General features: G+C 45.6%; 1 pseudogene; it reads right to left on the bottom strand.

Annotated features, from left to right (window-relative positions):
• Positions 1-2,385, bottom strand: part of LOC143925826 (small ribosomal subunit protein eS6 pseudogene) — a 2,808-nt pseudogene extending 423 nt beyond the window's left edge.
• Between the last annotated feature and the right edge of the window lie 141,794 nt (positions 2,386-144,179).

Consider the following 144,179-nt stretch of genomic DNA (forward strand, 5'->3'; position numbering starts at 1 on the left):
ACAGCATGTACTTGTTTCAAGTAACATTTTACACACACTCCCTTTTCAGCTAGGACCATATCTAAGGCCATGCGGTTTTGGAAGGTCATATGTGAAGTGGCTTTGAGTTGTTCAGCTAAGCCTTGCAGTGCATCTCTAGTGTAATTGAAAAACCTTTGTTGGTTGTAGTAGATATAATTTATCCAGTCTACATTCTTGTTTATGGTGATGATAGGGATTAGAGACTCGAATCCCGCTGCGACTTGGTCTCTTGCTTTGAACTCATCTGGGACTCCTCTAGGGACCCCTATGGCATCTATATACACATGAGGGCCAAAGCTTCCTGCTGGGGCATTCCTACGCCTCCTGTTAGGCCTGGATGTGTTATTTGCATCTGGCTCTATCTGTATAGTGGCCTCTGAGAAAATATGCAGAGGCATTATGGCCTTGGCCAGTGCACATTCTCCTGTCCACTGTTCTGTCAACCTGTTGCTGATTTTCATGTCTTCACAGATCCAGTACACATCTCCCAAAGACTGGACTTGATTTTGCCCTAGATCTGTAGAGGGCTCGCTATAAGATTCACTGTAACCCTTAGTGAAATTCCCAAGAGATTTCCCCACCCCCTGGTACCATCCATAGCATGTGTTATTGCCAGGATATATGGTGATACCTTCTCCTGGCTTCGGGGTCTTGGTGACTATGGGATATTCCCTCTTCCAATGTTCACACAGGGAGTGGTTAGTGGTTGTATTGGTGAACAGGCTAAGGAAACATGTCTCATGTTCTGGGGGTATGTTCAGGGGTACTGTTCCCAAATGGGGCCTAGCCGCCCCCCCCCCCCCCCCCCACATACATAACAATTGGTTTTGTTATGTTTCCCTGCACTGTAGGTCATCCACTCTAGCCACAGGTTGACATCTGAGAACCCGGTTTCTGCAGCCATAGTATCCTCAAAGTTAGGATCTGCTATGACCACCATGTCCTTTAATGTTTGTATATGGGGCCTCAGGGGGTTGGAGCTGGACAACTCATTCCCGTTTCCGGAGACATTTGTAGCATTCTAGATTTTATTGTACTGTTTAACCTTTCCAATGTCCTACTGCTTCCCACTGCTCTGAGCATGGTATAGGGGTTTGGAAGGCTAGTGTGACCCCTAAGGCTGCCCATATTTCTTTGGTCACTGAGGCTGTGAAAGCCTGGGCTTGGGCTGCAAAGACGGCTCTGAGACAGGAAGGTCCCCCCTTGGTCAGTGGGTCCAGTTGGCAAGAGTAATAACTGATGGGTCTGAGCCTGTTGTCATGGGCCTGAACCAAAATTCCTGTGGCATGTCCTTGTCTCTCTGAGACAAACAGTTTGAAAATCTTTTCATAACATGTGAGGCCCAAAGCAGGGGCCGTGGAGATGACCTCCTTCAGAACTTCAAAATTGTCCACCGCTTCTGAGGAAAGCTGGAAAGGATCAGATTTCAGGGCATCATAGAGAGGTTGCATCAAAAGGGAGGCTTCCGGGATCCAAGAGCGGCAGTAGGAGATTAATCCTAGGAAAGCATGCAGGGGCTTTTGACCTTGAGCAAGGGGATGGCTTTGATTGCAACAACTCTTTCTTCGGTGAGATGTCGAGTGCCTTGGGAGATGCAGTGACCTAGGAAAACCACCTTCTCTTTGCACCATTGGACCTTTTGCTTTGAGGCCTTGCATCCTTGCTTGGCTACGTAGTAGAGGAGGCTTTCAGTGATAAATCTACACCTCTTGGCAATCAGCTCCTGGTGCTTCTCCTTTGCTTCCTTTGTTCTCTTAGCAAGGAGCTTGGCATACTCTGAGGCTTCCTCCTCATTCTTTTGAGTGTGCTGCTTCTTCAGGGCAATACATCTGCGAGTGTGTTGAAAAACTCGGTGTCATGAGGAGTACAAGACGCTGGATCTTGGGGGCCTTAGTCCTGGTCTTCTTACAGCTTGAAGAGCTTGCAGACTCTGCTTGCCCTTTTAGGACCCAAACAACGTAGAACAGTGTTGTCTGTGAGGCCAGGGATGTCCTTCTCACCTTTCCTGACAATCACTAAGTTCAACACACTTAAGATGGCATCTACAATACAGCCACGCACAGACTTGCATTTGCACTCGCCAGTCCTCCTGGGGTGGTAACAGGAGTGACCGTAACTCAATAGCAGACGAAGAAGGCCATGGGTGAGAACTCACTGTTTCATGGGGAAACCTTGCTTATCATTGCCTCACTGATGCGCACAACATATCCCTTTCATTCCTCACCCAAAGGACCAGCTGAAACTTCTGTGGCCATGCATTTCTCATAAAAAGTATGCAGCTTGCGTTCATCGTCAACTTTAATCAGCTTCTGGTAGCCATTGGCTGGGAAAGAGATATTAAGCTTCATGTCTGCACAGCCTATCTCAGGTCACCCGCTGGAAAGAGGAGAGAGGAAGCAGGTAACCAACTGCTGTTGATTTCCATTCATACCAACCATGATTAAAATCATATGACGGACTCAAACTGGGAGGCTTTCAGAGAAGTTTGAGATGTCACCACGTTGGAGGGTATCTGCACAAAGCAGGAGGTCATCTACATACTGAAGGAGTACAATGTCTGGGTGTAACTTTATCCAGGTGTCCAGGATGAGGACCATTGCTTTGGATTGAATTGGGAGGGGGAGTTCTGGGCACCTTGTGGCATAACAGTCCAGGTGTAGCAGGCAGGTGACACAGGCTTGACTGAATCCCAGTGGAAAACATACATGTGATCCAGAGAAGGACAGGGTGGTGGGCAAGGTGGGCAGTCATGTGCCTGGTACTGAGCGCTTTCATGTGGTTGGGGGCCTAGTTGCTTGTGGGCAGACTTCTGGGTCTTCAGCTCTGGCGTTCGCTTCTGGAGTGCAGTTGTAATAAACACGCAGGGTTAGTACAGGTGGGCGTGAATACGGTGTGTCAGAGGCCATCATGAGAGGAGCTACCCTTTTACTGCTCTGTGCAGATTCTAGGCCCTTTGCTACTAATAACAACATCTCAAGATCCATTACTCTATATTCTGGGCATGATAGGAGCCTTGATAGACCCTTTTGTAGTGACTCTTTAAGACATGAGACAAATTCAGCTGCCAGCATGTGTTTATGTGCTTTAGCCAGTGTGCTAAAACCCAAATCAGTAAACATTTGTGTGATTCTAATGCATAGGAATATGCAACTTTAGATCACTTTCCTTTTCTTTTCTTTTTTTTTTTTTACTGACCACAATTCATCTGGCATGATGCCCAGAATATATTTGTAGTCAGAGCCCTCCTAGACCCATGAGTACTACCTTACCAAGACCTGCATTGTGCCTTGGCCTGATAGGTTGGTATACCTGTAAAGAGGGCATACCCTGTATGGATGAACTGATTGAGTATGAATGAAAAGATTGTGGGGACCGGGAGGGTGGGAACCTGGAAACTCGAGCAGATGCTGCCCCTGACAGAGAAGGAGGGCTACATAGAGCCGTTGGAACATAGGTGCAGAAGTCTACACTGGTTGTAATTGCAGCCAGCATGATTAAAGTTGTTGCATACCTGCGATTTCCCTAAACAATGAATGGCCCTACCCAGCTTGTCCATATGGCCTGAAGGTCCCGTAGATGAGACACCAACCCCCTGCTTACTAACCTCTGACAGGGCCTCAACCACAGGACACCAAGAAGAGGTATGCACCGAGGACTGGCAGGAGCTGAATACCGAGGACTTCTGATTGGCAAAAGGTCTGCAGAAAAGTTTCATATCCACATTGCTCCAACACATGACCACCTGTAACTGGGCCCAAGTGGCCACCACCTTGGCCGAAACAGACGGGTGGTAATCATAAAAACGGCATCCTCCCTACTTGAGCGCCAGATCCACTACCTTGTGTAGATATAGATCTAACTCCACCCTCCTGTCCGGACTGACCGCACAAATAATGTAACGGAAAATGCCCAAAGCCAGCACAAATTCAGCCACATTAAATTTGCAATTGAGTCTGGGATCCTTGATATTCAGTACAACCGACACTTCATCGCAAGCCTAGGATTTGTTTCCTGTGATATCTTGTGAAGCTATCAGTAAGGAAGCCAAATTCACATCCTTCCCCTCCAAAATGTAATTTTTAAAATTTGCAGGAATGAAGTGAGCTGGCAATACAGACAGAAGAGCTGCTAACGGAGATGGAGCTGCCACAGGCAGAGAAATGGCCACGTTACCTGAGGGAGCACTGGGAAGGACTGGAGCTGGGGGCACGGGTGGTGCCTGCGCTCTGGCCGTATGTGCTTCCACCACCTCCATTCTGTCCTGCATCTGTGACATGGAAGTGGATAGTATGTTTAACAATGCATGGATCTGCTTGAGCGAATTTTGCACCGATACCTGCGACATACTGTTAGAAGGGAGTGGCTGAGCCAGGCTAGAGCACAATAGTCTAAGGCCGCGTACACACGGGCGGACTGTTCGCCCAACTTTGTCCGCTGAACAGTGTTTGGGCGGACAGTCCGCTCGTGTGTGGGCTTTCAGCGGACAGTTTCAGCGGACAGTTTGACGAACAAGGTTTTTCGGAATTTCCGAAAAACTGTCCGCTGAAACCTTGTTTCAGCGAACAGTCCGCTCGTGTGTAGGCTTGTGCGTCAAACAAAGTTGTTTGACGGACAAAGTTGGGCGAACAGTCCCTGCGTGTGTACGCGGCCTAAAAAGTTCAGCCTTCCTGGCCGTAGCCAGAAAAGCTCTGCGACGAAGCTCTGCCGTGAGCCTGGGCACAGTCCAGCTCCTCAATGATTGGGTGCTGCCATGCACCGACCCCCCGGTGACGGATGGAGGAATAAATGCAAATTCGTCACTCTCCGATACGTGTGTCATAGTGAATCTGTGGCGAAAAACACAAGAAACATAAGGAGCTACGTACCGACCCTCCCACCCCCCACCTAAATGAATGGACCTAACCATAACATGGCTGCAGTAATGTATCAAACAGCGCGTGAATGTAAAACCTGATGCGCAACCCTCCTGCATGTATGTACTGAGTGAGCCCGAGCAACCTGTGGCACCAAGACGGGAAATTAATTACGAACACTCAGGGCTACAATACCCACACAGCGTGGTGGGTACAGAAATAAGAGTAGGAAGTGAAGTGCAACGTATGACGTATGAAATGTTGGCCGAGAACCTGTATTTGGCATAACAATAAGTGAATCCTGGCCCATAAGGATCTAAAGTTATTATAGACCCTGACCTGAAACAGATTTGAAACCCTGAAAGCTAGAAAAGTAGACACACGCACCTGCTGCTTTTGCGGAAAGCTGGGACAAGATGGCCGAATCATCCACGAGGTGATGTACCTAACACACGTTAACATGACAGACCGAGAAAACCAAGTACATCACTTACCCTGCAGCAGGAATGTAATCAAACAAAAAACCCCTGTCAAGCCGACGCCCCCCCTTTCCCCCCACCACATCCCTGAAACACACCTGACGTTGAGAAAAAGCACGGATTCCTGAGAAACCAGACAAACACCTGAATTAGGAACAGAACCTGTCATAAATACGTGAAAACATAAAAATGACAGATCAAACCACGAGATTCACCTGACATGGCAACCCCCCACCACAATCTGAGCAGAGATGGTCCCAGAACGAGAGGAGCGCTGTCCTGTGACCTGTGCAATGGAGCCTGAACATGCCTGCAGCCCCACCAACACAGCCCCCTGACAGAGTGATCCCTGCTGTGTAACACCCCCCCCCCATGTTGGACAACAGAAAAGCTATCCCTCCCTCCGAGCCCATATCTGCGGCATACTGCCTGTGCCCAGACGACCCCTGACGCTCCTAAGTTGCACTGTATGACCCCCAGTGCTTCCTCCAGCATGTAGGGGCAGATCCAGAGTCCAGTCTCGGGAGGGGCACTGCTATAAAAAAAAAAATTGGGGCAATTTATATGGGAAATGGCTGGTATTGGCACTTCAATCATCACGGCACCATGGTTGTTATGGTGTCAGGATGATTGAAGCGCATAATTTCTATTATTACATTGTAATATAAAATTAAATGGTTCAACTCACCATAATGCAGAATCAGTGGGAGCCCTGAGGGTGTCACTTGCCATGTCGCCTGCCACCAAATGCGGATTGTCACTTGCCATGTCACCTGCCACACACTGCGGATTGTCACTTGCCATGTCACCTGCCACACATTGCGGATTGTCACTTGCCACGTCACCTGCCACACACTTCGGATTGTGACTTGCCACGTCACTTGTCACCAAATGCGGAATGTCACTTGCCACCTCACCTGCCACACATTGCGGATTGCCACTTGCCACGTAGCCTGCCACACATTGTGAATTGCCACTTGCCACGTAGCTTGCCACACATTGCGGATTGCCACTTGCCACGTAGCCTGCCACACATTAGAATGTCACTTGCCACGTCACCTGCAGTGGGTGGAGCCAACACTAACTCAGGGGCGGCGGAGGCCTGTAGCGTGGACAAGATGGAGGGAGGACGGTGCGTGCCAGTGGATGAGGCCAACACAGTCAGGGGTGGACTCGGCGGAGAAAGAAGAATGCTGGCTCTGCAGTCACAGAATGACTGTGGATGTGGACGTCAGCCGCTGGATATGTGACTGCAAGTAACTTCTCTCCTCTCCCTCCCTGGCCTGTTCTCCAGCAGCTCCAATGCTCCATACAGTAACTGTGAGTCACGTCGGCTCTGAGAGTGAGACTGGAGACCGACGTGACTCACTGACATCACTCGTTGCTAGACGCCAGGCGGCCCAGGCATTAGCAATGAGTGCAGGGGAGGAGGCTCCACCCACCTGTTCCTCCTGTTATCGAGTCTCTCTCTTTGCGCCGCTGATGGGCTGATGTGAGAGAGACTCAGCAGAGCCAGCGGCAGCCGCAGAGCACCTGAAGTGCGACTCAGACATGTCATGTCACTGTTGTCACATCAGTCAGTGCTATTTCGGGGGGGGGATAATTGCCCTGTTGCCCCCCCTGGATCCGCCCCTGCCAGCATGGCGCCGAGATGACTACCCCCTCCCCTCGCCTGGCTGGTCGCCCATGTCGCGGCCACATTACATACCTGACCCTCGGAGCCATCTGCGCAGCCCTCCCATTCCTACCTACCTCTCACCCGCCCGAATGGAGCCACGATGCGCCAAGGAGTGTTGTGGTACACGGATGTCTCCTGGAACGCAAACTGGAAGTACGAGCAACTGGAAATGACGTTGCTGACCGGGAAACTCGAACAGACACTGCCCCTGATAGGGAAGGAGGGCTAAATAGAGCCGGGCTCCTCCTACAAATTCAGCCTTCCAACATATATAACTTCCCCATTATAATATTCTTAAAACTTGTGTCTGGTTAAAAATCAACATTTTAAAATCCCCAATTATTGCTAATACAGCTTAAACACAATTAAAACCATTTACACAAATATAGCACATTTGCTATATTTGCTGTTGTTAGGCAGCTACAACTAAAACAGTCCTTAGTACATAAATTGAAATGCTATTTTGATTGTAATATGTCCCATATAGGACATAGCACAGCGGGGGAGGTGTCACTTGAAACAGAGGGGCGGTAGATGAAGGGCAGTGTATACTTCCTGGGGACCAGACGCCATTATAGGGTGGTGGCTGACTACTTGACTTCCTCTTTTCTGTTTTTCTATACACATACACAGTATGACCATTTTTATTATTTTGATAAATTTCATGTTCTGTAAACCCTTCTTCATGAATAGCTTTTGTAACTTTAAACCAAGCGTCTGCTGCTCGCAGCAGCCGTGATCTGACAACAGATTTTTTTTTACGTTTCAAAATATTACATCATTCATCTGGCTCTAGCCAACCACCCAAATGCATAGTGACCCCACACACTTTTGCCAGTTTCTTCCCCTTTTTGACAGCATCTTCTCCGCTCCAACACCAAATCACAAGCCAAACTACCCTCCTTAGGTCTCTTTGATTTCTGCCCCATCATTAGCTATTGGGAAGTTTTTGTGTCCGGGGTCAGGATTTGTATGGCGGTTGTCATGGACTCAAAAGGGTTTCCGACAATCCTCTGACTGCCACCTGTCCTCGTTCGGACCACCATCCAATATATAAAACTACTTTGCTACGTTCTGTCTTGATGACTGGGATATTTATGTGTCTGCTCAGGCTTTTAGATAGGGGCTGTTCTGGACTCAAAAGAGTCCAACAATTCCTCTATCTCTCACCTGGTACCTGTTCAGACTATATCACAGTCTCAAGTTAACAAGGACAAGTTGATGAGGACAAAAGGATAGAGAGAGAGAGAGAGAGAAAGGAACGTCTACAGTGTTTGACTGCCGTGCAAGTCTCCTTACACGCGTCTTCCCAAAACGTAGACCAGTCACAACCCTGTCCACCCCCGAGGTGGCCACAGGTAGGGAAGCGAACCGAGCAATATGTGATCACTTATTACTCTCAACAAGACATTTAACAAACAGATAAGGAGTACAGTAATTAATATTCAATGCACCACTTCAAATGTCATTTTGAATGTTATCTGAATGTCCCAATACAAATCCCAAACTTCTTACTCTGCTCTTCTCTACCTCTTCAAGTCCTTCTGTTTGTTCAAGGTCAACCTGTAAGGGACACCTCTCGTCTCCCTGTCCTCTTATTCTTGATTCAGCTTCTATAACCTTCAATGATTTCCCACAAACAAATTTGACTGGGTAATGCGCATTTAATCTGAACACCAATACGTGTGCAGTCTCCGGGAATGAGGGCTTATAACCAAAAGACTCAGTTCTATATCCTGGCTCTACTAGTTCAACAAGACCCCAGCCTTCTTCATTTATGGCAAACAACAGTCCACAAATACACTTAGGACATGACATTACCAACAAAATATGACCAACAACCAACTACACAACAAGATGTGTGACAACTGTAGAGAAATACAGGATTGTTCAGATCTCACGGGAACACCACGCCACCGCTGGGCGTATTCCTGGCACTCCTCCTGGTTGTCCCGTGCTTCACCACACCCGTGCTTCATTGCACAATTATTTATTCCCCAGGAGGAGTTTAAACCATGTCAACTAATTTATCCATGACTATATAATCAATCCCTCATTCCCAACAGCCACCACAAAGCACAAGATCGATCAACAAAACAAAACAGAACAAAACAACAAAACAGGCGGCAGATATAATTAGTACAGTTTCGAAGGCAGCGACCCTCTCCTATACCTCCCAGATGCCAGGCACAAACTTCAACACCCATACTCTGCCCCCAGCTTCCACAATATCACTCATAGAGCACTCCATGGGGTCACATGGAATGTCCCCAATGGGATTAACCCCTGCACACCCAGGCCCCAGCTCAGTTACAGGAGACTTAGCCCAGGACATCCCATTTAATTTATATACAAGTATATGGCGCTAAACAATGAAACAACAATCTACCACAACTTTCACGATAACAGGTAATAAAAGTAAAAATAATCAGTGCTCAATATGTGGACATAAAAGCATAAGCAGTGCTATAAGTCCATTGCATATATGCATCAGGAATCAATAAAGATACTGGGGGGGGGGGGGGGGGGGCACGGGGCAAGGAGGGAGAAAAAAAGGGGGAATTTTTATCCCAAAATAAAAAACAGAGTCCACAAACACGGCAGTCGTCTGATGGAAACCAAAACCAGGTTCCCGATTGCACTGTAGGAGATAGAAAAGAACAAGAGGCGCCTCTGGGTGTAGGCTGTATAAAACGTTTCTTTCATATAGGTAGTAATACTAAAACTCACATTGTAGTGATAAACATCAGGCAGTGTATAGATCCCATACAACGGAGGGGGAGAGAAGCGCCAGTGTGGTCCTTCCCAGAAGCTGTAACACGTCCTGTCGAGTTGTTCCCCAGCTGGTCACGGCATGCCCGTTGACGTCATCTCCCCTCGCCAGAAGCCTTGTTTGCGTTCCATGCCTCGGATGGACGCCCGTCTCTGCTGCCAGCCAGAATAGACTGTAGAGCTTGCCGTGACCAGCTAGGGAACAACTCAACAGGACGTGTTACAGCTTCTGGGAATGACCACACTGGCGCTTCTCTCCCTCTCCGTTGTATGGGACCTATACACTGCCTGATGTTTATCACTACAATGTGAGTTTTAGTATTACTACCTATATTAAAGAAAAGTTTTGTACAGTCTACACCCAGAGGCGCCTCTTGTTCTTTTCCATCCCATTTAATGTCTCTGATCTCTTCACTAAATTCTCTGAGCTACTGGATAGGGGGCTGACACAGACTTCTAACAGAATCACTGGAGACATTCAGTCAGATTTTCAGAACCTGGGCTCTAGAAGAGAAACCATCAAGCATAAACTGGATATCACTATCTCCAGAGCTAATCAAAATACGGTCCATATCCACCTTCTCCAAGAACAACTTGATACAGCCCGTGCTTGGATCGACCTTGAAAATCGATCAAGGAAGGAAAATTTCAGAATCAGGGGGCTCCCTGAATCCATTACGGACATTCCTTCAGCGGACATTCCTTCTATTCCAGCACCCAAACTGGAACTAGAAAGGGCCCACGGATCCCTAGGTCCACCTAGGAAAAATGGATCCCCAAGGGTCATTGTGGTGAAACCCCACTTTTACTCCATCAAAGAGGAAGTGATGAAGACATCTCACCAGCAAGCCCACTTAAAGTTCCAGGGACATACCATCTAGATATTTGTTGATATATCCCCCTTCACTGTACAAAAACGGAGGTCCCTAAAACCCTCCTCGTCGCACTTACTAAGAAAGACATTAACCACTTCCAGACCGCCCACTGTCATTATACATCAGTATTTTAAACAGGAATGTCGCTAGCAACCATAACCATGGTATCCTCTTCTTCAGCGGGCTGTCCGCTTCAAGATAAAAATGGTCTCTGCGGCGGATTCTCCACTTATCAGAGCCGTCGACAGCGATCGGATCCTTCTCCTGGCCTGACATGGAGACGAGTGAGGGGAAGATAGCCCCCACCCGTCTCCATATCATTGCAAGGTGGAAGCAACATCAAAACATCACTTCCGCCTATAGCTCTTAAAGGGCCATTTTTTATGTAATTTTTTAAATGACAACAGTTTTTTTAAATTGCATTTTAGTGTAAATTTGAGATCTGAGATCTTTTTGATCCCAGATCTCAAATTTAAGAGGTCCTGTCATGCTGTTTTTCTATTACAAGGGATGTTTACATTCCTTTTAATAGAAATAAAAGTGACAGTTTTTTTTTTTTTAAACTGTGTAAAAATAAAAAATAAAAGGTAAAATAAATAATAAAAAAAATGTAAATGCCCCCCGTCCCGCCGAGCTCACATGCAGAAGCGAACGCATACGTGAGTAGCGCCCGCATATGAAAACGGTGTTCAAACCCCACATGTGAGGTATCGCCACAGTCGGTAGAGTGAGAGCAATAATTCTAAGCCCTTGTACACACGGTTGGACATTCCGACGGAAAATGTCCGATCAGACCATGTTGTCGGATAATTCGACTGTGTGTGGGCTCCATCGGACTGTTTCCATCGGAATATCGGACCGACAAAGTTTTAGAGCTGGGCTATAAAATTTTCTGACAACATGGTCCGATCGGACTTTGTCCGATTGTTAGTAGAGAATTCCGATCGGACAAAGTTCCACGCATGCTCAGATCAAATTACAAGACCAAAGCTATTGGCTACTAGCCTGAACATAGTCCCGTCATAAGGAAATAACGTCATCACATTCTGAATGATCGGATTTTCCGACAACTTTGTCCGACCGTGTGTATGCAACACCAGTTTCGGACAAAATCCGATGGATTTTGTTGTAGGAATGTCTGACCATGTGTACAAGGGCTAAAAGGTTATAAAAAATCTAAAAGGGGGAACGGCACCGGGGCCAGATGGATTCCAAACACCTAGACCTCTTCTGTAACTCAAATCATGAAACCTGTAGTCGCATATGGAGATTTCTAAGGGTAAATGTTTGTCGCCATTCCACGAGTGTGCGCAATTTTGAAGCGTGACATGTTGGGTATCAATTTACTCTGCGTAACATTATCTTTCACAATATAAAAGAATTAGGCTAATTTTACTGTTGTTTTATTTTTTTATTCAAAAAAGTGTATTTAAAAAAAAAATGCGCTTGTAAGACCGCTGCGCAAATACAATGTGACAGAAAGTATTGCAATGTCCGCCATTTTATTCTCGGGTGTTAGAAAAAATATACATAATTTTTGGGGGTTCTAAGTAATTTTCTAGCGAAAAAACTGTTTTTACCTTGTGAACAACAAATCTCAGAAAGAGGCTTGGTCCTTAAGTAGTTAAATACAGATGGGTGTTCGCCTGCGCCTTAAAATTCACCTACAAGAGCAAACCCCGACTCAAGTGCCCATGAGCTAACTCGTTACTCCCAGTCAGGCCAGGCTCCCAGCCTGAGGACTCCAGTTTCTGAGATTGAACCTCGACATCTGTTCACACACACAGTTTTACAAGTTTAGGGGTGTTTGCCTCATTTTAGCCAACATTCAAAGGCTGCTATCCCAGCCAACTACATGACCCCCAGCCCATTCCACATTTACCCTAGCTCTCAATGTTTGGGCAATGGGTTGGGGGTCCTGGTGGTTTTGATTCTACACTTGCAGTGCAAAGTGGATTTTCCTTCCGTAAATAGCCCCCTATGGGTGGCCCATAGGTGTCAAATTCATGAAAATAGCATCCCAACTAAAAATAGAGAGGCAGGGAGAAATAGACAGGCTTGAGAAGGAATTCACTAGACTACGCAAACAACACAAAAAAGACCCCTCGAGAATCCCTATAGCTACCATAGATGCGGCGAGATTAGCCCTAAATCTAGCACTAACAGCAAAAGCTGATAAGAACATTATATGGACTGAGGCTAAGTTCTACCAGCAAAGGGACAAAATAGGAACCATGCTTGCTTCAAAACTCTCCCTGAGTCATAAATCATACTCACTCCCAAAATTTAGGCAGGCAGATGGCATCTTTACCCTAAATTCACAGCGTAAAATGTAGTCCTTCCAGGATTATTACACTGACCTATACAGGGCAGACACAAATACGAATCTGACACAAATAGAAACATTACTGGAAGGTTTACCTCTCCCATCTTTGGGAGAAGACCACAAAGCGGAATTAGAGGCACCCATCACATCTGAGGTTGTAGCGGAGGTTATAAAAAATCTAAAAGGGGGAACGGCACCGGGGCCAGATTGATTCCCAACACCTTACTTTAAATCATTTGCAGAAACCCTAACCCCATACATAATCAAATTCTTTAACTCAAAAAAGAATGAAACCCCATTGAGAAACCAACTAAATTCAGCATACATCTCAGTAATACCCAAAGCCGAAAAAGTTGCAGGGATTGTAGGGAACTACAGACCAATTTCACTAATTAACAATGATTTAAAAATCTTAACCATAGTCTTAGCAAACCGCCTAGCTGAATTTATCTATATTTTCATAAGGACCATGTGGGATTCATACCAGGACGGCAGAGCCCTGACCAGGTGTGAAGTGCAGTATGGATGGGAGGGAGGACCCAGACAAGAGGGCATGTTCTTATTACTAGACCTCCAAAAGGCCTTTGATTCAGTCTCCTGGACATAACTATTTGCGGTACTCTGATGTTTGGGATTTGGTCCAAACGTTATCGGTGTCACGTACCTTCTAGTAGCGAGCCCGGATTGCGGAGAGAGGCCTCCCTTACAACTCCCACTACCGGTTTCCTGGCAATGTAACAGGGAACACAGGAGTAAGGAGGGGTACAGGTGCCTGGCAGGATCAACAGATGAGTAGGATGGGTAGGTGAAGTTCAGTGGAGCAGGTAATCACAGCGAATGGATCAGCAGGTAATTTATAGCAGATAACACAGTTCAATGGAACAGGTAACTTGATGATAAGCAGTGCAGGGAAGTAGGCAACTTGTAGCAGATGAACAGTGCAATATACACAGGTACTTGCAGCAGATAAACAGTTCAATATGAGCAGGCACTTGCAGCAGGTGAACAGTTCAATAAGACAAGTGACTTGAAGCAGATGAACAGTGCAATATAAGCAGGTACTTGCAGCAGGTGAACAGTTCAATAAGACAAGTGACTTGAAGCAGATGAACAGCGCAATATAAGCAGGTACTTGCAGCAGATGACACAGTTCAATATAAGCAGGTTCACCTTTAGCAGACGGATGGTAAAAGCAAGCCGGGTCGGATATCAGACTGGAAACGAAGTACAAGGGAACAGGCAGGAGAATCGTCACAACAAGCCGGGGTCGGGTGCAGGCAGATAGCAGATGGGTCACAGGCAGGCCGGGTCAAACAGGAATGAACACTACGGATCAGGTCTCACAGGTATAACGCTGTAGAGCAGACAGCAGAGACCATTAGCAAGAGGCTAGTTTAAATAGGCCGTTTGGCGCCAACACGGACGCACGCACGCGACCGCGCACGTGCCCGCGCACACGCACCTGCGTACGAACGCATGCGCGTTCGTACGATCGTGCGTACCTGCGACGATCGTAAACCAGAAGACCTGGAGGTCAGTCTCTTCATGCGATTTTCATGACAATCGGGCTCTTAGAGGCCCTGTACTCTGCACCAGAAGCTAAAGTCAGGGTACAATGGTACCATTAAAATACGATTAAGATTGAATCATTAGCGATAGCTATCCTATCCCACCCAGATATCAGGGGAGTACAGTGTGGTCAGACAACCCATAAGTGCACCCTGTTCGCTGACAATTTGCTCCTCTTCATAACTTCCCCATCCACCTTACTCCTTAATTTGTGTCATTTACTGCACTAAACGTCTCCATACAACACTCCCTTATCTCTCAACTGAAGAACTCCTTCAAATTCAAATGGAGTAATACCTCCATAAGATGTTTGGGGCTCAACCTCAACCCTAAGGTCGAACACCTCTATCAGGCAAACTACCCCCCAATTTATCGAAAACTAGAATCTGATCTTAGATACTGGACCTCGTATATAATGGCATGGATGGGTAGAATTAGTTCTGTCAAGATGACCCTCCTCCCCAGATTACTATACTTATTCTGCTCCCTCTCCATCCCAATCTGAAGAAACCACCTCAAATCCTTTCAGGGAAAGATTATCAGAGCCATTTGGGACAAGAAAGGCCCCCCGCTTCTCACAACTCAACCTTTTCAACCTCACCACGCAAGGAGGACTAGGCCTCCCAAACTTAATATGGTATGAGAAATAGGAAGGAGGGAGCACCCACAATGCCACATCCGTAATGTATCAAGGGAAAACAAAGAAGATACCAAATAAATATCAACAGGTCGGACTTTTAAGGCACGGAATCAAATAGGAAAGTAGAAAAAATATTTTTATTTTATTGAAAAATACAATATCATAACAGTGTTCAAAACAATATAAAAATCATATGAAATGATATCATTTGAACATTGAGTCCTTGTGCGTCGCGTCTACGTGTTTTCGCCGTAAAAGCTTCATCAGGACAAGAGAGAACAACAATAAGTCTCACTATCTGAAATGAGATATAGGAGTTAAAATTCAAATACAAAGCATATATACATAAACTTTGCATTGTATGTCACATTTAAAAAGCATGTGCTCAACTATCCAGAAAGCAGGGAGGCAAGCATAATAAAAAATGATGGAGAAATAAAAAAAAAAGTTAAAATACCTTCAAATGAGCTGCGCATCAAGTACAAATGTCATATCAAACAGGACAGATCCAAATATATGGAGCGGTCAACCACACCGTGATAGAGTGAACAGCAAGTGGCACATTCTGATGAGTACTAACATAGAAGAAAAATAATTTAATAATAATAAAATAATAATAGAATAGAAAATAATAGAATAATAATTTAAATAAATTAATATGGTACTACCAAGCTGCAAGATTAGCACAATTATCCACCGTCTACCTCGGAGTAGAAAAAACGGATTGGGTGGCCATAGAGAGACAAGCAGTACCTAAATTCACACTAGACTTCCTACTATGGTGTCCACCCAAGAGTAGATCCCATATCCTATCCCCTACTCTTTCACACTCATTCTCTTTGTGGGATTCACAGAGAAAACTTCCCTCCCTGGTCTCTGATATCCAGCCACTAGTTCACATTTTCAATAAACCTCTATTTAAACCGGGCATCAACATCAAATCCTTCAAATGGTGGATAGACAAGGGGGTGTACAGCATTGGACACTTTTATTCCTGCACTAGTCCTTTTCCCCTTAAGCACTGTGGAAAGGAACTAGAGCTCCCCATCACCAAAAATTCAGGTTCCACCAAATTTCCCATTACACTCATTCCATATGGAAAAATAAACCAACCCCCCCACGTTTATGGATTATGAATGCTGGTGTGGTCAGGCCATGGAGCAGAAGGGAGGGATATCTATAATCTGTCACTAATGTGTCACTTGCGAGGGAGACTAACAAACTACCTTATATGCTGACTTGGGAAAAAGACGTCCAAATCACATGGGACTTGGAGGACTGGCACAAGTCATTCTCCAGATCACTCAAAGACATTGTCAATACCTCACTCATAGAAGCCAACATTAAACTCTTTACAAGATGGTACCTTGTCCCTACTAGATTAGCGTCCATATTCTCTTCCTCACCCCCATTGTGCTTCAGGAGCTGTCAGAACTTGGGTTCTATGCTACACGCCTGGTGGGAATGCCCAAAACTCAGAGGGTTCTGAAATAATATTTTCCACCTCATTGGCAATGCAGTCCCCCAAACCCTGTCCATAGTATTGCTCAATTGATTCATCACGAGTATCCCCAAACTCACTCGCAAATTGTTTATCCTAACTGGGGCAAAAATCTCTATAGCCAAGGCCTGGAAAGGACCCAAGATCTTGTTATTATACATATATATATGGTAAGTACCATCTTGGACACAACCAAACATTTCAAAGTTACATGGGAACCCTGGGCCCAACATATGAGCTTTTCCCTGCTACCTGGCAACAACGGTTCCTGAACACTGGGGCTGACATTGCACAGGCTGGCAACTCTCTCTCCTCTTCTCTATTTTCTCCCTACTCTCCTCTTTCTTCCCCTTGTGTACTCTACACTCCACAATATTGGTTAATTAATTACACAATAGGGTCCATATGACCTAAAGAGGTCCTAAACATAAACAGGACCGAATTACTATCAAGGTCAAGGTTCTTCCAGGACCAGTCCCTTAATGGACCCAAAACATCTAAGATTCTAGACTAAGAAAGCTTCTATAGGATTGGGAATGATATGGGACAGGGGTGCATCTGTCTTGCTCTGGCACAGTGTGATCCAGTTGGGGGTGTCTGGAGTGAGGCGAAGCACCCATGTCCTCCTAATTTAAATTACATACAAAACACTTGATAGATGGTAACTGAAAACCAAGTTTTTTTTCTTAACTAAGCCTTTCAATCTTGGATGATCTAACCAATGTCAATATGATGGTCAATGTTTTGTACTATGACCTGTATTTTTGATATCTCTGTTATGTTGAGTCAAGTTAAAGGTATGCAATTAGAAAATAAGAGGAGAGTGTTTATATAAACTAGAAGATCAGGAGAACAAAAATAAAAGACATAATTTAAGGATCCATGCTCTACCAGAAGCAAGAGGAGAAGATATAAGAAAAATAATATCTAAAATATTTAACCCTCTGTTGGATAAAGTGGTAGAGGATCGAGAGAGTCCACTGGATCAGAAAACCCCAAAACATAGCAGCTGATCTACCCAAGATGTCATAGTGAGATTTCAACTATATGAAGAAAAAGCATAAATTTGGGGTGAAATGAGAGGACAACCACCATTAAATTATAAAGGGGTGGACCTCCAAATCTTCACAGACTGGGAGCCAGATACATTGGCTAGGTGAAGACTCCTCAAACCTCTACAGTTTTGAGCAAATTCAAAAAAAGAACATCAAGTACAGCTGGGGTTTTCCAGCATGTCTAATAGGCCAGAAGGACAGAAGATCAATGAGAGTTCTGTAACAAACTGGACTTACAAGCTCCGGTTAGCCCAGGATGGACAGAAGAAGAAATATTAACACAGATGAAAGATAAACAATGACAAAAGCTGCATAAAGTTGCAAGGAAGACTTAAAATAAAAACAAAAATTAAGAATGCCCCAGAGACCGAATAGTAATAGGTTGTGCTGGAGAATGTGATAAGACAGACATAGTTTAAGCTGAATAGAGCAGAAACAGAAGAGAAAAAGTAGAAAAAGTGTGTGAGAGGGGGAACGGAAGTGGATGGGGGTGAATTAGTGGCAGCGGGATGAAAAGGGGACAGAGAGGTGGGACACTTGGATCACTGAAACTCTCCTGGCCCATCCCCCTCTTTTTTTTGCTGGGGTGGGAGGTATGGCCAGAGTCTCACCCCAGGATAAGAGAATCACTGGTGGAGATGGAACATAGATCCACCTGTGGTTCTAGGGGCCAAAGAGGTGGGGCGTAGGGGGGTCTGGGGTCAGATGGGAGGTAGGGAGAGAGTCCTGGAGATCCATATCTATGTGATCTACACCAACACGATCGTTTTGCTCCCAGACAGTTTAGAAATGGAGTGAAGGTTCTAGTGAATGGAGAGGATGGAGAGAGGAAAAGGGAGCTTGGCAATCAAAGATGACATCAATAAAATGTATATCATATAATGTTTGTGGGCTCAATACGCCAGCAAAAAGACATAACATTTTAAAGAAGGTTAAACAGTATAAAGCTAGGGTAGTGTTCCTTCAGGAGACACATATTTCCCATGATACCAATGTAAAACTGTTTTAGAAATGATTACCCGATATGGTATTATGGGTATTCTACAGCAAGAAGAGCAAAAGGGAGTTGCTATTGGGATGGCCAGAGGAGTATGGTTCATACTGGAGGAACGGATGGCAGATCCAGAAGGTCGATATGTCTTCCTAAAAGGAAAATTATGTGAAATGGAATGTTCTCTGGCAAACATATATTGCCCCAATAAGAACTCAACAAATTATTTGAGGCAGGTCATGGGAAAGTTAATGGACTTTAAAAAGGGAAGCGTGATTATGACAGGAGATTTAAACTTCTGCTTGGAACAAAGAATTGATAGTATGTCACGTGTACAGGGGACTAGGAATGCACAGCTGAAAATAATAAAAAATAGATTATACCAATAGATTATATAGATGGTATAGATTATACCGGTGTCAAATGCTGGATGTATGGAGAGTGCAGCATCCTAAGACACAGGACTATACATTCTACTCCTCCTGTGCACTGGATGTACTCAAGGATTGACTATACAGTGGTCGAACATAGCTTATTAGACTTTGTGTCTGGGACAAATATTGAAATAACAACATTGTCAGATCACTCCCCTGTGAGTATGGAAATGAAGATACCAGGAGCCAAAAAAAATAAAAATTCATGGATATTAAACAAAGAACTATTACAGGGTAAAGAAGAGAAAATAAAGGAGGAACTAGAACAATATTTTCAAATAAATGACACAAAGGAGATAACAGAGGCTACCCTCTGGGAGGCCCATAAGGCCTATATTAGGGGCATCCTAATAGAGATAGGATCAAGGTAAAAAAAGTAAAGGAAAAAAAAATATGGAAGTACTAATAAAAGAGATCCATGAATTAGAACAAGCGCATACAAAAACAGGGAGAAGAGGAGTGGTTCCTGGCTAGTGATGAGAAAGAATGAACTAAAAGACCTAATGGATCAGAAGATGAGAAGGATCTTTACTAGAATTGCAAAATAAAGATATTCATGGGGAAATAAAATGGGGAAACACCTGCCAAGAATTCTGAAGAAGAAAAATCAATAAATCATATATATAAAAAATACAGATTAGCTCCGGGGAGATGGTATTTTCAACAGAAAAAATAGCGAAAGTCTATCAGAATTATTATGGGTCACTAATTTCAATAAAACAAAAGGGACAACAGGAAATAGAAAGATTGTAAAAGATAAGTGTTCTATAAAGGCGCCAGATTATCCCAAGTAATAGAGAACAAATCTGATTTAGAAAATACAGCTTTAAAAGACTCGGCATAGGGAAAAGGTCCAGGTCCTGATGGGTTCAAGACTTATTATTTCAAAAAATTCAAAGACATTTTATTACCTAAACTATGTTCATATATGAACGGACTGGGAACAAAGTACAAGATGGAAAGAGATGCCCTGTTGGCCTCATTACAATTATCTCAAAGGAAGGGAAAAAAAGTACTTTATGCTCAAGTTACAGACCAATATCCCTGTTGAATGCAGACAAAAAACTATTTACAAAAGTATTAGCCACAAAGACAAAAGATCTGATGACCGACTTGTTGCATGCGGACCAAGTGGGGTTCATCCCTGATAGAGAAAGAAGAGATAATGGGGTGAGAACATTGCTCCTGCTTCAGAAAATCAGAAAGGGAAATAACCCATGTCTACTCCTGTCGATTGTTGCAGAAAAGCATTAGACAGGGTGGACTGGGCAATTATGTTTAACACCCTGGAAGCCATGGGAATAGGTCCAAGGATGGTCCAATGGATCAAAGTATTATATAAACATCCTACTGCAGCTGTGAAGGTCAACGGGGCTTCATCTTCCCCCTTTGAAATGTTCAACAGAACGAAACAGTGGTGTCCCCAATCATCGCTTTTATTTATACTTTCACTAGAACCCCTTCTGGCAATGATTAGGAACAACCCAGATATAGGAGGAATTAATATAGGAGAGGATGAGCATAAAATAGCATCTCATGCTGATGATGTAGTATTCTATATTTCTAATCCAAGGATTACAATTCTCAATTTAATGAAGATATTGAAATATTATGGGGAACTTTCAAACTTAAAAATAAATATTTCTAAATCAAACAGGAAGAACAATGCCTACAGCAAGAATTTCTATTTATATGAAAGACAGAATTAAAATATTTAGGAATAAGATTAACATCATCTACAGGGAAAATATACCAGTTAAACTATATCCCACTACTAAATGAAATAAAAGTGAAAATAAGAAAAATAGCAACAAGGTCCCTCTCACGGATAGGACAAATAAATACCATAAAGATGGTAATAGTACCGAAAGTTATGTACAAATTCCAAATGTTGCCATTTCTCTACCTCAGACATACTTTAAAAGAACATTAAAAAATATAATAACCAAGTTCATGTGGCAGAATAGGAAACCGAGAATTTCATTCTCGTTAATAAGGAAAGATAAAACACAAGGCAGGCTACCAGATTACCAGTTACCAGACTTTAAAAAATATTATGATGCTGTGTTAATCACACGAGTAATGGAGTGGGTAAGGGAGAAAAATGAAAAAGATGGGTACAATTTGAGAATATAATGAGCGATACAGGGTTGGGGAGAATTATTTGGATTCCACCTCAATTTAGAGCACTGGGTAAGAACACACATGTAATGATACAAAATGTACTTAGAATATGGGACCAAATACATAAACAAGGCAAATGGAAATATAACTCTCCACTAATATCACTGAAAGAAACAAATTACTTCACACCGGTAAAAGGGAAATTATTTAGAGCATGGATAAAAAATGAAAATGCACAATTAAAGGACACAATAGAAAAGGGGAAAATATGTACATTTCAAGAATTAAAATACAAAACAGTTTTGATGGTGATTAATGAATGGCAGTACCTCCAGTTGAAGCATTTTGTTACAACTTTGCTACAACCAATAAGATCACTGGAAGACCTAAGACTTCTAAAACAGATGTGTATAGCACCAAACACAAGAAATGGTATATCACGGATTTATAAAATCTTAATGGCAATGAAGGGGCTGGAGGTCCCGCCATACAAAAATTTGTGAAAATATTTTGACTGGTACATAGCTCCGCAGTAGATACTTATACAGCTGAGATGAACTACAAATGCCTTACAAGGTGGTATATAACCACAGACAAAATATGCAAATATCAAATAGAAAAATACTGTTGTCGAGGATGTAAAGAAGTGGAAACGATGGCCCACATATGGGGGGATTGCCCAAAAATAAAAAGCTACTGGAAAGAGACCTTAAAGTTGATAAAAGAGATTACTAACAGAGAAATACTAGAAGAATCCTGAACGTGCTTATTCCATGGGATAGAAAGTTCAATAAAACAATATAAAGATTTTGTGATGCCTCACCTGATGAATGCAGTCAAAAGTCACCGGATACCAAGACATTGTCAAGAAATAGAAATTCCCATAATAAAGTATTGGATTGGAAGGGTAGAAGAGACATACAATTTGGAATATCTGATATTCTGTGGAGAGGAGGGAATGGATAACAGATGGAAAGAGTGTAAGATGTTTAAGAAGACAATGAGATATGCGGAGGTTGTAAGAGGATAAGACTGGGTGAACCGGGAGAACATGGAGAAACGGCGAAAACTAGATAAGGGATTAGGTAGGAGGGGAGGGGGAGCGAGTAGGACTCATGGGGGGGGGGGGGATTTAAATGAACTTATGGATTTTTTTTTTTTTTTTTATGCACGTAGATATAATGAAAATTAATAAAAAAAAGTAATTGGGTTGGGGGAAGCGCACAAGAGAAGAGGAGGAAGCTAGTGAAAAGAGGGGTGCGTTTTTTTTTTCTCTCTTTCCCCTTTACACCTGGGATAGAACTAGTCAACCTGGAACATGTATTTGTAGAATAAATAACATTATCTTGTTCCTAATTAAAGAGGGAGTAACCCTTTGATTATAGCCTTACATTTTTTCTTCTATAACCATGTTTTGCTTTTCTCATCATTTGAATTTCAGGGCCGGTTTGTTAGATTTGATCATATATATATATACAGACATTGTTGCTGTTTAGTATTTTTTAATTTATTTTGTACGTTGACTGGCGGAGTCAACTTTTCCCTTTTCTTCAGTCATGCTTAACTACATCTAGTAGGCCAGTACTCATATTGCCTAGAGATTGTAGTGCTTCAAGCTAATTTGCTTTAGTGACCCGCGGGGAGGTTACAGTTTTGCGTCCACCACGAGGCCACAGTTTATTCATTTGTAATCTGTCTTTGGAGGGTGTTTTTTTCTCTCTTTCTCTCTCTTTCTTTCTCTTCCTCTCTCTTCCTCTCTTTCCTTCTCCCTTTTCTCCTTTCCTCTTCCTCTCTACCCTCTCTACCCTCTTTTTCTTTGGTGCCTCTGACTCAGGAGCAGGATACAAGGGATGAATACTCTCTCCATAATGTCTGTCACGTACTTGAAGGGAGACTGAAATGACGAGGTCGGCCTCTCTTGTATCTCTAGCCCAGGTCCCACTGAGAGTGGAACAGAGGCAGCAGAGGGACAGGAGGAACATGAGTGCCTGCAGGTGCAGACCTGGAAACTTGTAGCAGAGGATGCGGCCTTGGGGAGGCAGGAGAACCATCCAGTTAGGAAGGACAGCCATGCACCATGAGTCAACTGAGATTAAAGAGGCTTTCCACTTGGGGGGGGGGGGGGGGGCGTGGCTACGGCGCTTGTGGATGGATGTGTGAAGCAGTAGCTCCGTACCACCGAGAGCCTACATCGCATACCGGGACCGCTAGACAAGCTCAGACTGGCATCGCCGGGCGCCGGAACCCCCACTCTTCGCAGCGAGATGACCCGCAAACGTAAGGGTTTGCCTCAACTTAAAAAACTGCCTCAGTAATCCAAGATGGCGCGGGCGAAACCTCTCCTTCATCTTCCAGCGGCTCCGGATCGGCAGTGTCCAGCCCAGGAGCGAACAAACGATCGTCGATTAGATCGCCGGAGGCGTCCACCCCACCATCCCTCAGCCCAGCGAAATCCAAGCCGCGGATGGCAGATCCTCTCAGCGTGGAACAGGTTAGTGGAGACGGTGAACAACTAGAGGACACTAGGGAAATTACAGACACCATAGACTCATTTCCCACATCCAACCAACCTGTGTCCGACACCACACTCAAAGACATGTTGGTCTCACTGCGTAGCACCATCCACGCGGATATTATGGACTGCATGAGGGGGTTCAAGGCAGGCATCACTGTAGTGGGGGCCCGCATCGACCATGTCGAACACAAAATGGGGGAATTTGCGACCACCATAAACTCAGTGGTGAACGCACATAACAGCCAATCGGATGAAGTGGAATGGCTTAAAATGAAGGTCGCAGACTTAGAGGACAGATCTAGACGAAATAATCTCAAGCTGAGAGGCGTCCCTGAACTGATCCTACCAGGACAATTACTGCAGTATGCCCAAGAATTGCTGGGAGCCTACCTCCCAGACCTATCGGTCTCCGACTTGGCCATAGACAGAATCCATCGCCTGCCAAAGCCGCCCCATATCCCGGACAACGTCCCCAGAGATGTTCTCATGATCGTCCATTTTTTTCAAGTAAAGGAGAAGTTTGCTTCAGCTTTTTGGACCACTAAACAACCGCCGGAGCGCTACGCCAGTCTGCAGGTATTCGCTGACTTGTCACAACACACAATGCAGAAAAGGAAAGCACTACTGCCCATTACCAAAGCCCTCCGCAATCATGCTATCTTATACAGATGGGGACATCCATGTAAACTTTCCATATCTAGAGAGGGCCAAACAACAATCATTGACAACCTCGAGGATGGTTTGGACTTACTTAGGATTTGGGATATCCTCCCTGCCCAAACAAAAGTCACTTCGACCCCTCTGACCAAGCTGCCAATGCATGATACTTGGCAAGTAGTGTCGCGCAAGAAAAAAGCTGCAAATCGCAATGTATGAGTCCTGGTATGCGTTTTCATTTAAGTTTTCATTTTTGTTACATGTTTTATTATGCTCTCGGTGTTTGCTCGCTGAACTTTGTGAGCTCTTTGTCCCCCTGTTAGTTTCGTGTTAGGCAGGATACCTGCCCACAGATTCTCAAGTGAATCGTCCTTTTTATACATGTGGCCCAAGCCACAGCTTCGGAACTGTTTTTCTCCTAGTTACTTTTTCTTTTTTTACATTTTTTTCTTTCTTTCCGGACCTACCCTTGTGTTCCATGTCCTCCCCTCCCTTATGCTTTCTGTATCCCTGGAAGTCAACACATTTCTACTCGAGATGGAATCTGTGATATCAAAGCCTTGCTGCCCAGGAAAATACAACGTAAGTTGAGCTTGCACACTCGTGCTCATTTGGAGACACTCCCAGGACAGCGGGGGTGTGCTGGCCTACATTCACCTCATCTTCTACTGACTCACGATGCTGAACTTTGTCTCATTTAATGTACATGGTTTGAATCATCCAGCAAAGAGGGCTTCTGCATGGAAGGAGGCTCTGAAGCTCCGTGCAGATGTGCTTTGCCTTCAAGAATCACACTTCCTTGCTTCTGATCCACCACCATTTCGTAACAAGCATTTCCCACACCTTTTCTGTGCCTCTGCTGCCCATAAATGTAAAGGTGTCCTGATCGCTATTAGAGACACGGTTGCTTTTTCCCACATCCATACAGTGTCGGACCCAGAGGGCAGGTACCTTATTGTGGTAGGTTCGCTCAACTCAAAAATGTATACTATTGTTTGCCTGTATGCCCCTAATTCCCATCAGATAAGGTTTTTTCAACGTCTGCTCAAGAGAGTCAAGGACATTCGTCAAGGAGCTTTGATACTGTGTGGGGACTGTAACATCACTGCTGACTATACTATGGACACTACTACTAGATCTCGTAGACCCCTTCCCTCGTTGCAACGTTTACTTCATGAGGTGGGACTGTACGACATCTGGAGATGCCAACACTCTAATGAGAGAGACTATTAGTTTCACTCTTCCAGGCACAATACTTATTCAAGAATTGATATGATATTTGTGGATAAATTCTTGCTCCAGGCGGTGTCTTCCTCCGCTATCCACAGCATTTCTTGGTCTGATCATGCCCCAGTTTCTGCTGTGGTGGTGGAGGGGGACAACCGCCCTGTATCTGGTGTTTGGAGAGCGAATACTGAGGTGTTTGGGTCCCCAACCCTTATGGGAGAAATCACTAACAGCCTTAAAGAGTTTTTCTTCTTTAACACCAACTCAGTGGGTGATCCTATGGTTCTCTGGTGTACGCACAAAGCCTTTGTGAGAGGTTTGTTGCTACAGGCTAGTATTAGACTTAGGAAAGCAAGATCTCTAAAACTGGATGGTCTCCTAAGGGATATCAAATTATTAGATACACAAAATAAAATAACCCCATGCCCTATAATGGCGCGCAAAATTGACGCACTTCAGCCCGAACTAAGACTCTTATTGTTAGAAAACCACACCAAAACCCTAGCTTATTTTAAATTGATGCACTACTCGGCGGGTAATAGGGCAGGTAGACATCTAGCACGCCGCTTGAAGGAACATAGAGCTCGAACTACCATCCCCTATTTACTTAACCCTACAGACAAAAGTAAGATATATAACCCTAAAGATATATAGCGGACTCTTTCGCCCAATACTATTCTTCCCTATACAATATTAATTTAGACCCCATGACCTCTCAGCCCACTGCAGATGATATTCAAAAATTTCTAGATGGCGTTTCACTTCCAAGACTATCTGAGGACCAACTTCTTAGTCTCAACGCCCCAATATCGCAGACAGAGATCCAGAGAGTCATTGGATCCCTGCCATTGGGTAAGTCCCCAGGTTCTGATGGCCTCCCAGGTGAATACTACCGTAAATTTGCCAAAATTGTATCCCCTACCTTACAGGATGTCTATGCCCAGGCGACTGCTTCCTCCCTATTTCCCCCTGAAATGCTTAGTGCCTATATTGTCCCTATTCCTAAGCCAGGCAAATCCCCAGATACACCGCCTAATTTTCGCCCAATCTCACTTTTAAATACTGATGTGAAAATATATGCAAAAATTTTAGCCCAAAGACTACTCCCTATACTCCCCACACTTATTAACCCGGACCAGTCGGGGTTTACTCTGGGCCGACAGGCATCTGATGCCACTAGAAGGGTGATAGATATCGTGTGTCATGCGAGGATCTGTCGGATGCCTTCTCTGCTCCTCTCCTTGGACGCGGAGAAGGCGTTCAACAGAATACACTGGGGCTACATGCGGTCCACTCTCGCTAGCTTTGGATTCGGGGGTCCTATCCTGTCTGCTATACTATCCCTATACTCAACTCCTTCAGCGAGGGTATATACATCTAATATTCTCTCCGAGTCCTTTGATATAACTAATGGTACAAGACAGGGTGCCCCCTGTCTCCCTCTATCTTTAATTTGCTAATGGAACCTTTGGCTGAGAGGATCAGGGCCCACCCGGACATTCAGGGATTTTCTTTCCAAGATAAACAACATAAAATAAATCTTTTTGCAGACGATATCATCTTATTCCTCACTTCCCCAGTAACATCTTTACAACATACCCAATCTCTATTGGATCAATTTAATAACATCTCATATTATAAAGTTAATGATTCCAAATCTCTTATACTCCCTTTAGTCATCCCACAGGAACTTCATTCTAACTTACAAACACTCTCCCCATACTCGTGGAAATCAGATAGCATAACTTACTTAGGACTTCAGATAACGGCAGACCCTAACAGATTAGCAGATATAAACTACTCCATACTACTCCAGAAATTAACTTCCGAGACTATTCGTATCGCTAAAACTGAATTGACTTGGTCGGGATGCCTAGCCTCTTTTAAAATGCTCCTGCTCCCGCAGATTCTATATGTATTTCGCACCCTCCCCATACCACTTAAAGCCATCCATCTTAAGTCGCTCAACATCCTTCTGCAGGGTTACATATGGCATGCACAAAAACCAAGGTGCTCTAAAACTCTCCTAATTAAAAATAGGAGAGCGGGAGGTATGGGCCACATTGAGCTACAGGATTACTTTAGGGCGAGCTTGCTCACTCAACTTAAGACTTGGTTGGATGTGCAGTCATCTTCCCCTTGGCGTGACATTGAACAATACATGTCTATGACCAAAGACCTCCCTGCTCTCTTGTGGCTTGACCGCTGGAGGCCCTTCCCTCTACGACAACTACCTCTTACATTACAAGCTTCTCTTTGGGCATGGAGGAGCCTCCCGCGGGCTGGCACACTGGAGTTGGGGGTGATAGCGGTCCCCCTGGGGATTGAGCTGCTCACTGAGGCGATTCCTAACCTCAATCTCCAAATCTGGCAACTCAAGGGCATCACCCTAATATCTGACTTACTCGCTGAGGGACAGATTAAAGATTTCAAGGTACTTCAAGCTGAATACGATCTTGGGCGGAAGTGAGATCTATAAATTTGGTCAAATATCCCATTTCCTGCGTTCACTACCAGTGCACCATATATACCTGAACCAAGATGTTTGGAAATTCTATATGAGTAAGAATGCAAAGGTAAGGGGTGTCTCTTTCTTCTATGGCCTCCTCCAGCACAAGAACGTGTTTATTAGATCCTCCCCATATTTGAAGTGGGAAGGAGACTTGGGGAAATCTTATACACCAAAACAATGGCAATTAGCTGTTAACTCAATTTACAAAGCATCCAAGTGTGTAAATCATTGGGAGCTTTATCAAAAAATAGCCCTAAGATGGTATCTCACGCCATACCGGCTGTATAAATTTTCCGATGGGCGCTCTAATCTGTGCTGGAGGGGTTGTGGAGGAGTGGGTACCCTTTAAACACATATTTTGGTCCTGCAGACACTTGACCAGTTTCTGGAATAGTGTATTTAGATTGATCTCCTCCATAACGGGTATCATATCAGCCTCTGAGCCTGGACTGGGCCTACTTAACCTGGGAATAGAGCTCTTCCCTCCCCAATATCGTACGATTGTTACGCACATTTTACTAGCTGCCAGATCACTTATTACTAAAAAATGAAAGTCTGCTGAAGTACCGAATCTCTCAGAAGTAATTGTAATTGTTAAAACCAACTGTGTATTTGAAACTCAATTGCTTCAAAGGTCAAATAATGGTATGAAACAAGCTAATGTGTGGAAAGCGTGGAAAGTTCAATTCCATTAATAAGCTTCAATGGCTACAGCAGATTTTGCAATCAAGGTCCATCTCATTCTCTAGAACCCTCTTCCCCTTATCCTCCCTTCCCTCCTCTCTTCTTTTCTATCTCTTTCTCCCCCGTCTGTAGATTAGTTGCTTTCCTTTATTTCTCTCTCTCCAGGTAATTTATAGCATGATTTAGTTCGATGGTTACTACCTGACCCACCTTTCCTTCCCCTTTCTTCTTACTCCTTTTTCTTCTTGGTATCCCTCTAACTCAAGTGATGGTACATTGTTGAAGACTATCTTGATGTTATAGCATTTAATACAATGACTTGTAAAGAGTATTGATGTTGAACCTGTATTAGAGTGGATGCAAAAATTGTTTACCTTCTTTTTTTATTATTGTATGGTCTAACTTGATGACCACATCTTATATTATTGTATCTGCTCTCTTTCCTTCTTTTCTACAATGGAAAATGTATGTTCATATTTTTGAAAAACCCAATAAAAATATTTGGAAAAAAAAAAAGAGGCTTTCCACTTGGAATGCGGAACTAGAACATCAGATTTCGAGTTTCTGGCAGGCTTGCATCAGGAAGTCACAGCTGGTTGCAGGACCATAGTCGCAGACACTCTGATGGCAGTGTTGAGCCAAGCAGGGAACAAGAGCGAGGTCACTAGGATAGCCAGGTTCAGTAGCAGGTGGGCAGCAAGGTACCAAGGCATTGGGCATAAGCAAGGTCAAATGGGAAGCCAGAGTCAGGAACCAGTAATCAGGAATATAACAGAGTCCAGAAGCAGGGTCAAGGAAAGCCAAGTTCAGCAACGGGTATCAAGCAGGACAACAGAAGGATTCAGGGTATTAGGGAATAGCTGAAGACCAGTCAGCATTGATCAGGGGTCATGGCACCCTTTAAATAGGCCATCTGGCACCAATTGGCACTATGGAAGCACTCCTGCACATCCACATATTCCGCCACGCACACGTATGCTCATTGGTGCCTATGGGCATCTGCAGTCCCCATGAGTGCGTACGCTCATAGGGACTGCAGATGCCCATAGGCGTATTCTAATGGTTCTCTTGCATTACTCCCCCCCCCCCCCCCCGCCATATGGGCAGCCTCCTGGGTGACCACTAAGGAACTTTTTTCAGGGTGAAGATGAAGATAGGCTTGAACCAATAGTGGAGCATGCACATTGGAGGAAGGTTCCCATGAATTATCTTCAGGGCCCTAGCCCTTCCACTTAATGAGGAACTGAGTTTGGCCCCTTATCTTCCTGCAATCCAGGTCAGCTTCCACCTTAAATTCTTCATTTTCTTTGTCAAGTAGTGGAGCAGGAGTCTCAGATTGCCAATCAGGAAAAGGATCAACCACAGCCAGTTTTAAGAGAGAAACATGAAACACCGGATGAATTCTCAAACTCTCAGGCAAGATTAGCTTAAAGGCTACAGCATCAATCTTCTTCTTTACTGGGAATGGGCCAATGTATCTTGGTCCTAGTTTCTTTGAGGGGCAAGCCAGCTTTAGATTTGCAGTAGATAGCCATACCTTATCACCAGGTTTCAGGTCTAGATTACCCCTCCTCTTCTCATCATAGAACCTTTATTATTTCCCTGAGATTTGGTAATAGTTTCTTGCAAGAACTGGTTATTGGACCTCCAGAACTACAGACGATTCTGTACTGCTGGTACCGAAGATTCTTTCGGGAAATCAGGTAAGAAGGACGGGTGAAACCCATAGTTTGCAAAGAAGGGTGTTTGATATCAGAATGTATTGAGTTATTATAAGCATACTCCGCTAACAGCAAAAGAGATGCCCAGTCATCTTGTGCAAAAGAAGCAAAACAACTCAGATATTGTTCCAGGGTCTGGTTCGTTCTCTTCGTTTGACCGTTCGTCTGCAGGTGATAGGCAGATGATAAACAGTGAATAGAAAAAAATGATAAATATCTGCGCTAAGTGATTTAAGTGTTATGAAAATTACCAATTAGTGACCTGCAGCCAAGCACTATAACCCAGATATTGGACACAAAATAGAGATGCAGGTAATAGAGTGCAGCACTAGGTTTAAACACAAATTGACCCTGTGCATGAAAACATATGTAAAATAGGTACAACACAGTATTATAAATGTGCAGTATAACATAAACATAAATGCAATCAAATAGTTGTTGTTAGTGCAGTCCTATGAGACAATGTATGGTGAAACTAAAGTCGAATACAAACCGCACAAAAGAGCAAAATGATACAAATGAGAAAAAAGTTCATATATTGCTGGAATCCAATATAGTGACTTCAGAGTGCAGCATATAATATAGATCATCACCGTGTTTCCCATCACCTCATTAAGATAAAAGGCTTACCAAAAAGCCTGCGACCTCCCTTACGTACAGGAGTCAAACAGTGCTATAAGTGGAATCAAAGATTCACCAATGGAAGACTCTGGCAATTTCTCTCTGGACAAATCCATAGACAGCCAATGCCAGTGGTGTAGATGGCAGGAGATGATAATGTAAACAAGAAAAAGGCTCCAATAGTGTAGAAAGTCTTCCCAAATGGTTGAATTAAAAAAGGGGAGTTGCAATACACAAACTCCAAAGCAGATATAAAAATGCAAAAATAATCCGTGCAAGGAAAAATATGGACATGCAAGTCCGTTTAAAATCAGATTGCGCATGTGCAGAACGTGTGTGCGTGGGGTCCTGGCGATTTTTTCCTCAGATGTGACGTCATCAGTGGGTAGATTCTTCCAAGGGGGATTTCTACACCAGGTAAAAGTTTGATAGGGCTATTGTAAGGTCTGTGAGGGGGAAGAGTGTCAGCATTCTTTTTGTTGAAAACATCCAGATACTCATGATAGACAGAAGGCACAAGTTTAGCAGTTTCAGAGTCCACATTGATGCAGAGGAGTGGTTCTCCAGGACTGGGTGTAGGAAAGAGGAAGAATTTCCTGCAATAATTGGAATGGAAAGACACTACCCCAGTGGACCAATTGATGAGGGGGTTATGTGCCTTCAACCAGGGTTGCCCAAGGATAACAGGGAACAGAGGGGACATAATGACATCCCAATGTAAGAATTCCCGATGCCCAGAAGCTGTAAGGCACAGGATAGGTGCAGTCTCTAGAGTGACAGGTCCAGATTTGATGCCTGAACCATCCGCCAGGTGAACCTAGAACTGGTTCTTTTAGTACACAGGGGCAGTTCATGAATGATGCATGAAGAGTCCACAAAACAACTACAGGCCCCAGAGTCCAGGATGGCAGAAACAGCGAGAGTCTTTTCTGCTAGCTGGAAGTAGACTGGCAGCAAGGTGTGGTTTTGGCCGGGATTTAGTGCAGCAACAGTATGAGGTGGAGGAGAGGGTCTCCTATGGTGTCCTTCATTGCCACAGTAGAAACAGAGATTGTTACAGTGACGTCAAGACCATTCTTGTTTGGACAGAGGAGATCTAGGAAAGCTGGCGTGTGGAGCCTTCTTGATGTCAGTGGCATTCTTAGGCATGGCCGCAAAGGAGGCAGATAATGGGGCCCCCGGATCAAGCAGGCATCAGATGGAGGTTTCCAGCTCTTTTGGACTGTCTTTGCTTGCAGGCAGCGGTAAATCTGAGTTATTTCACTTGGTATCAGCGTTCCACAATCGAAATAATCCTCCACAAGCCTTGAGCCCTGTTGCAAGTGACTCAGCGTGGTTTCAGCAGTCTGGTGATGGCAAGGATCAGCATACAGTTGAGCCATGGCAGTGAAAAAGGAGTTTACTGAAGCCAAGGTAGGGTCACTTTTCTACCAAAGCTGGCGTTCCCAGGCCTGGGGTTCTTCCAGTAGCAGAGAGATGAGGAATCCTACTTTCACTTCCTCGGTAGAAAATGTGCAAGGCAGAAAAGAAAAATAAAGTTCACAGGCATTCTGAAAAGTCCTAAATGTTCTACGGTCCCCAGAAAAACGTTGAGGCAATGGTACTCTGGGCTAAGAAGGACAAAATAGATCAACATGGGTACAAGTCATGGTTTGAGCAGCAGAATCTTTGACTCTTGAATACTCAGAGGTGGAAGCCAAGCTGGATGCAGGCTGCAGTTGGTTATGTAATTGAGCAAAGTTCATATGCAACCCTTGCACTACATGAGAAAGTGCGTTAACAGTTCAGCAGAGGCTTGTCAGAAGAGAGACCTCCCTTTCAGACTCAATCATTGGCTGACTGGTACTGTCATGTACCTGAAGTGAGAATGAAATGACGAGGTCAGCCTCTCTTGTATCTCCAGCTGAGGGATAGGAGGAACACGAGTGCCTGCAGGTGTAGACCTGAAAATTTGTAGCAGAGGATGCAAACTTGGGAAGGCAGGAGAACCATCAGATTAGGAAGGGCAACCGTGCACCATGAGTCAGCTAAGTTTAAAGAGGCACTCCGCTTGGACTGCGGAACTGGAACATCGGGTGATGTAGAGTTTCTGGCAGGCTTGCAGCAGGAATTTGCAGCTTGTCGCAGGACAGTAGTCGCAGACACTCGGATGGCAGTGTTGAGCCGAGCAGGGAACAGGAGCGAGGTCCCTAGGATAGCCAGGTTCGGTAGTAGGTACCAGCAAGGTACCAAGGCATTAGGCAGAAGCAGGTCAAATGGAAAGCCAGGATCAGGAACCAGTAATTTCGGGAATAGAACAGAGTCCAGAAGCAGGGTCAAGGAAAGCCAAATTCAACAACGGGTATCAAGCAGGATAACAGCAGGATTCAGGGTATCAGGGAACAGCTGAAGACCAGTTAGCATTGATCAGGGGTTAGGGCACACTTTGAATAGACCATCTGGTGCCAATTGGCACTAGGGACGTGCTCCTGGGAGTGAATGCAGTCTGCCACACATGCGTGTTCACATTTGTCCCGATGGACATCTGTAGTTGCCGGTGAGCATGCACTCCGGACATATTCTAATGATTCTTTTACAATGTCCCTTAACGTTAAGGGACTAAACACTCCTGAAAAGTGACATATAATTTTTCAGGATTTGGGTTGATATTGCATTCCTTCAGGAAACATTTTAGGGAGAACAGTCTTCCTTTGCTTAGAAATAGAGCTTTTCCATTGGTCTACCATGCTATTGACCCTGTTACTAACTCTAGGGGAGTGTCTATTTTGATCTCTAGTAAAGTTTATTATTTATTTATTTATTAAAGGTACAATTGGGGGGTTTGGGGTAACCTCTGCCTCTTTCTATGCCCCTAATGTACAACAGGATCTCTTTTTTAGAAATATCCTGGATTAACTTTTGGAATTTTCAAAGGGCCAATTGATCATGAGAGGGGACCTCAATGTACCTTTGATACCTAGGGAAGATACTTCAACAGGCTCCTTGTCAGTTCTGCCTAGCCCCCCGGAAGCAGATCTCTCACTTCATGGAGCAAGATTAGTAGATGTGTGGCGCCTCCTCCATGCTGGAGAAAGAGATTATTATTTTTTCTCCTTCGCCGCATAGGTCATACTCTTGCATTGATTTTTTTTTTTCATTCCTCATAACCAATTACATTTAGTTGGTTGGATCAATCACCTGGTTAGACCGTGCGCCAATTTTCTTGGACTATATTAGATACCCGTCATCCTGGTCCGGAAATGTGGAAACTTAATGAAATCCTCCTACAGGACCCTGTTGTTTTGGAAGATGTTCTTAGGGAGGTCACATGGTTCTTTCAGACCAACGATACTCCCGAATGCACTCCGGGGTTGATTTGGGTGGCCCATAAAGCAGTGATTTGTGGTGTCTTGATTAAACACTGTGCTAGGATAAAATGCGAGAGAGATCCAAAGTTAACATCTCTGCTAACACCTATTAGAATTACTCTATAAACATGACCCCACCCCAGACATAGAACGAGAGCTTTTGACCACCTGTAAACAGGTCACTGACCTATTACTTTATAAAGCCAAAAGGGCAATACAAGTAGGATGCAAACATGTTTATGAACCTGGCAACAAATTTGGCACACTACTTGGTAGAGTTTTGCGGGAGCAAAATGACTTATGCCCTATTGATTTTAGGTGTCAACGGAGAAAGATTTACCTTGCCTAGACAAATAGCCCAGAAATTTTTTGATTTCTATTTCTCCCACTATAATTTGCATTTAGACCCTCCTGTTCAGTATGTGGTAGATGAGTACCTGGCATCTTCAAGAATGCCTGGTTTTATGTCTATTGCACAGCAGGAATTGAAATCACCAATTACATTAGAGGAACTACAGGCTACGGTGAGCTCAGCAAAGATGAGTAAAGTTCCTGGTCCAGATGTTTTTACAGTTCATTACTACAAACTTCTCTTGCCCACTTTGGGGCCTTATCTTGTAAAGATGTTTAATGGTCTAGGTGACTCAATATCTTTCCATACAGAATCCTTGAAAGCCCTTATCATGGTCATACCTAAGGTAAAGACCCCATGCAATGTGGGAGTTATATGCCAATTTCTCTCTTAACCACTTTCAGACCGGACCAATTTGCTGGTCAAAGACCAGACCACTTTTTGCGATTCGGCACTGTGTCGCTTTAACTGACAATTGCGCGGTCGTGCGACGTGGCTCCCAAACAAAATTGACGTCCTTTTTTTCCCACAAATAGAGCTTTCTTTTGGTGGTATTTGATCACCCCTGCGGTTTTTATTTTTTGCGCTATAAACAAAAATAGAGCGACAATTTTGAAAAAAACGCATTATTTTTTACTTTTTGTTATAATAAATATCCCCCAAAAATATATAAAAAAACATTTTTTTCCCTCAATTTAGGCCGATACGTATTCTTCTACATATTTTTAGTAAAAAAAATCGCAATAAGCGATTATTGATTGGTTTGCGCAAAAGTTATAGCGTTTACAAAATAGGGATAGTTTTATAGCATTTTTATCAATAATTTTTTTTTTTTTTTTTTTTTACTAGTAATGGCGGCGATCTGCGATTTTTATTGTGACTGCGACATTGTCGGGGACCCATCGGACATTTTTGACACATTTTTGGGACCATTGTCATTTATACAGTAATCACTGCTATATAAATGCAGTGATTCCTGTGTAAATGACACTGGCAGTGAAAGGGTTAACCAGTGGGTGGTAGTGTAGGGGTTAAGTGTTCCTAGGGGTGTGTTACTAACTGTGGGGGGGTTGGGCTTTCATTTAGTGTACACTGATCTCTGCTCCAATCACATGGAGCAGAGATCAGCGTCACTAGTTGCTAGGCAGAATGGAAAAATGTTGTTTATACAGCATTTCCTCCATTCGGCCGCTCCGTGAGACGATCGCGGGGATGCCCACGGCGATCGAGTCCGCGGGTCCCGCGACCGGACTCACGGGGGTCCCGACCAGCGCGGGAGCGCGCCGCCGGCGGCGCGCTCCCGATGGCAGGGCGGCATCGAATATTGGACGTACATGTACGCCAATATGCCTGCCCGTGCCATTCTGTCGACGTACATCGTCGTGCGCTGGTCGGGAAGTGGTTAAACATAGCTCTGAAACTTTGTGCCAAGATCCTTGCGACGTGATTGCAACAACTGCCTTCTCTGATTCATCTTGACCAAGTGGGGTTTGTCCCAATTCATCTAAGACCCGTGTATGTTTCTTGGAATGGATGCAGAGAAGTCTTTCGACCCGGTTAATTGGCAGTTTATATTCTCAGTTCATGTAGGGTTGGAAGATAACATGCTTCGATGGATCTCAAGTATTTCGACTTCACCAGCTGCACATGCTAAGGTAAATGGAGCCCCCCTTTATGGTCACAAATGGGACCAGGCAGGGGTGTCTGCTGTCACCCCTCTCTTTTGCTCTTTCCTTGAACCCTTTCCTTTGTAAGACTTGGTTAAACCTTGATATCGTGCTACTGATGGTTGAAAGAACTCAGCTTAAGTTTTTAGCTTATGCCTACGATATGCTTTTCTCGTTGACCAATCCGATGATATCCCTCCCTAATTTTTTTCCTGAAATGGAGATTTATGGTTCCTTATCTTATTTTAAGATTAATCTTAAAGATTAGTCGGAGGCTATGGGAATAGCAGTTGTTAGCATTCTGATGAGGACACTGAAATCCAGCTATAAATTTAAATGGACATATCAAGCCTTGAAGTATCTGGGTAGATTTATCCCAGTTGATCTTTTTTTTTTTTTGAAAAATCTTTTTTTTTATTAAGTTTCCCATTAGCATACAAATTCGCCCACGCAGGGGCCAAACATTACCCACGCAGGGGCATATCCTCTGATGCGGCAACAGACCACAACAGGGCACATCATACAACGTACACAAACTGCCACTGATGCGGCAAGAGACCGCAACAGGGCAGACCATAAAACAAACAAACTTACTAATCTATTCACCAATAAGGGGAGAGGTTTGGTTCAGGAGACTCTGTGCTCACTATTATGATGACAGAATAACGTGACATGGGAGTAAGTGGGTCAATTTACTGCCACATTACCATAATGGTAATCTAGGGGTTGGTTACTGCATCAGTTGCCGTGGTGCTATCGTCTGTCTAACCAACAGGTCCACACTTTTTCAAATTTATGTGGGCAACCCCTGCCCGAGTAGGTGGCTCTATAAAGGGGTAAACTGGCGATCACTGAGATGGCTGCACCCACGTACTAAGGCTTACTCGTGCTTCTCTACGTCCTACAAAACCTCCTCTAGAATAGATTATGCGTTCGCAAATCAACATATGTTATCGGACGTGGTAGAGGCGACATACCTGCCTAGTGGGCTATCTGATCATTCCCCCCTCAAAATTACTATGCGGGCGACGGAGCGTCGCAACAGATCCCTATGGCGCCTTGGGGTGCAGTGGATCTCCCATGAAGAGATAGCGGAGCGAATCCCACATGCACTGCGAGAATACTGGGAACTTAATGCGGGGTCATCCTCTCCTCCCACAGTTTGGGATGCCTTTAAGGCATACACTAGAGGGCAATATATGTCAGAAATTAAGGCGGTCCAGGTAACTCAGCAGGTCACAAAAACCCAGTTGGAGGGAGAGATTGAGGAGGCAGCTGCTGCCTATGGGTCTGACCCCTCGGTCTCCAATTTCGATCGGCTTCATTCCACAAAACGGTGTCTCCACCTCCACCTCTCTGAGATTACCCGGTTGGAGGTTTTTCACTCTAAACAAAAGTTTTTTGAGCAGGGTGATAGGAATGGTAGGCTACTGGCAATGATGTCTCACCATGATACCCCTATGACCCTGGTTCCCGAATTGGTTTCTCCTACCGGGGACTCTCTTACATCCCGGGAGGACATCCTAAGGGAGTTTCGGGCCTTCTATCAGACATTATACACTTCCACGCTCCCTCCTGTTGTGGATCCGGGCGGGATGGCGCCTCTCCTGGACCCCCTGGCCTTGGGGTGGCTCTCAGATGAGGAGAGGTCCCATCTGGTCCGACCTATTACTGCGGAGGAAGTGCATGCTGTTATTAACTCGCTCGCAGCTGGGAGGGCCCCGGGCCCGGACGGTCTGCCCGTCGAGTTCTACCAATCCCACGCGGATCTCCTGGCCCCTCTACTGGCTGACCTGTATACCCAGTGTCTGGAGGGGGGAGCGCTCCCACCCTCCATGGCAGATGCCCATGTCATTTTAATTCTCAAACCCAATAAAGATCCCAAACAATGCGCCTCCTATAGACCCATTGCTCTTCTTAACACTGACTTTAAAATTTTATCTAAATTAATCACGGTTAGACTTAACCCCCTTCTGCCCTCCGTTATAGACCCTGACCAGACAGGGTTCATGGCCCAGAAATCGACGGACATCAACCTCCGCAGACTTTTCACCAATCTCCATGCCAAACATGATAATGTGGGCACTAGAACGGTTGCCTCCTTTGATATCGAGAAGGCATTCGATTCGATTGAGTGGCCTTATCTCTGGGAGGTTCTGCGGAGGATGGGGTTTCTGTTGGTTTTTATTGGGTGGCTGCAGACTATGTACAGATCCCCAAAGGCAGCCATTAGGCTGGCGGGGGATGTTTCTGCTCCCTTCCCGTTGTCCAGGGGTACCAGGCAGGGCTGCCCTCTCTCTCCAGCACTTTTCGCCATTGCTATGGAACCGGTGGCGGAAGCATTGTGGGTCTCGCCCCATATAAAGGGACTGAAAATGGCCTGGCTGGAGGAGAGGGTGGCACTGTATGCTGACGACCTCTTGCTTTTTCTGAATGACGCAGGCCCTTCTCTTAGGGGAGCGCTGCGAGTACTGACTGACTTTTCTAGGATAACTGGACTGCGGGTGAACTGGACGAAGTCCCAGTTACTTGCTATTGACCCTGAGGCAAAACGACTAGCCCCGCCAAATATCCAACTGCAATGGGTAGATGACATGGTGTACCTGGGAGTGAGGGTTTCGAGAGACGTATCCAGCTTTATCCCCCTCAATCTAGATCCGGTGGTTCAAAATGTCAAGGCTAGGTTGAAAGCCTGGGAAAACCTTCCCCTATCCCTCTTAGGCCGCATTAACCTCATCAAAATGAAGATAATCCCTAAATTTACCTATCTATTCCGTAACTCCCCACAATGGATTCCTTCCTCATTTTTTACGAAATTGAATCGTTTGTTCTCTTCCTTCCTCTGGGGCTCCGGCCCCCATAGGTTTAAACTATCCACGCTGATGCGTCCGGTGCTGCGGGGGGGGTTGGTGTTTCCTGACTGCCAGAAATATTTTCTGGCAGCACAGTTGGTCACGGTAGTCTGGTGGATGACACCAGACCTGTCCAACACTGCGGTGGTTCTGGAGGCTGTGGTGGTCCGATCCGTGGAGGCCCTGACACACTTACCCCTGCGGGGTCCCAGGGCCCCCTATGACCTGACACCCTCTATGCACACAACTCTAAGGGCCTGGCGGGCGGGACTGGGACTGGAGGGGTTTCCGGGGACTGCAATCTCCCCACACACCCCCCTATGGAATAATCCTACCTTACCCCACCTCTACTCACTACCAGACCCCAAAATTTGGGCCAGATGTGGCATAAAACTCTTATCTGACCTCACGTCCGGTACGACTATACACCCCTTTAATCACCTGGTATCTCGCAATAATGTACCCCCCTCGCATCTATTCCGCTATATGCAGCTATCCCATGCTTTCAAGGCTCAAGTGGTACCCAATACCACGCAAATTGTGCAATCCGCCCTGGAAAAGATTACAAGATCTGAATGTACTAGGAAGCCGACTTCGGTCCTGTATGCGCACCTTATTAGGGTCTCTTTTCCAGATCTGTCAAAGCTCCGGCAGAGATGGACTCAAGACATATCGGATCTGGATTCCGAGGACTGGGAGGACATGTGGGACTTTCCCTTCACCATCCTGGTATCCCTTCGTGACCGCCTCATACAATACAAAATTCTACACCGGGCATATATTACCCCGTATAGATTACATAAAATGAGAACCTCCCTGTCCTCGGAATGCTGGAGATGTACTGGGGATCCGGGTGACTTTATACACATCTTCTGGTCCTGCCCGGTAATTCAGCGTTACTGGTCACAGGTACTGTCCATAATTCATGAAGTGGTAGGAATAGATGTAGCCCAGACCCCGCGGATATGCCTTCTGGGATTGGTGGAAGGGGTGGCCCCCAGGATAGCAGACAGAACCCTGATAGGACTTCTACTCTTTTATGCCAGGAAAATGATCACCTTATGCTGGAAAAAGCAGGCCCCGCCGTCATTACAACTGTGGAAATCCCATGTCAATAAAGTCTTACCACATTATAAGGAAACGTATCATAACAGGGGTTGCCCCAAAAAATACATGAAAGTGTGGTCTAAGTGGCTGGCTGATGCCTCCACAGTGACTACAGATTAACATGTCCGGGATGTCATCCTGAGGGAAGATGGGAGTGTGGTTGGGGAGGGCCCCCTGGCATTGCTCCACTTCAATGTCTTAGGTTTTTTAGTGTTACCAATCCTATGTGCCTAGTTCACTTATTCTGGTGCCCCTTGCGGCCCGACTACAGAAATTGGTCCTAAGTTGTTATATGGAGCGGGAGCCAACCGAGCACTAAGTTAGTGATTGTTGTTGTGGATGTGCTACAGGTGTCGATTATTCTGTTAGAATCACTTGACGACCCCTGCGTGGGTCTAACCATAACAATGTGGCATGTCACTGTTTTTGTTTTTTTTTGTTGAATGTTCGTTTGTCTGTCTAAAACTCAATAAAAAACATTTTCAAAAAAAAAAAAAAAAACTGGCGATCACTAGGGTCTTCCAAAATCTGACAGAGGGGGGAGATGTGTGCTTCCAGTTCATTGTGATGGCCTTACGTGCATAGTACAATAACAGAGATATGAGTATTTTTTTAGCTCTGAGCATCGACATTTGTTCCACCAGTCCCAGCGGACAATGCTTAGGATCATACGGGACACTAATCTTTGTGACCTTAGAGATCACTTGGAGTACTTCCTTCCAATAATGTACAATTGCAGGGAAAGCACAGAAAATGTGAAAGAAGTCCCCCGGCTGGTAGGAGAATGCACCGGTGACATCTGGTGCAGCCTGTGGGGCATGTAGTGAGCTCTATGTACAATTTTATATTGGACCAGTTTTTCCCTAGCTGAAACCAGAGTAGAGAATGGAAAAAGAGGGGAGAATGGAAAAAGACCCCGCTATAGCCGCCTCCAGCACCGTCGCAGAATTGGTCAGATCCGGCTGCAACCACCAATGGGTGGTTACAAGCTGAGTGGCCAAGAAATATTTGTGGCAATCGGGGAGAGCCAACCCCCCGCTATCCACAGGCATGGTCAGAGTGGTGTATTTCAATCTAGGGGACTTAGACCCCCAAAGAAAGAAGAGGAAGAGTTGTTTAAGAGAGGCAAAGAAGGTTTTGGTCAGCCATTGTGGGGAATTTCTAAAGATCTATGTAAGTTTGGGGAGGACTTTCATTTTAAGAAGGTTAATGCGCCCAATAAGGGAAAGGGGGAGATTGCCCCATGCCCTCAATGTGGATTTAATTATTGCTAGGACAGGTTCAAGATTGAGCCGGACAAAGTCCCCACTCTCCCTTGAGACGATGATACCTAAATAGGTAAACTTATTGACCCATTGAAGCAGGATAGAGGAGGGTGAGGAGGATCTGGCCCCCTCATCCACAGGAAAAAGCTGGGACTTGTGCCAATTTACTCTCAACCCGGTGAAGGCAGAGAAGACATCCATGACTTCCAGTGCACCCCACAGAGAGTCACCAGCATAATTTAAAGAAAGCAGTAGGTCATTCGCGTAAAGGGCCACTCTCTCCTCGAGCCAGCCCACCCTAAGACCACGGACCTCGGCCGAGTCCCTGAGGGCCTCAGCAAGAGGTTTCATAGCCAGAGCGAACAAAGCCAGGGAGAGAGGGCACCCCCGTCTGGTACCCCTCTGCAGGGGGAACGAAGGAGACAAGAAGCCATTCAATTTTTTATGCGTGCCAGGGGACCGGTATACAGTGTGCGCATCCAGGCAATAAACTTCAGTGGGAAACCCATTCTTCTAAGCATCTCCCACAAATATACCCAGTCCACCGTGTCAAATGCTTTCTCCATATCAAGGGTGGCAATGGTCCTAGTACTTTGATTAGTATGGGGGGCATGAATATTAGAGAACAATCTACGTATGTTGATGTCTGTGGACCTACCTGGCATAAAGCCGGTTTGATCGGAGTCAATCAGAGATTTTATTACTTTATTGAGTCTAGTGGCCAGTAATTTGGTTAATATTTTTAGGTCACAATGTGTTATGAGTGCTATTGGCCTGTAGGAGGCACACAGCTTAGGGTCCTTATGGGGTTTTGGAATAAGAACGATATGGGCTTCCCTCATAGAGGACAGTAAGGAGTCCCATTGGAGATAGACTAAAAAAATCTGAGCTAGCCTGGGGGCAAACAGTTCTACATGGACTCTATATTATTCAATAGGAAGTCCATCCGGCCCTGGGGCCTTTCCTGCTGGGAAAGACCGGATGGCCACCGCAACCTCCTCTGGTGTAATCTCTGAGACCAGGAGTTGTCTCTCCGTGTAAGAGAGCCACCCCAGTGCTAGCGTGTCCAACAAGGAGGTCATAGGTGCAGGGTCAAATCTGTCAGGGAGTGAGGAAGCGTACAGAGAGGTGTAAAACTTAGTGAAAGCAGACATAGTATCTTCCTGAGATGTGACTGATACTCCCTCTGCCGTGAGGATTTTTCAAATTCTTGCTTGAGTGGAAAAATTACAATAATACATTTCTCCCCTTTATAGGGTACTGTGGATTTCTCAATCTGTTCAAATTATGCTCCCAAAGAGCAAGTTTATCTAAAAATGCTTCTACCTTAGAACATGCCCACAATATGTTTATTTCTGCTTTTGAAGTTTCAGATTCAAATCATTTGATTTTTCAGTGACATCTACTAAAAAGGTAAAGTTTTCTAGCATGGCAGAATCTTCCAGCATCTCTACAAATGCTTCTTCATTACGTTCTTTTAGAAAAGCTACTGTGGCTGGTAGAAGCTGCTTGAGTGATATAGGTATTTTCTTTTGCTGAGCCAATGCACCTCAGTGTGGAAGGAAAGTTCATTATATTCCATTTCAGCTCTTCAATCAACTCCCTGAACAACCTCCTTTGAAACAAGTGGGGCCGCATTTTGTTAACATTCTTAATAACTGTCTTCATAACTTTATTCATGTTAAAAAATGTCCCACAGAGTGCTTGCTGGTGCAGGATGAAATGGTAATAAAAAAAATTGGGGAAACTTGCATCCCCTTGGCTTAGAGCTAAAAATTAATTGGTTTCTGTGAGAAATAGCTCCAGTCAGCCAAGTCTTTTTTGCATTGTGAAATCATGTCAGGTGTCATAACTTCAACTCTTCATGTAACTGTTTTATCAGAAAGTTGAAGAAAATGTATTGCAGGTATTATTACTGTTTTGTTTTTAAAGTTGTCAAAGAGAGAAAAGATTCCAAAAAGCCCCTTTACTCAACTCACCATCCTCAAATGTTTTTTTTTCCTCTTTGCTATGAGCTGAGACATGCAATAAAAGGGCATAGCTTGGGCTATGCTTCTCTCTGCAAGCCTAGTAAACATCCTTTGCTGTATATTAAGACAATTTGTTAAATGTTGCACTTTCCATATTTTTAACTCAGATTTATTTGGAAAGTCATTATCCATTTTAGAATGGAGTGTTCTTAAGTGTCTCTCAATATTTCCTTTCTTTAATAAAGCAGCCTAAGCTTTGCACAACTAACACGCACTTCCCATTCACTTTGGTAAAAAATTTATCATGTTCCCATTCACAATGAAAATTATTGTTTTGTTTTTTTGCTTTTTGTTTGCCATTGTATTACAAGGAGAACAGCTACCACTGATTGTTGGCTGGCTGATCTCCATTTTGGCATGGCTGGTCTTTGTTAAGCTGGATCAACTGCCTGGTCTGTATTCTGGTGTAACTGGTTGATCTGCGTTCTGGCCCGATGGGCTCCCCTTTGTTCTCCCCTGGTTGTTCTGAGGTCTGTCCTGATGGGCTGGTCTGGGTTCTGGCCTGGCTGTCTGGTCCAAATTCTAGCCTGGCTGATCTGAACTCTGGCCTCTCTGGCTGGTCCAAGTTCTGGCCTGGCTGGCTGATCCAATTTCTGGACTGGCTGATACTAGTTCTGGCCTGGCGAACTGGTCTGAGTTCTGGTCTGGCTGCCTAGTCCCAGTTCTGGCCTAGCTAGCTTTTCTGAGATCTGGTCTGGTTGGCTGGACTGTGTTCTAGCCTAGCTGGCTGGCTGGTCTGAGTTCGTGGCTGGCTAGCTGGTCTGGGTTTTGGCCTGGTTGGCTGGACTAAATGTGTGACCCTACTGGCTGGCATGAATTCTGACCCTGAAGTCTGACATTTGTCCCTATTGGCTGGCTGAACTAAGATCTGTTCTCTGTTTTGGCTGAGTTCTGGACTGGCTGGCTGGATTCTAGACATGTACAGAACAGAAAAAATATATATTTTGGATAGATTTGTTGTGTTACTAATTTTGTTTAGTTGATTAATTTTGGAATTCATTTAGTTTCGTTACATTTATTAATTTTCTAACAAATTCCACATTTTCAGAAATATTCCAAAATTATAGACCGATTTGAATTCTGTGTGAAGATAGAATAGCTGGTTGCTAGGGAGCAGGCTGGGAAGTTGACCGCTGCATCTTTAACAATCGATGACTCATCAGCTGTCAGCGGGCTTCTCTGCTAACAGCTGAAATGTAAAGAAAAGAATGCCAGCAATGAAAAATGCAACAACAAAATATAAAAAGTAAGTAAAAACATAAGAGACCCCCTGCCCCAAATCACCTCCCATGTTGAGGGCTTTGGCATGCTCAAACAAGGGTCTGGTATGGATTTTGGGGGCGAACGCAAGCTGTTTTGTTTTTTATTGGTGTGGGGTTCCCCTTAAAATCCATACCAGACCCAAAGAGCCTGGTATAGATTGGAGGGGGACTCCACGTGTTTTTTTTTTTTGCATTTTTTATTGCTGTCATCCTTTTGTTTGCATTCATCTGTTAGCAGGGAAACCCGCTGACAGCTGTTGAGTTATTGGTTGTTAAGAATGCAGTGGCTGGTTTCCCGGCACGCTCCTTAAAGTGGAGGGCCACCCTGAAAACAAAAAAAATATAAAAAATTACAAAAAAATAGAAAAAAAAAAAAAATGTAAAAAATTTTTTTTTTTACTTACCAGAAATGCCTGTTGCTAGGCACTTTCTCCTAATCTTCCTCTTCCTCCTCCGCGGAGATCTTCTGTCTTCTGTCTTCGTCGCGGCGTCTTCTGGGTAATGGGTCGCGCTGTGTTCTGGGAACTGTGTGTTCCAGAACACAGCGCGTCCCATTCAGAAAGCGCTGCGGGACTCGCGCATGCGCAGTAGCTGCGGGACTCGCGCATGCGCAGTAGGAAACGGGCAGTGAAGCCGTAAGACTCCACTGCCTGTTTCCCTTACAAGGAATGGCGGCGCCGGGACCCGAGAGCCGAGGGGCGGGTCGGCCTCGGGCGGCCGACATCGCGGGCGCCCTGGACAGGTGAGTGTGTTGATTAAGTCAGCAGCTGCAGTGTTTGCAGCTGCTGACTTTTTTTTTTTTTTCGTATAACCGGCCCTCCTCTTTAACAACCAGCTATTCTTCATACAGAATTCAAAATAGGTTGATCATTTTTCAACTGATCCGAATTCAAATCATCCCAAAAATGTGGAATTCATTAGAAAACAAATATACGAAACAAAATTAAACAAATTTCAACTAAATTTGTTACTATTTAATTTGGAGATTGGGATACACCCGAATTCTGAATAACCAATGTAGCACTGATCCCCGAAGGAGCTGCTGATTTGAATTGGGCCTGCACTCTACTGAGAAACTCCCCTTGTGAATGACTCTGTCCCCTTGGCACAGCTGTGGTGCAATAATAATACAATACAGTGTAAAAAATATAATGTACCTGTGTATATCCCTCAGGATCCTCCGGCTCCACCTGGTGGGGAAAGATAGCAAACCACACACTTGTACTCTTAAACAGGAATACTTTTACTGAAAATATAGCAAAAAGGTGGTTACAGAGCTTGCACTGTCGTTCCAACGTAGAACGTCAGCACAACATAAGTCAACAGGCAAATACAATAAACAACATGCAAGTATGTTACTATCTAGACCTGGGAGCTCCTCTTATTTAAAGTGTAACGTGAGGCCTCACTTAACGTATTTCCTCCTTTATCTTCTTTCTTTGCTAGCTTAAATAAAAGTTTCTCAAATAATTGTAATCCAAAGGGGTAAGTAGAGAAAGTTAACTTAGAACACTCCAGGTATAACTCCAGAAACTTGTAATCAAACTTAGGTACTAAAGTGTAATGGGCCTTGAGCCTACTAAGTGTCAGCTGCTCAGTTGCACTTCCGTGGAACAACAGGTTCCAAGGCCTATTAGTAAGTCTAAGTACGTGTAATAGATTAAACGGTGGGCCGCAATCCACTCACCAATCGGATCAGAGTTCTGAGTGATGGCTTGAGTCCTACAGCTGCAGCTTGCTTCCACTGACTAGGCCAGATGCTCCGTGTCACTCCACTGACTGGATCTGGCTCTCCGCTGCTCCAACAAGCATCTCCAATCCCCATCGGTTTGATCACCAGCTCTTAGCTCCGTCCAGTCACCCAGCAAACAGTCCGGTTTTCACTCCGCGGTGACTATCTACCAATGCGTTCAAGAACCTCACACACAGTTCCGCACAGGCAGGCAACGTGGTTCCAAGAGACCAAATATGACCACTGCAGTCCTTTTTATAGCCTACCCAGCATGTACTACATATCAGAGTGTTCATGGGTAGGTCACACAGACTCCTGGGTAGATGAGGTCAACTGATCAAAGTAAACACAGTCACTTCCTGTTATCTTTCAACACCATAGAAAAGAAAAATAGCTAAGGTCCAGTTCCAGTTTTTGGTCAGGGGATGGCATCCAGTAGTAGTGAATACATTGTCCATAGATTTACATTGTATTTCACATTAATTGCATTAATACACCATTATATCCCCGCTACACCAAAAATTGGTAAGAATTGGTAAGAATATATTTGGACTGAAATTAATTGCGCATGTTTACTGGGTTATGTTTGGTTAACTGGGCTGGGTTCAGCGCATCATCACAGTACATTGCTGGCTGATGATTGGCCAAACATGCACTATGACTACATGCTTTGGCCATTCACAGCGCCGTCAGCAAAGAAAGCCATAATTGGCCAAAGTACATTAAATTTATATACAGTCTCCAACATATATATATATATATATATATATATATATCCACTGCATTCCAGTCTAGCCGAGCTTATATCTGACTACTGGCCATTGCTGGTGTACATTTTCAAATACACTTTCAGGCAGGCAGGCAGGCAAGTGATTCAGTGATCTGCAGTGCATTCAATATAGAAACAATCTCCAACATATATATATCCACTGCATTCCAGTCTAGCCAAGCCTATATCTGACTGCAGGCCATTGCTGATGTACGTTTTCAAATTCACTTTCAGGCAGGCATGTGATCCGATGATCTGCAGTGCATAAAGATATATATACAGTCTCCTACATATATATCCCCTGCATTCTAGTCTAGCCAGGCCTATACTTAACTACAGGCCATTCCTGGTGTACATATCCAAAGACACTTTCAAGCAGGCAGGCCAGGCAGGTGATTCAGTGATCTGCAGTGCATAAAGATATATATATATATATATATATATATATATATATATATATATATATATATATATATATATAGTCTCCTACATATATATCCACTGCATTTTAGTCTAGCCAAGCCTATACCTGACTACAGGCCATTCCTGGTGTACATTTTCAGCTACACTTTCAGGCAGGCAGTAGATTCAGTGATCTGCAGTGCATAAAGATATATATATACAGTCTCCTACATATATATCCACTGCATTCTAGTCTAACCAAGCCTATACCTGACTACAGGCCATTCCTGGTGTACGTTTTCAGCTACACTTTCAGGCAGGCAGTAGATTCAGTGATCTGCAGTGCATAAAGATATATATATACAGTCTCCTACATATATATCCACTGCATTCTAGTCTAACCAAGCCTATACCTGACTACAGGCCATTCCTGGTGTACGTTTTCAATGACACTTTCAGGCAGGTGATTCAGTGATCTGCAGTGCATAAAAATATATATACAGTCTCCTACATATATATCCACTGCATTCTAGTCTAACCAAGCCTATACCTGACTGCAGGCCATTCCTGGTGTCATTTTTCTAGTAAACTTCAGGTGTTGTTTTGCTAATCCAATTTTACAGCATGTCTGGAAGGCCACCAAGGAAAGGCAGACACTCACAGGCCACTAAAAGAAGGCAATCAGGCTCTGTGTCTACAGCCAACAGTGCTGGTCGTGGTCTCGGTGCATCCACAGCACGTGGCCATGGGGCACGCTTGTCCTTTTTTTTCGACAGCTGGCTGTGTTGTGCCACAACATGCAGAAGAGTTGGTAGAGTGGATCACAAAGCCGTCCTTCTCCTCTCCATCTTCTGTCACCCAAGCTAAGAGAAGTTTGGCTGCCAATGCAGGTGCCAAAGTGGCCTATTCCGTTTGCTCAATGGCATCAGTCACGCCTTCCCTAGCCCCACGATCATGTCCTGAAGAGTCCCCCGAACTGTTCGACCACAGTGTCAGGTACATGCTGCAGGAAGATGTGCAGCATTTGAAAGCTCCGATGATGGTACCCAGGTTGAGGATGAAGGCAGTAATGTGAGCCCAGAGAGAGGGGGTGCCCAAGAAGGACAAGAAACTGGCAATCATGTTCCCCCAACTGCAGCATACTGCCAGGTTTGCTCCAGTGGCAAGGTGGGAGGGGATGACGAGGTCACTGACTCTACCTGGGTGCCTGATAGAAGAGAGAAGGAGGAGGCACATCTCCAATGAGGCAGGATGCCCTCCAGACATATGTTGAGCTGCCATGCAGTCTGTTGGCAACAGTACTTAAAAGACCCACACCAAAGAACAAGGCGGGCCTCTTCTTGCTCCTCATCAGCTGGGATCTTCAACCCCAAACCTGAAACCTGCACTGAGAGGAATGAAGGTGTAGAATTAGGTGTCCCGAGTACTTGCAGGAAATTTGCTAGCAATACACCTAAATCCGATTGTAGCAGGCAATTTTCCCTACCCCAGTTGCTAAACCATTGAAAGAAATTCGGTCCCAGCTATCCACATGCTCAGCGGCTGAATGCTAGTTTGGCTAAATTGCTAGCACTCCAACTGCTGCCTTTTCAGCTGGTAGACTCTGCCCCCTTTCGAGAATTTGTGAAATGTGCGGTATCTCAGTGGCAGGTTCCCAAACGCCATTTTTTTCTTGGCCTCGTTGGACAGGGCGGTCAGTGGTAAGGTGCATATTACCACTGACTCATGGTCCAGCAGGCATGGACAGGGACAATACCTTTCTTTCACGGCGCACTGGGTAACTCTGCTGGCAGCTGGGAAGGATGCAGGACAGGGTGCAGTAATGTTGGAGCTTTTCCACCACTACGCCTCCAAAATACTGGGAGTGGGGATTCTGCCAGACCTCTCTCCTCCACCCCTGCCTCTTCTTCTTCCTCTATGGCCTATTCCTGTGCAGGTTTGTCCTCGGAACCAGCAGTGCTCCATAGGCGTTCTAGGGGCTACACAAGCACTCAGGCAAAAAGATGCGGTACTTGAGTTGGTCTGCTTAGGGGCAGGTTCAGAGGTGGTTGACGCCACACCAGCTTCAGCCAGGAATGGGGGTTTGCGAAAATGGCACCAATCTCCTCTCTGTTCTCCTACAGGGACATTTGACCCATGTTCCCTGTTTGGCTCACGTCCTTAATTTGGTGGTTCAGTGGTTCTTGTGCAGGCACCCAGGCTTACAGGATCTCCTGAGTCAGGCCAGGAAAGTCTGTGGGAATTTCCACTGGTCATATAATGCCAGTGCTCAGCTGGCTGACTATCAAAAGGAATGCAACCTGTCCAAGAACCGCCTCATCTGTGACATGCCCACCAGGTGGAACTCAACGTTGGCAATGCTGCAGCGCCTGCACACGCAGCTATTAATGAGTACCTGTGTGAGTATGACACCAGGACAGGGTCAGGGGAGTTTGGCTTTTTTCTCACCACACCAGTGGTTAATGATCAAGGATGCATGCACTGTCCTGTCACCATTGGAGGAGGCCACGAGGATGGTGAGAAGTGACAGTGCATGCATCAGTGATACTGTCCCTCTTGTATTCCTGTTGGAGCACACACTGAGTGGAATAATGGATAGGGCACTTGAGGCAGAAAAGAGGGAGGAAGAGGAGGACTTCCTTACTTCTCAAGACCCCCTTTATTCCTGCAAGCCTGCCTATCACACAGGAAGAGGAGGAGAAGGATGAGGATTGTGTCAGCATGGAGGTGGAGGTTAGCACTCAGCATCAGCAGCAGTCTTCAAGGGATCGTTTTCAGTCCCCAGAAACCCATGGACTTGTACATAGCTGGGAGGAGGTGGCTGCGGATCATGTCATCCTTAGTGACCCAGAGGACTCAAGACCAAATGCCTCAGCAAACCTATGCTGCATGGCCTCCCTGATCCTGAAAAGCCTGCAAAAGGACTCTCGGATTTGTGGTATCAAGGAGAGGGATCAGTACTGGCTGGCAACCCTTCTTCGGGAGGCCTTGCAGAAAGGTTTGCGCAATGCATTTACACAGCCTGGGAGGTTACCATTTCCTGGTTCTCCTGGACAACGTGTTGCTAAGGCTTTGGTCAGTCACAGAAGGAGCGGTGGAGAAGGTGGCCGTGTGACCAATGTGTCCAGACAATTTTTTAGTCCACAGCCCCCAGCAACCATCACCAGCATCTGATTTACATGGTGCAGGAATACCTTGGGGCAAGATCAGACTTGGACACCTTTCCAACCGAAAATCCACTGGGTTACTTAAGGATGGATCACTGGCCAGAGCTTGCACAGCATATAATTGAGCTACTGGCCTGTCCTGCAACCAGCGTTCTATCGGAAGGCACATTCAGTGCTGCTGGAGGCTTTGTAACTGATCACAGATAGGGATGAGCCGAACACCCCCCGGTTCGGTTCGCACCAGAACTTTTGAACGGACCCCAAATTCGTAGGAACGTTAGAACCCCATTGAAGTCTATGGGACTCGAACGTTGAAATTAAAAGTGCTAATTTTAATGGCTAATATGCAAAATACTGTCCTAAAAAGGGTTTGGGGACCTGGCTCCTGCCCCAGGGGACATGGTTCAATGCAAAAAAAAGTTTTAAAAACGGCCGTTTTGGCGGGAGCACTGATTTTAATGACGATTAAAGTGGAAAAAAAAAATGAAAAAAAAGTGAAGTATTCCTTTAAATGTGGTGCCTGGGGGGTGTCTGTAGTATGCCTGTGAAGTGCCACGTGTTTCCCGTGTTTAGAACAGTCCCTGCACAAAATGGAAATAACGTCATTTAAAGCTGCTTGCGGTATTAATGTTATATCTGGTTCCTGCAATATGGTTGAAAATCATTGAGAAAAATGGCATGGGTAGCCCTCCCTGCCCATTACCAGCCCCTTTGGGTCTTGTACACATATTAAGGGGAACCCCGTACCCATATTAAAAAAAGGAAATGCGTGTGGCCCCCAGGCCCTATATACTCAGAACAGCAGTATACAGGCGGTGCAAACAAGACAGGGACTGTGTAGGTTTGTTGTGTTAAGTTGAATCTGTTTGTAATTTTCAACTGGTACATTTTTAACCACTTGCTTACTGGGCACTTAAACCCCCCTCAGTCCCAGACCAATTTTCAGCTTTCAGCGCTGATGCCCTTTGAATGACAATTGCGCAGGCATACAACACTGTACCCAAATGAAATTTTAATCATTTTTTTCCCACAAATAGAGCTTTCTTTTGGTGGTATTTAATCACAGCTGGGAGTTTTATTTTTTGCTAAACAAACAAAAAAAGATGCAAAAAAATAATAAAAAAAATCATGTTTAATAGTTTGTTATAAAATTTTGCAAACAGGTCATTTTTCTCCTTCATTGAAGTGCGCTGATGAGGCGGCACTGATAGGCTGCACTGGTGGGCACTGATAGGCTGCACTGGTGGGCACTGATAGGCTGCACTGGTGGGCACTGATAGGCACTGATAGGCATAGTTAAGGCGGCACTAATAGGCACAGATAAGGCGGCACCGATGGGCACAGATAAGGCGGCACTGATGGGCAAAGACGGGCACAGATAAGATGGCACGGATGGGTGGCACAGATGGGTGGCACTAAGGGGCACTGATAGGTACCACTGATAGATGGGACTGCTGGGCACTGATAGGTGGCACTGATAGGTGGCTCTCACTAGCTATATAGGTGAGGTGAATATAGCGGTGTATACTGCGGTCAGGGCACGCAGACAACAACCACTACACAACAGCAAGATCGAAAATCGTCCGAAAACAATCGGTGTGTACTGTGTTGAAGGTACACAGAACACCCACTAACTCCTGCAGATGCCTTTATTATAGAACACTAGAGATAAAGGGGTATATACAGATGTATACTGTGCTGTGCTGGAGGCACACACAACTTCCAATAACTCCTGCAGATGGCAAGTGGGCTTAAATAGAGAAGAGCTATGTAGGTGGATATAGCGGTATGTACTGGGTACAGAGCACGCAGACAGCACGCACTAGCTCCTAACACTACTGACTGCAAGCTCTATTATAATAGATCACTAGCTATATAGGTGAGGTGAATATAGCGGTGTATACTGCGGTCAGGGCACGCACACAACAACCACTACACAACAGCAAGATCGAAAATCGGCCGAAAACGATCGGTGTGTACTGTGTTGAAGGTACACAGAACACCCACTGCTTCAGACGCCAACACACTACACAAGGCTGCCGCGCTGGCGGCCTTATATAGTGTGGGGCGTGCACTACACAGCCTGAGCTATGATTGGCCACAGGCATCCTGCCTGTGGCAAATCATGGCTCTCCTCGCTGCTGGCGCTGCGATTGGCCAAGCATGCGGGGTCGCAGTGCATGCTTGGCCAATCATGAGCCAGCAATGCACTGCGCTATCGCAGTGCATTGTGGGCCGTGAGCGCCCCTATTCAACAGGGGCATGTAATTACAATTCTTGATATAATATTTCACAGCAGGGCCCATTCCAGCACCCAGCAAGAGTAACTGCGAGGGCTTACAGTGTTCTGGTACCACTAACACCTAAGGCCCAAATTTCTGCAGAGTGTATAGGCCAAGCTGTATAGTATATATATATATATATATATATATATATATATATATATATATATATATATATATATATATATATATATATATAGGTGGTCCCCTACTTACAAATGACCCCTATTTACAAACAGAGGGAGACAACAGGAAGTGAGAGGAAATCTACCCCTAAGGCCGCGTACACACGGGCGGACTGTTCACCCAACTTTGTCCGCTGAACAGTGTTTGGGCGGACAGTCCGCTCGTGTGTGGGCTTTCAGCGGACAGTTTCAGCGGACAGTTGGACGGACAAGGTTTTTCGGAATTTCCGAAAAACTGTCCGCTGAAACCTTGTTTCAGCGAACAGCCCGCTCGTGTGTAGGCTTGTTCGTCAAACAAAGTTGCGCGCATGCTCAGAAAGGATTTTCACGCCGAAAGCTATAATGCAGTGTATAGGACGTCGTATTTTTCGTCCCGTCGTACGTGCCGTTCACGTCATCGCGCACGGTTTCAGCAAACTGTTCGTTCGTCGTGTGTGGCCATGTCCGTCCATGCTAATTTTGAGCGGACTGTTTGCCGAAACTGTTGGACGGACAAAGTTGGGCGAACAGTCCGCCCGTGTGTACGCGGCCTTAGAAGGGAAATTCTCTCCTGTAAGAGTTAATATGGGAAAAAGGTTTCTCCACTGATGCTTCAAAATCTAATTGTCATTGGGACAGATAGTGAGGTGAAATCTTCTGGACAGGGGCATAGACAGCAAAACAAATGTTACAGGGGTGATTATAACCCTTCCCTATGTTCTCCAAAAAGCTTAAAAATTGATTTTTTGGCTGGAGCTACACTTTAAAAATGTACCTGTTCCAAATTACAAACAGATTTAACTTAAGAACAAACCTACAGTCCATATCTTATTTGTAACCCGGGGACCACCTCTATACTGCTGTTCAGAGTATATAGGGCTTGGGGGCCCCACGCCTTTTCTTTTTTTTTATTTGGGTTTGGGGTTCCCCTTAATATCCATACAAGACCCAAAGGGCCTGGTAATGGGCTGGGGGGGTAACCCATGCCGTTTTTCTCAATAATTTTCATCCATATTGCCGAGGCCCAACATTACATTACAGCTGCTAGCAGTTTTACACGACTTTTATTCCTTTAGAAATGTCATTTTGTGCAGGGACTGCTCTAAACATGGGAAACACATGCCACTTTACAGGCATACTATAGTCACCCCCCAGGTACGATATTTAACCACTTGCTTACTGGGCACTTAAACCCCCCTCCTGCCCAGACCAATTTTCAGCTTTCATCGCTGATGCACTTTGAATGACAATTGCGCGGGCATACAACACTGTACCCAAATGAAATTTTTATCGTTTTTTTCCCACAAATAGAGCTTTCTTTTGGTGGTATTTAATTACAGCTGGGAGTTTTATTTTTTGCTAAACAAACAAAAAAAGATGCAAAAAAAAAAATATCATGTTTAATAGTTTGTTATAAAATTTTGCAAACAGGTCATTTTTCTCCTTCATTAAAGTGCACTGATGAGGCGGCATTGGTGGGCACTGATAGGCTGCACTGGTGGGCATTGATAGGCATAGTTAAGGCGGCACTAATAGGCACAGATAAGGTGGCACCGATAGGCACAGATAAGGCAGTACTGATGGGCACAGATAAGGCGGCACTGATGGGCAAAGATGGGCACAGATAAGATGGCACGGATGGGTGGCACTAAGGGGCACTGATAGGTACCACTGATAGATGGGACTGATGGGCACTGATAGGTAGCTCTGATAGGTGGCACTGCTGGGCCCTGATGGGCGGCACTGATGGGCACTGATGGGCACTGGTAGATGACACTGATGGGCACGGATATGTGGCACTGGGGTGCAGCACCGTTGTTGAGGCAGATTGTGGGCACTGATGTGTGGCACTGTGGGCACTAATGTGTGGCACTGTGGGCACTGCTGGGTGGCACTATGGGCACTGATGGGGGGCACTTTTTTATTACTGAGGTGGCACTGGCAGGGGGCAGGTGGGCACTGGTAAGCTGGCCGTGATCGGGACTGATGTCCCGATCCCGGCCGCCGGTGAAAATAGCCGATTACTGGCTCCGTTGTATCACATGATCAGCTGTCATTGGCTGACAGCTGATCATGTGGTAAGGGTTCGGGATCAACCCCTTGCTCGGATCCGTGATCAGGCGAGTCTCATAGACTCATCGATCACAGAGCGCGCCGCGCGCGCCCCTCAGGGGGCACGCAGGCCGCTCGTGCACGGGACTATGTCAATAGACGTTGTCCCGGCAAAGGAGGTCCACGCTGTAGCCGTCATTTGGCTATAGCGCGGATCTCTAGTAGTTAAAGGAATATTTCACTTTTATTTTTTCACTTTAAGCATCATTAAATTCACTGCTCATAAAAAAACTGCCATTTTTAAAACTTTCTTTTGCATTGATACATGATACATGTCCCCTGGGGCAGGGCCCGGTCCCCAAACCCTTTTTAGGAAAATAACTTGCATATTAGCCTTTAAAATTCGCACTTTTAATTTCTCACGTTCACGTCCCATAGACTTTAACAGTGTTCAAATTTTTGTGCAAACTTTCGGTCCAATCGCATGTTCTGGATGCAAACCGGGGGACTGTTCATCCCTAATCACAAGGTCAAAATGTAACTTTTGCTAGAAGCAATTGATGTTTGCCATTTGTCATATGCCCTTTCCATCCCACATTACCTTCAAAAGAGCAGTTACTAAAGTCATCAATGCCACTGAATGATGGTTTTAGTGTCAATTCAGAATTAATGTTAAAGTGATTCTAAATGCACTTTTTATATTTTAACCATTTTAACCCCAGAGGATTTGGCTGGCCAAAGACCAGACTGCTTTTTGCAGTTCGGCACTGCATCATTTTCACTGAAAATTGCGTGGTCGTGCAATGTGGCTCCCAAACAAAATTGACGTCCTTTTTTTCCTACATATAGAGCTTTCTTTTGGTGGTATTTGATCACTTATTTTTTGCGTTATAAACAAAAAAAGAGCGACAATTTTGAAAAAAAAGCAATATTTTTTACTTTTTGCTATAATAAATATCCCCCATAAATATATTAAAAAAACATTTTTTTCCTCAGTTCAGACTGATACGTATTGTACATATTTTTGGTAAAAAAAGATTGCAATCATTTATTTATTGGTTTGCGCAAAAGGTATAGCGTCTACACAATAAGTAATAGTTTTATGGCATTTTTATTAATAATTTTTTTTTTTTACTAGTAATGTTGGCGATCAGCGATTTTTATCATGACTGCGATATTATGGTGGACACATGGGACACTTTTGACACATTTTTGGGACCATTGGCATTAATACAGCAATTAGTGTTGAGCGAACCCGAACTGTAAAGTATGGGTTCTTACCAAACTTTTGGCTTTTTGGGTCCCGAACCCGAACAATTGACTGTATGTTCGGGTTCAGGTCCGGTGATGTGTTCGGCAACGTAATGGCGCATTTTAAAAATCCCTGCAGCAGCCAATCAACATTCGTTTAACTGGTGTGCCCTTAGAAGCCATCACAGTCATGCCTACTAATGACATGGCTGTGATTGGCCAGTGCAGCATGTGACCCAGCCTCTATTTAAGCTAGAGGCACACAGCACAGCACATCACTCTGCTTTAGACAGTGTAGGGAAAGGTTCCTGGCTGCTGCTGTTAGGGAGAGAATAACATAGGAGTCCTGATTCTGAAATCTATTCTAATTAGTCAGCGATTTTACACTGCACTGAGAGAAAAGATAGACAGTGTAGGGCAAGGTTCCTGTTGTTGCTTTGAGGGAGAGAGAATTATGTAGGAGTCCAGTTTCAATAATCTATTCTAATAACTCAGCAATCTACATAGATTTACCTGGTTGGGTTGCAGTGCACAGTCTTTTTTCACTGCCATGAGCACAGTGGCAGAGAAAAATATAACTTTTATCAGCAAGCTCAGTGCACCAGCACTGCATATGTTACTGTGACATAGACCCTGTACATACTCTGGGTGTATTCTGCTCTTCCAAAAACACCCATTTAGTGCAACAAACAACAACTTTGCAGTGTTTTCTGCATATGTGGAGGTGTGTGTTACACAATTTATATATTTTTCTTCTATTGTGTTATTCAAAAAAGATTTTTTAGGGCAAAAACATTTTTTTAATAGCATTTTCGCCATTTCTGCAGCTCTAAGAAACCTGAGCACAACCTGTATGACCAGGCATCTAAGTGCAAAGCACGAGCTGCAGTGGAGTAGATACCTCAAAAACCAAGGAAGGTCTCTGGCTCCTCCTGCTTCCTCTTCTGCTGCAGTCTCAGCCTCTTCATCCACCTCTGTAGTGACAGTGGCACCTGCCAACCCACAAACAGAGGATCTGCCAGCAACACTACCACCTGGGTCACCAACCATCTCCACAATGTCCCATGGAAGCGTTCAGCTCTCTATCTCCCGAACACTGGAGCGGAAGAGGAAGTACCCCCCCCCCCCCAGCCACCCGCGATCCCTGGCCCTGAGCCCCAGCATTTCAAAATTCCTCGCCTTTGAAATGCTGTCATTCCGTCTGGTGAAAATGCAGAGTTTTAAAAGCCTGATGGCATTGGCTGTCCCACAGTACGTCGTGCCCAGCCGCCACTACTTTTCCAGGCAAGCCATCCCTTCCCTGCACAATCAAGTGGGTAACAAAATCAGGTGTGCACTGCGCAACGCCTTCTGTGGCAAGGTAAACCTAACTACGGATGCGTGGACCCGTAAGCATGGTCAGGGACGTTATATCCTCCTAACAGCACACTGGGTAAATGCAGTGGCGGCTGTACCTGAGGCGGATAGCAGTTTGGCGCATGTCCTTCCACCACCGAGTATTGCAGGGCGCTTCAGTTTGCCTCCTGTTCCTAACTCCTCCTACTCCGCTTCCTCATCCACTACCGCCTTCTCATCCAGTTAACGTAACACCTTGACCACCAACTTCAGCACAGCGAGGGGTAAACAACAGCAGGCAGTTTTAAAACTTTACTGTTTGGGGTAAAAACCCCACACCACGCAGGAGTTGTGGAGGGACATGGAACAACAGACCGATGAGTGGTTGGTGGCAGTGAGCCTCAAGCCTGGCCTGGTGGTGTGCGATAATGGCCGAAATCTCATAGCAGCTCTGGGCCTAGCCGGTTTGATGCACATCCCTTGCCTGGCACACATGCTGAACTTTGTGGAACAGAGGTTCCTTACAAATTACCCCCATATGCCAGAGCTGCTGCAAAAAGTGTGGGCCATCTGTGCGCACTTTCGGCGTTCTCACCCTGCTGCTTCTTGCCTGTCAGCGCTGCAGCGTAACTTCGGCCTTCTCTCTCACCACCTCATATTTGACGTGCCCACAAGGTGGAACTCCACCTTGCACATGCTGGCCAGACTGTGCGAGCAGCAGCAGGCGATAGTGGAGTTTCAGCTGCAGCACGTACGCGCGAGTCGCTCTTCGGAACAGCACCACTTCACCACCAATAACTGGGCCTCCATGTGAGACCTGTGTGCCTTGTTGCACTGTTTCGAGTACTCCACCAACATGGCCAGTGCCCATGACGCCGTTCTCAGCGTTAATATCCCAGTTTTATGCCTCCTTGAAAAAACACTTTGGACGATGATGGAAGAGGATGTGGCGCAGGAGGAGGAGGAGGAGGAAGAGGGATCATTTGCAAGGCTTTCAGGGCAGTCAATCACAAGTGGCTATGAGGGTGGGTTCCTGCACCAACAAACGCCAGGTACACAATTGTCCGGCAGCAAGGGCACAGTTCTGGAGGATGACGAGGTGGAGGATGAGGAGGAGGAGATGGAGGAGGAGGAACCATGTTCACAGCAGGGTGGCACCCAGACCAGCTCATGGCCATCACTAGTGCATGGCTGGGTGGATACAGAGGATACAGGCGATACACCTCCCACAGAGGACAGCTTTTCGTTTCCTCTGGGCAGCCTGGCACACATAAGCGATTACATGCTGCAGTGTCTCCGCAACGACCGTAGAGTTGCCCACATTCTAACTGCTTGTCCAGAGCCAATGTGGACAAGCTCACGTTCATTAAATGAACCAGGCATGGATCCCACAGGACTTGTCCGTACCATGTGCAGAATAGAAATGTATACCTGTGTTCTGACAAAAACTGTCTGGTCATCGGATAGTGTCTGGCCCGAAGACAAGGAGATTCCGAAAATTTCGGAAGATGAACGGTGCCTGCCCCGTGAGTGCAGGTTCAAGCCCCACCATCCAAGTGGACATACGGTAGCACATAGTAACAGGGCCCCTCACGGGCTTGCTTCGCTCGCCACACTTTGCTCGCCATGCTTCGGGCATGGCCTTGATTCGCTCAGCTTGAACCTCGGATGGTGTGGCTTGAAGCTGGACTCACCGCACAGCGCCGTTCGTCTTCAGAGATTTTCAAAATCCCCTTGTCCTACATACTGAGCAAGCGCAGTACAGGGCGGACACTATCCGACGGGGGACAGAATTCGACACATCACCGGCCTTACCCAGCCATTGTTGTATTTTTGAACCAGTGTTGGCTACTTCGTCCTCCTCCACCGCCGCTTTCACCTACACTGCCACATCCACCGCCACCTCAACCTCCTATTTCAAATGGACCTCGCCCTCCTAGGTCAAGATTATAATTTTTTATTTTTTTTATTTCAAAGTATTTTATTTTCCCACTAGCTTATCCATTAAATTTTATATTTTTTTTCCAGAAAGGACGTGTTCTGGGGCATTCCCACCATATGTGTGGCATCGTGCCATTGAGTTTCTGAGGTTCTTAATCACTTCCTGTACCTCTTCTTCTGAGAAGGGGCCTCCAGCATATATATATATATATATTTTTATTTATTTTATGTTATTTTAAGTTATTTCCCTATCCACATTTGTTTGCCCTGCACTTGCCATGCTCTTAACAACATGTTGTTGCCATATGCAGCCCTCCAGCCCTTTCCATTACTTTTTTAGAGCCATTTAGTCCTCAAACATTTGGGTCCCCACTGGCTTCAATGGGGTTCGGGGTCAAGTTCGGTCCCGAACCCGAACTTTTTTTTTCCAAAGTTCCGAACATCCAGGTGTCCGCTCAACTCTAACAGCAATCAATGCTATAAAATTGCACTGATTACTGTAAAAATGTCACTGGCAGTGAAAGAGTTAACCAGGCAGGTGCACTGTAGGGGTTAACTGTTTCCTAGGGAGTGATTCTAACTGTAGGGGGGGTGGGCTAGCTGTGACACAACACTGATCACTTCTCCCAATTACAGGGAGCTGTGATCAGTGTACTGTCACTGGGCAGAACGGGGAAATGCTTGTTTACATTAGCATTTCCCCATTCTTCCCCTCTGTGAGACGATTGCGGGTATCCCTGCGGACATCGAGTCTGCAGGACCCGCGGACGGACTCACAGAGCTCACGGAGGGCTATGCAAGCCTCGCGAGATCACGTAATATAACGTGATTTTGTGCAGCGGAGCCAACCTGCTGCAGTAAAACTGTGGCGGCTGGTCCGCAATGCGGTTAAAGATAGCAAACATGTTATACTTTATCTGCTGTGTGCAATGGTTTTACACAGAGAAGCCCAATCGCCCACCCAGTTTTTTGTGGGGTTTTTTGCCCTCTGTATTCCATTGGGGAGATTTCCCCTCTGTTGGTGTTCAACTTCTGATGTCAACCCAAAATGTGGGATTTTATTTCCCTTTCACTTTCAATGAAAAGAAAGGAGAAACAGTAGAAATGGAGAGAGTGAATCTCTTTAACAGGGGCACAGACAACAATAAAAAAACTGACAGGTGTTCTAATCCCTCTCCACACTATCCATCCCAGTGGATATGGTGTCATGCGAAAATATACTAATTGGTTTCATGAGATAAATACTGCAAATTTTGATGAAATAATACGTGCCTTATTTTACTTGTATATTTAATAAATTGAAAAAAACAAACTTGAAAAAAGGTATGAGCTATTTTACAGCTGTTCCTCAAGTGGTCGATTTTTTTTCATTTCTGATTTTCCCTACCTTAGGCAAAGCTACTCCTCTGAAAAGTGATCCATGCTCGGCTTGCTATTCAAAGGTGTTTGACAGGTGGTGAGAAGGTAATATGTCACCTCCTTACTGCCTGATTTAAATACGCTCAGTTCACTTCTCATAGAAGCAGCAGTGCCTGCCACACTTGTGAATTACCCTTTAGTTGCATTTTGTGGCTGCACCAGGGCCAGATTAAGAACATCATGGGCCTGGTGCTGAGGATTTTGGTGGGGCCTTTTATAAACAATAAATAAATAAAAATGCAAACTATTTTTTGTTATAACAAATTAAATTAAAGAGAGAGGGAGGATGAGAGAGAGAGAAAGAGAGAGAGAGAGAGAAAGGGGATGAAAGAGGTGTGAGGGGTAAGGGAGGGAGGATGACAGAGAAAGGGTGGGATGGGAGAGAGGATGCACAAGAGCATGTGTGGGAATGACATCAACGCAGCCTGGCCAAGGCAAATGATGGAAGGCACAGAACCCAGAAGGAAGACCGGGTGAAGATGGAAGTGCCCGGGCCCCGCCGGATTGATCACAGCACAGCACTGGAGGGCTCAGTCTGACAATTTAAGTGTACCCTAATGTGCTAATATGCTGGGCATACTTGTACATTATGGCATAACCATACTGTTAGAAAAGTTTACTACCGCTTTACTATCACCGGGGCCTCTCATGGGGCCCCTACTGACCCTGTGGCCCTGTGGGCAGTGCCTAAGTACATGGTTGTCAACATTTCAAAAATATTTTCAGGGACGCTTTTTTTACAAGTGCTATATTTAGAGTAGCTGACATCCCCCGTGTTCCTCTATACATCACAATAGTAATTACAAAATAAAATAAGTACTAATAATGGGGCAGAACAAATATGAGGACTGTGAGATTTCCTTTAGTTGAACTGAGAAAAGTGCCCATTCTAGAGCTGGTAACATTGAGGAACATATAATTTTAACATATAATTTTAAAGAACAGTTTTTGTGGGTAAGAGGCATAGGGGAGGAGTATGGATGGTATAAAAGTGGGAAGTATGTGCAGGTGAGGGAGAGGAATGTGGAGGGTATAACAGTGGACCCTATGTACATGAGAGGAGTGCAGAGGGTATGGCAGAAGGCACTATGTACAGGAGAGGAGTGTGAAGGGTAAGACAGTGGGCAGTATGCACAGCAGAGGAGTGTAGAGGGTATGACATTGGGCACTATATATAAGAGAAGAGTGTGGATGGTATGACAGTGGGCACTATGTACAGGAGAGTAGGACAGTAAGCAGTAATTACAGGAGAGGAGTGTGGAGGGAGGGTATGATGGTGGGCACTATGTATAGGAGAGGAGTATGGAGGGTATGACAGTTAGTAGTATGTACAGGAGTGGAGGGTATGACAGTGGGCACTATGTACAGGAGAGAAGTGTTGGAGGTATGACAGTGGGCACTATGTATATGAGAGGAGTATGGAGGGTATGATAGTGAGAAGTATGTACAGGAGAGGAGTGTGGAGGGTATGACAGGGGCACTATGTATAGGAGAGAAGTGTTGGAGGTATGGCAGTGGGCACTATGTATAGGAGAGGAGTGTGGAGGGTATAGCGGTGGGCACTATGTATAGGAGAGGAGTATGGAGGGTATGGGGGTGGGCACTATGTATAGGAGAGGAGTATGGAGTGTATGGCGGTGGGCACTGTATAGGTGAGGAGTGTGAAGGGTACGACAGTGGGCGTTATGTATAGGAGAGAAGTGTAGAGGGTATGACAGTGAGCAGTATGTACAGGAGAGAAGTGTGGAGAGTATGACAGTGGGCACTATGTATAGGAGAGAAGTGTGGAGAGTATGACAGTGGGCACTATATATAGGAGAGAAGTGTGGAGAGTATGACAGTGGGCACTATGTATAGGAGAGGAGGATGAAGTAATCTGGGAAGGAAAAATGTAAAGGTTTGTGGAAGGATGATTAGGGACTGCGTGGTGGTTATGCGGGCCAGACATGGATTGAAATTACACCAATTAAGCAGAGACCAGCCATAGTCGATCTATGTATGGGCTAGCTGGTTTTACTCAAGTCAACCTATTAACCGACTTGAGTACAACCAGCCTGTCAGGTTTTCCCCAAAACAATCAGTGCTGCCAGCTATAGTTAGCAACACTAATCATTGTATTCACTGGCAGAACACAATAACACTGCGGGAGTGATTGTCCCATTCACAGGTCAGCAGGTGAGAGGGTGTGTGGGGACAAGCTGGGGAGAGATACTAGTCAGTCCCTGGGTAGGCACTGGTTAGTATCAGAGCCAGATACACACAGGTTACATACGCCAAGATCATTAGAGCGAGAGCAATAATTCTAGCACTAGACCTCCTCTGTAACTCTAAACATGTAACCTGTAAAAAAAATGTAAAGCATCGCTTAACCACTTTCAGACCGGACCATTTTGCTGGTAAATGACCAGAGGTCTTTTTACAATTTGGCACTGCGCTGCTTTAACTGGTAATTGCGCGGTCATGCAATGTTGTACCCAAACAAAATTTGCGTCCTTTTCTTCCCACAAATAGAGCTTTCTTTTGATGGTATTTGATTGCCTCTGCGATTTTTATTTTTTGCGATATAAACGTAAAAAGACCGCAAATTTTGAAAAAAAATGATATTTTCTACTTTTTGTTATTAGAAAAATCCAATAAACTCAATTTTAGTCATACATTTAGGCCAAAATGTATTCAGCCACATGTCTTTGGTAAAAAAAAGTCAATAATTGTATATTTATTGGTTTGCGCAAAAGTTGTCACATCTACAAACTAAGGTACGTTTTTTGGAATTTACGCAGCTTTTAGTTTACGACTGCCTATCTCATTTCTTGAGGTGCTAAAATGGCAGGGCAGTACAAAACCCCCCCAAATGACCCCATTTTGGAAAGTAGACACCCTAAGGAAATTGATAAGTGGCATGTTGAGCCCATTGAATATTTTATTTTTTTGCCTCAAGCGATTGAATAATGACAAAAAAATTTTTTTTTTTTTTTTTACACAAAGTTGTCACTAAATTATATATTGCTCACACATGCTATGGGCATATGTGAAATGACACCCCAAAATAAATTCTGCTGCTTCTCCTGAGTACGGGGATACCACATATGTGGTACTTTTTGGGAGCCTAGCCGCGTACGGGGCCCCGAAAACCAAGCACCGCCTTCAGGCTTTCTAAGGGCGTACATTTTTGATTTCACTTCTCACTACCTATTACAGTTTTGAAGGCCATAAAATGCCAAGATGGCACAAAACCCCCACAAATGACCCCATTTTAGAAAGTAGACACCCCAAGCTATTTGCTGAGAGGCATTTTGAGTCCATGGAATATTTTATATTTTGCCACAAGTTGCGGGAAAATTACAAACTTTAATTTTTTTTTTTTTTTTTTTCACAAAGTTGTCACTAAATGATATATTGCTCACACATGCTATGGGCATATGTGAAATGACACCCCAAAATAAATTCTGCTGCTTTTCCTGAGTACGGGGATACCACATATGTGGGACTTTTTGGGAGCCTAGCCGCGTACGGGGCCCCGAAAACCAAGAACCGCCTTCAGGTTTTCTAAGGGCGTAAATATTTGACTTCACTCCTCACTACCTATTACAGTTTTGAAGGCCATAAAATGCCAAGATGGAACAAAACCCCCACAAATGACCCCATTTTAGAAAGTAGACACCCCAAGCTATTTGCTGAGAGGCATTTTGAGTCCATGGAATATTTTATATTTTGCCACAAGTTGCGGGAAAATTACAAACTTTAATTTTTTTTTTTTTTCACAAAGTTGTCACTAAATGATATATTGCTCACGCATGCCATGGGCATATGTGAAATGGCATCCCAAAATAAATTCTGCTGCTTCTCCTGAGTACGGGGATACCACATATGTGGGACTTTTTGGGAGCCTAGCCGCGTACTGGGCCCTGAAAACCAAGCACCGCCTTCAGGCTTTCTAAGGGCGTTACAGTTTTGAAGGCCATAAAATGCCAAGATGGCACAAACCCCCCCAAATGACCCCATTTTGGAAAGTAGACACCCCTAAATTTAGGGGTACACTAGTGAGACTAGGTAATAAATGGCGGGTGCCCTGAAACTATAAAAAAATAACTAACCAACCAGCGTCATCTGTAACAGTTATATGGTGATCACTGGTGAAAGGGTTAACTAGGGGGCAATCAGGGGGCTTTATGCGGTAGTATATGGGGGTCCCTGGCGCTATAAAAAGCTGCGGCGAACCTAAATACCTACCTGCCTAACTAGCGTCACCTGTGACACTAATACAGCGATCAGAAAAACGATCGCTTATTAGGCTGGGTTCACACTGGAGCGATGCGGGAACGCCACGAATCCGCGGCGGGTTCCCGCATCACATGCCTCCCGGCGGCAGTTCACACTGCCCTATGCGAACTGCTGGGAGTGTCAGTGAAATGTTAATGACACCCCCAGATCAGTTCGCATATCGCAGTGCGATCTGCAAACTCGGATCGCATGGTGTGAACACCCATGCGATCCGATTCTGCTGCGGACCAAAAAAAGGGTCCCGTGCGAGTTTGCGGCGGGTGCGGCGGGTGCGACACGAATTCAGCAATACTATCTGTATGGCTGAACTCGAATCGCACAGAGATCGGATGTGATTTGCACTGCAGTGCGGTGCGAATCACATCCGTTCTCATAAACCGCTGCAATGTGAACCCAGCCTTAGTGACACTGGCGACGGGGGGTGATCACGGGGTTAAACCTTTATTGGGGGGGTTAGGGGGGTACCTTAGAACTAAAGGGGGCTAACCCAAACTGCCCTAACAGTTATTACAGTCACAAATGACACCCGCCGGGTGATCAGGGGGTTAAACCTTTATTAGGTAATAAATGGCGGGTGCCCTGAAACTATAAAAAAATAACTAACCAACCAGCGTCACCTGTAACAGTTATATGGTGATCACTGGTGAAAGGGTTAACTAGGGGGCAATCAGGGGGCTTTATGCGGTAGTATATGGGGGTCCCTGGCGCTATAAAAAGCTGCGGCGAACCTAAATACCTACCTGCCTAACTAGCGTCACCTGTGACACTAATACAGCGATCAGAAAAACGATCGCTTATTAGGCTGGGTTCACACTGGAGCGATGCGGGAACGCCACGAATCCGCGGCGGGTTCCCGCATCACATGCCTCCCGGCGGCAGTTCACACTGCCCTATGCGAACTGCTGGGAGTGTCAGTGAAATGTTAATGACACCCCCAGATCAGTTCGCATATCGCAGTGCGATCTGCAAACTCGGATCGCATGGTGTGAACACCCATGCGATCCGATTCTGCTGTGGACCAAAAAAAGGGTCCCGTGCGAGTTTGCGGCGGGTGCGGCGGGTGCGACACGAATTCAGCAATACTATCTGTATGGCTGAACTCGAATCGCACAGAGATCGGATGTGATTTGCACTGCAGTGCGGTGCGAATCACATCCGTTCTCATAAACCGCTGCAATGTGAACCCAGCCTTAGTGACACTGGCGACGGGGGGTGATCACGGGGTTAAACCTTTATTGGGGGGGTTAGGGGGGTACCTTAGAACTAAAGGGGGCTAACCCAAACTGCCCTAACAGTTATTACAGTCACAAATGACACCTGCCGGGTGATCAGGGGGTTAAACCTTTATTAGGTAATAAATGGCGGGTGCCCTGAAACTATAAAAAAATAACTAACCAACCAGCGTCACCTGTAACAGTTATATGGTGATCACTGGTGAAAGGGTTAACTAGGGGGCAATCAGGGGGCTTTATGCGGTAGTATATGGGGGTCCCTGGCGCTATAAAAAGCTGCGGCGAACCTAAATACCTACCTGCCTAACTAGCGTCACCTGTGACACTAATACAGCGATCAGAAAAACGATCGCTTATTAGGCTGGGTTCACACTGGAGCGATGCGGGAACGCCACGAATCCGCGGCGGGTTCCCGCATCGCATGCCTCCCGGCGGCAGTTCACACTGCCCTATGCGAACTGCTGGGAGTGTCAGTGAAATGTTAATGACACCCCCAGATCAGTTCGCATATCGCAGTGCGATCTGCAAACTCGGATCGCATGGTGTGAACACCCATGCGATCCGATTCTGCTGCGGGGCCAAAAAAAGGGTCCCGTGCGAATTTGCGGCGGGTGCGGCGGGTGCTATGCGAATTCAGCCATACTATCTGTATGGCTGAACTCGAATCGCACAGAGATCGGATGTGATTTGCACTGCAGTGCGGTGCGAATCACATTCGTTCTCATAAACCGCTGCAATGTGAACCCAGCCTTAGTGACACTGGCGACGGGGGGTGATCACGGGGTTAAACCTTTATTGGGGGGGTTAGGGGGGTACATTAGAACTAAAGGGGGCTATCCCTAACTGCCCTAACAGTTATTACAGTCACAAATGACACCAATGCAAAAAAAAAAAAAAATGACATTGGTGTCACTGTGACTGGGGGGCAGGGGTAATTGGGGGGGTGATCGGGGGGGTGTGAGTGTGCCTGGCATGTTCTACTGTGTAGTGTCGTGTTGGTGCAACTCACCGATCCTCTCTCCTCGGTGTCGGAATGAAAAATACCGACACGGAGGAGAGAATACATCACTTCCTCTCCTGTGTTTACATTACAGGAGAGGAAGTGATGTCACGGAGCATTTTCATTCGTCGGGAGCGATCGCGAGGGGGTGGCCATGAATGAATGGCCGTCCCCTCGTCCGGGATCGCTCCCGAACGAATACCGACCGCCGCAGGCACCGGGCGGGGCCCCGATCGGGCCCCCGACCCGCGGGCAGGCAAGGACGTACATGTAAGCCCTTATGCCTGCCCGTGCCATTCTGTCGACGTACATCGTCGTGCGGCGGTCGGGAAGTGGTTAATACACAACAAAAAATCGTGATAACTTTAGTGTTTTTTTTATGAATGAAACAGCTTCTTTCCAACATAAAAAGTTGCAAATACCACCATTTTATTCCATAGGGTGTCGGCTAAAACAATATATAATGCTTAAGGGTTCTGAGTAATTTTCTATCATAAAAAATGATGATTTTTACATGTAGGAGAGAAGTCTCAGAATGGGCCTGGGTGGCAAGTGGTTAATTATCATAAGTAATATACAAATAATTATTATCAGCACTGTGAGTTCCTCCTCTCAGTCTGTTGCAGAGTGTGCCAGCTTGTATTTAAACTGGCCGCTCTGTATGTAGCTTCTGACAGGCTGTGCAAGGAGCCCTGTATCTCTGGAACCATAGATGATAGCAGCCCCATATTTTAACCAGTGCTGGAGTGGGTCTTTAGCTACCTACCCCCCAAATATGGGTTCTCTGTGACTCCTGATCGCCGAGCTACAATCCTCGAAGTCGATCTTTTTTTTTTTTTTTTTGGGGGGAAAATGGGCTTATCTTGAGAAAGGGGCCTGGAGCTGCAGCTCCAATAGCCCCTATGTTAATCCGGCCCTGGGCTGCACCTTTAGGGCTCGTTCACACATGAGGTTTGGGGGTGCTAAAACCTTGAGCTGTGGTTTTACCAACCCTAATCCCTACCACTTTTAGCTGCAGAGGCAGCAGCCGAGGATGTGCATATGTTGCAGCAGGAATTATATCTCTGAAAAAAGTTTACAGATCTCTTATACAAAGGGTAGGCAAGATGGTTAGCACATGAGGGAAGAGAACATTTTTAAGAATAGTTATTGTTAGGGAGGAGTTCCACTTTAAGACAGTTGTGGGCAAATATTACAATGTTGTGTTGTTGCTGGAGAGTATTAAAGTATTCTCTCTGTGTGGCGTTCTTTTGAATGCAGTTGAGTCTCTGCCATGTTTTGAAGTCCTAATGTTGGGAAGGTCATGCCAGCCCACAGACTCGCAGACCTGCATCAGCACCTGAATATATGTGTGCTAAGTCTAACCAATGGTTCTTTATCTTAAATAACATTCACGCATCTTTGTCCAGGGATGTGTATGCTCTTTTGGTTGTTTCATGCAGGTATGTTTACATACTGTGGTGATTGGTGCCAAATGGGCTATTTAAAGCTGAGAATTGCTATTGATCTGCACTGAATGGCCTTCAGCTATATTCTTGTGACCTTTGAACCTGACATAACTACTGTTTGTGACCTGGCTTCTGTCTGACCCAGCTTTTGAATTTTCCTTTTCTGTCTCCACTTACTTAAGTAAGGGGGGGGGGGGTTAAGTAGCGGGTGGTAGTTGTTTATCACATCCTCTTTTTTCCCTCCTTGCTGGGTACCAAGCAAGAGTCTCCAGAGAGGCCTACCCCTGGGTGTGTTCTTCTGGGCTATGCTAGGCACCTTGTACAGGGTCACTCCACTACACATGGGGTATTTTTGCTTTGTGCACAGGGGCCTAACTAGAAATCACAGGGCCCCATAGCAAAAGGCTGTATGGGCCTCCCCCTCCCCCCACAAAAAAATTAACTAATGCCATTGAACAACAGATTACCAGACTCATGTGGTAGAGTACCCAGGCAAAAGCTTCGTGTGTAGAGTGTATACAGCAAACTAATTTTGGAGGGCTGGAAGGGTGGATGTTATCTATGTGTACATGCTTGCAGTATGCCTTGTGTTTTTCCGATGTTTCCCACAATACAGTATCCAATATTTGTCCATACTATAATAAATACATATATGATGCCATTATACTGTACCCTGTTAAGTCTGAATATGATTGCTGCAGCTACAGACTGTGTATAAAACTGTCTGTCTACAGCTTGAGCCAGACAGCAAGACACACTGTCTGACTGACACACTGTGTTACACACATGAGATTGGACCGATTACAGGCAACACTGACACTGTTACACATCAGACTGTCTGTACCTTCTTCTCTTCTTCTCAGCTCTAGCCTGAGCCTCCATTCCACACTGCGGACCGTGTGGGCAGCCAGTCAAAGCACTGCGTGGGCTCCTCTGCTCCATTGTGGGTGGGACTGGAGGAGGGAACAACGTCATGATAAGGTGGTCGGCCCACACCTGCACTCAGCACCTCATTGGCTGTCACGGCACCTTTCACTGGGCACACAGGAAGCAGCCTAATTGTAATCGTGATGGGCCTGGCAGTCGGCCAGGTCACCTCCAATACAATTGGCAGACACAGACAGCACTGGTCGGATGGACCGTGAAGTCTGCACACTGCACGGTCAGCAGCAATTCAGAGTCAGAACACACAGAGGTATCACTATGCTGGCGGAGCTGTGGCCATCGCTGGGCCCTGCAGACTGACATGCCACACTCATATGATGATCCATCCGCGTCAACCTGCATCCTCCCAGCTAGGATAGGAAGCAGTGCGGCCGTAGGCAGCCGCCTAGCGTGAGATTGCCCTGCACTCGCGGGTGAGATGTCTGCATTCCTCATCCTCACCGGGCCCCTCTCAGCAGTGGGCTCCATAGCACCCGCGTTGGTCGCTATGGTGGTAGTTCAGCCACTGTTTGTGCCATTTTCATCAATGCCCTGGGACAAGGTTGAGGCTGCTGTGGGTGAATACTTGACCTTAAAGTGGATCTCTACACTTAGCCCCCATACACACAGTCGGACATTCCGACGGAAAATGTCCGATCGGACCATGTTGTCGGATAATCTGACCGTGTGTGGGCTCCATCTTACTTTTTCCGTCTGAATGTCCGACCAACAAAGTTTGAGAGCTGGATATAAAATTTTCCGACAACATGATCCGATCGGACTTTGTCTGATCGTTTGTAGAAAATTCCGATTGGACAAAGTGCCACACATGCTCAGATCAAATTACGAGACCAAAGGTATTGGTTACTAGCCTGAACGTAGTCCCGTCATAACGAACAAACGTCATTACGTTATGAACGATCGGATTTTCCAGCAACTTTGTCTGACCGTGTGTATGCAACACCAGTTTTGGACAAAATCCGTCGAAAAAAATCAGACGGATTTTGTGGTCGGAATGTCTGACCGTGTGTATGGGGGCTTAGAGATGAATGTACACCATGTACACCTGCCTTCAACTGTTCTCCAGTTAACTCTTGTTTCCACATGACAATGTATACCTTCTCTGTAGTCTGCATTTAGGAGGGACATGTGAGCTTTGTCCACAGCCATCTGTCCAGTGCTTTCCACTACAATTCCCCAGTAGTTCAGTGGGCCCCACCATGCACCCTGCACAGGTTCCACACACGCACTTTACTTAACTTTTGGATTGGAACCTCTGTAGTGTGAATCTGCTACCATTGCTCTGGGAGACAGACCACTAGTGGAAGGAGTGCTGACAACATCCCCCTCACTGCTAAAGGCCAATCCACCTATAGCAGGTAGACACTATTTACAGGCTGCTGTTAAAATTCTGTTACCCTAGGTAACCACTTGACACTACTCCACTCTGTATCAATGTCTTCATACCCCAGTGTTTTTAAAGACCCACTCAGTGGACTATGTGTGCTGGTTGCTTGCATTACAGTCCTTTTAGAAACATTCGACCAGGCAGGAACAACATTTCAAAGCTTTATTTTAGAAAAGTGTAAAAGGCATTACAAAGTTCAACTTCAAGATAAAAGGCATAACTATTCCCTTATACACATACAGATACTGGCAGCGCTATAAACTCTAATAGAATAATAACATTCTAGAGAAATTGTCATGCAGCGCAATCAGATATATAAATCAATAAAGTCCATAGTGCATTGCAGCTAAAACAAAATCTGCGAGACTGTCCAGAACACGGTACAATTTCTGCTTGCAAGATGCTAGACTGTAACCAAAACCTCCACATGTGAAGAAGCACTCTGTCCGGATCCGACCGGATTGTAGGGAGAAAAACACACAGTTTTGATATCCTTATATCCTATCTCCCAGGGAAAGCTGAACCAGAGGGTTGGGTCACACAGTGATAAGCTTGTTTAACAAAAAGCTCATCGTCTCGCTGAGCTGACAGCAGCAGCAGCAGCAGGCACAGCAACTGCTGCCTCGGCATACCTACAAAGGTATTATTTGTGCAGTACAAAGTCCATCAAAGGTATTCCTCCAGGGCTGGTGTCTTCGGGGCAAATCCCAGGTTCTGATGACTTTACATACCAGTGGTGATAAGCAACATCCTTTTGTTCCTCATGGGTGTCATTCGCCATCTCTTGCCCTCTCTCTCACCGGTCTCAGCACTCTACTAGGCCTTGTTTGGGAACATGTTATTGGAGGTAACCCAAACCATACCAACACTGGCCGGCTCCCTTGTGGGGCTAACCTCTTGTACCGGACCACGGTCTCTTATTTATACATCGCAGGATTAGTGGACCAGATCCATAAAAGAGCCTGGCAAATGGCTAAAAGAACCAGGAAAGGTATTATCTCCTACCCTCCAAGCCGGGTCAATGCCCAACTAGCTATTTTAACACACTTACATAGTGATAGTTATTGACTCCAACCTGAACTCTTGACTAATCTTCTGCTACCTGTGATCCTGTGACCTGACTTCACCTGTAACCTGTGATCTCCAGGTGTTCTGCAAACAATATACTTGAGTGTTCCTAACAAATTCCAGTCAAACTACACATAGGCCCTTGTGCCCCTCAATTCCCCTTGCATTTGCTGCCTTGCTCTTCAGAGGTGCTTGGTCTAATACAATGTATGTAAGACAGGCCTCCATTGTCAACTGTGATGCATTAATAAAGTATTATATTCAAATCACAGTGCTGGTGCCTGCTTTTGACCTGAATAACTTAAATCCTCTTCTACAAGTAGCTCAATAAGCCCATAGTAAGATGCTACAAACTGTGTCTTGGGAAAGAAAACATGGTCAGAGACTAATGAGCAGTGCAGGGCAACTTGTTTCTATGTTTTACAGAATAAATATGAGTAGAAATGTGTGATTTTATTTCTTAGATTAAGATGGAATAAGCATATGACAGATTGTACACTAATTAACAAATAGTAATTGGCAGATGATGAGTTTTAAACACATTATATCAATACAATAGGGTTAATTTTGCCATAAAACACAAAGAGAAATTAGATGTAGCAATTAGAATTCAACTTTCTGCAGCTTACAGTGGACAGACTAATTAAATCTGATTTCATATTGGGATTTAAGGGTTTCTTCAGTTATCACAATGCTTTTTGCCACAAATAAAAAGCAATGCAATTAATATTGTTGACATTATTATACAAGCCATAAAGACAAATGTTCATGAATAGCCTGCTACATTACATCATTGAATACAGGATTAGAAATTTAGACATGTATTTCATAAGATATGGTACTGTAAACAAGCATGCCCTGTACACTATTTTTGCCTTAATGATAACATAGTCATACATTTGCGAAAGGTTCAAATACATTTAGAGACAGTAGACTCAATTGACTATGCTATCAGATGTCATTATATTCAGCCATGTGACTGTTATTTTCAGCATTCTTTTGTTTTCAATTATGTAAATGACTATCATTATTAAAAATAACAATCATTATAGCTTAGTGAATTGAGCCTAGTAAGAAGTTTCAATAATATAAACCTAAATATATACCAGCCTTAATGTCTAAAAAATAATTAACATTGTCCTACCATCACCATCACAACCACCTAACTGATGAAGAATATCATATTCATTTTGCTAAGTGATGATCTAATACAGAGGAATACTTACCCTAATCCATTGCTGTAATTCTCTCCACCAGTTCTGGTTATGACTGATTACCTAAAGCTGCTCCTTATGACTGGTTCTTGTCACCACCCCTCTTACCCACATCATCACGTAAAATGTAGGGTCAGTATGTATGTAATGATGTAAGAGTGCCTATCTGCATTTCAGCACTAGAGAGTTGAGGAACAGACCACTGACCAGTAAAGGTAGGGTAAGTATTCCTCAGTATTAGAACATCCCCTCAAAAAAGCATGATATGCTTCATCAGCTGAGTGGGGAGACATTACTAATCCCTTCATTAAAGTAGAAGAAGGCAACATATAACCACCAGCCCAAATGGGCTTTGTGTTATTGCTTTTTCACTACCCGCAATTAAATTATTATAAAAAAGAGAAAATTGTGCATATACTGCACTGTGAAAAAATATTTTGCAACTTAGGGGCGTGGCTTGCGCGCAATCCGGATGGTCGCTTGTGCCTGAAGCTCCCGCTAGCCGACCGGACAACCACCGCTGAACGGGCAAATTTCCACCCATCGCCGTCTTACCGAGCTCCGGTAGCCTGACGGACCCTGCCGACATGTCGTCCCGCAAGCGAAAGGACGAAAGGAACGTCCAAAAGCTGACGGCCCTCTCCTTCCAGCGCGGAGGCCTCAGACAAGATGGCGCCGCCGGAACAACAGCGCGGAGTTCGACGGCCTACACAGATCTTCCTGACGGAGATCCAGAAGCCACATCCAGAGAAAGCTCATCTTCGCCCCGGGCAGCATCTCCTCCGCTCACTCCGAACTCCCAGAGCCCAGCCAAAGCGCGGATGCGCCTGGATACAGCTTACCAGGCCGGAACCACTGTGAGTACAGACATCCATAATGCTAATGCCATAGCCTCACTGCAATCGTCAATAGCGGCCTTTCCTACATCAGGGCAACCAGTCCTAGACTCAACTATGAAAGACATGTTACTATCCCTCCAGTCTTCCCTAATGTCCAACTTATCCTCATTAATACACAACTTCTCAGCAGACATGAGACGCATGGGGGACAGGGTGCAATACATGGAGGACAAAATGGAGGAATGTACAGAGACTGTCAATGACTTAGTAGATACCTGCATGGCCCAGAAGGATGACACAGATTGGATCAAACATAAATTGGCGGACCTCGAGGACCGCTCACGCCGCAATAATGTGAAAATACGCGGAATACCGGAAACGGTTCCCCCCGCAGATCTCCACAACTTTGCTAGCACCATGTTTTCTGTTATGCTCCCTGAGCTGTCGCCCATAGAGCTGACAATCGATCGCATACACAGGATCCCTAAGCCAAAGCACCTAGCGGAATCAGTCCCTCGTGATGTGCTCCTAAGAATCCACTTCTTTCAGGCGAAAGAACAGATCTTGTCTAAAGCCAGGGCAATGGTTACGCTCCCAGCACCCTATGCAGACATCCAGCTGTTCGCTGATTTATCGCAATTCACGCTCCAATCAAGGAGGCAACTGAAACCAATCACAAAAGCTTTAACCAACCACAAAATAGTCTACAAATGGCGCCATCCAGCTACCATTATGGTGGCATTCAATGGCATCCCGCACACAATCTCTACCCTGGAAGGAGGTCTGAAGCTGCTCAATGCCTGGGGCGTACACCAGGATTCCCCTCAGAACCACCAGCCAGGTCCCAACAAACAGGCCTCTCCACCTATAAGTCGTCAGAGGGACCGTCCTCACCCCAAATCAAAATGAAAGCTCTTGCCCGTTCCCATTACGAGCTACTGTACATAATCCGGGCCGGCTAGAGGCTTGCCTCATCTGAGTCTGAACTTTACCCCCCAGTCTATTCAGCTCCCGCTCAGGCGGGCGTTAGCTGATCTGCTTTGTTGTGACACTCAGCTTCTGTTAGCTGCATCCTGCATTGTTAACTTTTCACCTTCATTTTTTCTTTTTTTTTCTTTCTTCTTTTCTGTTTCCTTTTCCGAGTGTTTTTGTTCCCAGCCTACACCAGCGCTCCTGATTTTAAAGAACACCAGTCTCAGTAGCGACGTGACTTCCGGTGATCCCTCATACCTCCAAGTGCGCCCATCGGACTCCTACTCTTCTCATCGTAAACTTCGCTACTGCTACACCACCGCGAATTCCCTCGCACCTAAGGTACGACAGTGACCAGTGGTCGTAAGTTTGGTTTCCTCCAGCTGTAAGTGCATCTTATTCCTCATTCACGAACACTAGCCGACATGTCATTTACAGTCCTCTCCCTTAATGCAAAGGGGTTAAACCACCCGGCTAAGCGTTCATCCCTTTGGAAAACAGCCCTGTTGCTTAACAGCGATGTGCTCTGTGTACAAGAAACACATTTTAATACGGACTCTCCTCCCACTTGCCAGCATAAGCTTTTCCCTCATATCTTTAAAGCATCCTTCACGAAGAAACAAAGAGGAGTTCTTATTGCGATACGTGACACTGTTGACTTTCAACTCCAAAAATGTGTAACGGACACTGAGGGTCGCTACCTTATCCTGATATGCAAAATTAACAACAATGTGTATACCCTGGTGTCCCTCTATGCCCCCAATCATCGCCAAATGTCGTTTATTAAATCTCTATGGGGGAAGGTTGAGTACCTCCGGCAGGGGCATGTCCTCTGGTGCGGGGACTTCAATCTTGTTCCTAACTACAACTTAGATTCTACAGCAGGTTGTAAAAGACTTGCTTCACCACTAGATGGGTTTTTACGATCAAATGACCTGTTTGATGTGTGGAGGTGCTGTCATGCGGACGAACGTGACTACACATTTCTTTCGCCGCGTCATAACACCTACTCACGTATAGATCTATTTCTATCTGATAAGTCTTTGCTTTCTAGAATTTCTGCCTCGGTGATTCACACTACCACCTGGTCGGACCACGCTCCTATTAGTATCACAATTGACTCGAAATCACAACTCCCTAACTCCAAACTATGGAGACTTAACAGCTATCTTCTTAACGATCCGTCCACAGCCACCCATATCCAACACCAATTGGAAGAATTTTTCTCCATTAACGCCAAATCTGTGTCTGACCCGGAGGTAGTGTGGAACGCCCACAAGGCAGTTATTAGGGGTGTTCTCATACAGGCAGGAGCCAGAGCGAAAAAAAAGAGAGCTCAACGTCTAGACACTTTGACAACTGCTATAGCGGCTGCTGAAACTCTTAATAAACATAGCCCCTCCCCCACTACACAATCGCAGATATTTAAACTCCGCCATGAACTAAGGTCTCTAATGTTAGAGTCCTTTGAAAAAGCGTTCACTAAGTTCAGGGCAACGACCTACTCCACGAGTAACAAGGCAGGCAAACTTATGGCCCTAAGATTAAAAGGTCATAGGACCAAGTCTAAGATTCCTTATATCTTTCATCCTCACACTAAAGCTAAGGTTCTCAAACCCACGGAAATTGGGAAAACAATCTCAGAAAGGATGAGAGTACCATACAACCCACACACTCAGACATTCTAGACTTTCTAGCCCAAGTTGATCTTCCTGCACTATCCTCCACCCAACTAACGACTCTTAACGAGCCCTTCACGGTCCCTGAGGTAGAACTTACGATCAAAAAACTCCCTATCGCTAAAGCCCCTGGCCCAGATGGATTCAGTGGGGAATATTACAAAAGATTCCACAAAATACTAGCTCCTGTCCTATGCGAAGTCTACAACTCGGCAGTTCAATCCTCGACATTCTCGAAAGACATGCTTAGCGCCACTGTAATAACTCTTCCAAAGCCAGGTAAAGAGCCTAATGTACCTCAGAATTTCCGCCCCATTTCCCTACTGAACGTTGATATAAAAATCTACGCAAAAATGATCGCCAATAGATTATTGGACATTATTCCAATCCTGATACATCCAGACCAATCCGGGTTCACGAAGGGTCGTCAGGCTTCAGATGCCACCAGACGAATGGTGGATATCATTCACCAGGTGCCGCACACGGGTGCCCCCTCTGTACTCCTGTCCTTGGACGCTGAAAAAGCGTTCGATAGAGTGCACTGGGGGTACCTGTCTGCGGTACTGGGAAAATTTGGCTTCACGGGTCCCATTTACAGCGCTATAATGGCTCTTTATTCCTTCCCCTCTGCCCGGGTGTATTCAGCAGACGCACTATCATCCCCGTTTGACATCTCCAACGGCACTAGGCAGGGGTGTCCCCTGTCCCCCCTTATCTTCAATCTAGTAATAGAACCCCTCGCGCAATCCATTCGAATGACTGATAGCATACAGGGTATAACCATTGGCAAAAATGTCCATAAAATAAGTTTATTTGCGGACGACGTGATTCTCATGCTCTCTGAACCCACCACCTCCCTTCCGGCAGCTCAAAGTATCCTTGCACAATTCAGCAAAGTATCATTTTATAAAGTAAACGAAGCCAAATCGCAAATCTTAAATTTGGGCCTTGATGCCTCCACCAGTTCCAAGCTACGAAACCTGTTTCCATATTCATGGGCGGATGGGAGCATCACTTATCTAGGGGTTCAATTAACCAATAACACGGCAGACCTCTTCTCCCACAACTTCATCCCCTTCCGCACTCAACTACAGAACGATCTTCGCAAACTGGCATCCTTTGAGCTGTCGTGGATGGGCCGCCTCGCAGCCTTCAAAATGCTTCATCTACCCCAAGTATTGTACCTATTCCGGACATTACCGATCACCATTCCCCACTCCTTTATTAAATCATTACAAGCTATGCTGTCAGCCTTTCTATGGCAAGGTAAAAAGGCCAGAAGTGCACACAAACTCCTTATTAAACATCGCGCGGCGGGAGGGGCAGGCTGCATTGACTTCCACGATTACTACATGGCCACTATCTTGACGCAAATGCGAGAATGGATAGCCCCGTCTCAATCTACCCTTTGGGGACAGTTAGAAGCATCACTAACCCCGGGGAAAAACCTACAGGTATGGTTGCTCTCCTCCAAGTGCCATATCACCAAAAATCCACATTTCCCCCCCACTATGTTAGCCACCCTCAGGACATGGAACAGATTTCTACACCTCACCAACAATCATACTATCAGGGCCACGTTAAAAACTCCGCTTCCCGTACTCCAAGAGAAAATAGACTTAGTGTCCTATGCATCTTGGCGAACCAAAGGTATATCACATATTGATGATCTTTTCGCATCGGGGCGACTAAAAGCATTCCCTGACCTGCAGAAAGAATACTATCTTCCAAACTCAGACCTCTACCTGTACCTCAGAACCAAGCACTACCTCCACACATCTCCAGACTGGCCATGCAAAATCCCCCACCCTGCGTGGCTTTTTCTTACGAACCCGGCTTGCAAACACAAAGGCATATCTCTATTCTACACTATACTCCAACAAAAACACACACTTGATAAATCAGCTCCTATGCTTAATGGGAAAGAGATCTCAGCCTAACGTACACACCCGAACAATGGGCCAAAGCAATCAAATCCACTTACCAATACACCAGATGTGCCACATTATGGGAACTAATGATTAAAATCACTCAAAGATGGTACTTAACCCCAGACAAGTTATCAAAGTTCTCTGATAAACACTCTACGGAGTGCTGGAGGCAATGTGGGAATAAAGGGGATATACTCCATATTTTTTGGAGTTGCCCCAAACTGGCTTCCTTTTGGGAGTCGACCTTTAAGTTAATATCTGACATATCCCAAGTTGCAATTTCCCCTAGTCCTGACCTGGCTTTGCTCTCCCTGAGTCTTGACTTACTCCCAACAAAGATGAAACACTCTATCTCCCATGTCTTGCTGGCAGCTAGACTGGGGATAACCAGACGGTGGAAAAACCCTTCTCCACCGACTTTAGCGGAAGTAATACACACCACACATCTACATTACACATACGAAACGACGCTTGCACGCAGTAATCCCAAAAGGGATCAGGTGTTCCAAAACTGGACCCCCTGGTCGACGTGGATTGCACACACCAACATTCTACCGCTGGAAAACTGTTCTCACCCACCCTGAGATTCTACTACACTGGGCTTAACAGACGTTGTTCTAGAGAATCTCTATTCCACATCCGTTATGATATTGTAACCAGTTGTCGTACCTATGTTATTACCGTATTATGGTTTGAAAAGAATTTGATCTCGATACGAATGGGATCCTGAGCCGCTCCCTGGGGACACTGCTCTCCTCCCGGACACAGAATTGATCCCGTAAGGGGTGTCTAGGTGGAGAGGGGTTCCCCACCAAATCGTGGGTCGCGCTCCATAGCTCTTCATTTAAGAGGTGTTCGCACCAAAGGACATCATCTGGCTGTTTACATAGTCTTATGTATAATGAGCATTATGTTGTTAGTTACTCTGTTTGTTATATCTACAGTTGACATCTAAGACACTGTTCGTTCTACGTTTTGTGTAATATGTGAAAACCTAATAAAAATCTACTTTAAAAAAAAAAAAAAAAATATTTTGCAACTTAGCAGCCAACAAAGCATAAAAGTACAAAAAACTAAAAAGTGTAGCGCTATGTTGCAATACATACATTCAAATATATGTGAAACATAAATATATATAAAGTGCTGATTTCAATATAAAGTGCTGATTTCAATCATATGTGATACATAAACCAAGCAAAAAGTAGAAGGAAAAGTTTGGTGTAAATATTATAGTGACTAGTCCATAAACACTCTCCAAAGTGCAAATCCCATTACAGTCCAAGTGAAAAATGATTCCAATGAATAGGTGTAAGGACCCCACTTTTACATGAACTCTTTAAAAATAGGAAAGACACCACCGACACAGTGAAAATGGAGGAGGCTTGCCGGAAAAAGTAGACTTAACAAGGCTTATGCCCCCTAAGTCACAATAGGCTTGTATATTTGAACCGGCCCAGTAAGGATAAATGGTCCTCTGTCTCGACTCCAATATCAGACCATCAGACCCTCAGTAGCAGATATTAGATAATTTCAAGAGGCATCAAATGGAAGGTAAAATTTTGGTATCGTATACAAAACCATGCAAATAAAAACTAGCATAGCGTGATACCGTTTATGGGAAAAGATTGTTTAATGTAAAAAATATAAAACACTCACATTTCAGGAATATAAGATCAGCGTGTAAACATATGTAAGCGATATCTGCAAGGGAGTCCAACAGACACGTTTCCACTACAGAGTTGTTAGATGACATCGTGGCCATTTTGCTGTGGGTAAGTGTGTTATAAATGGCGGCCATTTTCTTGTAGATGGAAACGATCTATTATGTACATCTATGCGAATGTGGCCATTTTTCTGGTGGGGGCCTCTATATTTACATTGAGGTCTTTTCACCAATATTAAATGCACTGTATATGACAGTAATTTTACTGTAATAACAGACTGGATGTTTAATAATTACATAATAGTGGATATGTGTAAAACATACTCCTATATTATGCAGGCACATGTCATGTAATTCAATGGTGCCACGGCTGATTTATAATATACAGGTACACATTGATGTATATGTGTCAATGCCGCAATAAAATATAATGGGTGGCCTATACAGGGCTAATTCAGTCGTACATAAATAATGGATCGAGAGAGGGCCCTAGAGAATTTACAGTAATAAAATAAGACTAATAAGACTAATAGTCCATTAAGATACAACAAAAATCCTAATAAAAGTATTTTTGATATAATGATAAAAATATTAATGAAAAATATACACAATTAAAATGTGTATAAAATTGGGCAACATGAATAGTGATGGACGAACTTCCGACGGGAAGTTTCGCGAACGCGGACGATAGTTCGCGAACCGTAACGTTCGCGGCGGGCCCCTTTGACTTCAATGGGAGGCGAACTTTGCAAACCTACAGGTCAAATTTGCAGCCACAAAATAATTACTAGCTGTGCAAACATAGTCCCACCACATGGCCAATGACATAACACATGTATGAGGTGAATCTGGGATCGACAACTACAAGCATTCTTTTTTTTTAAATGTGAAATTGTGACAATTCAGGACTGTGGAGCGCATGAAGGCAATGGAGGAGAGGGAAGGTCAAGGTAGGCAAAGAAGAGGGTGCAGGAGATGATCACCAGCAGCGTGACATACAGCAATGACACCTGCACCGTGATAGAGTGATCTGACACCAGCACCGTGATAGAGAGCACTGACATCAGCAGCGTGACATACAGCAATGACACCTGCACCCTGATAGAGTGATCTGACACCAGCACTGTGATAGAGAGCACTGACATCAGCAGCGTGACATGAAGCACTGACACCAGCACCGTGATATACAGCACTGACACCAGCACTGTGATAGAGAGCACTGACATCAGCAGCGTGACATACACCAATGACACCTGCACCGTGATAGAGTGATCTGACACCAGCACTGTGATAGAGAGCACTGACATCAGCAGCGTGACATAAAGCACTGACACCAGCACCGTGATATACAGCACTGACACCAGCACTGTGATAGAGAGCACTGACATCAGCAGCATGACATACAGCAATGACACCTGCACCGTGATAGAGTGAACTGACACCAGCACTGTGATAGAGAGCACTGACATCAGCAGCGTGACATACAGCAATGACACCTGCACCGTGATAGAGTGATCTGACACCAGCACCGTGATAGAGAGCACTGACATCAGCAGCGTGACATACAGCAATGACACCTGCACTGTGATAGAGTGATCTGACAACAGCACCGTGATAGAGAGCACTGACATCAGCAGCGTGACATAAAGCACTGACACCAGCACCGTGATATACAGCACTGACACCAGCACCGTGATAGCGAGCACTGACATCAGCAGCGTGACATACAGCACTGACACCTGCACCGTGATAGAGTGATCTGACACCAGCACCCTGATAGAGAGCACTGACATCAGCAGCGTGACATACAGCACTGGCACCAGCACCGTGATAGAGAGCACTGACATCAGCAGCGTGACATAAAGCACTGACACCAGCACCGTGATATACAGCACTGACACCAGCACCGTGATAGCGAGCACTGACATCAGCAGCGTGACATACAGCACTGACACCTGCACCGTGATAGAGTGATCTGACACCAGCACCCTGATAGAGAGCACTGACATCAGCAGCGTGACATACAGCAATGACACCTGCACCGTGATAGAGTGATCTGACACCAGCACCGTGATAGAGAGCACTGACATCAGCAGCGTGACATACAGCAATGACACCTGCACCATGATAGAGTGATCTGACACCAGCACCGTGATAGAGAGCACTGACATCAGCAGCATGACATAAAGCACTGACACCAGCACCGTGATACAGAGCACTGACATTAGCAGCGTGACATAAAGCACTGACACCAGCACCGTGATATACAGCACTGACACCAGCACCGTGATAGATAGCACTGACATCAGCAGCGTGACATACAGCAATGACACCTGCACCGTGATAGAGTGATCTGACACCAACACCGTGATAGAGAGCACTGACATCAGCAGCGTGACATACAGCAATGACACCTGCACCGTGATAGAGTGATCTGACACCAGCACCGTGATAGAGAGCACTGACATCAGCAGCGTGACATACAACAATGACACCTGCACCGTGATAGAGTGATCTGACACCAGCACCGTGATAGAGAGCACTGACATCAGCAGCGTGACATACAGCAATGACACCTGCACCGTGATAGAGTGATCTGACACCAGCACCGTGATAGAGAGCACTGACATCAGCAGCGTGACATAAAGCACTGACACCAGCACCATGATATACAGCACTGACACCAGCACCGTGATATACAGCACTGACACCTGCACCGTGATAGAGTGATCTGACACCAGCACCGTGATAGAGAGCACTGACATCAGCAGCGTGACATACAGCAATGACACCTGCACCGTGATAGAGTGATCTGACACCAGCACCGTGATAGAGAGCACTGACATCAGCAGCGTGACATACAGCAATGACACCTGCACCCTGATAGAGTGATCTGACACCAGCACTGTGATAGAGAGCACTGACATCAGCAGCGTGACATGAAGCACTGACACCAGCACCGTGATATACAGCACTGACACCAGCACTGTGATAGAGAGCACTGACATCAGCAGCGTGACATACACCAATGACACCTGCACCGTGATAGAGTGATCTGACACCAGCACTGTGATAGAGAGCACTGACATCAGCAGCGTGACATAAAGCACTGACACCAGCACCGTGATATACAGCACTGACACCAGCACTGTGATAGAGAGCACTGACATCAGCAGCATGACATACAGCAATGACACCTGCACCGTGATAGAGTGATCTGACACCAGCACTGTGATAGAGAGCACTGACATCAGCAGCGTGACATACAGCAATGACACCTGCACCGTGATAGAGTGATCTGACACCAGCACCGTGATAGAGAGCACTGACATCAGCAGCGTGACATACAGCAATGACACCTGCACTGTGATAGAGTGATCTGACAACAGCACCGTGATAGAGAGCACTGACATCAGCAGCGTGACATAAAGCACTGACACCAGCACCGTGATATACAGCACTGACACCAGCACCGTGATAGCGAGCACTGACATCAGCAGCGTGACATACAGCACTGACACCTGCACCGTGATAGAGTGATCTGACACCAGCACCCTGATAGAGAGCACTGACATCAGCAGCGTGACATACAGCACTGGCACCAGCACCGTGATAGAGAGCACTGACATCAGCAGCGTGACATAAAGCACTGACACCAGCACCGTGATATACAGCACTGACACCAGCACCGTGATAGCGAGCACTGACATCAGCAGCGTGACATACAGCACTGACACCTGCACCGTGATAGAGTGATCTGACACCAGCACCCTGATAGAGAGCACTGACATCAGCAGCGTGACATACAGCAATGACACCTGCACCGTGATAGAGTGATCTGACACCAGCACCGTGATAGAGAGCACTGACATCAGCAGCGTGACATACAGCAATGACACCTGCACCATGATAGAGTGATCTGACACCAGCACCGTGATAGAGAGCACTGACATCAGCAGAATGACATAAAGCACTGACACCAGCACCGTGATACAGAGCACTGACATCAGCAGCGTGACATAAAGCACTGACACCAGCACCGTGATATACAGCACTGACACCAGCACCGTGATAGATAGCACTGACATCAGCAGCGTGACATACAGCAATGACACCTGCACCGTGATAGAGTGATCTGACACCAGCACCGTGATAGAGAGCACTGACATCAGCAGCGTGAAATACAGCAATGACACCAGCACCGTGATAGAGTGATCTGACACCAGCACCGTGATAGAGAGCACTGACATCAGCAGCGTGACATACAACAATGACACCTGCACCGTGATAGAGTGATCTGACACCAGCACCGTGATAGAGAGCACTGACATCAGCAGCGTGACATACAGCAATGACACCTGCACCGTGATAGAGTGATCTGACACCAGCACCGTGATAGAGAGCACTGACATCAGCAGCGTGACATAAAGCACTGACACCAGCACCATGATATACAGCACTGACACCAGCACCGTGATATACAGCACTGACACCTGCACCGTGATAGAGTGATCTGACACCAGCACCGTGATAGAGAGCACTGACATCAGCAGCGTGACATACAGCAATGACACCTGCACCGTGATAGAGTGATCTGACACCAGCACCGTGATAGAGAGCACTGACATCAGCAGCGTGACATAAAGCACTGACACCAGCACCGTGATATACAGCACTGACACCTGCACCGTCAGCATAGCACAGGGATGGTGGGAGCCCCTCATAATGAGCATAGCACAAGGATGGTGGGAGCCCCTCATAATATGCACAGCAGAGGTACAGCCCCAGGAGGAAGTCAGCACAGCACAGGGATGGTGGGAGCCCCTCATAATAAGCAGACCCAGGAGGATGTCAGCATAGCACAGGGATGGTGGGAACCCCTCATAATAAGCAGCCCCAGGAGGAAGCCAGCACAGCACAGGGATGGTGGGAGCCCCTCATAATGAGCATAGCACAGGGATGGTGGGAGCCCCTCATAATATGCACAGCAGAGGTACAGCCCCAGGAGGAAGTCAGCACAGCACAGGGATGGTGGGAGCCCCTCATAATAAGCAGCCCCAGGAGGAAGTCAGCACAGCACAGGGATGGTGGGAGCCCCTCATAATGAGCATAGCACAGGGATGGTGGGAGTCCCTCATAATATGCACAGCAGAGGTACAGCCCCAGGAGGAAGTCAGCACAGCACAGGGATGGTGGGAGCCCCTCATAATAGGCAGCCCCAGGAGGAAGTCAGCAAAGCACAGGGATGGTGGGAGCCCCTCATAATAAGCAGCCCCAGTAGAAATATGACACCGCTCAACCTCTTCAAACAGGAGGGTACGGGCATATAGTATGGTGTGCTTTTTTTGGACAAGGAAGTGAGCCAAATGAAGAAAGAAGGTCTGTGTGCTCGATTAAAAAAAATCTTTTCTAGACATATACATGGTCTACTGGTCACATGTGTTGAATTCCTCCGAGATCCATGGCTCATTCATTTTTAGAAATGTGAGGTAGTTAACACTGTCGTGAGCTAGGCGAGTACGCTTATCGGTCACGATCCCCCTGCTGCGCTGAACGTCCTTTCGGACAGGACACCGGACGAGGGTAAAGCCAACAGTTCGACTGCAAATTGGGCAAGCTCTGGCCAGAGGTCAAGCCTGCCCACCCAGTAGTCCAGGGGTTCATCACTCCTCAGAGCGTCCACATCGGCCATTAACCCGATGTAGTCGGACACCTGATGGTCTAGGCGTTCCCTGATGCTGGATCCGGATGACACCTGTCGATGGGTCGGCTGAAAGAATGACCTCATATAAGAAGTCACCAACACATCTTCAAACCGGCCTCTTCTTGCAGGCGCTGTTGGATGGGTACCCGAAACTCCTTCTCTGGGAGTGGGAATTGCTCCTCTGCCAGCGCACACAAAAGCAGAATGCAGCATTTCTTGAAGCAAGGCCTGGAAGTGCTCCATTCTAACAGCCCTCTGTGACGGCGGTAGCATTTCCGCCATTTTGTGTTTGTACCGGGGGTCTGAGTACGTTGCCACCCAGTACTGGTCCTTGACTCTTATGCTTTTTATACGGGGGTCCCTATTAAAACACTGGAGCATGAAGGCCCCCATTTACACTAAACTGGAAGCAGTGTGGTGGCCTGGCTCCTGCTCATCATCCAGGATAATGTCGTCCTCTTCATTCTCCTCTCCCCATCCACGCACAACAACAGGGATCCCAGAAAGGTTTAAAGCATGCTCTTCTTGCTCCTCCTCATCCGCCCGGAACCATCCTCCTCTGACTCCTCTTCAGACTCCTGTTGTTCACTTGTCTCAGATAGAGTAGCCCCCCTGGGAATTCATCCAGCATTGTGACTTCCTCATCTTCCCGCTCCTGCTCCTCCACAGCTTGATCAATGACACGATGCAATGCATGCTCCATAAAGAAGGCATAAGGTACCATGTCACTGATGGCGCCATGGCTGTGACTGACCAGTTTGGTGATCTCCTCAAATGGGCGCAGAAGTCTGCATGCGTCGCGCATGAGCAGCCACTGGCGAGGTGAAAAAAAACCCAGCTCCCCAGAACCTGTTCTGCCGCAGAGTTCATACAGGTAGACGTTAACTGCACGTTTCTGCTGGAGCAGCCTATCAAGCATATAGAAGGTTGAGTTCCATCGCGTCGGGCAATCGCAAATAAGACATCTGACCGGCAGATTGTGTCACCGCTGAATGTCAGCAAGGCGAGCCATGGCCGTGTAAGATCTTCTGAAATGGGCCGAGATTTTCCTTGCCTGCCGCAAGATGTCCTGGACCCCAGGGTATTTGACAACGAATCGCTGCACGACCAAGTTTAAGACATGTGCCATGCTTGGCACGTACGTAATTTTGCCCTGTTTCAATGCGCTAAGCAGATTGGCACCATTGTCACACACCACTTTACCAACTGTCAAATTGAGCGGTGTTAGCCACTGATCTGCCTGTGAATGCAAAGCTGAAAGAAGTGCCGGGCCAGTGTGGCTCTTGGCTTCCAGGCACAACAGACGCAGCACGGCATGGCAACGTCTCACTTGGAATGTCGAATAGGTTCTGGGGAGCTTGGGCGGCACAGCGGAAGAGACGCTAGCAGCGGAAAAGGAGGAATCAGCCGAGGAGGAGAGGGAGGAGGATGGAGTAGGAGGAGGAGGAGAAGAAGAGCCAGGCCTGCATGCAATCCATGGCGGTAAAACCAAATCTACACGGGTGCCACGGGTTACATGCTTGACGGCCGTCAGAAGGTTCACCCAGTGGGCAGTAAAAGTGATATACCTTCCCTGCCCGTGTTTGCTAGACCACGTGTCTGTGGTCAGATGTATCTTGGCACCGACACTGTGGGCCAGAGATACATTCACTTGCCGCTGAACATGGCCATATAGCTCTGGGATGCCCTTTTCTGAGAAATACTTCCTTCCTGGGACCTTCCATTGTGGTGTTCCAATGGCCACAAATTTTCGAAAGGCCTCCGAGTCCACCAGTTTATATGGTAGGAATTGGCGGGCTATTAGTTCTGACAAGCCAGCCGTCAACCGTTGGGCAAGAAGGTTATCCGGCGTCATCATTTTTTTACGCTCAAACATTAGGCCCACGGAAGCCTGCCTTTTTGCAGAAAAACTTGAGCCTGGCGTGATGGAAGGTGGAGTGGAGGACAATTGTGAGGAGAGAGGAGAAGGAGAAGTAGAAAACAAGGCTGGACGGTGAAAGCCTGGAGTGTGGCTTTGTGTGTTCCATTGCTCCCATTGGGCTCGGTGATGGCTGCTCATGTGCCTTCTTAAGGCGGTCGTCCCTAGGTGAGTGTTGGGCTTACCGCGACTAATGCGTTGACTGCAAAGATTGCAGATGGCAACACTATTGTCAGCAGCGGACACGTTAAAAAAAGCCCACACTGCGGAGCCATGTGCCGGCGTCCTGGGAGAGCCAGATGTGACTGTACATGGTCGATGACTCGCTCCTGATACATTAGCAGTCTGCTTTGTCCCTCCTGTGCAATGTAAGTTATTCCTGCTTCTCCTCCCTATCTGCTGGTCCATATCTCCTTCTGAACTCCCCTCCTCTTCCTCTCTTGTGGGCACCCACGTGACATCACTAGAGATGTCATCATCAACGTCACCTTCCCCACCGCTATAAGTAGAGATCTCGGAGTAGGCAGCAACACTGGGGACCAACCTCCTCCTTGGGCTGATCTTGGTACTGTCGTCAGACTGCTGAGTGGCGGTTGTTGCTACCTCCTCTTCCTGATCCAATGCCAAGGTGGCTGCGCATCAGAAATGTCTTAAAATGGATCGGAAAATTATTCCTGTGACTCAAGCGGAAGGTATGTGGTGGTGGTGGTGGTGTTGTTGGTGGTAGTGTCTTTGGGGGTGCACATAGCAGAGAGTGAAGAAGAGGGTGCAGATCAAGAGGAGGAGGAGGGTGCAGAAGAGTAAGGCTGAGTGAGCCACTCAACCAATTCTGGTGCTTCCTTTGACGTAATCGTACGCACCTTCTACAATTTCCCACTTTGGCTCAAGCCTGTTGCTCCTGTCCTACCCCTACCAACCCTGCAGAAGGGCCTGCCTCTTCCTCTGCCTGTCATTTTTTAAATGACCCTGTGACAAAACTCTCAGTCCCTATACTGATAAAGGACTGCTGCAGAATAGGGCAGCAGTCAGCAGTAGCGCACCTCAACCCTATATATTGTGGACTTATACCAGTCCTTAAGGATTAGCAGACTGTACCTCACTCAACCCTATGTACTGTAGTATGCTATACCTTACCAGTCCTTATAAGGACCTTTGTGGAACTAGTAGGTTGTGATTAGCAGACTGTACCTCAGTCCCTATACTGATAAAGGACTGCTGCAGAATAGGGCAGCAGTCAGCAGTAGTGCACCTCAAACCTATATATTGTGGACCTATACCAGTCCTTAAGAAATAGCAGACTGTACCTCACTCAACCCTATGTACTGTAGTACACTATACCTTAGCAGTCCTTATAAGGACCTTTGTGGAACTAGTAGGTTGTGATTAGCAGACTGTACCTCAGTCCCTATACTCATAAATGACTACTGCAGCAGAAGGGCAGCAGTCAGCAGTAGTGCACCTCAACCCTATATATTGTGGACCTATACCAGTCCTTAAGGATTAGCAGACTGTACCTCACTCAACCCTATGTACTGTAGTACGCTATACCTTACCAGCCCTTATAAGGACCTTTGTGGAACTAGTAGGTTGTGATTAGCAGACTGTACCTCAGTCCCTATACTCATAAAGGACTACTGCAGCAGAAGGGCAGCAGTCAGCAGTAGTGCACCTCAACCCTATATATTGTGGACCTATACCAGTCCTTAAGGAATAGCAGACTGTACCTCACTCAACCCTATGTACTGTAGTACGCTATACCTTACCAGTCCTTATAAGGACCTTTGTGGAACTAGTAGGTTGTGATTAGCAGACTGTACCTCAGTCCCTATACTGATAAAGGACTGCTGCAGAATAGGGCAGCAGTCAGCAGTAGTGCACCTCAACCCTATATATTGTGGACCTATACCAGTCCTTAAGGAATAGCAGACTGTACCTCACTCAACCCTATGTACTGTAGTATGCTATACCTTACCAGTCCTTATAAGGACCTTTGTGGAACTAGTAGGTTGTGATTAGCAGACTGTACCTCAGTCCCTATACTGATAAAGGACTACTGCAGCAGAAGGGCAGCAGTCAAGTATAATATTCTTTCTATATTTGGAAGAAAGAATATTATACGTGTACAAGCCTATTACCATACCAGTCCTGAAAAGAACCTTTGTGGACCTAATAGTAACAGCTACTGATTAAACTGACTGTCCCTCACTGCCACACACAGCTTCCTGCCTGTCCCTATTTAAACTGACAAAACACAGGCTGCTGCAACAATAACTTGAATAGCACTCAAAACTATATCCTGTACTACTTTACCATACCAGTCCGGAAAAGGATTTTTGTGGACCTAATAGTAACAGCTAATGATTAAACTGACTGTCCCTGCTGCACACGGCGTCCTGTCCCTCTCTCTACACTGACAAAAGACAGGCTGCTGCAACAATGACTTGAATAACAGATCCTCAAACCTATATCCTGAACTACACCTAACACCTATACCATACCAGTCCTTAAAAGAACTTTTGTGGACCTAAAAGCTAGCGATTTGGGTCACTGCAGTCTCTCCCTGCTCCACACAGCAACCTCTCCCTATAGTGACATACGAAAGAATGTAAAATGGCCGCCGGATCGGGTCTATTTATAAGTTAGGGGGAATGTCCAAGTGTCCATGTGCTGTAATGTCTCAATTGGCTGTCCTGTACCACATGATGGATGTGTCATCATAGGTCAAAGTTCTTTTACACAGTAAACACGGAAGTCCGCCGGGCGAACAGCGGGAATAGTCCGCCGATCAGGCGGACCACAAACAGCTGAAATTCACAGCGAAACGACCGCCGGGCGAACCGTTCTGCCATCCCTAAACATGAACCTGATTATGTAGAGGGCCTAAGGTGGATTCTATCTATGGTATAATGTTATTTAAAAATTACTCAAGAAGCAGTTAAGGTTGAATTCTACGTTCATGCCTCCAGGTGTGAGAGTTCACATGGTATGTATCCATTTGGACTCTTTTTGGCTGATGGTTCTGACCTTGTGGTTGCCCCTCCATGCCTTGTTGTATTTTTCTATGCTCCAAAACTGAAGTTGTGTAGGATCTCTATTGTGTACCTGGGCAAAATGCCTCAATACATTATGCTTGGGGAAGCCGATTTTGATGTTTTGAGTGTGCCCCTGTATTCTTACTTTGAGTGCCCTTTTAGTCTTGCCTACATATTGAAGATTACAGCTACACTGTAAAACATATACAACTCCCTCAATGTGATATCCTATAAAATCTCTGATATTAAAAGTTTGTGTTGTATTAGCAGCTGTGAATTCTATACGTTTACTTTGGAATTTTTGTGAGTGTCGGCAAAAAATAGTAATTGTGATAAGGATAAAATCCTTTTCCAGAGAAAAGGAAAATGTAGGTTTGGGGGGTGGTTCAACTACAGATTTTACAATGAGGTCTCTAATGATGGGTGCTCTTTTATAGACTATATTGGGTAAAATCTTCTTAAGATTATTGTCTTTCTTGAGGATATGCCAATGTCATTGAATCAATTTGGCTACATCTCTGTGTTGAGTATTGTACTTCAGTAAGAGGCAGGGTGCTTCTTGTTGAAATGTCTTTTTGGGGTGGTTTTGTAGCATAGTTGTCCTATCCATTTAATTTACATGTTGAATCTGATTTTCTATCCATAATCAAAAACCCCTAGGAGTGGGATTTTAATGGCACTACCAAAACACAAATGTATCATACAAAGAAAAATTTATTTATTATACATAGTAGAAAAATACATAAAAAATACATTATACACAAAAAATGAGGATGCATGGTGATACAAACACAAAGAATGGACCTAGACAAAGTCCATCAGCCTGAACCCAACAACGTTTCGGAGATACAACAGACTCTCCTTCATCAGGGGTTAGTTGCAGGGAAGAACTATCTATAAAATGCAAATACAGAGTCATTAACCAAAGAGGAGACTATTGTGTTGTATGTACATAAACCATAATTTGGTGGTCATTAAAGTATTACATCATAATTTGTACTTACATCCCAGTCACTTAGCAAAATGTATCTCAGCATCCAAATTTTTTTAAAAACAACAATAGGATTCGAGCAGCATGGGATTGTCCACAGGTCACAAGTCCTTTATTAATTTATTCTTCTTTACGCTTCTTCTTCCATCTTCAAGGGGGGGGGGGGGGCACTCTCTCGCCCATCCTCTTTTCCTGTGACCTGCAAGGTTGCATGCTCAGATAAGGGTCTGGTATTTATTTTTGGGGCGACCCCAAAGACATTTTTTTTTACATTTTTTCACAGGGTTTCCCTTAAAATCCATACCAGACCTGAAGGGTCTGGTATGGATTTTGACGGGGACCCCTGCGCAATTTTTGTTTTACATTTTTGTTCAGGGTTCCCCTTATATTCATATCAGACCCAAAGGGCCTGGTAATGGACTGGGGGGATCCCATGCCATTTTTTTCAATTACTTTTATCTGTATTGCTGGGACCGACAATTCATTATAGCCACGAGTACATTTTTTTTTAACCTTACCTCTTTATTCAATGTTTCCTTATTTACCAGTTTTACAATATCCATACATACAACAATTTTAGCAGTGATTTTACAAAGTATATATTTTTAAATTCTATTTTCTTGTTTCCATAGATCCCCAGCAGTGACTATATACCACAAGTAGAATTACCTACACAAAACCATTCATAACAAAACAAGAAAAAAAAAAAAAAAGGGAAAGAAAATATTTTTTTTTTTAAATAAATAAAATAAAAAAGCCCTCTCCTCCCACACCCCTCAACACTTCCCATACAGCCCATATTTTTCCCTATCCACTCTCTCTTCTTACGTTCTTTAGTATTATATTTGGAATCCAAGAGAATGAGGCCAAACCTGGTGCTATTAACCAGGGACCCCACAGCTTAACTAATATATCCATTGTACCCCTATTCTGATAACCCTGTCGCTTCATTAATATTGCCTCATTTACCTGGGAGCACCATTCCTCAAATACTGGAACACTGGAAGACATCCATTTTCTAGCTATTAACTTACGGGCTATAAATAATAGTCTACCAACTGAGTTGTGTTAAGCAACTCAAGTTGTGTTAAGCATTGTGTAGATGATAAAGAGACCATCGGTGCCCTCTTCAAAATATTTTGCCATTCCTCCTCCAGTATAACCCCCAGGTCTAACTTGGAACTCTTTCCAAAATGTCTTGTTAATTCGCCATAAGTTGGCTATATACTAGCGAGACTAAACTTAAATTACTTTTTATCCTTTAGAAATGTCATTTTGTGCAGGGACTGTTCTAAACAAGGGAAAAATGTGCCACTTTACAAGCATACTATAGACACCTACAGGTACGAAACTTAAAGAAATATTTCACTTTTATTGTTTCACTTTAAGCATTATTGAAAATCACTGCTCCCGAAAAAATGTCAGTTTTTAAAACTTTTTTTTTGCATTGATACATGTCCCCTGGGGCAGGATCCAAGTCCCCAAACACTTATGACAATAACTTGCATATAAGTCTTTAAAATTAGCACTTTTGATTATTCATGTTCGTGTCCCATAGACTTTAACAGTGTTCGTGTGTTCTGCCGAATTTTTTGCCTGTTCAGTATGTTCTTGTGCGAACCAAACTGGGGGGTGTTCGGCCCATCCCTAGTCCTCAATTCCTTTCTCTGTCTCAAAGGTGAGATGTCAAGGGTCTGTTTAGATCCCTGATATTTGGCCCAAGCCCTGCCAACAGCGTTGTAGGAATAAATGCAAAAATAATTTAAAACATTTAAAATATAATAACAATTTATAAGGAACATTTAAAAAAATTGTAAACATGTCTCCTAGGGCAGGACCCGGGTCCCCAAACACTTTTTATAACAATAACCTGCATATAAGCCTTTAAAATTAAGACTTTTGATTTTTTTTCACGTTAATGTCCCATAGACTTTTACGGCAGCATTTGAATTTGTCCCAAACACTGCATAGTGTTCGGTGTTCTGCAGAATATCTGAACAACCAAAGTTCGGCCCGAACTTATGCTCTGCCCGAACTGTTCGCCGATCCCTATTGAGGAAACAAATTCTTTAACCCCTTTCTCTGCAGCCTCAGCTGCACTGCAGATGAATGAGCAGGAGACAGAGGTCCCTGTTCATTCACACTGCTCCCGAAAAAATGTCAGTTTTTAAAACTTTTTTTTTGCATTGATACATGTCCCCTGGGGCAGGATCCAGGTCCCCAAACACTTATGACAATAACTTGCATATAAGTCTTTAAAATTAGCACTTTTGATTATTCATGTTCGTGTCCCATAGACTTTAACAGTGTTCGTGTGTTCTGCCGAATTTTTTGCCTGTTCAGGATGTTCTTGTGCGAACCAAACTGGGGGGTGTTCGGCCCATCCCTAGTCCTCAATTCCTTTCTCTGTCTCAAAGGTGAGATGTCAAGGGTCTGTTTAGATCCCTGATATTTGGCCCAAGCCCTCCCAACAGCGTTGTAGGAATAAATGCAAAAATAATTTAAAACATTTAAAATATAATAACAATTTATAAGGAACATTTAAAAAAATTGTAAACATGTCTCCTAGGGCAGGACCCGGGTCCCCAAACACTTTTTATAACAATAACCTGCATATAAGCCTTTAAAATTAAGACTTTTGATTTTTTTTCACGTTAATGTCCCATAGACTTTTACAGCAGCATTTGAATTTGTCCCAAACACTGCATAGTGTTCGGTGTTCTGCAGAATATCTGAACAACCAAAGTTCGGCCCGAACTTATGCTCGGCCCGAACTGTTCGCCGATCCCTATTGAGGAAACAAATTCTTTAACCCCTTTCTCTGCAGCCTCAGCTGCACTGCAGATGAATGAGCAGGAGACAGAGGTCCCTGTTCATTCACACAATGAAGCATAGTAAACAGAGTTTACTATGCTTAAGTTATAAATGCACACAGGAGCTATCAGTGCCAATCAGTCCCCTGTGTACCCACATCAGAAGGCAGGAGAGGGAAGCAAGAATCTCTGCAGGGGGAAGTAAAAAACAGGGGGGCACACATCAGGCATAATAAGATATGGGCAGGACAGGGAGGGGGATTGGTGCAGCACGGGGGTGGCAATTACAAGAAAGATGCCAGGATCCTATAAGACTATTAGTTTGTATTGCAAAAACAGCTGAAAATAAGCAACATTTTCCATTAAGAGCAACAAAGATGCCTTTTACTTTATGACTCAGCCATGTTGTTATGAACTAAATTTAAATTAAATTCTGCATTAAACTTCAAATGTTACAAAGCCAATTAAAGCCTGAGTGAAGAGAAGTGCATTTGAGAATCTTTCAGCATTTGTTTTACAGCAAAAAGCTGACTTAACTAATTAGGACTCATCATGTAACCTAAAAAAATGGTCATTTATCTAGTAATGTTTCTCATTTCACATCAATGTTCTGCTTGTAACAGTAAACACATTTTACAAATTGCAGCATTCCTCTATTTCATCTGAACATGTGCTTTATTATAACTGCACCTTCTATTTTCAATAAACTCCCAGAGTAAGAAAAACTAATTTACTCAGCTATGGCAGCTGCTGAATGCTGCTTTGAATTGACATTTTGTTCCATTGCCATAATGTGTCAGCATCGAGAAGTTCACACATAACGAATGAAAGGATGTTCCACTTTTCCATTGTCCCTGGCATACTCTAATCATGCATTGTCTTTCCCTGAATATCTTATTTCCTTCTCATTTGCTTCTGATTATGTTTGATTGATATTTTGCATTACAAACCACTATACTAGGTCACATTATGCACACAAAAGCTGAAAGAATTTAACCAGCTTGTTCGATGAACTCTTTGAAGATTTCATGGTATTATTTTTCTTTGTTTCTTCATAAAATATTAAAGAGACTTTTAATGGAATAAAGAATAGCAATTTTAATGTTACTCTACTTTGAAAACACATTCATCTCAGGCATGTTTTGTGCTTTATGTGTTTAACAATAAGGAATGTATTATTTAGGCTGCTTAGAAATTTTTCTTTTTTGTTTCCATCTCAAAAATTAAAATGTTTCACCTTTATGTTTCTTTCTTCTACAAAGTTTTTATTAATTTTCAAAAGTTTACAAAGTGAGTTTAAGATAGAGCATTAGGTATAACATTTATAATAGTTACCAGGGTAACATTACATCTCTTTGAACTCACATACGGGTAGATCATGTCAAGTTCTGATAGTGGGCATTTATGCTCCTGTAGGCCAATTTAAGCAGTTTTACCAGACTGCAAAGTAAATGGGAGAGACAAGGTAGATTTTATTGTGAAGTGAACACACTGCACATCATGTAAGTCGTTTTACTGGGCTACAAGGCAAGAGGAAGAGACAAGGCAGATTTTTTTCATGAAATACAATTTAGAGTATATTATTTCTGAGACAAAGACCAGAAATGCTGTACAGACTTCATAGTCAGTTATGAACCTGTTGGAAAAGGCCAAATGCATAGGATAAAGGAGACTTTTTTATTCTACTTGTGTATAAACTATATATTTTGGAAGGTATTTTACAAAACCAGAAAAATGTAAGTAAAAAATGAAAAAAGTAAGAAAATTGCAAAAATGGTCTTTGGATATGAGGTAAAAAGGGTAGTGCAGGGCCTGACAGTGAAAAGATAAAAATCGGATGATACACATAGCCTTCATAATATTTCTATAATTTCCTTTCTTTGGCTAAATTTAGCTTTTTTTTTTTTTTTTTTTTTTTGACCCTTCAATTAGCTTTGGAGACCAAAAAAAAGAAAAGTTTATATTTTTCAGGATAAAATAAAAGTAATATGCTACATACAACATATGTCTTGTACACTTCATTGTCATTCATTAATTCATTCATTTGCATCCCTCATTCATCTTTAGAGCACTATAGAATGTAAAGTTTTTTTGTTTTTTTTCAAATTGAAACAAAAGTAATATTCTACACAAAGCATACATAGCATTGCTACAATTTACCAAGGGCCCAATTGGTTTAAATATGCCTCATTTAGCTTTGGAGGACAAAAAAAATTGACTATTAAAATGGAAGGAATATGGTGCACACTGCATAGGTGTAAACATCTCAGAATCCTCATTTGGTAAAACACAAATTGTTTACAGCTTTCAGGGGCAAAAATAAATACAAAGTATAGATTTTTCACTGGTTAAATGAAGGAATATTGTACAGATGGCACAAACAGCATTTCAACAATCTCTTGTAGTGATGGCCGAACGGTTTGCCCGGCAGTCGTTTCGCGGCGAATTTCGGCTGTTCGCGGTCCGCCCGTTCGGCGGACTATTGGCGCAGTTCGCCCGACGGACTTCCGTGTTTACTGTGTAAAAGAACTTTGACCTATGATGACACTTTCATGATGGGGTACAGGACAGCCAATTGAGACATTACAGCACATGGACACTTGGACATTCCCCCCAACTTATAAATACACCCGATCCGGCGGCCATTTTACATTCTTTCTTCTGTCACTATAGGGAGAGGTTGCTGTGTGGAGCAGGGAGAGATTACAGTGACCCAAATCGCTAGCTATTTGGTACACAAAAGTTATTTTCAGGACTGGTATAGGTGTTAGGTGTAGTTCAGGATAGGCAGTGCTGTGCTAGTGATTGTTGCAGCAGCCTGAGTGTCTTTTGTCAGTTTAGAGAAAGGGACAGGACGGTGTGTGCTGCAGGGACAGCCAGTTTAGTCATTAGCTGTTACTATCATGTCCACAAAAGTGCTATTTCAATTATTGTTCCAATAGCCTCTGTTTTCTCAGTTTGTATAGGGACAGGCAGGAAGCAGTGTGTGAGGCAGTGAGGGTCAGTTTAATCAGTAGCTGTTACTATTAGTTCCACAAATGTTCTTTTCAGGACTGGTATCAGTGGTATGGTAATAGGCTTGTACACATATAATATTCTTTCTTCCAAATATAGAAAGAATATTATACTTGACTGCTGCCCTTCTGCTGCAGTCTGCTAATCATTCACAACCCACTTGTTCCACAAAGCTCCTTATAAGGACTGGTAACTTGGTCTGTCTAGGGTGCTACAGTACATAGGGTTGAGTGAGGTACAATCTGCCATTCTATAAGGACTGGTATAGGTCCACAATACATAGGGTTGAGGTGCACTACTGCTGACCGCTGCCCTATACTGCAGCAGTCCTTCATCGGTATAGGGACTGACGTACAGTCTGCTAATCACTCACACACAACCTACTTGGTCCACAAAGGTCCTTATAAGGACTGGTAAGGTATAGGGTACTACAGTACATAGGGTTAAGTGAGGTACAGTCTGCCATTCTATAAGGACTGGTATAGGTCCACAATACATAGGGTTGAGGTGCACTACAGCTGACCGCTGCCCTATACTGCAGCAGTCCTTCATCGGTATAGGGACTGACGTACAGTCTGCTAATCACTCACACACAACCTACTTGTTTCACAAAAGTCCTTATAAGGACTGGTAACTTGGTCTGTCTAGGGTGCTACAGTACATAGGGTTGAGTGAGGTACAGTCTGCCATTCTATAAGGACTGGTATCGGTCCACAATACATAGGGTTGAGGTGCACTACTGCTGAACGCTGCCCTATACTGCAGCAGTCCTTCATCGGTATAGGGACTGAGAGTTTTGTCACAGGGTCATTTAAAAAATGACAGGCAGAGGAAGAGGCAGGCCCTTCCGCAGGGGTGGTAGGGGTAGGGCAGGAGCAACAGGCTTGAGCCAAAGTGGGAAGTTGCAGAAGGTGCATTCAATTACTTTAAAGGATGCACCAGACTTGGTTGAGTGGCTCGCTCAGCCTTACTCTTCTGCACCCTCCTCATCCTCTCGATCTGCACCCTCTTCTTCACTCTCTGCTATGTGCACCCCCAAAGACACTACCACCAACAACACCACCACCACCACCACCACATACCTTCCGCTTGAGTCACAGGAATTATTTTCCGATCCATATCCAAGACATTTCTGATGCGCAGCCACTCTTGGTATTGGATCAGGAAGAGGAGGTAGCAACAACCGCTACTCAGCAGTCTGACGACAGTACCCAGATTAGCCCAAGGAGGAGGTTGGTCCCCGGTGTTGCTGTCTACTCCGAGATCTCTACTTATAGCGGTGGGGAAGGTGACGTTGATGATGACGTGTCTAGTGATGTCACGTGGGTGCCCACAAGAGAGGAAGAGGAGGGGAGTTCAGAGGGAGATATGGACCAGCAGATAGGGAGGAGAAGCAGGAATAACTTACATTGCACAGGAGGGACAAAGCAGACTGCAAATGTATCAGGAGCGAGTCATCGACCATGTACGGTCACATCTGGCACTCCCAGGACACCGGCACATGGCTCCGCAGTGTGAGCTTTTTTTAACGTGTCCGCTGCTGACAATAGCGTTGCCATCTGCAATCTTTGCAGTCAACGCATTAGTCGCGGTAAGCCCAACACTCACCTAGGGACGACCGCCTTAAGAAGGCACATGCTACGGGAGCTCCGGAGGTGAAAATGCCGCAGGGACCACACACGGTGACTATACCCCCTACCTTTCCTTACCCCTCCTTCCCCACGTTCCCCTATCCCTCCTTTTTCTTTTCTCTTCTCTTTATCTCCTTTGCTATTCTCTCTCTCATCCTCCTTACCCCTCTTACTTCCTATCCTTCTCGCCTCTCCTCTTGTTCTTCCTCTCTCTCTACTGCTTGGTACTCCTATATCTCTCTGCCAGTCTCTTTCACCCTTTTCCTCATGGCTGGTGTTCCTATGTGCCTTGCTGCTCCTCTAGCACACTACTTCGTAGATGCTGCTACTCATGAGAGGTTAATACTGTTGGTAGCTGTTTATGATCGGGTGAGGGGCTACCCTACTGGACCCTAAGGTGGGCAACACCACTTGTTGATTAACAGGGTCGGCCCAATTGTTTGCGGGGGGCCCCCCCGGGGCTGGCGGTTGCCGGCCCTGAGGGGCCTACTGGAACGGGCCACTGGTTGGGTGGTCCCTGCAGCCCTCTCTTCTCTGTTCTGACTGTTCTACTATGTTGTAGTAATGCATGACGTGTAATGCACTCTTTCAATATAAATAAATATATTATTTGACAAAAAAAAAGAAGGCACATGAGCAGCCATCACCGAGCCGAGTGGGAGCAATGGAACACACAAAGCCGCACTGCAGGCTCTCACCGTCCAGCCTCGTCTTCTACTTCTCCTTCTCCTCTCTCCTCACAATTGTCCTCCACTCCACCTTCCATCACGCCAAGCTCACGTTTTTCTGCAAAAAGGCAGGCTTCCGTGGGCCTAATGTTCGAGCGTAAAAAAATGATGACGCCGGATAACCCTCTTGCCCAACGGTTCACGGTTGGCTTGTCAGAACTCATAGCCCGCCAACTACTGCCATATAAACTGGTGGACTCGGAGGCCTTTCGCAAATTTGTGGCCATTGGAACACCACAATGGAAGGTCCCAGGAAGGAAGTATTTCTCACAGAAGGGCATCCCAGAGCTACTGTATATGGCTATGTTCAGCGGCAAGTGAATGTATCTCTGGCACACAGTGTCGGTGCCAAGATACATCTGACCACAGACACGTGGTCTAGCAAACACGGGCAGGGAAGGTATATCACTTTTACTGCCCACTGGGTGAACCTTCTGACAGCCGTCAAGCATGTAACCCGTGGCACCCGTGCAGATTTGGTTTTACCACCACGGATTGCATGCAGGGCTGACTCTTCTTCTCCTCCTCCTCCTACTCCATCCTCCCTCTCCTCCTCAGCTGACTCCTCCTTTTCCGCTGCTAGCGTCTCTTCCGCTGCGTCGCCCAAGCTCCCCAGAACCTATTCGACATGCCAGGTGAGACGTTGCCATGTCGTGCTGCGTCTGTTGTGCCTGGAAGCCAAGAGCCACACTGGCCCGGCACTCCTTTCAGCTTTGCGTTCACAGGCAGATTAGTGGCTAACACCGCTCAATTTGACAGTTGGTAAAGTGGTGTGTGACAACGGTGCCAATCTGCTTAGCGCATTGAAACAGGGCAAAATCACGCACGTGCCATGCATGGCACACGTCTTAAACTTGGTCGTACAGCGATTCCTTGTCAAATACCCTGGGGTCCAGGACATCTTGCGGCAGGCAAGGAAAATCTCGGCCCATTTCAGAAGATCTTACACGGCCATGGATCGCCTTGCTGACATTCAGCGGCGACACAATCTGCCGGTCAGACGTCTTATTTGCGATTGCCCGACGCGATGGAACTCAACCTTCTATATGCTTGATAGGCTGCTCCAGCAGAAACGTGCAGTTAACGTCTACCTGTATGAACTCTGTGGCAGAACCAGTTCTGGGGAGCTGGGTTTTTTTTCACCGCGCCAGTGGCTGCTCATGCGCGACGCATGCAGACTTCTGCGCCCATTTGAGGAGATCACCAAACTGGTTAGTCGCAGCCATGGCGCCATCAGTGACATGGTACCTTATGCCTTCTTTATGGAGCGTGCATTGCGTCGTGTCATTGATCAAGCTGTGGAGGAGCAGGAGCGGGAAGATGAGGAAGTCGCAATGCTGGATGAATTCCCAGGGGGAGCTACTCTATCTGAGACAAGTGAACAACAGGAGTCTGAAGAGGAGTCAGAGGAGGATGGTGCCGGCGCGGATGAGGAGGAGCAAGAAGAGCATGCTTTAAACCTTTCTGGGATCCCTGTTGTGCGTGGATGGGGAGAGGAGAATGAAGAGGACGATATTATCCTGGATGATGAGCAGGAGCCAGGCCACCACACCGCTTCAATTTTAGTGCAAATGAGGGCCTTCATGCTCCAGTGTTTTAATAGGGACCCCGTATCAAAAGCATAAGGGTCTAGGACCAGTACTGGGTGGCAGCGTACTTAGACCCCCGGTACAAACACAAAATGGCAGAAATGTGACCGCCGTCACAGAGGGCTGTCAGAATGCAGCACTTCCAGGCCTTGCTTCGAGAAATGCTGCATTCTGCTTTTGCGTGCGCTGGCAGAGGAGCAATTCCCACTCCCAGAGAAGGAGTTGCGGGTACCAATCCAACAGCGCCTGCAAGAAGAGGCCGGTTTGAAGATGTGTTGGTGACTTCGGATATGAGGTCATTCTTTCAGCCGACCCATCGACAGGTGTCATCCGGATCCAGCATCAGGGAACGCCTAGACCATCAGGTGTCCGACTACATCGGGTTAATGGCCAATGTGGACGCTCTGAGGAGTGATGAACCCTTGGACTACTGGGTGGGCAGGCTTGACCTCTGGCCAGAGCTTGCCCAATTTGCAATCGAACTGTTGGCTTGCCCCTCATCCAGTGTCCTGTCCGAAAGGACGTTCAGCACAGCAGGGGGGATCGTGACCGATAGGTGTACTCGCCTAGCTCACGACAGTGTTAACTACCTCACATTTCTAAAAATGAATGAGGCATGGATCTCGGAGGAATTCAACACATGTGACCAGTAGACCATGTATATATCTATAAACAATTTTTTTAATCGAGCACACAGACCTTCTTTCTTCATTTGGCTCACTTCCTTGTCCAAAAAAAGCACACCGTACTATATGCCCGTACCTGTGCTGACTTACTCCTGGGGCTGCTTACTATGAGGGGCTCCCACCATCCCTGTGCTATGCTGACATCCTCTTGGGGCTGCTTATTATGAGGGGCTCCCACCATCCCTGTGCTATGCTGACATCCTCCTGGGGCTGCTTATTATGAGGGGCTCCCACCATCCCTGTTCTATGCTGACATCCTCCTGGGGCTGCTTATTATGAGGGGCTCCCACCATCCCTGTGCTATGCTCATTATGAGGGGCTCCCGGTACAAACACTTAGACCCCCGGTACAAACACAAAATGGCAGAAATGTGACCGCCGTCACAGAGGGCTGTCAGAATGCAGCACTTCCAGGCCTTGCTTCGAGAAATGCTGCATTCTGCTTTTGCGTGCGCTGGCAGAGGAGCAATTCCCACTCCCAGAGAAGGAGTTGCGGGTACCAATCCAACAGCGCCTGCAAGAAGAGGCCGGTTTGAAGATGTGTTGGTGACTTCGGATATGAGGTCATTCTTTCAGCCGACCCATCGACAGGTGTCATCCGGATCCAGCATCAGGGAACGCCTAGACCATCAGGTGTCCGACTACATCGGGTTAATGGCCAATGTGGACGCTCTGAGGAGTGATGAACCCTTGGACTACTGGGTGGGCAGGCTTGACCTCTGGCCAGAGCTTGCCCAATTTGCAATCGAACTGTTGGCTTGCCCCTCATCCAGTGTCCTGTCCGAAAGGACGTTCAGCACAGCAGGGGGGATCGTGACCGATAGGTGTACTCGCCTAGCTCACGACAGTGTTAACTACCTCACATTTCTAAAAATGAATGAGGCATGGATCTCGGAGGAATTCAACACATGTGACCAGTAGACCATGTATATATCTATAAACAATTTTTTTAATCGAGCACACAGACCTTCTTTCTTCATTTGGCTCACTTCCTTGTCCAAAAAAAGCACACCGTACTATATGCCCGTACCTGTGCTGACTTACTCCTGGGGCTGCTTACTATGAGGGGCTCCCACCATCCCTGTGCTATGCTGACATCCTCTTGGGGCTGCTTATTATGAGGGGCTCCCACCATCCCTGTGCTATGCTGACATCCTCCTGGGGCTGCTTATTATGAGGGGCTCCCACCATCCCTGTTCTATGCTGACATCCTCCTGGGGCTGCTTATTATGAGGGGCTCCCACCATCCCTGTGCTATGCTCATTATGAGGGGCTCCCACCATCCCTGTGCTATGCTGACTTCCTCCTGGGGCTGCTTACGGTGCTGGTGTCAGTGCTGTATATCACGGTGCTGGTGTCAGTGTTGTATATCACGGTGCTGGTGTAAGTGCTTTATGTCACGCTGCTAATGTCAGTGCTGTATATCACGGTGCTGGTGTCAGTGCTGTATATCACGGTGCTGGTGTCAGTGCTGTATATCACGGTGCTGGTGTGAGTGCTTTATGTCACGCTGCTGATGTCAGTGCTCTCTATCACGGTGCTGCTGTCAGTGCTGTATATCACGGTGCTGGTGTGAGTGCTTTATGTCACGCTGCTGATGTCAGTGCTCTCTATCATGGTGCTGCTGTCAGTGCTTTATATCACAGTGCTGGTGTGAGTGCTTTATGTCACGCTGCTGATGTCAGTGCTCTCTATCATGGTGCTGCTGTCAGTGCTGTATATCACGGTGCTGGTGTGAGTGCTTCATGTCACGCTGCTGATGTCAGTGCTCTCTATCATGGTGCTGCTGTCAGTGCTGTATATCACGGTGCTGGTGTCAGTGCTTTATGTCACGCTGCTGATGTCAGTGCTCTCTATCATGGTGCTGTTGTCAGATCACTCTATCACGGTGCAGGTGTCATTGCTGTATGTCACGCTGCTGATGTCAGTGCTCTCTATCACGGTGCTGCTGTCAGATCACTCTATCACGGTGCAGGTGTCATTGCTGTATGTCACGCTGCTGGTGATCATCTCCTGCACCCTCTTCTTTGCCTACCCTGGTCCCTGACCTTCCCTCTCCTCCATTGCCTTCATGCGCTCCACAGTCCCTAATTGTCACAACAATTTCCCATATAAAAAAAGAATGCTTGTAGTTGTCGATCCCAGATTCACCTCATACATGTGTTATGTCATTGGCCATGTGGTGGGACTATGTTTGCACAGCTATTAATTATTTTGTGGCTGCAAATTTGACCTGTAGGTTTGCGAAGTTCGCCTCCCATTGAAGTCAATGGGGCCCGCCACGAACGTTCCGGTTCGCAAACTATCGGCCGCGTTCGCGGTCCGCGTTCGCGAAACGTCCCGTCGGAAGTTCATCCATCACTAATCTCTTGTAGGATGCATTTAAAAAAAATAGATTGTGTGCAGCCCAAAATTTATATTTAAGTAAATAATTTTAAAATAAAAATGGAAATAATACAATGACTACACAGGTAACACCTTCTCAGAATTTTTCAAAGGTCTTAAAGAACTTGGCCACCGTGCACACTAATTGGAGCAAAGAATGGACACAGCCAGGGGTGGACTGACCATTGGGCCACTCGGGCACTGCCAGAGGGCCCCGAGCCACAAGGGGGCCCCATCAGGGTTGCCAGCCTCAGTAAAACCAGGGACAGTATGTAAAAATCTGTGTTTTTTTTACATCTGTCTCTGAAATGTCCCTTACCAACATCCTTTTGGTCTAAAAATCCTGAGATTATAGCTGCCCACCTCTCCAGTACCTTCTCAGCCAATAGAAACAAGTCTGTGTATACTGTGTGTACATGTATGTGAATACTGTGTGTGTGTGTGTGTGTATACTGTGTGGCCCCATAATCTTGGATTGCCTGGGGGCCCCATAATCGCCTATTGCCCAGGGGCCCCATGAGTTGTCAGTCCACCCCTGGACACAGCCACAACGGTTCTGGAGGGCCATGAAAAAGACATTGAGCAACTCCATTCAGAACTGAATCTCCTACAAGATAAGCAGGTAGATGCAGAAAATCGAGAATGAATGTTTAGTTTTGTGGACTTAAGTATTCAGAAATAATTCCCCCCTCTGCCCCTCCTCTTCCTCCTCCTCTTCTTCCCCACTCCCTCTTCTTTTTTCCCCCATATAAAATTTAGTTTTACTATTTTGTTCTATTCAGTACAGAAATTGTGTGCTATTATTTATAAAAAGAATACATTACCATAAAAAATAATCAAATAAATAAATAAATAAAAACAGTGAAAGAGCAGCTATCACTCCACAGTGTAATCACCACACTAATATCAATAATGTATACCTACTAACAGAGAAGCTCTCCTTAATATAAATGACCAAATGTACACTCAAAAGGTGCATATAAACAACAAAGCTTATACAGTGCCTTGAAAAAATATTCATACCCCTTGACATGTTCCTTATTTTGTCATATTACAGCTATAAACATAGTTGTATTTTATTGGGATTTTATGTGATAGACCAACACAAAGTGGCACATAATTGTGAAGTCGAAGAAAAATTATAAATAGTTTTCAAAATTATTTACAATTAAATATGTGAAAAGTGTATTTGTATTCAGCCCCCTTTACCCTGATACCCCTAACTAACATCTACTCAATTGCCTTCAGAAGTTGCCTAATTAGTAAATAGAGCTCACCTGTGTATAATTTAATCTCAGTATAAATGCAGCTGTTCTGTGAAGCCCTTGGAGGTTTGTTACAGAACCTTAGTGAGCAAACAGCATCATGAAGGTCAAGGAACACACCACACAAGTCAGAGATTACATTGTAGAGAAGTTTAAAGCAGAGTTAAGTTATATAAAAAAAAAACATCCCAAGCTTTGAACATCTCACAGGGCACTGTTCAATCCACCATCTGAAAATGTAAAGAGTATGGCACAACTGCCAAACTAGACATGGCCATCCACCTAAACTGACAGGTCAGACAAGGATAGCATTAATCAGAGAAGCAGCCAAGAGGCCCATGGTAACTCTGGAGGAGCTGCAGAGATCCACAGCTCAGGTGGGAGAATCTGTCCACGGGACAACTATTAGTCATGCACTCCACAAATCTGGCCTTTATGGAAGAGTGGCATGAAGAAAGCCATAAGAAGTCCCATTTGCAGTTTGCGAGAAGTCATGTGGGGGATACAGCAAACATATGGAAGAAGGTGCCCTGGATAGATGAGACCAGAATTTTGGCCTCAAAGCAAAACACTATGTGTGGCGGAAAACTAACACTGCCCATCACCCTGAACATACCATCCCCACCGGGAAACATGGTGGTGGCAGCATCATGATGTGGGGATGCTTTTCAACAGCAGGGACAGGGAAGCTGGTCAGAGGCGGGTCAGTCACAGCTTTTTTTTTTCGGTCTATCGGAGCGAGAGAAGAAGAAGATGAATGGACTTCGTGGGACATTTTTATTTTTACATTTTTTATTAAAGGACTTGTCCCAAGTCGTATCTTGTCTTTTTCACCATTTTCACACTTTTTTTGTGAAATGGTAGGGGTACATTTGTACCCTGTTACAATTTCACACAGAGGTGTTAAAGGGGGCTTCCAGATTCCAATAAGCCCTCCACCCGCAGATCCCACAACCACCTGGCAAGGGTTTTGGGGATGAGGCCCTTGTCCCCATCAACATGGGGACAAGGTGCTTTGGGGGGCTTCCCCAAAGCACACTCCCCATGTTAAGGGCATGTGGCCTGGTATGATCTCTCCCCCCACTTTTTCCCGGTCTGCCAGGTTGCATGCTCTGATAAGGGTCTGGTATGGATTTTTGGGGGGATTTTTTTACATTTTGGCACGGGGTTCCCCTTAAAATCCATACCAGACCTGAAGGGTCTGATATAGATTTTTAGGGGGGCCCCCACTCCATTTTTTGTTTAATTTTGGCATGGGGTTCCCCTTAATATCCATACCAGACCTGAAGGGCCTGGTATGGAATTTGGGAGGACCCCCACGCAATTTCTTTTTTTAATTTTGGTTTCGGGTCCCCTTAATATTCATACCAGACCCAAAGGGTCTGGTAAAGGACTGTGGGGGAATCCCATGCCGTTTTTTTCAATGATTTTTATGTGTATTGCCGGGACCAACAATTCATTATAGCCGCGAGTACTTTTAAATTACTTTTTATCCTTTAGAAATGTCATTTTGTGCAGGGACTGTTGTAAACATGGGAAACATGTGCCACTTTACAGGCATACTATACACCCCCCCCCCCCCCCCGGTACAAAATTTAAAGGAATGTTACACTTTTATTGTTTCACTTTAAGCATTATTAAATCACTGCTCCCGAAAAAACTGCCTTTTTTAAAACTTTTTTTCAATATTCATGTGCTACAAGTAAAGGTAAATCTTTCACAGTATTAGAAATCTTCCACCATGAACTGCCACCAAAGAATATCACCCACATGCCCAATCGGGTGTCTCTCACCTAATGTGATGAACCCCTTAAAATAACCAAGGACCTAGAGGTGGTGGTCACTGAAGTCACTGGATATTAAGAACTGTCACTGAAATTTGCACAACGTTGGAATTTTATAATATGTGGACTTTATTTATTGCTTTTTGGTTGCGCTACATTATATTTTGTTTGAAAGTATTTTATTGAGAGTCATATGTGGATACACTGAGAGGTGTTGGCAGCAATCACGTTAAGCCTGCTAATAGGCTAATACACTGAATATTTATTTTATTTTATTGATTCACCTTATTTTAGTATTTTGCTGATTATATCTTTTTCAAATAGTGTAGTATTGCCTTTGAGTCTCTAATAAAAGTAACACTCACAATGCGCAGAAACACATACTAGTGTGTGTTCACAGAATGCATATTGAGTACTTAACTTAGATCTGTCAGCTCAGCAAGATGCCACCTCATCGTGAGTTCGTCACACAGGTCCCGCCTGCCTCATGCATATCTCCCCCTCTGAGCTTTCTCAAAGCAGTCTATGGTGGCAGTCCATGGCTGAAGATATCCCATACTGTGGAAGATTTACCTTTAATTGTGGCACATGAACTGTGGTGGTGTCTTTTATTGACACTTACTGTATAATCTAATTGGATGATTTAACCTAATTGGATGACATATGGGACTGTTTTTATGCTTTTTTTATTACTTACAACCTAATTGGATGATGTATTAGATTGTTTTCCTAATTTTTACGTATTTCTGCACATGATTGATGTTTGTGTAATGTATGATCTTTGTTGTTTATATGCACTTTTTAAATCTACATGTGGTCATTTATTTTAAGGAGCACTTGATTGTTAATAGGTATACTATTTTGTTCTACAATGCCACCTGATGTGTATTGCACTCGTTTACATTGATTCCTATGATTGTAGATAATGTTATTGTTTGATTATGGCAGGCTCCCCTTGTGGGCTTGTCTTTTCTTTTTCTTTTCTCAATCCTGTGCTTTCTAAATTGTATTTTGTGGGTATTTTATTTTTTGCATGTTTACTGTATTTTTGAATAGTTGTCTTACCTGCTCAGGATCTATTCACTTATCCTATATAATGGGTCTCCGTACTTCATATGTCTACATTAGTTTAGACCATATATTTATACCACTTTACATGAATTTATAGCACCTACACCTGGGCAGATAGGACACTTTTGGTTCACTAGACCATAAAAATTGCAAAACACAAAAAAATGTATGCAAACACCCAAAGGCTAGCTCCTCAAAAATTTATTTTTATTAAATGAAAAAGATCAAAGCATGAAACAGAGGTTTGCTATACCATACAAAATCACCCCTCCAGAAAACCCACACACTTCCCATCCACATACCTACACCCTCCCACTAAGAATATGGATCCCAAACACTGACTCCCCTTCAGAAGCCCAGAGCAGCCCTCTTGGAGTGCTAGGACAGTGTGACCACAACTCCCCCTGAAAGATGGATCCTCTATAACAACAGCACTTGAATTCTGATTGGACCACGGTCCGTAAATAGTGGTACTCGTAACACAGAGTCCTGAATGTGGCGACACTGCACCTTAAAGCCACAATGGGTGAATGCAGTGGAACCAAAAATCAGGAATCCTGAGACCAGTATCCAGAACAATGTGGAATAGCTGGGTCAGTAATAGTGAACTGACGAATGGATGGCAGTCCATAAATATGGGATAGAATGAATGTAAAATGAGGCTCTCTATAACAGATGCAGAAATTCCATAAAGCTGCTGTTCCACTGCTGCATGTCAGGCAGTGAACTACACCATGAGCTGTGTGCTGCTGATTGCTCTACACCTGAAATGGTTCCGAGGATACAGCAAGGATAAGGTTAAGACTGACAGACAGGATCTATGTGAGCCAGTATGAAAAATGACAGAGAAGTCTCTCCTGCTGCATGTGGGCCGGCCAGTGCTGTCACTGGGTCCCAACTAAATGGGTACTCACGTGGTAAAGCCAATGTGACCAGTGTGCAGACTGTCATATACTCAATATCCCATCATTGCCGTCTAGCGATTCCTCTATGTGCTCTGTGCGCTTAACAGACATGTCCTGCTGAAATCCCAGATGTACAAACAGGGTTGTAGCTGTGGATCACACAGCACACTGGTGTGAACAGGTGTCTCAAATCCGTGTTAGCCTGCAATGGTTGAGAGCATGTTAAGGCACCGCCCATTGATCAATTTCATAAAGTGCTAGTCCATATAAGAGCCCTCTCTAAGATGCATTAGTTTGGGGATTCCATCATATCATTAGTGCACTATACACATTAAAATAGTAATCTACAAAAGTTCATACCAGGAATATTGTACAGTCAAAACATCATCATCCATAAAATATATGGTAAGAACATATATATATATACATATATATATATATATATATATATATATATATATATATATATATATAAAATATGGAGGAATGTATCTGGTTATATTATCGCTCAGAAAGCACAGCACCAAACAACTATAGCATATATTCCTTAAGGTAATACTTTACTTATACCTCATTTTATGCAGCCATGTCCTATATATACAGTCATGTCCTATATACAAAGTCATTCCCCCCTCACTCAATGATTTGTTTATTAATTTACTGTTTATGTCTCTATAGGAAACAGTGCAAGGACAAATCATTACTTAAGGCTTTTAGCGACTTTGAATCCAAGTGAAATATCCATTTGGCGTCCTTTTGTAGCAGTATTTTATCTCTATCCCCTCATCTATCAGATAAGCAAGTTTATAGATGGCTGCACATTTAAATCCCTTTGTTGATGCCCCATGTGAGTCTCTAAAATGTACTGCTACTGATGATTTATCATCTTTTTGAATTATACCAGACAGATGTTCACCAATTCTTTTGCAAAATTCTTGCATGGTCTTCCCAATATATATCTTCCCACATGGGCATGTTAATTGATACACAATGTAACTGGAGGAGCAGTTAATACTAAACTAAAACCAAACTAATGTCTAATTTATTTCACATTGTTAACCACTTACTTACCTGCAGTATAGTAACGGTTGGACGTGTGAAATACAGACATTCTGTTTAATTGTCAATTATCAAAAGGTTATTGATTCTACCAAGAAGTGATAATGGTGATAATTGTCTCCAAGGTACTACTACGCCCAGTTTGAGGGTGTTTCCATTAATTGTCAAAATGATCAAGTAATGCAATCTGTATTTTAATATTTCATGTAAATATTTGTCTTTTGTCAACCAATAAATGTAACTATTTTGTATGATCACTCGTCTCCGTGAATAAGTTTCACATGTATAGACTGTGTCATATAGATTGATTCTGTATCTTAAAAATATCTTCGTTAAAAATTACTTAATAAATATTGTGCGGGAAAATGTCCTTAAAAAGCACAACAATAGGGTTGCTGTGTTCTTGTGCTTGTTTGGTTATGGTTTATTGGTGTTGGTTGTTTTGCATGTGAAATGGTAGGACCCTCATCTGGTCTGGTCTGGTCTGACAGCAATCACCCACGCCTCCCTGTCTGAAGACAATGTTTTCACTGCTTGACTGTTTGTTTCTCCGGGCCAGGCCTCCCCAGGGAGCTTGATCACTACCCTTGACTCTGAGCGGGTGCCTTCTTCATCACAACACTGGATCGCAGCGGCAGGGTCAATTTTGGTGCTTGTAGGGGTGTTGTCTAGGGGAGTTGATTGCAGAGTAGCAGTAATATTCGGGGTGAGCCTCCACATCTAGTGTTACCGCCATTGGAGCCGCTTAAGTTTGTCCAGTCCGTTACTCTGCCCTTCAAACCCAGGAAATATCTCAGCCCATACTGACACTCCTAGCAAAATGGTTAATGGAATAGCATAATAAAAGGCCCACAGACACAGTTCAACTGTTTCAGCTCTCTCCCACACCAGCAAAGTGGTTAGTAGAATAGCATAATAAAAGGCACAGACACAGTTCATATAAAAGAAATTAGGATAGCGTTAAAAATTATAATTCTATAAATCAGTCCATCAGATATAGAAATATAATATTCTTATAAAAGTCCACCAGTGATTTTTACTAGGAGCCTTGGTTAATTTCTGATGATAGAAACTGCCATCAGTCATCTTATGTGAAGAATACACCACCAAATAGTAAGGTTTGCTTCTTACCAGCTCCAGGTGATCCCCCATTACAGCGAATCAAACAGCGCGTTTGGCTTATACCCAGTCTGGGTCTTTCTCCCAACAAAATCGTTCCCCTATTCACAGGGTGCCACTCACTCACTCACATGGGTGGATGGATGGTTTTTAAACTGCAAAAGACAAGAGCTCCATATAGCGTAAAACCTTTTATAAAGTTCATTCAAAATAAAGTAATGCACTTACACGTTACAAGTATATTAAAAGCCTCACGTTTGGTGTTATGACAACCAGAACGAACCCATCCTTTCGGGACACGCGGGAATAGGTGACGTCAGCACGTCTCTCTGCTCTATGCGTTTTGTCAGAAATGACATTGTCCAGGGCCACAGTTCAACTGTTTCAGCTCTCTCAGATTTACTTAGTCAAGAGAAGAGATTTAAAAGGATATTAGTCAGCCAAGTCCTGGATAAATAGCCAAGAAACAGTTTTAAAGCAGTCAGATTAACAATTAGCAAAAACAAGTAAATGATATCAACATTTACAGTAATAAACTGTAATAGATAAGTTCCTCAATTAAGCTATTGATTGCTGTAGTTATTACCACTGCTAAAAGGGAACCCCAGAATGGCCTATACTACTGTAAATCCTAATGAGGGATAAAATAATTTAGATATCAGTAACTTGTCCCCTTTAAGAGCAATGAACTAGTAGTGTTCAAAGTGCTATTGCCTTCACCGCCAGTTGGAGCTCAATGAAACAAGAATTCCTAAGTGTGGCAATTAAGGCACAGCAGCATAGCATAGCTGCTAAGTGTGGCATTAAGGCATAGCAATCCTTTAAGCAATCCAGATAAATGGTGTCTGTGCACATTGTTCAAAGGGTGGTATTAATGGCTTATAACTGAGTCTGCTCTTGGGCAAGTGCCCCCCTCACCAATCCTGAGAACATTCAGTAACCTCCAAATGACTGATCAAACGATTCTTCTTCACTGCTGAGTCAGTGTGCCATTCAACTCCAGTGTTTCCAGCGATGCTGCAGAGGCACCCCTCAGGTAGCTTGCTATGACTAACACACTGGGCAGGAGCTGTAAGGCTGTGTACCTCACGATAGGCCGCAGTCTTCTCACACAGCGATAAGATGGACTTTGTAGTCCTTCCTCTTTAAGAGTCAGTGGGGTCACTTTGTGATGGAACTTCATGTCCCATAGTCCTCTGCTGCTGCTTGATCATTGGCTTTCTCTTCCTGCCAATAGAGAGACAGAAGAGAAAGCAGAGCGGGCAGATGTGAGCACTGCTCATCACACATGGATGACAAGAGGGAGGAGGAGACACCCCCCCACTGAGACTGACAGGCACACTCTACAATTGCATTCCATAAAACCAGTCCATTCCTGTGTAATAAACAAACAGCAGATTCTGATGGTAGGTACCTCCTTCTGCAAGGCCTTCTACAGGATACTGAAGTAATAATTCTGACTTATCATGCCCCAAAATGTAAACTTGGGTCCCTTTCTCTCTCATAATTCCTCCTTTTTGACAACCTATCAGGTGGGCACACTATTGCTGGCTGGTTCTGAAACCCAAATTGGATAAATATCCCTCTGATAATTTTGTTCCTTCTAGTGATGCCAAGAAGATCCCTGACTCTCTGATATTGTATGACTTGATTGACCTCTGGAGAGAACTCCACCTCCTGGTAAAAGTTTACACCTATTATTCTCACCCACATAATTCTCATGCTAGAATCAAACATGTTTTTATGCAAAGAAAATTTCTCCATCTAGTCCACTTAGTCCCTATTCTAACAATACCTTGGACAGATCACAATCCAATTCTAGTAGTCTGTCAGCCATTGCTATGCAAATGAATGTACTCTTCATGGATAATAAATGATTCTTTACTGTCTATAACCTCTATATGGGCTGGCTTGGTCCAAAAATTAATTAAGTACTTTACTCTTTATTCAGGTTCGATCTTTTCTCCCACAACATTCTGAAAATCATACAAGACAACCATGACAGTAATTGGCATGAAGCAGCAATTGGAAACCTTAATCAGTGCAGCTTCGGCTCATTTTACACAATCCCTTACTTTCACCAAAAGTAGAGCTCTAGATAAAGCTTGAACTGAACTAGACCTCTGCCTATCAGACTCAGTGGAAAAGACCCTTCACTGAACTGACACTATGGGGGGAGATTTACTAAAACTGGGGAGTGCAAAATCTGGTGAAGCTAACTTCAGCTTGTTCAATTAACCACTTGCCGACCAGCTGCCATCATTATACGGAAGCAGGTCGTAAGGATCCCACGAACTGTCGTAGCTGTATGTCGGCTCCTTTAAGCGGGATAGCAGACATGCAGGTGCCGATGCACGTGGCCAGTGGTTGTGCGCAATCAGGGGTACGAGAGGCAGAACAGGGACGTGTGTGTGTGTAAACACATAGATCGCTGTTCTGTGAGGAGAGAAGAGGCAGATTGTGAGTTCCTAAAAGCTGAGAATCACAATCTGTCATCTCCTATAGTCAGTTCCCTCTCCCTACAGTTAGAATATACACAAGGGAACACAGTTAACCCCTTGATCGCCCCTAATGTTAACCCATTCCCTGCCAGGGACATTTACACAGTAAGCAGTGCATTTTTATAGCACCGATCATTGTATAATTGTCAATGGTTTCAAAAATGTGTCAAAAGTGTCTGCCATAATGTTGCAGTCCCGATAAAAAAAACTAGTAAAAAAATTAAATAATAATAAAAATGCCATAAATCTATCCCCTATTTTGTATAACTATAACTTTTGTGCAAACTAATCAATATACGCTTATAGAGAGTCCTGCAGCCATACCCCCCCCCCCCCCCCGAAGGGGAGGGGGTCGGCGTAAGGACGGCATGACAGATGCAGGACAGCCCTGTTGCCACTTTAATTAGCTGCCCAGGGGGAGGCCGCTTTAAGGCGAGGGGTCAGGCGGAGGTAAGGGGCGGAGCTACGGCATGGTACGTGATAGCGGCGTACCATGCTTTCACTCGGAGAGCGGAGGAGGAAGCGATTGCACGCACCCTCCCGCTCGGATCTGGGGGACAGCATGGCGGCAGGTACGGAGGCTTTCCTAGCTCAGCTGCGGGCGGCGGTACACGGCCAGGGCGCTGCGTGGCTCCGGGAGCAAATTGCGGCCATGGTAGCAGAGGGGGGGGGCACAGACACCAGGGGAGCAGGGGCTACACCTCAGGCTCGGCGTTCCCGGCCGCCCGAGCGGTACAGCCCGGATGCCGGCCCGGGTGGGCCTCAACGTGCGCTGGCGGGCACTCCCAGGAGGGAGGTGGGCTCAGGGTCCGATGGGCAGCGCCAGGATCTTTCGGCTTCCACCCCGGGGACTTCTGAGCAGAGTGCAGTGCCACGGAGAGGTGTGCGGAGGAGGGGCCAGGACACGCCAGCGCGGGTGATGGACATGGCGCAGGGTTCGGCGCCCCCTGCGCTGCGCCAATGCACGGGGAGGCCGTCGGGCACCGGGGGAGAGGAAGACAGCGGCAGCCAGCCAGGACGGCGGGGTCAGGACCTGCAGCGGGTGGGGGCCCCTCCAGTTGCCGCGGCCCCCAGTCCCAGGCGCAGGGGTAGCGGAGACCGTGAGAGTCCGGAGGCCAGGGCGATCACTGCCGGGACGAGAGCAGGGAAGAGTCGGCGGGCCGGAAGGCGCAGGTCCCCTTCACCGAGGCGAGAGAGCGGGGCTGGTGGTCGGGAGCAGAGGGCATCTCGCGTGCAGCACCGCAGACCCTTGGCCATGGAAGCTGGTCCATCAGTGAGTCGCACGCCACGCCAGGAACCGCCGGCTGTCAGCGAAAGATCCGAGGGCGAGTTGTCGGAGTCGGATGACCATGGCGAGGACGGTCGGTCGTCGACGGTGGGTCCGCAGGAGGCGGCTGCGAGGTCCGGTCCTGGGCAGCCCGGTGAGTGTGTTTCTTCTTCTTTTTCTTCTTTGTTGCATGACTTGCTGGCACGGGGTAGTTGTCCGGGTTCCAGCGGGGTAGGGGGGAATGTCGAGGTGGCAGTCAGCCCCCCCCCGAAGGATAGGGCGCAGGAATCCAGGGTGGGGGAAGGCCTGGGGGGTTTGTGGTTGGGCTTGAAGGAGCTGGTTCAGCGGTTTGAGCCTGGGGCTGTGGGGGGACCGGCACAGGCTTGGCCGCAGGTGCCTGGGCCGCTCGTGGCCCAGGCTGGGGGGGTGGCCGGGGTGCAGGCTTCTGCACCTACGGTTGAGGTGGGTACAGCTGCGGTGCCGTTGGCATCGCCGGCGGCCAGCTCGGCCGACGGGGGGGTAGTAAACCCGCGGAGAAGGGTGCGGACTCGGTGCGGTTGGCGGATGCGGCGAGGAGCGAAGTGTACGTATGCTTCGAGGGCCTGTTAGGTGCGCATCTTAAACCGGAGGTGAAAGAGAAAATATGGAAGGGTGAGTATGTCGAGCTTTTCACCCTGTTGCCGCTGGAGAAGTTCAACCTGGACAGGTTGAAGCCCGAGGAGCGGAAGAAGGAGGATGAGGAAAAACGGCGCTATAGGTTGATTCCGCGTACCTTTGCTAATTGGCCTCAGGCATTTGCGATCCTGGCAAGCGTCGTGGGAGAGAAGACGCCGGAGCACTGTTCGGCGCTCTTTGTGTACTTAGAGTCCATCAGCGAGGCGCACAGGACCTACGGAGGGACGGCGTGGCTCCGTTACGATGAACAATTTCGACAGAGGATGGCAGTCCGACCGTCTCTTCGCTGGGATCATAAGGATATCAGCTTATGGATGAAGCTCATGACGGCTGCGCGGGCCCCAAGCCAGTTTTTTCCGTCGGGGGTCGGAGGTTCGACAGCCTCGGGACAGCCGACCGAAAAACGTTGGGGTTTCTGTTGGCAATTTAATGAGGGGACGTGTAAGTTTGGGGCCACCTGCCGGTTCAAACATGCGTGCTCCGGATGCGCGGGATCTCACGCATTTGCCAAATGCTTTAAAAGAGGAAAGGGGCGTCCCGGAGATTCTGCGCACAAGAGGGACGACTCCGGTGCGGGTGGAAAGGATGGTGCCTTTCCTCAATAGGTACCCCAATCGGGTGGGGGCCCGCTCGCTGGAGGATGGGTTTCGTTTTGGTTTTAGGATACCTTGTTCACTGTCTTCGGTGCCCCCTCTGAAATTTGAAATCCGCGCTGCAGTATGCAACTGTCGTTTCGGCGAAATTGGAGAAGGAGGTGGCTTTGGGTCGAATGGCGGGTCCTTTTCGGGAGATGCCTCTCCCGGACCTGGTGGTTTCCCCGCTGGGGTTGGTTCCTAAGAAAGAACCGAATAAGTTCAGATTGATTCATCACCTGTCCTTCCCTAAGGGGGGTCCGGTCAACGATGCCATTGCTCCGGAGGAGTGTGCGGTGACGTACACTTCCTTTGACGCGGCCGTTGCCTGGGTTCGGCGTTATGGCAAGGGGGCGCTGATGGCAAAGTCGGACATCGAATCGGCTTTCCGGCTCCTGCCGGTGCATCCAGAGAGTTTTCGACTGCTGGGTTGTTCCTGGGAGGGGGGGTTTTACATGGACCGGTGCCTTCCAATGGGATGTTCGATTTTGTGCGCCTTCTTTGAACAGTTCAGTTCCTTCTTGGAATGGGCCGTCCGTGATGTGTCGGGTCTCAACTCGGTTATCCATTACCTGGACGACTTCCTGTGTGTAGGGCCGGCTGGGTCCAACGTCTGTTCGGTCCTGTTGGGTACGCTTCAACATCTCACAGAGCGGTTCGGGGTCCCGTTGGCCCCCGAGAAGACGGAGGGTCCTACAGATTGTATCACGTTCTTAGGGATTGTGATCGATTCTGGGAAGATGGAGTGTAGGTTGCCGCTGGACAAGCTAACGGGGCTTCAGGCGGAAATACGCGGGATGGCTGGATTGCGGAAGTTGCAACTTCGTCGGTTGCAATCGTTGCTAGGGAAGCTGAACTTCGCCTGCCGGATCATGCCGATGGGGCGTGTGTTTTGCCGCCGGCTGGCGGCCGCTACGGCGGGCATTTGTGTCCCGACCCATTTTGTAACGCTCAGTCTGGACCTCCAGGAGGACCTGAGGGTGTGGCAGGGGTTCTTGGAGTCCTTTAACGGACGGGCCCTTTGGATGTCTGGGCCCATCAGTAACTGCGATCTGGAACTCTTCACGGATGCAGCGGGGTCCACGGGGTTCGGGGCCTTTTTTAAGGGTCAATGGTGTGCGGCTCGCTGGCCATCGGAGTGGGCGGAGGCGCGGCTGCTGAAGAACCTGGTTCTTTTGGAGCTGTTTCCTATTGTGGTGGCTGTTGAGATTTGGGGGAGTCATTCCGTAACATGAAGGTGAGATTTAATTGCGACAACCTGGGTGTGGTGCAGGTGGTTAATCGGCTGACGGCGGCCTCTGGGCCGGTTGTCAAGCTGTTGCGGCATCTGGTGCTACGGTGTTTGCAGGTTAATTCTTTCCTGTATGCTGTTCATTTACCGGGGGTGGACAACACGGTTGCTGACGCTCTGTCTCGTTTTCAGTGGGACAGATTCCGGGGACTGGCACCGGAGGCGGAGCGTCATGGGATCGAATGCCCCGAGGGCCTGTGGGCCTTAGCGCTGGAATAGCGGCTCATTGGATCAGGCAATCTGTGAGTAAGGCTACGTGGAGCGCCTACTCGAGGGTTTGGCAGGACTGGTCGGCTTGCCTGGAAGCGATCGGCATGGCCCCGGGCGCTGCGGGCATGGCTCAGGCGGTGTTCTATTTTCTTAGTGGAGCTATGGCTAAAGGGATTTCGGCAGCTTCAATTGACCGAAAACTGGCTGGGCTAGCATTTTTGTTTAAATGGCAAGGGCAGAGGGATCATACCAAGGAATTCTGGGTGAGACAGGCCATCAAGGGATACCGTCGGGCGCACAAACAGAGGGACGGGAGGCGTCCGGTCTCTTTTGACCTCCTTCGCGGTTTGTGCCGGGTGGTGGGGAAGGTTTGCGGCTCGGATTACGAAACAGCGCTGTTCCGGGCGGCATTCACTCTGGCCTTTTTTGGGGCGTTTCGGATCAGTGAGCTGGTCAGCCCGTCGAAACGGGTGGCTGGGGGGTTGGCCAGGGACGACGTTGAGATCGACGGTGACTCGGTTGGTATCCGGGTACGGCGGTCAAAGACTGATCAGATGGGTCGGGGGCTGCGGGTGGAGGTGTTGAGGATAGGTGACTCCGATATCTGTCCGGTCGGGGCGGTGGAGAGGTTTTGGCACAGGCGACCTCGGGGCGAGGGCCCTTTTTTGTTGCACTTGGATGGCTCTTATCTTTCCAAATTTCAGTTTATCGCTGTTTTTAAAAAATGCGTGGCGGAGGCGGGTTTCGACCCGAGGAATTTTTCCTCTCACTCCTTTAGGATTGGGGCGGCTACGGAGGCATCCAGGGCGGGTTTGAGTGACGAGGCTGTGAGGAGAATCGGGCGGTGGGAGTCAGACAGGTTTAAGTTGTATGTCCGTCCGCAATGGGTGGTGTAATGCGGGTAGGGGCACACCCTTTTTTTGGGGGGGAGGCGGGGTGTTTGTCGTGTGGTTGTGGTATGTTAATCCAATTTTTATCTACAGGTTTTGGTGTGGGCCTGGTGTGGATCCTGGGCCATTCCTATGTTTTTTGGGGTGCGAAGAGAGCTGACATTCGGCCGAACGGCAGACAACTTCGCATACCCAGGCAGGAAGCACAGGTTCGCTGGATCGGGGTCCCTGGCATGAGATGGAACAGAGTCCTGGGCGAAGTTCACAGGTTTTCTCGCCTAGACAGGTCTCCAGATGTGTTGCTCTTGCATGTGGGGGGAAATGACATGGGGGTCAGGTCCATGAGAGATCTCATCAGGGACATCAAATGCGATTTCTTACGTTTAAAAGCTGCATATCCTAACATGGTGCTGGTCTGGTCCGACATGGTGGGCAGGATGTCCTGGCGGTGGGCTTTGTCTGATAAGAAGGTGGATCGGGCAAGGGTGAAGGTGAACAAGGAGGTCAGCAGATTCTTCATTAGAAACGGGGGCCTTGCCGTTAGGCACAGGGAGCTGGAAATAGACACCTGGCGTTATTTGAGGAGTGATGGTGTGCACTTGAATGAGGTGGGGACGGATCTGTGGGCCTTGGGTCTCCAGGAGGGTATCCAGCGAGGGCTGCGCGTGTGGAGGTGCCTGCAAGGGTAAGGTTTTACCCCTTTCAGGCTGTGGCGGCGCTTGGGGATTTTTGGGTAGGAAAGGGGAGGTTTTTACAGGTAAAAAGACTGTTGTACCCATCCATGGGATGGGGGTGGTTAATGTACTTTCAGGTTAAGAGTTGTTAACCTGGAAGGGTTAAAAGGGGTAGGTCACTGCGATGGTTTGGGTATAGCCTCCGAGACAGGGGATACCGTCTGGAGGTCAAGAGGTCAAAAGTGGGAAGTCGTTCGCAGTGACCAGTGTGTTGTTATGATGGTACCCATGACCCGTTTAAAGGCTGGGAATGTTTACATTTTGAAAGTTATTTATAGTATTTTATTAAACTATATATATTTTTGTTAATAAATTAAGGCCAGTTGGCCATTTACTCCATACCTTGTCCGTGGTTTTTTAAAGGTGGGGATCAGGTTTTGGAGGCGGGTGTCGGCCATGGGTGGGAGGTTATGGATACGCATCTAGGGGGGGCTTAAGTCCTTACAAATGTCAAGAGAGTCCTGCAGCCATACCCCCCCCCCCCCGAAGGGGAGGGGGTCGGCGTAAGGACGGCATTACAGGTGCAGGACAGCCCTGTTGCCACTTTAATTAGCTGCCCAGGGGGAGGCCGCTTTAAGGCGAGGGGTCAGGCGGAGGTAAGGGGCGGAGCTACGGCATGGTACGTGATAGCGGCGTACCATGCTTTCACTCGGAGAGCAGAGGAGGAAGCGATTCCCACCCACCCTCCCTGGTTTAGGTCAAGTGTGTTAGGTTGGGGGTTAGACGGGTGGGGCCGCAGGCGGCGCTTGGGGATTTTTGGGTAGGAAAGGGGAGGTTTTTACAGGTAAAAAGACTGTTGTACCCATCCATGGGATGGGGGTGGTTAATGTACTTTCAGGTTAAGAGTTGTTAACCTGGAAGGGTTAAAAGGGGTAGGTCACTGCGATGGTTTGGGTATAGCCTCCGAGACAGGGGATACCGTCTGGAGGTCAAGAGGTCAAAAGTGGGAAGTCGTTCGCAGTGACCAGTGTGTTGTTATGATGGTACCCATGACCCGTTTAAAGGCTGGGAATGTTTACATTTTGAAAGTTATTTATAGTATTTTATTAAACTATATATATTTTTGTTAATAAATTAAGGCCAGTTGGCCATTTACTCCATACCTTGTCCGTGGTTTTTTAAAGGTGGGGATCAGGTTTTGGAGGCGGGTGTCGGCCATGGGTGGTAGGTTATGGATACGCATCTAGGGGGGGCTTAAGTCCTTACAAATGTCATGTGATTTTTATTACCAAAAATACATAGAAGAATACATATCGGCCTAAACTGAGGAAAAAAATAGCTTTAAAAAAAAAAAAAAATGGTGATGTGTATTATAGCAAAAAGAACAAAATATTTTGTTTTTTCAAAATTGTTTCTCCTTTTTTGGTTATAGCGCAAAAAAATGAAAACCGCAGAGATGATCAAATACTACCAAAAGAAAGCTCTATTTGTGGGAAAAAAAGGACGTCAATTTTGTTTGGGTACAGCATCACACGACCAAGCAATTGTCAGTTAAAGCGACGCAGTGCAGAATTGCAAAAAATAGCCTGGTCATCGAGCAGCCAAATCTGGGGTTGAAGTGGTTAAGCTTTGACCAAAAAAAATCTGGAAGCTAATTGGTTACTACAGTATGTAGAGCTGCACCAGATTGTGTGTGCTCCCGTTTTAGTAAGTCTCCCCCTATGTTAGCAAATAGACTGTACTTTTTCTCATAAACTCTCAGTGATTATGTTGCATACTAGGCATAACCTACATATTAGCTATCCAATGCACATCTTGGAGTAATTGAAATACTACCTCGTTTCTTTATATGATGAATCACCTCAAGCAGATGTCTCTAAAATTACCAGTTTCTTAGCGATGTAATGGAACTAGGTATTGCGGTGCCGGAGGTTCTACAAAGTATTAAGGATATTAAACTATGCAAACATCCATGGCTAGACAGGTATACTGCCCTATACTATAAAAAATAGCCAAAAGTGAAGCTCCAATTGTTTTAGCAGCTGTGTTTAACTTGGTCAAACAGGGTGGTTCCTTCTCCTCCAACCTCTTTACAGCGATCATCATGATGGTTCCCAAGCCAGAGAATGACGTCCACTGTTGGGCAAATTATAAACCCATTTCTAAATATATATAGATATGAAAATACTGCTTTTTAGCCTGTCTTCTTAAAAAGGATCAGGTTGGTTTTGTTCGATAGGCTGGCAATGGTTTCCCCAGGATATTGTACCTCACTCACATTGCTTGACAACATAATCTCGAAGCAATGCTTCTTTCCCTTGAAATAAGTAAAGCCTTTGATATCCTCTCATGGTCTTATCTTCATGTAGTTCTCCCTCATCTACATTTTTTTATCCTCAATCTAGACTCAAAATTATGGAATTGAATCTTTTATTTTTCCTATCAGGAGAGGCACACAGACAGGGATACCCCCACTCTCCCGTTTTGTTTATTTTAACAACGGAGCCCCTGGCAGAGCCTATACAATGTAATCCTGATATTTATGGAGTGGAAGTAGATACATCCCAAAAAAAGGAGGGGAGAGGGAGGCACGCCTTACTATAGTATTAGTAACACAGTTTATTGCACAAGATACCTTGTACTTACAAGATGTAGGCAGAACACACACATTATGTTAGGAAATCCTCATCCTCAAAGACTGCCACACTCCAGTGTGCCTCCTGAGCTCCAGATGGATGTGGAGAAGAGAGCTGAGACACAGGAAGCAACAGGAAGTCTGGGCTGCTCTGCATGGACCACACAGGAGGAAGTGATGTCATCCAGATCATGTAGAGAACAGGAGGATGGCTGGCTACATGCTTGGAGCTTACAGCTCCTTCCACTGGCCTCTTCTCTTCCTCTACATAGATACATCCCACAAGATTTTCCTCTTTTTCTGATGATACCCTTCTGTCCTTCACCTACCCCCAACTTTCTCTTCAAAACTTTTTCAAACTTCTGGACTCATTTGCTTCCTTGTCCAGTTTACATGAGAATCATTCAAGTCTAAAGCGATGTCGATCAATTTATCTGTTAGGGTGACTGAGGCTTAAAAGCATTTTTTTCCTTTTCAATAGAAAACAATATTGCCATACTTGGGCATTCACCTCACCCTAGCTCCTGACACCTTATATGATACACATTTCTGTTCCTTATTTAGGAAGCTATCTGCACTTTTATAGTTCTGGAGTCAGCCCCCTTTGTCCTGGTTTGCTAGGATAAATGCAAATAAAATAACATATATCCCCAAAATGTTGTACTTTCTTAGATTTTTACCAGTTCTTATCCCTTCACATATGCTCACCAGTGCAAGATCCTACAGTTTATCTGGGGCCCTCCAAACCTTGGATCAGTAAACATGTATTGTTTGCTCATAAACCCAGTGGAGGCCTCTCGATACCCAATATATACAATCATTATTTGCCCACTAGCATTGTCCCTATAACTCAAGTTCATGGGTCAATTCACATTCTGCTTTGGGTCACTTTTGGTTTGGTAGACATCCATCCTCTCCCTTTGTCCTCCTTACCCAGGTTAGCTCCCTTCTCCCATCCTAAAATTTGTAACCCCCTTTTATCCTTAAAGGCGTTGCATTAAGTATGCATTAAGATAAAAAACCTTCTGTGTGTAGAAGCGTCCCCAGCACCCTCTAAATACTTACCTGAGCCCCATCTCTCTCTAGCGATGTCCACGAGTGTTTTATCCATCCAGGACTTTCCTCCTGATTGGTTGAGACACAGCAGCAGCACCATTGGCTCCCATGGCTGTCAATCAAAGTCAGTTAGCCAATCAGTGGAGAGAGGAGGTGGGGCTGGGTCAGGGCTCCATGTTTGAATGGACACACGGAGCTGTGACTCAGCTTGGGTGCCCCTATAGCAGGCTGCTTGCTGTGGGGGCACTCAACAGGAGGGAGGGGCCAAGAGCAGCAAAGAGGGACCCAAGAAGAGGAGGATCCAGGCTGCTCTGTGCAAAACCACTGTACAGAGGAGGTAAGTATAACATGTTTGTTATTTTTATTTTATTTTTTAAACAAGACTTTACAATCACTTTAACTCTTTGATTATAGGAATTCTCAGCTGGTCTTATATCCCCAAACGTATCTTTACTGCCATAACAATGTTGTCCTATTTTCCCTCCAGGAAACAAAAACCCAACACTGTTCAAGTGGTGGTTGGGTCATGTACTTGTTAATGTCCATTCTCTTCTCTGTCACACACTCCCCGTGCCTTATTTCTTTCATTTATTCTGCTATAATCTCCTTAAAAAAGCCACAACTGCAATCATAACAACAGCTGTAGGAAAGTGAGCTGGAAGTGGTATGGGATTTGGAGGACTGGCAAGTCACGCTTCAGACAGTAAAAAAAATGTTCTAAATATGTCTCAATTGTGGAAAATGCTTATAAGGTGCTGTACTGTACTACACAGCAGCCAGGCTGGTCTGATTTGTTCCTAATTACCCTTCCACTTGTTTTTCATGATGCCCTTAAGCATGGACTATGGACCACCTGTGGTGGATCTGCCCGAAGATGAGCAGCTTATGGATCCGGGTTTATAACTTGTTATGCACGCTTCTCCATTCTCTCATTTAGAAAAACCCTTTAGAAGTTCCGTCCTGAGCATACGCTTGTATGCATCTTTTTATTGCAACTAAACTCAATATTGCTAGTGCGTGAACAACTCCTTTCCTAAGCTTTGAAGCTGTAAAAAAATTACATTATGATAAATGAGAAGTTGGTGGCTATTTTAATGGACTCTCATGACACATATTTATTTGTATGATGGCCTTGCTGCTCCAGCAAGATTTGACCTTTAATTATTTAATATTTAGTGTAGTTGTTACTGTGACTCCTTGGGACCTCCCCCAGCACAAAATATGAGGTAGAAAGTGCAAGTAACACCAGGAAGTACGAGGAAACACCGTGGAGCACAGAGAGCAACTGGGTATGACGTCACGTCTGAAGACATGAAGGGGGCTTTGCTATGTTTTTTTAAGCCTCCCAGCTTCTTTCTCAACCCTGCCCAGTATCTACAGAAACCTGCTTTTTCAAAAGAACTTCAAAGCTCAGCTGGATGGGGATGTAAAAGGTACCATACTGGCAATAAATATGGCAATAAATATTCTATACTAGTATTACAAAAAACAAGGGGGGTTTGTGGCCGGAAGCTAAATACCATATATAAGTTATAAGGAAAACAATGAAAAAAAAAAAAGAATAAAAAATGAATAAAAATGAATGAATAAAAAGGGTACCATAAAGAATTAATTTAAATAATAAAAATAATAAATCCATTCTGGTGGGTAATGGAACCTGATTAAAATTGTATATATAGAAAACACATGTATAAAATTGTGCATATTGTCCCATTTCCCATGTTCAATGTGCTTACAGGTAAGACATGTTTTCTTGTTGCATCAGAACATGCCTATGATATCACCAAACATGTTACCTAGTGTTGTATTGGGTTTCTGGGGCATAACAGATTTGTTCCATCAGACAGTTCGATTGTGTGTGGGCTCCATCGAGCCTTTGCTGTCCAAAAATCTGATGGACTTCAGAAATGGAACATGCTTCAAATTTTTTGTCCGGAACTCCGCCGGACCCAGTTCCTATTGAGAAATCCGCTCGTGTGCATGCTAGTTCGAGGGACAAAAACCGACGCTAGTGCAGATATTGGCTTCTGGCTATGAACTTCCTTATTCTAGTCCGGTCGTACGTCATCACGTTCTAATCCATCGGACTTTGGTGTGATTGTGTGTGTCCAAGTCCGTTTATTCGGAAAATCCGCCAGAACTCCGTTGAAAGTCCGTCGGGAAGACAGTCGGACCTAATCTGTCGCAATGTCCGGTTGTGTGTACGCAGCATAAGGTGTAAGTCAAAATAGGCCAATGCCTAGAGAAAACGTTCTTCTTTCTCTGAAACTGGCTGTGAAACTGTGTGACAAACCTTATGTCAGGGATGTTCTTTTTTTTATTTCCATCACATCACTCCCAGAAGGCGTAAGGTAAGTGAAATAGGCTTTCTCAGCCAAATCTGGATATCTCTCTCATTTGTACATAGTACTCTACAAGTGTGCAAATTAAAGTTGACAGTTTTGGATCCCTCTGAGGTGATGGCAACTGGTATAATGATATATATATATATATATATATATATGAATTTCCTGGTTTAGGTTTGAAATTATTTTTAGCTACAGTACTATATTCACAATTACTTAGTTCAAGGTACAGGAAGCCCAAAGAGGTGGTATACCTAGCATCAGTGAAGGATAACCCAAAGTCATTCTTGTTACAAAAATAAACCAAATTAACTACTGAGGGGGGCCTACTCCAAGTGATTACAATGTCACCTACAGTATATAGCCATAATAGATATTTTTTGCAAAACTTTTTTATTTAAAATCTATTGGAGCTCCCAGAAGCCTATAGATAGATTTGTTTAGCTGGGAGCGAAATGAGCTCCCATAGCTGTGCCTTTTGTCTGGATGTAGTATTCTCTATTGAATTGGAAATTATTACACTCTAGGCAGAACCGAGTGGCTGCTAAAATGAAAAGTGCTTGCCTGTCACTCAGGTGTGGATAGGTGGAATGAAAATAATTAACTGCACACAAGCCTGTTTCATGTGCATAGAGAACATAAATCGAGGGAAAGCCACAAATAAGTGGATTCCCAGAAATATTATTATAAGCTCTCTAGCAAATATGCTCCATTGTGAATATAGAAGGGTGGTAAAATTACCATAGGCTGTAGGAAATGGTCAAAATAGAGGGAAAGACCACTGGTAACACTTTCCATGGAAGCCAGTATAGGGCTACCAGTGGCTAAACTACCTGGTTCTGAGTATCTTTGTGGACTTTAGGAAGATGATAGAAGTAGATTATTTGAAATAAATCTTTATCAAGAAAAGCAGTTTCCTTTTTGTTTACAATGCCCTCCTTTAAAGACATAGCCTCATCAGCTACTACAGGAAAGGAGTCCAGTTTTGGACAGCTGGGAAGCAGTCATGTTTACCCTGGACTCTCACATTACAGTTTCAAAGAAAACCAGGCTTCCCGAGTCTGCTCCTAGTTCACGTGGCCTATGGGGACCCAGGGACAGGAATACCCTGTACAGATACGACTTCAAGTCATTCCAGTATGTGCCAAGCTATGAAGCTCTAAAGCCACAAAGATTAGACGCTCCTGAGAATATAGACACACCTACCCTGGAAGATAAGGAACCCATGGATATCGGGGTCCTCCAGACCAAGCTGTCTAAAAGTGAAAGAGAGCAGAGGAGAGGCTGTGGTCTTTGTTTCTATTGTGGAGAAAGAGGGCACTTTGTCGCTCTCTGCCCAACTTGCCCACCTTGGTCAAAGGTTCTTCAAGTGGGTACTATTAGGATCCATCCTGCTACCCCTGCTTATCAGCCTGTAAATTGCCAAGGTTGCAGTAAGACCTGTCTATGCTACCCCTGCTTATCAGCCTGTAAATTGCCAAGGTTGCAGTAAGACCTGTCCATGTTCAATGACACAAGTGGGTACCCAGGCTATGGTGGTTAACGATGCCGGAGTCCCTCAAGAACCCATAACCAATACCCCAGAGAAGCTCTTACCGTCTGGCCTAGAGGCAACTATGCAACCTTCTGACAACAAACCAGTTCCTGTAGTTATCCCAAGCTCCATAGTGGTAAGTGCAGTAACATTATCCTGTCCTGCCAAGGAAGTTCTACTACCTGACTGCACATATGCCTCGAATGGCACCATAGTCTGTAAGCAGGAACTGGATTTGTTTGAAAAAGCTCTGCAAGCGACGAATGTCTCCCCTGCAAGAACTTCAAAAGCAACAATGCCCAAAGGGAATAAGGAAGGGTCTTCTAACACTACTGTTGGTTCATTGTTTCCTCGTGAACTAGATGAAGACTGTACATATAATGGGCTACCTGTTCACACCCTGAGGGCGTTTCTAAGGGGGGGGACTGTCACGGTTCCTACCGTGCCATGCAAACAGCCAGGTGTGGTCATGCCCCAAATGGAGGTATTGAACCCATTACTTTCTGTGTACTGCTCCTGCTGTATTGCCTCTGAGCCACATTTCAGTTCATTGTCTCTTGTCTTGCTAAAGGTTCCTGTTTTCCTGTGTTCTTATTTTCAAGTTTTCGTTTTCCAATACTGACCCCGGCTTCTGACCCTGGCTCTGTTAATCGTTAACTCTGACTTTTGGAATCCCCGACTATGGCTTCACCTTAACAATCCTTTGGTAACTTCCCTGTCAAGCATATGTGCTCAGATTCACAGCCCAGGTAGCCTTTTACCTAGTTACCGTGTGCAGTGTGTATTTGCAAGGGTGAGCATACATCTCTGCATTATGGACTCCAACCAAGGTAAGCTGTTACAAATTGTCATCTAATAATTCCTCCAATGTGACCAAAGCATTGGCATCATCCTAATCAACTAGTATAATCTTTTCATCATTGGAATCAATGTCATCATCACTCGTATGGCTGGCACCATTTTGGGGTTACTTCATATTATAAAACCATTTTATTGTCAGGTTCTAATGAATTTATTCAGGTCCTTAAACATGGTAAAAGGATTCAATTTAGTGGAGGGGACAAAATTCAGATCTCTGCTGAGAAGAGATATTTAATTTTCCAATAATACCTGAAAAGGTAATTTGAATATTTTTATTGTATCAGGATTTTTTGGGGGGCTTGGGTTCTTCTGTTTTCCTCCTCTCCATCCTCTTCTATGTACTTTCTTTTAAGGAGGTTGGAGAGAGATGCCCTGAAAAATATTGTGAGATTTTGGCCTTGTTAAGAGTTCCACTGTTTAATCCTGAAAGCATCTGTCATAGTGTGATCAATGCAGCATCAGCATCTGTCATAGTGTCACCACTGCACCGGCAACATCTGTTATAGTATCACAGTGCAGCATTAACATCTGAAAGCCATATCCCAAAAATTATACAAAAGCTAGGAGGCCTTCCATATTCTGAGTATGACAGATGAGAGTAGCGGGAACCTCTCACTCTCAGATTCAGATTGTGAATATGAACCCATGGAGAGCAGCAGTTCACAAACTGATTCAGAGAAGGAAAGGGTCCCAACAAATAGAATCAGGTGATCTGTATAGTAGCAGGCAACCACCAGCAGCACTGTACACTCAGATGAAAGGCCAAGTACAAGTAGAGGGGTTAACCACAAAGTATTAAGAGCCATACTAATATTCCAGAGGTACATTCAAATGTAATATAGCATCCTCTAATTCAGCAGCACCTATAATTTCTCCTTCTACAGTGCAGCCAGATCTTTAGATAGTAACCAAAAATCTTACTTCCATTCAATTTTTTTTTTTTTAACCAATGATTTATTGAATTTAATTGTGCACCTGTGCAAAATGCATGCCCAACAATGCATTGTCAATAATCCAAATTCATTTTCTGCCCATTCATTTCAGAGAAAACCTGTCACGGTTGAAGAATTAAAAAATTTTCTTTGACTTGCACTAAATATGGAACTTCATGGAGCAGGGCACATCTGTGTGAGAGGACATGAGAATTGAGAGCTCTGGCTAAGTCCCAGTCCTGTCCACCCTGTCTGTCGGCTGTGTTGGCTTCTGGTGCTCCATGTACTGCTAGTTGGCGCCTTCGGTTACCCCGCTCTTGTCTTTTGGCTCATGGCTCCCGGTTCGTGGTCATGTCTGGCTATACCACAGCTGCATCCCCCTGCACTCTGGCCATGTGCAGCATGTTGTGCATCTGACCGGAGAACGGAGCACTCTCTGAGCACTTTTGGAACCCTCACGGCTGCTACTCAGTTCCCGAATCCTGGCTACGCCTGGCTATAAACAATCAGTGCAGGTCCCTGTCAGAGGAGCAGCCGATCTGCTCTCCTTTACTTGCATCTGTCAGACGTGAGCGGGGAAAAGCCGATAAATGGATCTTCCTGTTTACATCATGATCAGTTGTGATTGGATACAGCTGATCACATGGTAAAGAATCTCTATCAGAGACTCTTTATCTAGATCAGAGTTGTGGCGTGTCAGACTGACACGCTGAAACAATGATTGCAGCGATGCGCACCCCTGGGGGCACGCAGTGGCTTGTTATCCTGACGGTCATATGACATCTGGTCAAGATATCGCAACCACTTTGCCAATGTAATTTTGCTATATGGCAAATGGTTGAAGAGGAATCAGTTTAATACTCAATTTCACTCTACATATACATTATACTCCAGAGGAATACTTATATCTAATAGAATGGATTTCCAATGCAGACAGGTTTAAGAAAGATACAGTAGTAAAGGCCACTTAATTTTTTTGTATTGTACACTGGCTGGTCGATCATATGTGTTGGCGAATATTTACATCCCACCCCCCTACTCTTCAGAAATATTGAAGGAATTTGTTTGGTTTACATTAGATAAACCCGATAGTCCTTGGCTATTATTATGGGATTTTAACAACTATATGGTCCCCTCAATGGATACATTTCACGACTTTTGCTAGATATATAGGGGAGATGGGGGTTGATAGATTTTTGGAGACAGTGTAACCCTACAAGTAGGCAATTTTCATGTTTTTCGAGTACTCATAAAACTTTATCCAGAATAGATCTGGTCTTGGGAACTCGTTCCCTATTACCATATCTCTGTGAAATTAAATATGTGTCAGAAACCATGAAACATACTGAGACAGAAGTACAATCAAATCACACTTGTTTATTAATAAAAATAAAAAGGTAAATAGAAAAAAGCATGGTCAAGCATAGCCAGAGTCCAGGAATGTAACCTGTTCACGATGGAACTCTCCAGTTTACAATAGAGATTGTTCTCTCTTAGTTTCTGAAGTACATGACAGACATCTGTGTGGTGGCTCTCCAGGGACTTGGAAAATATGAGGATATCATCGGGATAAACCACCGCACACAATTGCAACAAAGCTCGGAGGACTTTGTTAATAAATTGCTGGAAAACTGCCGGGCGTTACAAAGGCCAAAAGTCATTACCAGGTATTCATAATGGCCTGTTCTGGTATTAAACCCAGTTTTCCACTCGTCGCCCTCCTTAATGCGCACGAGATTGTATGCCCCTCTCAGGTCAAGCTTTGTGAAAACCGCTGCGCCCTTGAGGCGGTCAAATAACTCTGTAATCAATAGAATCGGGTAGGAATTCTTAATCGTGGCACGATTGAGACCTCTATAATCTATACAAGGTCTCAGTTCACCGCTCTTCTTTTTCACAAAGAAGAAACCAGCAGGAGACGAGGACTTGCGGATGAAACCTCGAGAAAGTGCATCAGCAACACACTCCTCCATGGCCTTATCCTCCAAGACCGACAAAGGGTAAACCCGGCCATGAGGAGGTATGGCACCAGGTTGAAGGTCAATTGCGCAATCATAAGGCCGGTGTGGAGGCAAACTACCTGCTTGAACTTTATCAAAGACATCGGCAAAATCACGGTACTCCTCCGGCAGGGAGGTGAGTGAAGCGGTGCACAGGACCTTGGATACCTTCAGGAAGCATGTCTCACTGCATTGTGGTGACCAGGAGACAACCTCAGCACGGAGCCAATCAAAAGAGGGGTTGTGCCTCTGTAACCAAGGATAACCAATAACCAGCGGAAATCTGGGTGAGGAAATAACTTGGAATTGGATTATCTCATGGTAAAGAGCCCCTATGGCCATGGACAACGTAACCGTCTCATGAGTCACATGGGCAGGCTGTAAAGGTATCCCATCAAGACTCAATGGCAAGTGGAGTGCCACGCAGCTGCAGCGGAATCGAGTGCTGCGAAACAAATGCAGCTTCAATGAACAGGCCTGCAGCCCTAGAGTCGATTAGAGCCTGTATCTCGATGGACGACTCAGCCCAAGAAAGGGTGACCAAAACCAGGGGCTTATCCTTCAGGATATCTGGGGACGAAACAATGCCACCTAAGGCCTGTCCATGACAGGACCTCAAGGTTCAGGCGTTCCCTGGATGGGTAGGACAAGACTTCAAAAAGTGACCTGCCTGGCCACAATAAAGGCACAATCTCTCCCTCCTCCTAAAGGCTCTCTCATCCGCAGAGAGAGGTGTGAAGCCCAGGTGCATGGGTTCATCTTCACTGAACAACTCGGTACCAGGAGGCAAGGGAGGTGAGGGAGGCATGGGTGGGAGTACAAAGCTCGGAAGCAAACGTACAGGAGGCTTCTGCAAACGCTCCTTAAGAGACAGTCTTTCTCTGAGTCTGGAGTCAATGAGGATGGCAAATGAGATCAAGCTCTCCAGCTCAGTGGGTATGTCTCGGGCTGCTATCTCATCCTTGATGGAATCCGAGAGACAATGAGAAAAAGCAGCCACGATTGCCTCATTGTTCCAAGCAACCTCTGCTGCCAGAGTACGTAATTCAATGGCGTAATCGGCACCAATTCTCGTACTCTGTTTGATGACATGAGGCACTTGGCAGCAGAAGTGGAGCGTGCGTGTCACGCACCTTTAAGGCAGAGCCCGGAGTGCAGGGAGTGGCTACTCGTAGACCTCTGACTCAAGAGACCCTGGTAGTGATGACAGGGGCTCAGGAGCACAGAGGGGCACAAGTGCCTGACTGGATGGTAGGTGTAAGCAGCAGCAGACCGTTGATGGTGGAGGTGTATTGTAGTCCAGTATCGGAATGCAGGCAAAGGTGAGGTAGGGTTCAGCAGATAGCAGAAGGATTCTTGTAGTCCAGTAACGGGATGCAAGTGATTGCAGGGAACAGCGAACAATGGAGGGGTACTGTAGTCCGACAGTGGATGCAGGTGCAAACGGAATACTGCGGAAGTGGGAAGAGTCTAGTAGTCTGCAGCAAGAGGTAGAAGGCTACAAACGCAGAGGGAGTAGCAGCTGGGTATGGTGGAAGACTGGGAGGTGTCCTGTAGTACAACAGCGGTGAACAAGCAACTTACAGTTGACGGATGGTGTAACAGTCCAGGTCAGGCACAGGCGGGCAGATCAGGTACAGAAACGGAATCCAGAAGAGTAGTCGGGTACAAAGCCAAAGTCGGGGGGCAGGCAGCAAACAGCAGAGTCGGGAACAAGCCGGGTTCAATACGGATCAGGATACGGATACAGGTTCAGGTTCAGATGCAGGTTACCAGGAAGCACGGGAACGCTGTTGATCAGGCAGCAAGACAGTGAAGCATGGATCCAGTTTAAATAGCGCTATTGGCGCCAATTTGCGTCAAACGGCCGCGCGCGCACCGCTAATCGCGGTAACGCTCCCGAAATTGCGCAAAAGATCTTCTGCGACTTACGCTGCTCGGACGTCCGTGAGGAGGATCTTCCTGACATTGCCCCCCTCCAATGGGCAGCCTCCGGATGCCCAACTGGGACATCTTACCTGGGTGAGATCTTTTGAATGCCAGAACCAACCTCTTGGCGTGGATACCAGTCTCTGGTTCCCAGGAGTTCTCTTCTGGACCATACCCCTTCCACTTCACCAGATACTGGACCTGGTTGCGTCTCTTTCTGCAGTCCAAAATTGCTTCTACTTCAAATTCCTCCTCACCATTAATAAGCACAGGTTCAGGAGGACCCACGTTCCGATCAGTGAAGGGATCCTGGATTGAAGGTTTTAAAAGAGACACATGAAACACAGGGTGAATACGCAGCGATTCCGGTAATTTTAGTTCATAAGCCACATTATTAATTTTCCTGGTGATTGGGAAGGGACCCACAAATCTTGGACCCAGTTTTCTAGATGGACATGTTAATTTCAAATTCAGAGTAGACAGCCAAACTAAATCTCCGGGTTTTAGATCGAGCTCCCCTCTCCTCTTTTTGTCAAAAACCGCCTTGTTGCGTTCTTGGGTTCTTGCCATCGTTTCTTGAAGCAACTTGTTATTGGTGCAGAAAAAGTTCAAAGTTTCTTGAGCCGCTGGAACCGTACATTCTGGGATGTCGGCTGATAAGAACTGAGGGTGAAAACCATAGTTCGCGAAGAAGGGAGACTGATTAGTTGCAGAATGAATAGAGTTATTGTAGGCGAACTCGGCAAGCGGTAAAAGGGATACCCAATCGTCTTGCGAAAAAGAAGAATAACAACGCAAATATTGTTCAAGGGTCTGGTTTGTTCGCTCAGTCTGGCCATTGGTCTGGGGATGGTAGGCAGAAGAAAACTAAAGGTCAATTTTCAGGGACTTACACAAAGCTCTCCAAAAGTTTGATGTAAATTGCACCCCACGATCGGAGACAATGTTCGCAGGTATACCGTGGAGCCTTACAATCTCCTTAATGAAGATCCTTGCGGTCTCAGGGGCAGAAGGTGTACCCTTCATGGGCAGAAAGTGAGCCATCTTGGAAACCACCACAAGGATAGTGGTATAGCCTTCTGACGGTGGTAATTCTACAATAAAGTCTATGGAAATCATTCTCCAAGGTCTTTCTGGAATGGGGAGTGGCTTCAGCAACCCCCAGGCTTTGGTCTTGCTACCCTTGTTCTGGGTACAGGTGATGCAGGATTCTACATAAAGCTTACAGTCTCTTAGCAGCTGAGGCCACCAGAAGGTGCGTTGGAGAAGTTCGGCAGTCTTGTGTACCCCAAAGTGGCCGGCCAGTTTGTGGTCGTGGCAGGATTTGAGGACAGCAACCCGTAGTTGTTGGGGCACGTAGATTTTATTTTCATGCCATAACAAATCGTTGCTAGAATGTAGGGTGGTGTTGGATGGATGCGGAGCTGAAGATGAAGCTCGCTTGAGTTGGGATAAAAGGTCTTCCTGGAGCATAAGGAAATTTCCGGGTGCAAGGATGGTATCTGTGGATTGAAGAACTTCGGGTTCACTGAACATCCGAGATAGCGCGTCGGGTTTGGTGTTTTTCGATCCGGGCCTATAGGTAATGTGGAAGGAAAATCTTGTAAAGAAAAGTGCCCATCTGGCCTGACGTGGCTTCAGCCTCTTAGCAGTCTTCAAATACTCTAAGTTCTTGTGGTCAGTGTATACCAGAATGGGATGAGCTGCTCCCTCCAGGAGATAGCGCCATTCCTCAAGTGCAGCTTTGATAGCAAGCAGCTCCCTGTCCCCGACATCATAATTCCTCTCCGCTTCAGACAACTTACGCGAGAAGAACGCCACCAGATGCAATAAGGCCTTTGGGCCCTGTCTCTGAGAGAGGACTGCCCCCACTGCAATTTCGGATGCATCCACCTCGAGGATGTAGGGTAGCACAGAATTAGGGTGCTTCAGGACAGATGCTGACCCAAACTGCTTTTTAAGGGAGGAAAATGCAACCTGTGCCTCTGGAGTCCACTGAAACTTGATACCTTGTCTAGTTAATCTTGTGATCGGAGCGATGATCGTAGAAAACCCCTTGATGAATTTACGATAAAAGTTTGCAAACCCCACGAAGCGTTGAACTCCTCTCTTATCCGTAGGAGCTGGCCAGTCCAGGATGGCCGAGACTTTTTGCGGGTCCATCTTAATTCCATCCACCGAAATAATCAGCCCCAGAAACTGAATGCTGTGACGTTCAAACTCGCACTTCTCAGGTTTTGCGTACAAGCCGTGTTGACGAAGCCGAGTGAGAACTTTTTTAACGTGTTCCCTGTGAGCGGGCAAAGAGGGGGAGAAAATCAAAATGTCGTCCAGGTACACTATGACAAACAGGTCGAGATAATCTCTAAAGATATCATTCACAAAATGCTGGAAAGTCGCAGGAGCGTTGCACAGCCCAAAGGGCATTACGAGATATTCAAAGTGTCCGAAGCGGGTACGGAAGGCCGTCTTCCATTCATCCTCGCTTCGGATACGGACCAAATTATAGGCTCCACGAAGATCCAGTTTTGTGAAGATAACGGCTGATCCAAGGCGCTGAAATAATTCGGGCACCAAAGGCAATGGGTACCGGTTTTTGACTGTAACCTTATTTAAGTCCCGATAGTCAACACAAGGGCGGAGAGAATGGTCCTTCTTTTCCACGAAAAAGATTCCTGCCCCTGCTGGGGAAGTAGAAGAACGTATGAACCCCTTTTTCAGATTGTCATCAATGTAAGTCCTGAGAGTCTCCAGTTCCACTTCCGTTAAGGGGAATATCCTCCCGAAAGGGATTTCGGCTCCGGGAAGGATTTCAATCGGACAATCATAGGGTCTATGAGGGGGAAGTGTTTCTGCCCCCTTCTTGCTGAGCACGTCCAAGAAGCTATGGTAGGCCTCAGGAACACACTGGCGAGTCTCAGCATCGGTCTCCATACACATCAAATGGGGTGAGACCTTAATTGCTTCTGGGAGGCAGTGCTGACGACAATAGGGAGAGGAAAAGTAAATGTTTCCGGTGGACCAGTCAATTTGCGGGTTGTGTGCCCGAAGCCAGGGCATACCCAGTATGATAGGGAAAGGGGGAGATTCAATAATGTCCAGGCAGAGTTGTTCCTGATGGTTACCGGAAATAGTGGCTGTCAAAGGAAATGTCTCTTGTGTCACCGGCCCAGATTCGATAGCTGTTCCATCGGCGAGGTGTATAGACAATCCCTTCGCCCTGGGCCGTAAGGGTACTTGGAACTTTCGGGCAAACGATAAGTCCATAAATCCACTGCACGCTCCAGAATCAACTATCGCGGCGACTTGAATGTTCCCTCTGCGAAGCTGAAGAGAAACAGGAACAGCCAGGTGAGAAGCATTACTAGGCACAGCAGGTAAAACAGGAGAGGACACAGAAGAATGCTTACGGAACTTGGCAGGACAGGATCTCACGTAGTGTCCAGGTTCCCCACAGTAAAGGCACAGATTGTTAAGCTGTCGGCGTTGTCGTTCCTCAGTGGTGAGCGTTGGTCTAAGTAAGCCCAGTTGCATGGGTTCAGGAGTGTCAGCAGCAGGATGTGCAGGGGGATTTGGGACACAGGGTAACATCCAGACTGGTCGGGAAGGCCCGGCAGTGCGTTCTGCTCTCCGTTCTCTCAGACGTCTGTCAATCTGGATGGAGAGATTGATGAGGGCTTCAAGAGTTGCCGGGACACCAACCCGGGCCAGTTCATCCTTTAAAGGTTCAGAGAGTCCCATGCGAAACTGGTATCGCAGAGCGGCATCGTTCCAGGTAGTATCGGAACTCCAGCGCCGGAATTCGGACGCATAGTCCTCTGCCGCTCTACGGCCTTGCTGAAGAGAATATAAGGCTGCTTCCGCAGTGGCCGCTTGTTGAGGATCCTCATAGAGCAAACCCATTGCTTGGAAAAAGGTATTCAGGTTGTCAAGGCATATATCCTTTTGCTCCAAAAGGCGGTGGGCCCATGCCTGGGGCTCACCCAGTAGGAGGGAGATGACAAAATCCACCTTAGTGGATTTAAGAGAGAAAGTTCTGGGTTGAAGTGCAAAAAACAGTTCACAGGCATTGCGAAAAGCTCTATACTTGCTGCGATTTCCCGAAAACCTCTCCGGGGTTGGGACCTTGGGTTCAGGGGGCATCATAACCACTGACGGCGCAGAAGGAGTTCCCGGCACGGTAGGGCCTGTGGTAGATAAGACCTGGACACGCTCTTCCAACCGAGAATAGCCTTCTTGTAGAGATTTAACAGCCTGGGTAAGTCCAGCAAGATGGCGGCATAAATCATCCATAGCCGAATCTCCCTGCGTGGGCTCAGACATGGCTGCCTGATACTGTCACGTACCTTTAAGGCAGAGCCCGGAGTGCAGGGAGTGGCTACTCGTAGACCTCTGACTCAAGAGACCCTGGTAGTGATGACAGGGGCTCAGGAGCACAGAGGGGCACAAGTGCCTGACTGGATGGTAGGTGTAAGCAGCAGCAGACCGTTGATGGTGGAGGTGTATTGTAGTCCAGTATCGGAATGCAGGCAAAGGTGAGGTAGGGTTCAGCAGATAGCAGAAGGATTCTTGTAGTCCAGTAACGGGATGCAAGTGATTGCAGGGAACAGCGAACAACGGAGGGGTACTGTAGTCTGACAGCGGATGCAGGTGCAAACGGAATACTGCGGAAGTGGGAAGAGTCTAGTAGTCTGCAGCAAGAGGTAGAAGGCTACAAACGCAGAGGGAGTAGCAGCTGGGTATGGTGGAAGACTGGGAGGTGTCCTGTAGTACAACAGCGGTGAACAAGCAACTTACAGTTGACGGATGGTGTAACAGTCCAGGTCAGGCACAGGCGGGCAGATCAGGTACAGAAACGGAATCCAGAAGAGTAGTCGGGTACAAAGCCAAAGTCGGGAGGCAGGCAGCAAACAGCAGAGTCGGGAACAAGCCGGGTTCAATACGGATCAGGATATGGATACAGTTTCAGGTTCAGATGCAGGTTACCAGGAAGCACGGGAACGCTGTTGATCAGGCAGCAAGGCAATGAAGCATGGATCCAGTTTAAATAGCGCTATTGGCGCCAATTTGCGTCAAACGGCCGCGCGCGCGCGCACCGCTGATCGCTGTAACGCTCCCGAAATTGCGCAAAAGATCGTCTGCGACTTACGCCGCTCGGACGTCCGTGAGGAGGATCTTCCTGACAGTGCGGGAACGTCAAAAACCCTTTTAAAGGAGGCCACAAACTGAGGGTAACTCAAGACACAGGTTTTTGCGTCTCCCATAGAGGGTTAGCCCAGGCCAAGGCTCTCTCAGAAAGCAAAGATATCATGAAACCTACTTTGCTTCTGTCCGTGGGAAACACCTGGGGCAGCATTTTGAAGTATATCTCAACCTGTTTGAGAAACCCTCTGCATTGAACTGGATCACCCCCAAATCACTGGGGAAGCAGAGCAGAACCAGACATACCTCTTATAGATGTAATACTCGAGGCGGGTGCCTGCACAGAGCCTGGCGCAGCAGCAGGGATGGCCTGGCGGATTCCAGGTGAGCCATGCGATTCAGGAGCGTTTTTAACGCCAAGGCAAACTGATCCATGCGGTGATCTTGGTTATCCAATCTGGAAAAAATATTACCAACAAGTGGATTGACTGTATCTTCTGAATTAATGGCCTTTGCGTACTCTCAGAAACCATGAAACAGACTGAGACAGAGGTACAATCAAATCACACTTGTTTATTAATAAAAATAAAAAGATAAATAGAAAAAAGCGTGGTCAAGCATAGCCAGCGTCCAGTAGCCAGATCGGGTAGTCAGCCAGTCCAAAGTTAATTAACCAGATCGGGTAATCAGCCAGGTCAGAAGTCAGGGATCCAAGGAGAGCAACTGCAAGCAGGATAAGAAGCCAGGAGGGAAGTCAGCAAGCCAGTCTTGAAACAAACATCAGGAGATGGTTCCTTGTGATGTGACCAATGTGAAGGCAAAGGAAAGAGTGAGCTGGAAGGCTTTAAATAGGCAGGTCAGACGAGCATCATCGGGAACAGCTGTGGAAAGAGAAGAGAGCTGGCAATTAGCCGACAGCTGAGCAGCCAGCCCAGAGGAGGAGGGGCTAAGACAGCCCTGACAGTACCCGCCCTCAATGACCCCTCTCCCTCAGAGGGCCACCGGGCTTGAGGGGAGACAATCTATGGAACTCACAGAGGAGGACCGTGGCATGTACGTCAGAGGATGAAACCCAGGAGCGTTCCTCCAGACCGTACCCCTTCCAATGCAACAGGTACTGTATGCGCTCACGGAACCTACGGGAGTCAACAATGGATTGTACCTCATACTCCTCATGGTTCTCAACCAGAATAGGGTGAGGACGTGGCACTGAGGTGGTAAATCGGTTACTGACCAACGGTTTCAATAAGGAGACATGAAACACATTTGAGATGCGCATACTTGGAGGAAGGTCCAATGCGTAAGCTACTAGGTTAATCCTGCGAAGGATAGGGAAAAGCCCAATAAACCGAGGTGCAAACTTCAGTGAGGGAACACGAAGCCGGAGGTTGCGAGATGACAGCCAGACCCTGTCCCCAACCTGGTAGGAAGGCGCAGGCAGGCGTCTGCGGTCAGCATGGAGTCTGTACCTATCATTAGCATGACGCAAAGCCTTCTGGACAGCAGATGTGATGTGACCAACGCGAAGGCAAAGGAAAGAGTGAGCTGGAAGGCTTTAGCCACTTGGCGCCCATACTACGTCTATTGACGTCATGGGCTTTCGTGGTTATATCTGAATGATGCCTGAGGCCACAGACATCATTCAGATATCAGCGTTTTCAGCCGGCGATTCCCTACACCATAAGAATGATCATAGCGGCTGTTCCACCACTTGATCGTTCTTACGGGCGCCCTCCGGTGCTTGTACCGACTCACCACTTCCATTGGTGAGTCGGTCACAGGATCCGCCAGCCCCCGCAAGTTACCATAGAGATTTCCGGCGGACCAGATCGTCCCCGGAGTTTCTATGATCGTTCGGAGGCCAGGCGCGATGTTATGACATCACGCCCGGCCTCTGTATTCAAATTAACGGCGCTGATTTGACTAGGAAGCCAGGATCGTTTTTTTTTTTTTTGATTTTATTCTTCCCAGCCTAGAGGTGAGATATGGGGTCTTATTGACCCCATATCTCACTGTAAATATGTCCGATCGTGCCATATTCCTATTACAAGGGATGTTTACATTCCTTGTAATAGGAATAAAAGTCATCAATTTTTATTTTTTAAGTGTCAAACTAAAAAAAAAAAAAAAAATTAACAATAAAAAAAAAAAATGTAAAGCGCCCCTGTCCCCGTGAGCTCGTACACAGAAGCGACCACATACGTAAGTCCCACCCACATATGAAAACGGTGTTCAAACCACCCATGTGAGGTATCGCCACGAACGTTAGAGTGAGAGCAATAATTCTAGCTCTAGATCTCCTCTGTAACCCAAAACATGTAACCAGTAAAAAAATTAAAGCGTCGCCTATGGGGATTTTTAAATACCAAAGTTTGGCGCCATTCCACGAGTGCGTGCAATTTTGAAGCGTGACATGTTGGGTATCTATTTACTCGGCGTATCCTCTCTTTCACATTATGCAAAAAAATTGGGCTAACTTTACTGTTTTTTCTTTTTAAGCATGAAACTGTTTTTTTTCTGAAAAAAACATGTTCGAAAAATTGCTGCGCAAATACTGTGCGAGATAAAAAGTTGCAATGACCGCCATTGTATTCTCTAGGGTCTTTGCTAAAAAAAACATATATAATGTTTGGGGGTTCTATGTAATTTTCTAGCAAAAAAAATTGGAATTTTACATGTAGGAGAGAAATGTCAGAATTGGCCTGGGCGCGAAGTGGTTAAATAGGCAGGTCAGACGAGCATCATCGTGAACAGCTGGTAACTGTGGAAAGAGAAGAGAGCTGGTAATTAGCCAAAAGCTGAGCGGCCAGCCCAGAGGAAGAAGGGCTAAGCCAGCCCTGACAAAATGAGGTCAGAGGTATATCAGACCAATCTCCTATGGTTTTATATTTGTCTTTCAGGATCAACTTGGGGTGTAAGTTATGGAAGGTGAATCCATACTGGATGTCACTCTTTTCCTAAGAAGAAATTAAGTCAGACCTTATTGCCTTCCAGAGTATTAATAAATCTTCAGTCTCACCTTTAACTTATTGGGATTCACTGAAAACTTATCTTCATGGTCTCCTCATTACGCAGATATAAAAAAAAAAAGAAACAATTTAGGCAATGGGAAAAAAACTCTAGCTGATAATATGATGCAGACTGAACATTTATATGTACCTAATCCTAATAAAGATACTCAAACAGTGTGGCTACACAGTCACAAACAATATGCAGAAGTGGCCATAAAGAAGGCAGAAAATAAAAGATTATTTTTACAACAATCATACTTTGAAGAGGCAGAAGGGACAGGGCACCTATTGGCCTCTATTTTAAAAGCACAGTGGCTGGTAGTGTATGTAAATGAAATGCAATCTTCCTTATATAAGAGGACTGACAGTACCCCAGAGATCCTGGAGGTATTCCGGGAATTTTATCAGGATTTATACAAAAGTAGGGCATCCTACCTAAAGGTGGATATGATAAAATTCTTTGAATCCATTAATCTACCAATGTTATTAGACTATGAGAGAGAGGTATTGGAGGAGCCACTAACATTGGAAGAGCTAAGACTCGCAGCAGCTAACCTATCTAATAATAAACACCTGGACCTGATGGCCTTCCAGGGGAAACATACAAAAAATATGGGAATGTATTGCTACTCGACTTGTTGGAAGTCTTTAATAATGCCATGGAGGTGGGCTCCTTGCCCCCTTAATGAATGAACAGTGATTATTGTACTTCTGAAACCTGGTAAGGATTCAACCAATCTTAATGCATATCGTCCAATCTTTGTCAACATCAGACATCAAACTTTTAGCAAAGATATAGAATGTTAAAATATATTACAAAACAAATTAATTGTGATCAGTCTGGATTTATCCCTAATAGATCAGCAGTTAGTAATATCAGATGCTTATTCTTAAATTTCCAACTCCCAATTGATAACAGTGGAATCAGAGCCATATTGTTGCTGGATGTGGCTAAAGCATTCAATAGTATAGAATGGGACTTTTTATGGAACTGTTTAAAGGGCTTTGGATTTGACCCAAGATATGTAAAATGGATACAACTTTTATACTTTTATAGTACCCTGAGTGCAAGAGTATGGATAAACGGATATACCTTGGCTCCTTTTTTTTTTTGAACAGAGGAACCCTCTGTCCTCCGTCCTTGTCTCTGCTCCCTTTTGCATTAGCCGTAGAACCTCTGGTGGAGGCTATCCATGGCTGCAAAGATATTGTGAGGTTTCGGAGGTATACGGGCGAAGAAAAAATGGCACTCTATGCAGACGATGCCCTATTGTTTCTAGGGGACACACACACTTCTTTATTTATATGGGATATTTTCAGGATTTAATATTAATTGGGACAGATCGGTAATACTGCCCGATACTGACCCGATACATTTGGAGCTTCCACACCAGGCTCACCAAATGAAGCTAGTTACATCATTTAAATACCTGGGAGTGATAATTACCCCAAAATTTCACTAAATACATAGATAAAAATGTACTTCATTTTATTGGTAAATTTAGACTACAAAGTAAAACCTGGTGTAGATTCCAGTTTAGATAAAACATGTCAAGGGTGCTCAGAATGTCAGGACCAGGCAGATAGTGT

This window comes from Lithobates pipiens, unplaced genomic scaffold, assembly GCF_037356315.1.
Source record: "Lithobates pipiens isolate NorthernLeopardFrog02 unplaced genomic scaffold, aLitPip1_a1.2 Scaffold_10, whole genome shotgun sequence".
Taxonomy (NCBI): domain Eukaryota; kingdom Metazoa; phylum Chordata; class Amphibia; order Anura; family Ranidae; genus Lithobates; species Lithobates pipiens.